The 107,758-nt window shown below is 38.3% G+C and overlaps 1 protein-coding gene across 1 annotated transcript; it reads left to right on the top strand.

The window, feature by feature from the left end:
- Nucleotides 1-21,271: 21,271 nt before the first annotated feature.
- Nucleotides 21,272-70,534, top strand: SPTLC1 (serine palmitoyltransferase long chain base subunit 1). The gene is made up of 15 exons (XM_088129797.1): nucleotides 21,272-21,410; nucleotides 25,385-25,492; nucleotides 27,342-27,436; nucleotides 37,591-37,684; nucleotides 42,505-42,577; nucleotides 48,635-48,767; nucleotides 52,290-52,419; nucleotides 53,059-53,148; nucleotides 54,397-54,504; nucleotides 56,983-57,078; nucleotides 59,310-59,406; nucleotides 63,608-63,662; nucleotides 67,198-67,315; nucleotides 68,033-68,106; nucleotides 69,094-70,534. Exons 1-15 carry the CDS (start codon nucleotides 21,348-21,350, stop codon nucleotides 69,185-69,187), a joined length of 1,428 nt encoding a protein of 475 aa, XP_087985923.1. The 5' UTR covers nucleotides 21,272-21,347; the 3' UTR covers nucleotides 69,188-70,534.
- The last annotated feature ends 37,224 nt before the right edge of the window (nucleotides 70,535-107,758 follow it).

Raw genomic sequence — 107,758 nt, forward strand, 5'->3', positions numbered from 1 at the left:
GGTGAAAGAGGAGAGCGCAAAAGCTGGCTTGAAAGTCAACATTTAAAAACTAAGATCATGGCATCTGGACCCATCAATTCCTGGCAAATAGAAGGGGTAGAAATGGAAGCAGTAACAGACTTCATTTATTTGGGCTCCAAGATCACCGCAGATGGAGACTGCAGCCATGAAATTAAAAGACGCTTGCTCCTTGGGAGGAAAGCTATGGCAAGCCTAGATAGCATATTAAAAAGCAGAGACGTCACCTTGCCAACAAAGATCCGCATAGTCAAAGCTATGGTTTTTCCAGTAGTAATGTATGGCTGTGAGAGCTGGACCATAAAAAAGTCCGAGCACCGAAGAATTGATGCCTTTGAACTGTGGTGCTGGAGAAGATTCTTGAGAGTCCCCTGGACTGCTAGGAGGTCAAACCAGTCAATCTTAAAGGAAATCAACCCTGATTGCTCATTGGAAGGATCGATAATGAAGCTCAAGCTCAGATATTTTGGTCACCTAATGCGAAGAGAGATCTCTTTGGAGAAGACCCTGATGCTGGGAAAGATTGAAGGCAAAAGGAGAAGAGGACGGCAGAGGATGAGATGGTTAGATAGCATCACTGAAGCAATGAGCATGAAACTGAGCAAACTCAGGGAGGCAGTGAAGGACAGGAAGGCCTGGCGCAATATGGTTCATGGGGTCACAAAGAGTTGGACACGACTTAACGACTAAACAACAACAACAACTAATAGTTCAGAAGTTATATCTTCTGGTTAAATATGGGATCAGTTGTGACCCAAAGTCTTTACCATCATACTCTCTATTGGGGCACTCTGATACTAGAAAAATCATCCAGGTCAGCAAGTAGGCATAAGGGAGGAGACAAGGTGTATTTGTCAAATGACATGCAAGTACATAAAGGATGGAGCTTGTATTATGACACCTCAATGCATGTTTTGTTATTCTGATGAAATCTTGGTGTACTGTGAATGACCTTTCAACTAGGGAGATGGAAGGAAGGGTTTGGGGGCGGTCTCTTAGCAAACACTGTATCCACTTTTGTGCAAGTAAACTATGTTTATTTCAGTGAGGTGTATTTCCACAAAGACATTATATATAACTACATTATAAAAATTGCAATATTATATCCATTTACAAACCCTGAATTCAGTGGGTCAGTATTATATAGACATATGATATCAGACACTGAAAGAACTAGCTCATAGTCTAGCTGAGCCCTTGCATTTTATCTTTGAGAAATCCTGGAGAACTGATGAAATGATAGATGACTGGAGGATAACCAGTGTTGCCCCTATCTTCAAAAAGGATCAATTAACCTTATTGGGATAAATTTATATCATGTTTTGATCTGGTAATCTGCTTAGTAGACCATGGGTATGCTGTAGACATAATATAACTTGATTTCAGCAAAGCATTTGACAGAGTACTCCATGACATTCTGATTAGCAAGCTGATTAAATGTGGGCTGGATGGCAGGGCAATTGGAGTGAGATATTGAGTAGAGTGACACAAGGATCAGTCCTGGGTCCTCTACTTGTCAGTATTTTTATTAATGACTTGGATGAAAATTAAGTGCACTTAGGATTTTTTTAAAAAATGCATAGAAACAGGATGGGGGATACCTGGCTTAGTAATAATACCTATGCAAAAGATCTTGAAATACTGGTTGATTGGAAAGTAACAATGTGATATGACTGCCAAAATGCAAATAAAATTTAGGCTGCATCAACAGAAGTATAAAAGGAAGTAATTATTGCAGGAGCTTTGGTCAGATTCTAGCTTGAGTATTGTGTCCATGTTGGGACACCACATTTTCAGATTCAGAGAAGCTGGAACAGATTCAGAGAACGGCTATCATGCCACTAGAAATGAAGTCCTATGAAGAAAGATTGAAGGATCTGGATATATTTAGCCTTGACTGGGAAGAAATAGGATAGCACTCTTCAAATAGTTGAAAGAATATCATATAGAAGAAAGTCAAGGCCTATTCTTTCATTCCATAGTATAGAACACAGAATAATGAATTTAAATTAAAGGATGATGGTTTCTGACTGAATGCTGGGGGGGGGGAACCTTCCTAACAATATGAGCAGTTCAACAATGGCACATCACCCACAGAGAGAATGGGTTCTCCTACCTGGATGTGTTCAAACAAAGCACGGACAACCATCTGTTGGGGATGCTTTAATCTGGATTTATGCACTAAGTGAGGGTTGGACTTGATAGCCTAAGTGGCCCCTCTCATCTCTATGATTTTATTTTTTTTCAATAATTTTATTAAGAATTATATTAAATAGGTAAAACTAGTACAAGAACCTAATACAAAAATACATTTAAAAAAGAAAAAAATTAAAGAAGTGCAGAACCCCCCCCCAAAAAAAGAAAAAAGGAAAGAATGAAAAGAAGAAACTTACCCCTTCATTCCCAGCAAGTATATTCAACATTAACAAATTATCACTTCTATGATTTTATAATCCTGTATTGTTGGGTTTCTAGTGAGAAATATATATAAAGATTAAATTATTAAAAACGTTATCATCACCTTGATATCTGTCTGGAAACGAATTGGTAAACAGGAACTCTGCTTTCAATTCATATAACTCTGCTTTCAATTCATATAATTCGTAGTAGCATCAATCATTTTGGAAACTTTTGTAGCTTGGTTCACACATTACATGAATCCTTATTGTGATTTGTGTTGTTCTGATTTTATGTGCTGTATGAAACAAGCTGTTATGGTTTATAAATCATGGCCTTTATCTTAGCTTGGTGCAGTCAGTAGTGTTTTATTCATAAACCATTTTTGAAACATGACTGCATATAATGTGCAAATCCAGCCACTAAGTTTACAAGGGTTGTCCCACAAGGACTGAACTACAGTAAATTGAGGGTTACTACTAAAGTATGTCAGGCTGTAACTTGGTTATTAAATGTACCATAAACTCTCCTCCTATCTATCAAAGGGCTCAGAGGCTGAAGTGTGGGTGGCCCATCACTGGCTGTTGAATCTTCTAGCTTCTGGGATGAGGGGTTTTTTCCTTGCTCTCCTTTCTGGCTCCAGGCTTTCTCTCTACCTATGTGTAGATAAGCTTGTGAACACATACAAGGAGATGCAGGAGTGCACAAGTAAGTAATGTTCAGAATCAGGCTGGTTTCTCCATAGATATATTTCTGCTAATATGTGATAAAGAACATTTTATAGTCTTGAATCCTTCACTCTCCAGCATAATGATAAACTATGACAATGCCATGGAGAAGTCAGGAGACATCTGTTAAATATACACATTATCTACTATCCAGTCCAAGCATCTTCACAAAGGATGAAAACTGTGCTTAATCTCATTGCTGGTATGCTACTGCTGAGCCAAATTGTCCAGAGTGTCACCAATGATAAATTAATATGGAAGCCTAAGTATTTTCTGCGGCTAGAAAAACATGTGCAGCTTGGTTAATAATTCAAAAGTTATGCTGTGGGGTTAAGCCTGTGATTTATCGTAGATTCATCCATACAAAGGATTGTTTTTGCTATTATCATTCAGTAGCTTGATATAACATTACAAGTTAATGCTTCCATAAAATATAATATGGATTTTTTTTTAAGTTTTCTGAAGGAAAAGGAACAACTATATTGACTATGCAATGGAATACATGGCAACTTGTTCTACTAAATTAAGCTTTAACTTAGTATTTGGGGCATGGTCTCACTAATAACTGTAATGAAACAAGATCTGGATTCAGCGAGGCTTTCCTTCTCACAGCAGTGCTGAGAAAGAACAAAACACTTTCCTTTGACTAATGCCTGGAGGAAAGGCAAAGAATCCCATTCAATCACCACAAGAACCGAAAGACATTTTGTAACTTCTTATGTAGGAAAAAAGAGAGCGAGAAGTTGCATTCAATGATATCATCTTCTGTGAATTTGGTAATCACTGTTCCCAAACTACTGAAACACAAGGACAGTTGGAATCCTTAAATCTAGCCTTCCTAAACCTGGTAGCGTGCATCCAGATGTTTTGGTCTGCAACCCCGACCATCTCAACCTACACAATTGGGAAGAGCTGTGTGAATTCCACTTTTACTGACCTGGATGTGGAGGAATATGCTGCTAACTTAGGCTTGACTACTGCAACGCACGCTGTTAGGGCTGATTCCGATTTAGCTCTTCTGTTTCCGTTATGATACCAGCCAAGTGCCTTTTTCTTTTTTAAATATGAAGCTTTATTTTAAACATACAGTCATTTTGCATTCTTCAAGCTGATAGTAAAGAATCAAGAGTGTAGATGCAGAAAAGTGAGATACTGAAACCCAGTAAAAAAAAGTAAAACAAAACATATAATGGGGAGGAATTTTCAATAACTTATTTCCCCCTTCCCTTTCATTGTCCCTAGCCACTAATCACTACAGTACTTGAGTATCTGTACTTTTTTTTTTGAGATATTGGAGAATCTTGCTTTCATCTGATATTTTTAAATTGATCTCTTAATTCCTTTTTTTTTTTTTAATATTCCAAATATCTAAACCTGCCTTGCTGTGTGATGTATTGTATATAAGGGAGCCGTTCCGTCTTGAATTTAGTTAAACTTCTGTTACGAATATATACAGTCAGTTTTGCCATTGCTGTGTATTCTCTGATTTTGGCTCCCATTTTTGTATTGTCAGTAGGGTTTCACTTTTCTAGCATTGTGCCAAACTGGTTCTTGCCCCTGTCAGTCTGTATCTTAGTCAACTGTGATATTTAATTTATGCTCTCTGGAATTTTTCTTAATAAAAATATCTGTGGTTTCAATTAAAATTTTATATTTAAAATTTTCTGAACTTTTTAGTGTATTTGCTTCCCTCCAAGTTTTGAATTCTTCTCTTGGGTTCATGTTGCCAAGGACCTCCAGCAGGAAAGTCCATTCTAAAATTTCAAAGCCTTTTTCCAAGTCTAAAAATATTACTACTGCCTTCCCTTTCTTGTTATTCATGTATTCAAATGCATTTATTATAAAGCTGCTGTTGTCTTTCGTCTCCTCTGGAATGTAATCTTTTTGATCTGCTTATGTGATTTCAGAAATGCACTTCCTCTTGTGTTCATTCGTTCAGCTAATATTGTGGTAAATATTTTATTATGATTCAATAAATAAATTGATCTATTTTAGTTATTTATCTAGTTTATATAGCTGCCTATCTCAAATACTGTATATGGCTCTGGGAGGCTTATAGTTAAAAACAATATAAAGACACCAAAACAATGCAACAATTTAAGGCCAAAAAAAACAATATAAAGACCATATTAAAAAAAAATAACAAAATTCATAGCTGAAGTAGTCATATCCATCAATAGCAATAAATACAGCCACTGCACAGATTCTACCACACTCCAGGGTCCCCACACCCATTCATAAAACCAGATTTTCAGGGCCTTGTGAAAAGCCAGCAGGATTGGGGCCAATCTGATCTTTAGGGGAATGATGTTCCACAGGGTAGTAGCTGTGACAGAAAAAGCTCTCTTCCTGGCCCCAGCCAGACGACACTCCCTGTCTGACAGGACCTGGAGCATGCCTCTCCTGCCAGACCTGATGGGACAGGTAGATGTGATTGGGGAGAGGCGGTCCCTCAAATAATCTGGTCACATGCCATGAAGGGCTTTATAGGTCATCACCACCACCTTGAATTGAACCCAGAAGCAAACTGGCAACCAATGAAACATGCACTGATCAAGGGATTCACATAACTGCCTGTACAGCCACATTTTGCACCAACCAAAGCTTTTGAAGACTCTTCAAGGGCAGACCCATGTAGAACACATTGCAGTAATCCATAGGAGAGGTGACCAAGGTATGAGTGATCATGAGCAGGGCCTCCCAGTCCGGGAACTAGTACAACTGGCGCACAATATGTACTTATGCAAAGGCCATCCAGGCCGCACCTGCCACCTGTTCAGAAGGACCCCCAAATTATGCACAGATTCTATTTGGGGTAGTGCAATCCCATCCAGAACAAGGGATGGAAAGTCCCCAGAGCTAGGGGGCCCTAACACCCAAAGCCACTCAGTCTTGCTTGGGTTGAACTAAAGCCCATTGTTCCCAATCCAAACCCCCACAACCTCCAGATACCAAGACAGGACCTCCATAGCATCACTTAATTGGCCAAGAGTAGAGATGTAAAGCTAGGTATCATCAGCATTCTAATGGTACCTCATCCTGTGCTATTGGATAACCCCACCCAGCAGCTTCATGTAGATGTTAATAGAAGCAGAGAGAGTACCGAACCCTGTGGCAATATGCAAAGCAGGGGCAAGGGCAGGACCTCTTCCCCTTGATCAACACCAACTGAAACTGGCCCCAAAGGAACAGAACGAGCACAGCACAGTGCTGTCCACTCCCACCCCCCAGAGTCGATCTAGAAGGGTACCATGGCTGATGGCATCAAAAATCCCCAAGAGATCAAGAACAGGAATGGATATACTATCCCATCTCACTCCTGCTCCTGCCAGAGGTCATCCAGAAGTGCAACCAATGCCATTTCAGTCCCGTACCCAGGCCTGAATCCTAAATGAAATGGGTCTAGATAATCCAGTTCCTCCAGAATCCTCATAAACTGCTGTGCAATCCCTTTGTCAACAACCTTCCCTAAAAAGGGAAGTTTGGAAAATAGACAAAAATTGTCCAGGACAGTTGGGTCTAGCTATGGCTTTTTGAGGAAGGGGCAAACTACTGCCTCTTTAAGAGGATGTAGGACAACCCCCTCTCTCAAAGAGCCTGTCTACTTCCTCAGGTCCAATAGAATAAAACTCCTCCCAGATAACTGAGCAAGACTGTGCCCCAGTCACCTCCATAGGACCTGTTCTAAGGCCAGAGTCCAACTGGGAACAGATCTGAACAATTTTGTCTGATAAATGTCCAGCATATTTCTTCAAACAGCCCTGCAGGTAGTCTTCTGAGCCCGTTCTACCCAAGAGGCCTCAGGTTACCCTAAACAAGGCCACTGGGGAGCTATCTGTGGATGCAGTAATGGTGAAGAAATACTGATGTTTCACTGCCCTTACTGCCATGAGGTAGGTCTTAATAGCAGCTCTAATTCATGTTTGGTTGGATTCATTTCTTGTTGCCCTCCAGCTGCACTCTAGGCATCTCTTTACCCATCTCATTTCCTCAGCTCCTCAGAAAATCTAGGAGAACAATGGGATCATGGTAGGAGAGAGGCCACATGGTGTGATCCAATCCAAAGCCCCTGCAACCCTTTCATTCCAGGTGGCAACCAGGGCCTTAGCTGGACCATGCAGCAAACCATCAGGAACAACTCCACGTCTCAGTAATACATGCCAGGTCAGCTCTCTTATCCAATCAAATCACAGATGAAGGCAGCCTTATTACAGTCTGACCTGGCATTACGCGCCAGCAGTCGAAAGCCTGCAAGCCCACTTAATAATTGATTGCTGGACTGGAGGAAATGCCTAGTAAAATGGTAGAGGATCATCCACATTTACTGGCAGCTCCTCTAGCTGCCAGTCAGTTGTCTGGGGAGATCCACTACAGCAGTAGCAAGTAGTCATGTCTGATTCTTTTTAGCTAGAGGGGAAAAAAAAGAACAGCAGTATCTCCACACCAGCCTGAAGTGGCCATTAGGTGCCGGGTTCTTTCCATCCTAGGCCACGTTGCTGTTGCACTTACAGAATAACCAGCAAAACGCATCAGATCTCACACGTGTTGAAACTGCCTCAGGCTGCTACCGGCTTAAGGGGAAAATACTGCTTTGAAACTGAAACAGCTTCCGACTCTTCAGTCTGGATAAGGGCTGAACCTGGTGAAGTGACAACCAGCAGTTCCCAAGCTAGAGAGAACCATTACATAAAATATCTTGAGTTGCCCAAGGCCATCAAGCAAACCACCAAGTATCCTTTAATCCTGAAAGGCAGAAGAAAAGCCATTTAAATTCTGGCAGGGAGAAAAAAGCTGGATTTTAAACTCTGGAACACAGACTTAAATAATTGCTTTCATTCTGTGCACTGTGGAGAGCAAATCATCTATGTGTGCATGGCTTCATTACTGTCTACTTTAAAGTGACCAGTCTAGTCAAGTTGCATTTAAGACTATTCTGCTGTAAAAGCCTATTACTAAAAAAGGAGTTAAACCATCTGGAGAGTCAAAATTTACTGCTGAGCTCTGATAGGAAGTCTGGGAACCTGTATTACTCATGGAGCAAGGACATGAATGAAGACAATATCATAGGGACATGACAGAATAAAGAAGTTAACAAGGCAAGATTGTATCCTGGTTAAATTCAATAATAAAGAAGTTAGATCTGCATCACAGCAAAAACAAAAGCTGCCATACATTAGAACTAGCTGTTCTGTAGCTAAAATTGGGATGGCCCCCAAAACTGGGGTGGCCACGAGGTGGCAGCAGAGTTCTCTGTACTTCTACTGTCATTTAGCCACCACCTAGATTTTTGCAGCCCAAATATGGTAGCCTTAATATATATGTAAATCTTGATCTATTACAGGAGATTAGAAAAAGATATCATAACTGGCAAGTGACAGCACTTGGCTGATCTTGTTTCAGCTTGAAAACTAAGCAGGGTTGGGGCTGGTTAATACTTAGAAGGGAGACCACAAGGAACATCAAAGCTTTAAGGTAAATGGAAAAGTCAAAACCATTCTGGAAAAAGGTGAAGGGAAACTACTTTCGTACATTTGACTGATTGATTACATGCCTTCAAGTCATTGTCGACTATTGGCAACCACACAGATAGATTTTCTCAATGATGATCTGTCCCTAACCTGCTCCTTCAGCTCTTCCAACAGTACCCCCATCGTCACTGTAATGGTGTCCTTCCACCCTGTTGCTGGCTGTCCTCTTCTTCTCTTTCCTTCCATCTTTCTAGTACATCATGAAGGATTACTGAATACTGAAGAGACCCAACTGGCCTACAGGAAAGACCAAATGAAGAATAGAAAAGAGACATGGCAAGGCAAAGTATTACATGGCGAGTAGACAAAACAAACAAACAAACAAATAAACTAGCAGGCAAAGCAGATAACAACAGGACCTGGCAATGGCTAAGAGCAGGAAAGTTGAAGGAAGAGATAGAGGGCCTAATTCTGGCTGCACAAGACCAAGCCTTAAGAACAAATGCATATTAAGCCATAATTGAGAAGACAGCAAAAGAGAGCAAATGCCGCCTCTGCAAAGAAGCTGAAAAAACAGTGGACCATCTAGTTAGCTGCTGCAAGAAGATCACACAGACTGACTACAAACAATGGCATGACAAAGTAGCAACAATGGTGCATTGGAATATCTGCAAGAAATACCATTTGCTTGCAAGCAAGAACTGGTGGGACCACAAAACAGACAAAGTCATAGAAAATGAAGAAGCTAAAGACAAGCACCTGCCACACAACACCCCAGACTTAACGATTGTTGATAAGAAAGACAACAAATCTGGATAGCAGACATTCTAATACCTGGAGACAGCAGAAGAGAAGAGAAAGAACTGGAGAAAAGCACAAAATATAAAGACCTGCAAATAGAAGTAGAACAACTATGGCAAAAGAAAGCAAGGATAGTACCAATAGTAATAGGTGCCTTGGGTGCAATCCCAAAACATCTGGAGCACCACTTGAAGACCATCGGCATTGACAAAATCACCACCAGTCGATTGCAAAAGGCAGCTTTGCTTGGAACAACTTACATCCTGCGACAACACCTTTAACACCATCACACCACAACATCTGCCTATCCCAGGTCCTTGGGAAGGACTCGATCGGTGGATAAAAATGCCAAATCCAGTCTAAACATCTGGCTGACTGTGCGACAAACCATAATAGTAATATCCCAGAACTAACTAGATCTCTGATAAGAAAAGTTGCTTTATGTATTGCAACCTGAAAGGTAGGACTTCCTGGCAAGGTTTCCAAATTTTGGAAGTTTGTGTTGCAGGTATTGTTGTACCTTATGCAAATATGCTCTCTAGTGGAAAACATTAGCATTACCAGTGATGTCTTTGCCTAGTGTGGCAAGGTAGGTTAAACATTTGCCACCACATAGACCAACACTCCCTAGCAGGGCTCCTTCTCATATTTAGTCCTTCCACGTGGAAATGTGCTAGATTTGTTTCTATTGAGTATGTAACAAATTGGATAATTGAGCTTTCTCTATTTTTGTAGCATGTTGGCACCCCACCCTATCTGGTCTCCAGCTCTCTAAAGGGCAGAGCATATAGATGGGGCACATGGGATTCCTGGAATAGGGAAGATTGCCTTCTTTCTTTTCTACCAATGGGATTCTTCTTCTGAATCAGAAATGTCCCATGGAGAGAACAAGTCCTTCTTTCCAGGAAAAGCTTACACTGGATCCTGCCTTGTGATTTTAATGTTCTAAAAGTTCTAAAAGTTCTTTGGATTAACTCACATTTTATGTCCATCTAACAGTATCAAATCTTGGGCCATCTAGTTTCCAATGAAACTAATTAATATTTTGGGCTAATTTTAAACCTTCATCACTTCTAATAGTTCCAGCCAGAATAGCTATTTTTGTATAGGGCATGCATACTTTTCAGTGGAAAAATCAGATAGAAGAAGCAGGATAAAACACTGGATAATTTTATTTTTAACTAATAAAACTATATTATTGAACAGATCTAACTAGTATCAGGGTTTATTCAACATTACTAAGGCAGGTTACATTTAAACATGGTGGCACACAGGATCAGGTAGCAGATCTCTGTCTTCATCTCTTCTCTACTGTTATTGCAGTTGTTCTACTAAGCCTCCATACAGAAAAAGGTAAAATACTCTTTTGAGTCGAGTGTGACTGTTGTGATTTTGTGGATACATCCGTGTAGAGGGAATCATTATCACTCAGGAAACTGAGTTAAAATGACTGTAGGCCAGCCTTCTTGCTGAAGAAGATAATCAGCACTACAGTTACAATAAATACATTTCTCTTCTTTCTTTTAATCTCCACGCTAATTGGGTCCCCTTTGGAAGTCCCATAAAAAAGTTAGTTATCTCATTTGCCCCATGGCAGGTAGCAAAATCAATAGCAAAATTGCCATTGGCCTTTGAATAACAGATTAAATACATCCCACTAGATTTATGCCAGAGGAACAGATCTACAAAGCTGGGAATTTTATATGTCTCATCATCAATAAAAGTAATTGCCTTACTTACTTTGCTTCACTGAGAATGTGAAAGACCATAACTCTGATAAATCACATTCAGTGTATATTTTTGTAGTACTCAATAGAGATCTTGTTATTACTACCAGTGCACTGGGAACTATGTTTCATGCAATGAATTTGCACATATTTAGTCTCTTGTCCTCCAAGTCTGGGAAAGATATGGTAAGTCATACTCCTAATCTCCTAATAAAAATGCTTAAGTAACACCATTATTCTGAAATAAGTCCCACTATGTTCAGAGAAGCATGGAGAAAACTGTAGCCTAAATCAAACCCTAACCGTAACTGAGCAATGAGCCAATAATTATCTTTAAAAGTAGTTGATGCAACTAACACAAATTACAACATTTACACAATTATGTCATGATGCATGTAACATATGTTTTCCTCCCTTGGCCCCCTGTAGATGCCTATGGAATACATGTTCATGGGGAAAAGGTCGTAGCAAAAGTATCACATATTTTGATATGTCAGATCTCTTATCATTAAATCTAATAGGCATTGGCTCTTGTATTTAAGGGCTCTTTCCGGTCCTCTTAAGTGCTAGAACAATTTCCTGTTATACATTCTGTCCATGTTATGAGTATATTTGAATGTTGGGTCCTTGACCTTCAACTCAGCCATCCCCATGTTTAGGTTTTGCTCTTCAAACCCTGGTTGCCACCCCCCATTTGTAACCTGGAATCCTTGATGCCCTGTTTCTATTTTATTTCCTCTGTTCTTTGAATCTAATTTACTGGTAAGAATTCTACATCTTGAGACTGGTGGAACTGAAAATGCAGGTTGGTTTCCAAATGCTTTGTGAGGGACAGAGGATATACTATACAGGTGGCATAGTGTTCAATATCTGTGTATAAATACATAAATAAATTGGGGGGTGGGGGAGTGAGGAGGATTGGATATATCTTTCCAGTTTACAAAGACAGACCCAGAATATAAGATTTAAGGACTACAACATTATTTTTGCGTTTGTTCTTTTCTATTAGTTTGCTTCTTTTCCCAAAGCAAAATAAGGTTGTTATTTCAAGTTATTTCAAGGGATCACAGGAGTGAATGCCATGTTTAATACCTATATGTTCATGATGGACACTTGAAAACAAGAAGATACAGCTTTATCTTGTCCTAATACCAAGATGACTGCCATTGCCTTTTGCCCAAAGAAATAAGAACAAACTATTACTTGGTGTCAGGAAAAAGCTTCACAGATTAATTATTTTGTCTATTTTCATAACTGGTGGCACAAACTGATGTGTGCTAATTTCTTGTTTATTTACTTGTGTTATTCAGTGTAGATAACGAAAAGGTGCTCCGTGCTGATGGGATGATTATATGGGAATGCTGTTCAGCCACAATCTTTGCAAAGCAATTCACAGGCCACATTTTTTTTAATTTCAGATATTTTATTATTAAATTATGGAGATCTTAATGAGTTCATAACCTAGACTATAAACTTAACATTCTTAACGGGATGCTGAGCCACAGCACAGTTTTCTACACTATAAAAGTAACTTATTGTTGCTAATAGGATTTCACTGGGAAAAATAGGTTAACATTAACATCATGTACATTTTCGGTTCAAATCTGGTCACCAGCCTTGTGATCATCTGTGATCTCTGCAAAGAATTAAAAAGTTAAAATTGCAATTTGCAGCAGAAGAACTATAAAGTATACTGTAGTATTGAAACATTCTGAATTCCATCAAAACCTTTTCTGCCCACATTCATATCTGAGTTTAAAATACAGCGAAAGGTTCCAGGAGTTCTGAAACATGCATATTATAACAACTTTTAATCACTTTTTAAAATAAACATTTCTTCTTTGTATGATCTGCACTTAGGAGTGCTTCCAATATTACATTTATTTCTCTAGAAGGGTTTTGACATTTTTCCATTTAATTTATGTAAGAAATGTTTAGTGGTCCTGCTGGCAGCTGTAGAAATTCCAAGTGGATGTTTCTTAAATTCAAAGAGATAACCAATTCTGATCTAACATTTTCCACATGTTTGACTCCAGAAGAGCTATTCCCCAAAAGGCACAATTGGCACTTTGCCTTTTACCAGTTTGGGCTAATAACTGAGTTATGACAAAATTCTGTTCATTAAGTACAATTAACTACCATTGTTTAAGTCCTTTTTACCCTTGCATGTAATTAAACAGTCTTCATATTGACAATTTTGTTCTTGAACATTGGCTTTAGTGTGTAATATCATTTCTATAACAGTAAGCTACTTTAAAAAAAAAATAATTGGTTGCACGTAACCAAGAAAATTCATCAGGAGGCAACTAATATCTAAGGAGTGTCAGCAAAGACCATTGTTACAAAGGGTATAAAGTATTTCTTTAATGGAGTAATGCAAATCTATGGCATAATACTTTCCTTCAGTTCTCAGGATAAGGATGAAACCCATATTGGAGTCATGTGTAGAAGGAATTGCTCATGCCTTACTCATTGCTCATGTGTCTATATTTCATAAGACCAAAGATAAAGAAAAAAATCTATTATGTATTCACATACTGTAGATTATTCCAGGCTCTGTTCTGGAAGCTGTAGTTCTAACATATCTGGAGGACGCTAAGCTGGGGAAGGCAGTTATGCTGTCTGTATATTCAACTGCTACGGTTGTAAATAGCAGCCTGCCAGATTTGAAGTGTTCTGCCAACACTTTCATGTATCTTTTTCCTATAACTAGAAGGAGTTCCTGTGTGCCTTCTGGTCTGGATTACATGGATCTACTGGTCAGCATTTTTCCAGTTGACACATGGATTTTAAAGATACCAAAGCTACTCTGGTCTGGTGGTTTGAGCTTCAGCTCTCTGGAATTCGAATTTTAAACAAGTTGGCAATACTGAAAATTACAGAGTATTAGTACTGTGGAAAAGCCTGAGACTGCACAGTGGTATTTGAACATCATGCAAAGATACTGCACAGTAAAGACTTGTTAACTCTCCAGTTCCTTAACAATGTTTTCCTCTTTCATATAGCCCAGTAATCATTGCAATTCTCTCCAAAAAAAAAATCTTACAGGACATTTCATTACTACTGAGTTAAAGTGGCATCCACCTACACTAACCTGGCACAAAAGAAACGTGTCCTCGTTGTCAATCTGTATCCTGTCTCTATTGCCAGTCATTGCTGAGTCATCTGATTTCCCTCCAAGAAAATGGATGACAAAGCCCAACAGATTTGACACAACTTGAAGCTATCATTGGATGGTGTTGGACTAAAGGGGAAAATATTACTTACATATTCTACAGCTCACAATGCCTTAAGGCTGTTTCACTTATGGGTTGGGGTCAAGATGAGGATGATGTAATGGGGACAAGGGGAAAATGAAGTCCTTTCAGCACAACTGTGCTGTGATGAAATACAAGTGGGGAGACAGTCAAAGCTGTTTACAATGAGAGAGAGTTAGACTTGGAGTGGCAGTCATGGCTCAAATGTCTGTTAAGTTGGTTCATGGTTATCGTAACTGTTCCAAAAAGATAAAATATTGATTTAATTTATATTTAGATTGTATGTTTCATATTTAAATTATAAATTTAAAGAAACATGCATAAGAATAGAACTGAGCTTTAGGTGTTTTCAGGCCAGGCAAACTTTAATTTAATCCCTGTTATAAAAAGTATTTGAAACTAGGCCTTTCCCTCATATAACCAGTTCTTATGGATATGAGTGTCTCCTACTACCATAACCTCATATTCATATTAATCTTTTCTCATTTTAATCTTTGCTCTTCTTCTGGATTTCTTTACTACTACACTTTACAAGTGATCTACCACCTCATTTAGCTTTGCCTATCTTTCCATGCACCGTTCCATTTCTCTTTTCCCTTTTCTCCCCATCTCCTTTGTCCTTGGGGATTTCCATAGTAATAATATTTTCATCTGTTAGTTAAGTTTATGTTTATAATCAGCAGTATGAATCTCCCACTTTATATTCAACAGCACTGGTATGATTTCTCTGCATTGTCTTATGAAATGTACTTCCAAAGATTTTATCAAGTAATCATCTTGCCTCATTCATAAAATATTATGAAGATTCCAGGTATTATGTTCTGCTTATAAGTCTCCCATATTTTCCTACCACTTCTTTAGCCTTTATTTCAATAAAGAAAAAAATATTGACGAAAAGATGGAGTAGCTCTACTGTGCCTTCTAATTAGTAATGCTATCTATATCCAGAATGGGCTATATCCAGACTTCTATATCCAGAATGGGCAATATTTGGAGAGCCAGGGTGTGACCAACCTGTGCAAATCCAGGCCTAATCTCCCTTCACCCATTGCAACTACCCCTTTCCTATTCAAAGAGTAACTTTTCTGTGATTTGTAGTCCTGCATCATTTCTCTTTTCATTGTTGTTTTTCTACCATCACATTGCCTCTCCCTTGCAGTCTCTGGGCCCCCTTTTTAGGGCCCTAAGAGCTCCTTAGATTTGGTTGCTGGAACTTGATGTCACAAATTTCCTACCATTTTCCAATGGAATATCTAAGAAAGATGCACCAAGCCTTTGAATAGTTGTAGCATGCGTAAAACTGTGAAACACCTCCAAAACGTCTGAGGATTACTTTGTACCTTAATAATTATATAACATTTTAATAACCTTATCATACTTGCCATCCTTTGAAAGTTTTTGTCCTTAAAAAAAGACATAAAGAACAAAAGTAAAAGAGAAACAATCTTGTAAGACTGCTATTTTATTGTTGTACAGCATCAGCTGCTTGCACTGTTCATACCAATTTGTCTTGACTATGACTCAGGAAATTAAACACAAACTGATTAACTGTACTAAGGCAGAACTAGGCCTTAATACACCCCAGAGTCTGCAAACCCAACTACTGACATAGAAATATAAATGTGGCTGGCTTCTGGTTTCAGTAGAACTTTAAAAATAATCCCTTCTGAGGTAGAAATGAGAAATGCCTGTAGCAATCAAAGGAAAATTCCAAGATTTCAGTGCTGATCCCTAAACAAACAGTAACAGCAATGAAAAGAATCTTTTTACCAAGATCATTTATTTTTGCAGCCTTTTTTATAACTTTTTTTTCCCTACTGTGCACTCCCACAGTATATCCACTCTCCAATTCCTTACTGACCAGTTTGAAGCTGATCTGCAATCATTTTCATTTCTGCCAACTTTCCACCCTCAAAACCCAGAAAAGAGATAACATGAACTAATACATTCCCTCAGATCTTCCAGGTTAAGTCCAACACTCAACTACATTTTAAAAAATCTGCTAGATTAGCCCATTTTTCAATTAAATGTTGTTTTTAACTGGTACTTCCATACAGGATGTCTGCAGTATTTCACTGTCTGTATTTAGCAGCTAAATACATTGATTCATACTTTAATTTATAGCTCAACTGCATGTATCTGAAAACTCCATCTTTCTTTATGCTTCGCAGAACTGCAATCTGTTTTCTTAAGCAGGACATTTGCTTCAGCCTACTGTACACCCCAGGCCTCAGGTGGCACAGCATTCTGTTCACAGGTCCTTAAAAGGAAAACATAGTCTGACAATTTCACAGCTCTCCCTTTAAAATAACTGCTGGGGGAGGGGTACATAAGATCAGACAAATATATATCACCCTATAGATACCTCTTTAAAACTTATCTGAAATTGAGCTGCTGTTTGATTTTCTTTAGACTCACGGAACCATTTTTCCAGGAAGCAGACGTTAAGGATATTTGTTGCTCGAGGATTTGCACTGTTTGGGCACTGATTAAATTATTATTTTTTTTTTTTTGGTACTCTCTTATTAGAACTCTGGAGGGTTTGCTCTGACTGATTCATAGTATGCTCCGCATTCTGATGTCTGCAGCGGTGGAGATGGTCACAAAGCCAGCTTCAAAACAGTTTGAAGGGACTTGAGATTGGAAACAATGCTGCGTGGATGTGCCTCTAATGGATTTTGAAGCAGTCTATATGATCATCACAGGGGATGCTGAGGTTCTAAAGATGCGATGGTCTATCTAGGTTTGACAGCCAATTCTCAGAATTCCTTTACACTCATGATCTGACAGAATGAGCAAAATAGGAGCCAAACCTCAAAGCACACATTGGGGGGGGGGGGGGACAACTAACATTACCATTTGTGTTTAAAAATGGAAAGAAATATCTACAAATATCTCTTTCTTGGCAGATGTTAAATTGTACCTACAGAGGTAGTCCTCTGTCACTGGCTCTTTTTTTAAAATACCCAGTTTGATTGACTCATACTCAAAAGATCCACCAAAAGCATTGGATGGATCCTAGGCACTTGGATTTTTATACCTCTTTATAAGGGTTGGGGAAATGCTTTATTTGGGGGGGGGGGGGGAACCTATCCAAAATACAAAAGTGAAATATGAAACCAATAGAAGATAATATGAACAGAAGAAATATGAAACTTGTGTTTTCTATTGTCTCTATTTTATATTCTATTACTAATGATACTATACAACTTTCTATATACTATATTCTACTATTATTACACTACTACTCTATACTACTTCTATGCTAATTACTATAACAATTATTATACTCTATTACTATTACAGTATTTCCTCTATACTATACTCTATTATATAACTTTGCTATAACAATGTTTCCTTCTTATAAACACTGTTCTGCCTTAATTCTTCTCTCCAGAATTTCTTCTGCTTTTTTTCTTCTCTGTTACTGGCCAGCATGTAGAGTATTTGCAACTTTCCACGTTGTCCTTTTATTCTTGCACTTCTCCTTACTCTGCCTCTTTTCCTCAGGACCCTTCAGTCTCTGTGAACGAAAAACACCTTCTTTTATTTGGCTGCTTTTCTCTGTTTGTTGTTGTTGCTCTTCCAAAACATGCACCTCTCCTCCCCACCTGTTTCAAAGTTGCAGCTTTTATAAGCAACTCTGCTGTGCTGATGCTGCAGAAAAAGCTCAGATAGGAGGGAAGGGAGGCAGCACAGGTGCCTGCAATTGTTGCTCAAAAGCCTGCTCTTCCACATCCTCATTTAGCAACTGCCTCGTTTAGTGACTGTCCACAGTTACAATGGTGATGAAAAAGTAAAGATGTGACAAATTCTCACATTTACAACCTTTGCAGGTCTGTAAGGCAAAGGAAAACTGAAGTAAGATCATAAACACAGTCATGGTTTCACTTAGCAACCACTTCACTTAACAATCAAGTTGCGGGTCCCGATTGTGGCCTCTTAACGATGACTACCTGTACAGGAAGGAAGATGAGAGCAAAAACGGTTGGGTCATCTTCACACACTGATAGCATCCATGATATGTTTGTGCTGCACAGTACACGTGTTTTGGGAAAGAATACAATTTATCAGGCACATAATTGGCTTAGATTTTCTTCTTTCAATAGATTTTTTTCCCCTTTTTGCTTTGTGATTCAGTTTTGCAAATGAAAATACAAAATCTGAAAAGTAATTAAATAGAAACATTAACCGTCTGTAAGAATAAAAGCAACCAAAGAAAAGGAATTTGGAAGTGTACCAACTGGGAATCCAGCCATTGAAAAGCAGGAATACTGAGGGCAGAATGTAGTCCCACCAGGCAGAATAACAAATCTCAACCCAATGCTTTTTCTGTTTATGCTTGTCTAAGCCAAATTGTTTGGGAGGGCAGGCTGTATAATGTACAGCAGTATTTCTCAACCTCGGCAACTTTCAGGTGGCTGGGGAATTCTGGGAGTTGGAGTCCACCCATCTGAAAGCTGCCGAGGTTGAGAAACACTGACACAGAGCAATATCATAAGCACAGTCCAATTACACTGTGCAATCCCTAATACTCATCACAGACAAAAACAATGATTGCTGGAGGGAAGGTGAGGTGTGTGTCATATCTTCCCAGATAAACTGCAGTTTGAGAATTGCAATATTGTACATAGTTTCTGTATAAGTGAGATGCTGCATTGATGAATAGGAACAGGATCTCCTTACCGGGGGAAAGCCTCACCCATGTTAGTTATTTATATCCCATCCATTTTACACCACCCTTTCCACTATCACTCTTGCTATTTGGGGAGAAATCAGTTTTGCTGCAGGGACATCTACATCTTGCACTATGCAATTCAGGCAAAATTGACCATATTTCCTCAGAGCAGACCAAAGCAGCATCAGTTTTCTTCTGCTCTGGCACTATTCCTTTTAAACAGAAGAATGTGAACGTTCTGAAGATATTCTTTTAAATGATAACCAGTTCTTTTTAAATTGTTGTTTATAAAGCCAGGCAGGGAAGGGCGTGACTGTGCTGAAGCTACAAACTGCAGTCCTGTTTCACCACTTGTTTTGCCCTGGGCTGAAATGCCTCATTATTTCAGCCCCTACTCCCCCACATTTCTGGTGTTATTATGAGTGGCTGAAATGATAGTATTTCATAAATTGTGCAATGTTTTGTATATGAGGTTTGCCCTTGTAATTTACCCTCACCATGCTATTAGCTCTGATCCCAGATGAAGATCCTTTCAGGAAATGGCACACAGGTGAACCAAGTGATAAGCCATTATTTCAAAACACTGGTGAGCAGGCCACATCCAGTTTTCATGTAAAAAGAGAAAATCTAATCATTGCTGTTTAGATAAACTGTCACAACTTGTATCAGTAAAATTATTAGCCCCCTGCTAACACTGGGAAAGTCATCTGTATTTAAGATGGTCTTGGTTATATTAATGAAAATAATATAGGTCTAATGATGCCTACTCGCAAAAGTTTTTAGATACCTACTAAGGAGGTACAGGATTACAGGCAGAATCATGACTACCCTTTAAAAACAGTGTTTCATTCATTCATTCATCAAATTTATGTAGCCACCCATCTCATGAAAAAGTGACTGGGCGGCATACAACAAAACTATAAAACAGTGATCATATAAAAACAATTATTTTTAAAAAAATAAAAATTAAAAAAACACAAAGGCTAAGAGAGCAGCAGATATTAACAACAATGGCACTACCTCACCGGTCCCCTGGGGCCCCCAGGCCTGATGGCATAACCAGCTTTTGAGGGACTTCTGGAAAATCAATAGGGATGGAGCCACCCTCACTTGAGGGGGGGAGGATGTTCTATAAGGTGGGCACCACAGCAGAGAAGGCCCGCCTCCTGGGTCCTGCCAAGTGTAGCTCCCTAGCAGACAGGACCCGTAGCATGCCTCTTCTGCCAGATCTGATGGGACAGACAGATATAATTGGGAAGAGGCGGTCCCTCAAATCACCTGGCCTCATGCCATGAAGGGCTTTAAAGGTTAAAACCAGCACCTTGAATTGGACCCAGAAGCAGAGTGGCAACCAATGCAGCTTGTAGAGCAGAGGTGTAACATGTGCTGTTCTAGAGACACACATAACTGCCACACCACTGCATTTTGCACCAGGGGAAGCTTCCGGATACTTTTCAAGGGGGGCCCCATGTAGAGTGCATTACAGTAGTCCAATTGGGAGGTGACTAGGGCATGAGTGATCCTGAGCAGAGCCCCCCCCATCTAGGAACAGGTGCCTTTTCCTATTTACTAAAAGAAAGAAAAAAATAGCCCAGATGTTCTAAGTTGTTTGGAGGGAACTTAGGAAGCATCTCAACTTCTCTGCAGGAGAGTAGGAACTTTATCGAGGGCTGAGATACTTTTCAAATGCTTCAATACTTAGGAGACGCCTGCCTGAACACTGCTAAGCCACCTACAAAACTGAATTATTATCATTAGTATGTAATTAAATGTGTATCCGCCCGACTCCCAACGACTCTGGGCTGTTGACTCAATAAGCGTTGTCTGGGGAGGAGAAGCTGGGAAATCCCAATAGAGCAGAGTAAGAAATCACCAACCCTATCACTGGGAACAGATTACTAAGCCTCGTTGCTCTGTTTCCGGGACAGTGGATTGAAAAATCGCTCCTCCCTTGCTAGAAAAACCGGATTAGAATATTTCAAATCCTCACAATCGCGACCTAGCCGTGTTTGATCCAAGGAGACCTCAATGGACATCCACACCCACCGTGTTCCAAGTAAAAATCAGCAGCGTCCACGCGCAGCTGCAAGCGCGGAACAAGAACGCCCGCCTCCTTCCGCTCTCGCTGCTTCTAAAAAAAAAAAAAGGGCCGGCAAGACCTGCTCCAACCATCCCCGCCTGCTCTCGCGCGCTCTACGTCAGCGCTCCTCCCCCTCCTCCTGTCCACGCTGGGTGACGTACCTGCACCTCGTACCCGGAAGGAGCCGAGGGCGATGGCGGCGGAGGCTATGGGGCAGCAGTGGGTGCTGGTGGAGATGGTCCAGGCCTTCTATGAGGTGAGCGGCCAAGACGGCTGAGCTTGGATGGGCTCTACTGAGGGTTTGGGAACATCGCCTCCAGCCCACCCCCACAAGCGTCGTGGGGGAGTCCGAGACCTCAGGCGGAATTGCCTGTCACCTTCCTCCCCCATAAGGCCTGTGGCTGAAAAAGGCTCGGGACCCATGGGAAGGGAAGGGAAGATGGTCAAGTCCTGTTAAGGGCGGCGGGAGTAGAAAAGGGACTTGGGCTGGGAGGCGAAGGAACTGCCGTATTGGCTTATGTATGGCGTGGGGATGTACTGTAGGTACTGTATTCACTGTACTTATGTGACCTCAACAATTGAAGCGAACAGGAGGATTAATTTGGTATTCGGTGTTGCCTGTTTCTGGGATTAGATTTTGAAAAGGTTTAGAAATTCTGCGTTTTCTCTTCTGCCCCTCCAACATCGCCCCCTTCCCCCCCTCCATTTCTTTTATGTTTTTATTTTTTACCCTGAAGGAAGAGACTCTTGCCCACCGTTTGCCCAATTTTAAAGACATTCTACGGATATCTGTCCATTCCAAAAGCATCTTGGTCAGCTTGGCTTTAGATCAGGCAAGGGTTTTTGTTTGTTTGTTTGTTTGTTTTTGTAGGTGTGGCTCAAGAATTATTAACTATGTGGTTATGTAGAATAAATGAATTCTGGGTATCTTCCCACATCCATTCTTACTGAAATACCACAATAGTTGTAAGAAGTATTGACTTAATATTATTTTGAAAATTCTTGTTCAATTTTGCACAGAATTTAAATCTTTATTTCTGATTTTTTTAATGAATGTGTTATTAAATATCTCTTAGCATAAAAAAATGCCAAATAGTAATTCAGATTGTAATGATAAGGATGCTTCCTAGAAAGTTTCAGCCTCTGCATTCCACTTAATCAAAGAAAGGGATGCTTAAATACATATTTGTTTGTGACGCTGATTTAACACTCTGAATTTTAAAGTTTGTAGACTGTATTAAATCTGACTGATCCATGTCCTAATGTTGAAAGTTCATTTAAAAGTAGAATTTAGAAGCTTATACCAGAAGAAACCAACAGTCATGGGTTACTGCAGATGACAAGAACACAAACTTGCCTTAAACTGCTAACAGTATAATTCTACAGGATGGATTGTGATATAATAGTCAACATATTTTACTGGAACCACAGAAACCTAGGTTTATATCATTCTTAACCACTGAAGCTCCCTAGATGTTTTTGGATGAGTCATTCACTCTAGGCCCCATCTACCTCGCAGGGGTGTTATTTTGGAGAAAAAATGGAGGGGAGACTGCTATGTATCCTTCCTTCAGTTCTTGGAGGAAAGATAGAAAATAAATTAACACATGCACACAAACACACACACACATACACAAAAACATAAATCATAGTACATTTTTTTTAATCTGCAGTCGTTACCGACTCTGCAGTGACTAGTTTTGAAACACCTTGCCTTGAAAACTCAATACATACATACATACATACATACATACATACATACATACATACAGCGCTGGTCCATATACAGTGGGGCAAAAAAGTATTTAGTCAGCCACCAATTGTGCAAGTTCTCCCACTTAAAAAGATGAGAGAGGCCTGTAATTTTCATCATAGGTATACCTCAACTATGAGAGACAAAATGGGGAAAAAAATCCAGAAAATCACATTGTCTGATTTTTAAAGAATTTATTTGCAAATCATGGTGGAAAATAAGTATTTGGTCAATATCAAAAGTTCATCTCAATACTTTCTTATATATCCTTTGTTGGCAATGACACAGGTCAAACGTTTTCTGTAAGACTTCACAAGGTTTTCACACACTGTTGCTGGTATTTTGGCCCATTCCTCCATGCAGATCTCCTCTAGAGCAGTGATGTTTTGGGGCTGTTGCTGGGCAACACGGACTTTCAACTCCCTCCAAAGGTTTTCCATGGGGTTGAGATCTGGAGACTGGCTAGGCCACTCCAGGACCTTGAAATGCTTCTTACGAAGCCACTCCTTCGTTGCCCGGGCGGTGTGTTTGGGATCACTGTCATGCTGAAAGACCCAGCCACGTTTCATCTTCAATGCCCTTGCTGATGGAAGGAGGTGTTCACTCAAAATCTCACGATACACGGCCCCATTCATTCTTTCCTTTACATGGATCAGTCGTCCTGGTCCCTTTGCAGAAAAACAGCCCCAAAGCATGATGTTTCCACCCCCATGCTTCACAGTAGGTATGGTATTCTTTGGATGCAACTCAGCATTCTCTCTCCTCCAAACACAACCAGTTGAGTTTAGACCAAAACGTTCTACTTTGGTTTCATCTGACCATATGGCATTCTCCCAAGCCTCTTCTGGATCATCCAAATGCTCTCTAGCAAACTTCAGACGGGCCCAAATTTGTACTGGCTTAAGCAGGGGGACACGTCTGGCACTGCAGGATTTGAGTCCCTGGTGGCATAGTGTGTTACTGATGGTAGCCTTTGTTACTTTGGTCCCAGCTCTCTGCAGGGCATTCACTAGGTCCCCCCGTGTGGTTCTGGGATTTTTGCTCACCGTTCTTGTGATCATTTTGACCCCACAGGGTGAGATCTTGCATGGAGCCCCAGATCAAGGGAGATTATCAGTGGTCTTGTATGTCTTCCATTTTCTAATTCTTGCTCCCACAGTTGAATTCTTCACACCAAGCTGCTTGCCTATTGCAGATTCAGTCTTCCCAGCCAGGTGCAGGTCTACAATTTTGTTTCTGGTGTCCTTCAACAGCTCTTTGGTCTTGGCCATAGTGGAGTTTGGAGTGTGACTGTTTGAGGTTGTGGACAGGTGTCTTTTATACTGATAACAAGGTCAAACAGATGCCATTACTACAGGTAACGAGTGGAGGACAGAGGAGCCTCTTAAAAAGTAGTTACAGGTCTGTGAGACCCAAACATCTTGCTTGTTTGTAGGTGACCAAATACTTATTTTCCACCATGATTTGCAAATAAATTCTTTAAAAATCAGACAATGTGATTTTCTGGATTTCCCCCCCCATTTTGTCTCTCATAGTTGAGGTATACCTATGATGAAAATTACAGGCCGCTCTCATCTTTTTAAGTGGGAGAACTTGCACAATTGGTGGCTGACTAAATACTTTTTTGCCCCACTGTAGACCTGGAAGTCAAAACAGGTTGATTGTCAGGATGGGGTGTCTTTTGTTTTCAGTGTAAAACTATTCCAGAAACATGATCATACGATTTGTAGCTATAAACTTAATGTTCCACAAAACTTGTACAGGTATTGTTGGTGAAATAAGAAACTTGACTTTTTGGTCTACGCTTTAGGACTGGAGATGTGCCCTTAATCTGTTTAGTCCCACAAAATAAGTATAGTATGAATTCACTTAATGCTGGTCAGCACAGTCTTGCATGAGTTACTTGATACATTTGAAATGTATACATTTCTCCATTGTGATTCTGGAAAGCATCGCATGAGAGGACAGAGATCAAAAAAGATACTACTGTGTGCACACAGTAGCATTCATTCACAAACATAAAATTGTTTTCTAACCTAAAACAGGCACTGGGTACTGAAGACTTGGCAGAGGCCTGGAATAAAATATGTCAGGGTCATGAATTCTAATTGTGTTGCTTAGCATTTTATTTCATATTAGTTTTGTCAGCCTCAAATTAGAGTTCCAACTGTGGGCAGTTTAGTTTGCAGTTTCAAAGCCATAGAAATTTCTGTATCACAGTACAGCATGCATAAAAATATATGCAATCTCTTTTTAGTGCCTCTTATGAAATTTTTATCAGATCGTATTCAGTCTCCAAAAATCATTTTTGCACAATCATAACAATTGTGTTTCAAATAGAGCTTAATCATTACAGAAATTGTATTTATTTATTTATTTGTTTATTTATGTATTGTGTTTGTAATGTGGACTTTTTGAAATAACTTAGGTTGTTCATTAATAATTTTTCCTTTTTTTTGTTGTTGTTTAATTTCTAGGCTCCAACTTACCATCTTATTTTAGAAGGTATTCTGATCCTATGGATAATCAGGCTGCTTTTCTCTAAAACTTACAAGCTTCAAGAGCGATCTGATCTTACACCTAAGGTCTGATTTCTAAAACTCTCTCTCTCTCTCTCGCTCTCGCTCTCTCTCTCTCTCACACACACACACACACACACTCTCTCTCTCCCTATATATATATATTTGCTATAACAGAAAACAGAATTAAGCATTGTTGTTTTCATAGCTGTATGTTTCTCAAATAGGGGTGCTTTGAAGCATGAAAGTAGTAGCTTTGGCAACTCCTTCAAAGATTATATGTCTTGTTGCATTATGTTGCCCTGTGTAGCTGCTATTCTGCAGGTAAAGCTATGCTTGGTTTAAGGAGTTGCCAACAGGTGCTACATGCGTGCCCAAACATGCTCTGAAACATCTTTTCCCTTTGAATCTCGCCAGTCAAATTGCATCTGGTTGTCAAATTGCATCCGGTTCATGTCCTTTCTTTGTTTTTAATCCCATTGTTTAAACAAATATTCTGTTTTGCAAAAACATACTAACCCCTCCAGGCCATACCAGAATGATTCAACAGCACAGCTGATAATGTTCTAAACAAACCACACATTAAGGTTGCAACCCCATCTAGTCCAAGGAGGATGCTGTCAGTTTAGCTCATCAACTCTAACCAAGAGGATGTTGCCAGAGAAGTGGGCGTTGTTGAACTTTCCCCTCACTGCCAGCCATCTTAAGAAGTAGAGTTATCTCTGAGCCCACCTACTCCACATCATCATCTCCATTATTATAGGATCTGATACAGCAATTCTAAAAGAAGGGGGTAGTGTTTCACTCTCATAATTTCAAGAGCTACAGTTGTAAATGTAATCCCGGGGGGGGGGGGCATGTCTGTTGGAGTTGCAGGTAGCAGAAGCTCCCTTTACTGAATTCCAGCAACAACATGGAACAAGGAGGCATGTCCATTCCATTGTTAGTTCTGCTGTCATAAAAGCAGTACCTGCCCAGCACTGTCTTTGGCACTTTGCTGGACCACAAGAACAGCAACTGGCCAGCACATCTTCCAAAGGACTTCTCATCCTGGCAGACTACCCGGATACAGTATAAGTAACTCCAAAGAAAGGGACATATAGTGCAGTTGCTGTAGGAAGCCCTGGGGATATAAGAAACAGATGCATGTCTGTCATTGACCAGTGGCTAGTATCTCAGCACCTAATAGAAAATTATCTCCTACTTTATAAAGTAAAAATTATATTTTACTTTATAATTATTGATTTTACACTTTCTAAGCATAGTTGGGTTTTAATGTTACAGTTGCTATTTTATAGTTTCTATGCTGTTTCTTATGCTGATCAAAGACTGTTGTAAAAGAAATGTAGTTCAATACAAAAACATACTGGCTGGTTAATCAACAACTTACAAATGTGTACTAAAATTGTATAAAAGCTGTAGTGCAAAAGACGTATTGTAACTGATACAACAACTGATTAGTATTCCTAATATTCTTAGGAAAACTATGAATTATGAAAAGGAGAACTTGATTTAGGGGAATGGTATAAAACTACCTTTAGTAGATTTTAAATGAAGATGATAATCTGGTTAGCTTAATCTCTTGCTTTTACTGTATTTCTTTTTATCAAATCGTGTATACATTTTGCCATCTGCTTAGACTCAATTTTTCATTCCTTTCATAGTAAATTAGGGTTAAGGTGGGCTAGGACAAGGGAAACCCAGGTTCAGGTCCACTCTCAGCCGTGGATGCTCAGGGAGTGACCTTGGACTAGTCATTTTCTCTGAGGCAAATCTCCCTCACAAGATTGTTGTTACAAAGGAAAATTGGAGGAGGGATTGCTGTATATGCCATCTTGAGCTCTGGGAGGAAAGGCAGGATATATATCTATTGAATAAATACATCACTCAGTATTTCTGTTTCCATTTGCTACAGGAAAAGGAAGAGTTGATTGAAGAATGGCAGCCAGAACCTCTTGTTCCTCCTGTACCAAAAGACCATCCAGCACTGAACTACAATACCGTTTCAGGGTAAATTTCATATTAGATTTACAGCCCAGTCTTTTGCATGTTTAGATGAAGTATGACTGCATTCAAAAGTATACGCTCCTAACAAATGTGTTTAGGATTGTGACCTTGATTACTTTCTAGGATAATTATGGATTGTTATCTTGCAAATTCTGAGAACTGGGTTTCAGCACAGATTTAAATTCTAATATAGAATTGAGTTTTGAAATATTTCAAGTAGACACAGTAAGTTACTTCATTTCCATCACTCTGCTTAACAGATAAAATATGCAGGCCTGATCCTTAGAGGTGCTCGTGAAATGAAAAATGTGTTTCCTTTTAACTTGAAATGAACAGACTGTCTCAGAAGTTCAGCTAAACTGTTATTGGCAGGCTGTGGTTTGGTTGAACCAGAACCAAGCACTTTTTGCTTATTCCATTTTTTGCTGGCTAAAAAGCAGTTTGGAGGGATCCACAGGGCTATAAGGCCACACTGGTATGCCTCACCAATCTCTCCAATTGGTTATGCCACACTTCAAGCATGGTATATTCAATTGGCACAGCTGCCTCCTCCCCTTTCAATCTTCCTTGCTGCTATGTCCCTGTAAGGAAGATCAGGAAGTGGCAGGTGGGCCAGTTGGATACCAACCCTCTGAAATACTTCTGCCTAGAATGCAAGTATTTCAGACCTGTTTCCAAGCAAAACATTCCTGTTTTGGTCACCTGGAAACAGCTGTTCTGGGCAGTCAATGCACAGAACATTTTACATGTTTCTGTTGTTAATTTACTCAAGCATTATTAGCATTAGTAATCCCAGATTTATTTATTTTTTTAATTTTTTCAGTAATAGTCAACAAGCACAATCCATTCAAATGGTATTAAATCTCAGAATACTAAGACAGGTAATTATAGATACTCATGAACGTTTGGTATTTTCTAGTCCATACTTATTTTAACAGTTCCTTTTTGGTTTGGTGGCAAAGCCTGTACTTTGCCTGCAGGAAATCTCAGATTCAAAATTTAGCTAGAAAAACTGCCTGCAATCCTGGCAAGATGCTGCCAGTCAATGTAAGCTGCATTGGGCTAGATGGAACAACAGTCTGACTTTGGTAGCTTCCTGTTTTTCTAATAAATGTGGAAAATGGAAAACCTATTTATAGTAACATTAAAAAGGACAGTTTCTATAACAAAGGGGGATTTTAACTACTGCTCTTTTCTTAAACTAATTAGCTCTCTACCATAGTTCTCAAATATTTCATTCCTCCCCTTTTTCTCTATTAATTTTACATATGCACACTTAAATTTGAACTAGTTTCTGAAAAAAATGCTAGATGTTATGCATGTCAACTCAGAACTTAATGCAGTTGAGGTTAATGGAGCTTCGTCATAACTAAGCATATGAAGGATTTTAGCCTTAAACATTAAATTTTGAGAATGCTTGTTTACTGTGCCATAAGTTTAAAAAGTCACAGAGGAATTTCAGTATACCTCTAAGCACTCTTTGCATTCTAAATAACATTTGTCTATTTATATTCTTTATATAAAGCACTATATTATATTTATATTTCCTTATGTTGCTCTTTTACAGTTAATGTCAGGAAAAGTTCTAAGCAATTCATGGATGTTTGGTTGCTGCTTAAAATAAATGCCAAAGCCTTTTTGAGAATGCCATATTATGTGGTAAAGGTTATGCATGGAATACATCAGCATGATGCATACAATTATACATATTAATAAATCATGAGACATTTTCTTTCTGAGTATGAGGCTTGGCTTAGTTTAGCAGAATAAGTACCTTGTAATGTGGGATTGCACCATGGTTTAACAAAGAGAAATGTTACATTCTTTAAAGCAGTGTATAAATTATCTCAAATAAACTGAATAAATAGCAACATAACAAAATTATGTTATTTTGAGGAATTCACTGCTTATATGAGGTACCTTAATAAATGGCTATGCTGAATTAGCTTTAATGTTCAAACATAGTCTTTTACATTGTTATAAATAGTTAGAGAATATCTATATTCCATGACACAGGAATGCAAGTAATGTGATCTTCTAAACATCTTTAATGAGATTGGTGTACGTAAACTTTCATGAATGACTTGATTAGTGAAACAGACCAAGCTTAAGAATTATTACTATATTTTTGTATTTCAAAATACAAGATACTGACAAAACACCTAAATATACTGAAAAAACCCCCATAGTTAAATGAAATGATCTTCAAACTTAAAGAAAAAATAATAGAAACCAAAAAAGAAAATAATAAAAATGCCAAACAAACTAAAAAATTAAAAATTACCGTATATATTAAACTTACCAATAACCACTGGCTTACTTATAAATACCTTAGACTATTGTAACTTTAGGAATTATACTAAACTCATGACAGTGATATGTAGGCTTTGAAAAACTTCAAAATATATTATCAAATACATTAATTAAGCAATAAAATAATAAAAGACATTCCTTGAAATTCTGAAATGATGCATGTTGGAATAAAGAATTCTCAGTCCATACACAATATAGAGATCTGAAATGACAATGATGACAAGTCAAATTTTAAGGTTATGATAGCTGGTAGTGTATAGTCATAACTTGCTAAGTAATGACAGCAAAAGAAAAGTAAGGAGCGTTAGGTAAGGTTACAAATGGACAAGCAGTTTTGTTCTCTGTTTATGGTGTAACCACAGTTGGAACACTCCATGTAGGATATTACAGTGCTGGAAAGCATACTGAAAAAGTTGCGATTGGTGCCAATTTTTTGATGAGGAAAGGCCAATGAGTTTCAGATGAGAAAATAATATATAAGTGTTGCGGGCATATATATATTTCAAATTTAGATGCCGCCCATCTCACAAAAAGTGACTCTGGGCGGTTCACAATAAAACAGCAATAAATATTAAAATACAATAAAAACAATATAAAATACAATAAAAATAGAATAAAAACCAAACACATACACAAATAATATCTTCCAAGATGTTGGTCATCAGTAAGATGTTAACATATGGGAGCATCTTCAAGGTGCTAGCCACCCCCAGGGTTGGTTGCCCTTTTTTAGCCCCATGCCAGTTGGCAGAGCCAGGTCTTAACTGCTTTCTGGAAGGACAAGAGAGTTGGAGCCTGCCTCACCTTTGTGGGGAGGGTATGCCATAGGCGGGGGCCACGGCAGAGAAGGCTCTCTTTCTGGACCCCGCCAGTCGACATTCTTTCATCAATGGGGTCCGCAGCATACCCTCCCTGCCTGACCGGGTGGGATGGGTAGATATAATGGGGGTGAGATGGTCCCTCAGGTAACCTGGTCCCATGCCATGTAGGGCTTTAAAGGTGATAACCAACATCTTGAATTGGACCTGGAAGCAAACTGGGACCCAATGCAGCTCACGTAGCAAAGGTGTAACATGTGCCATCCTTGGGGCGCTTAAAATTGCCCACACAGCTATGTTTTGAACCAGCTGAAGCTTCTGGATACTTTTCAAGGGTAGCCCCAGGTAGAGTGCATTGCAATAGTCTATACGGGAGATGACTAGGGCCTGAGTGACTGACTGGAGGGATTCCCAATCCAGAAAAGGGCGTAACTGGTACATAACACGTAGTTGAGCAAAGGCCCTCCTGGCCACGACTGCCACCTGCTCTTCAAGCAGGAGTCTTGAGTCCAGGAGGACCCCCAGGTTACGCACTGGGTCTGTCTAGGTTAGTGTGACCGCATCCAGAACCAAAGATGGTAAACTTCCAGATACAGAGGAGCCCCCAACCCACAGCCATTCCATCTTACCAGGGTTCAGCTGAAGCCTGTTGTTCCGCATCCAGACCCCCACAGCCTCCAGGCACCGCGAAAGGGTAGCCACAGCATCGCTCAAATCACCTGGGATGGAGATATGTAACTGGGTATCATCTGCATATTGATAATACTTCATCCCATGGTGGCAGATGATCTCACCCAGTGGTTTCATGTAGATGTGAAAAAGGAGCAGGAAAAGTACTGAACCCTGCAGCACCCCACAAAGGAGAGGCCACGAGCTGGACCTCTTGCTCCCTATTAACATCGATTGGGACCGTCCTTGGAGGAAGGAGGTGAACCAGCACAAAACTGTGTCACCCACCCCCAAATCCCCAAGCCAACCCAAAAGGATACCATGGTCGATGGTATCAAAAGCCGCTGAGAGGTCAAGAAGAGCAAGGATGGATGCACTACTCCCATCCTGCTCCCGCCAGAGATCATCCAAGAGAGCAACCAATGCTGTTTCTGTCCCAAATCCAGGCTTGAAATCCAGCTAAAAAGGGTCCAGATAATGTGTTTCATCCAGGATCCTCTGAAGCTGCAATGCCACCACCTTCTCAACCACCTTTCCTAAAAAGGGAAGGTGGGAGACGGGATGAAAATTGTCCAGTACAGTGGGATCCAGTGATGGTTTCTTGAGGAGGGGGTGCACCAGTGCCTCTTTAAAGGCCGCTGGAAACACTCCCTCTCTCAAGGATGAATTCACCATCACCTGGACCCACCCACATGTCACCTCCCGAGCTGGCTTAGCCAGCCAGGAAGGGCATGGATCTAATTGACAGGTGGTGGCATTTACAGCCCGGAGGACCCTGTCCACTTCCTCAGGTCCAACAGGGTCAAACTGTTCCCAGATAACAGGGTAAGTATGTACCCCCGGCATCTCCACAGGCCATGCCCCACACTTGGCATCCAACTGGGAACGTATCCGAGTGATTTTCTGCCAGATGCCCAGAAAACTCCTCCACACAGCCCTGTAGGTGGGTAACTGGGCTCGCCTTTCCCAAAAGAGATTGAGTGATCTTAAACAGGGCTGCTGGGCGGCATTCTGTGGATGCAATAAGAGCGGAGAAATGTTGATGTTTCACCACTCTTACCGCCATAAGGTAGGCCTTAATAGCAGCTCTAGCCTGTGTTCGGTTGGGTTTGGTCCGTGTTTTCCTCCAGCGGCACTCTAAACGTCTCTTAATCCTTTTCAGAACCCTCAACTCCTCCGCAAACTACGGGGAGCATAGGGCTCGATGGGTCAAGGGAGGTTGCACAGGCACAATCTTGTCCAAGGCCTTGGCCACCTTCCTATTCCAGGTGGCAGCCAGGGCCTCAGCTGGACTGTGCAGCATATCCTTGGGTATAACCCCCAGCTCCCTCTGGAATCCCATTGGGTTCATCAGTCATCAAATGGGTCTTGCCTCCCTGCGGATGGGGGTGGCATAGGAGAATCTCAAGGCCACCAATTTATAAATTGTTGTGTAGTTTGGAGCAAAAGATAGTTTTTTGTTTGTTTTTTTTCTCTTCCCTTCGTGTTAGAATGTTACTGAATTATCTGAATTTAAGAGGTGATAAGGCAATTTTTTTTTGCCTTTAAGATGTGTTGGGAATGCAACTTCTAGAACGCTTGTTGGGAATATTGAGAACCTTGCCCTGAACCTATCTGGAGTAAATTATGTAAATGGATAACAGTTAACTGTTATAAATAATAAAATATCCTGGTTTAGACAAAGTAAGCCTTTTAGTAGCAGTTGATGAGTGGCTTGAAACTTGGCTGTGTAAGTAATTTGATTTAGAAGAACTTTTTGGTGTGGAGCCGTTGGAGTTCTCTGCGCTTGGTTCTTTTCTTGCATATGTTTCATTACCCGGCTAGGTAACATCTTCAGTGTTAAAATGGGATGGGGTTTGCTCTCTATTTATGTTCTGTGGCCTGCCTTGCCAGTGCTGGTGGCGGTGGGGGTTTTGTTTTGCTCCTCTGGTAGTTCTGTGATTAGCATATGTTTACTGCTTGATTGTGTGCCTTGTGGTAACCTTTGCTTATCTGGGTGGTGATTGGTGGTGATTGATTGCTGGTGAGGCCATCTTCCGGTCTTTTGTCTCTTTTGAATAGTATGAATAGTATGTAGATGCTGTTTATCTCTATGTGTCTGTTAATTGCTGCCTTGTCTGAATACCAGGGTTCCAAGAATTCTCTTGCATATTTGGATTTAGCTTGATCTAAAATGCTGATAGTTTCCCAGTAACAACTATGGTTAAGTCTGTCCATTTGTTGTGAGATTAAGGAGTTTTCATCACGTATTCTGACTGCTAGTTGGTGCTCGTGGATGCGCTCTGCTAGTCTTCTGTCTGTCCTATGTAGTCCTGTCCTACGTCTGTCCTACGTAGTGTTTGTTACAGTCCTTACACTGTATGTTGTAGATGACTCCTGTTTTTTCTTCTTGGGCTGCTGGGTCTTTTCATTTACTTACGACATTTTGGAGTGATTTTGTTGGTTTGTGTGCTACAGAGATGCCATATGGTTGTAATAGTCTGTTGGGGGGTTCTGAGATGTTTCTGATGTATGGCAGTGTGATCCTTTTCATAGCTTGTGTAAGTTGAGTTGTAGTAGGTTGAGTGGTCAGGCACTTTTTGATAAAATTACGTGGATATTCATTTTGTTGGAAGATGTTGTATAGGTGGTCTTTTTCCTTTTTCTGCTGTTCTGGGTTGCTGCAATGTGTTTGAACTCGCTTGAATAATGTTCTTATACAGCTCCTCTTGTGGGAGGTTGGGTTGTTACTTTGGTAATGGAGTACTTGATTGGTGTGGGTTGTCTTCCGATAAACTTGAGTTTCTAATTTCCTGTTCTTTCCTCTGCTGATGAGGATATCCAGGAAGGGTAGTGTGTTGTTGTTTTTCTTCCTCTCTGGTGAATTTTATTCCTTTGAAGATGTTGTTAATAGTTTCATGTGTCTTCTCTAGTTGTTTCTTTTTTATTATAACAAATGTGTCATCTATATACCATATCATAGCAGAGATTGTAATGCAACGCCTAGAAGCTATGGCACTTCCTCACATACAACCTAAAGTATGGATCCAGTATGTAGAACCCCAAGGACTCCACAGTTCAAGCCTGAGCTACACATATTCACCTCGATTGGTACTTTTTGGTGTGCTGTTCTTTGCAGTTATTGCATCAAAAATTACCTATATTTAAAAGAAGAGATCAGATTGAGTCCTGTGCTAGTAAAATTGTGGTTTATGTTCTAGGAGAAGTTACAGTACTGTAAACACAAGTTTTTAACGTTAAGGACCTTGGGTTGTGATTTATGTTGCACAGCTCTTTTCATATGCTAGTGTTCATCAGCCAAGTGTGAAGATAGGTAACATAAAACTCTGTGTCCACCCAGAGCTCCCGAACAGTTGCCATATGCTTTTTAATGTGATTGAAGAGGACAAATGTTAAATTTGTCCTGTGAATAATTATTTATTTTACATTAGTTTAGATAGATTAAATGTAAAATATATCACAATTTATTTTATTCCTAATCATCCATTTCTTCACTTCTGGCCTTACTTTATTACAATATTCAAGGTAATATGTGGCCCTCAACCTAAAAAGCATGTGCACATCTTCAGGATATGGGGGACGGGTGTTCTGATGATTGCAGTACTTGGAAGCTTTTAGTTGTACTCACAAGAATTAATCACAAGGTGTATGATCAGTTCTTTCGCATAAAATATTGAGACTACCAGTCTTATAAAGTAATGACTTCTAGTTGTAGTATGTTGACATTGCTGCCATTTAAAACAAAGGCTGCCATTGAATGGTATTGAACAATTCTGTTTATTTACATTTTTATCCTGCCAAACTGAAAAATGAATCCTAGCCATTTACATCAGAAAAATAGAAAACATAGTTAAACTAAAATCAAGATAACACACAAATCTATAACTGGAATATGCTCAGTGGTGGTCATTCACTTCTCAAAGGCCCTTTGGAGCATATTTGTTTTTAATAAGTTCTGGAATGCTAATAATGAGGCCATCAGCCTAATTTCCCAAAAAAAGCTGTTCCATAATATGGGGTCTGCAGACTGTATTTCTCTCTCTCTCTCTCTCTCTCTGATCTCCCACTCCCTTTGCCTCACATACCTGAGGGACCATTAAAACAGTGGTTTTCAAACTTTTTCAGGCCGTAGGACTATTCATTAAAAAAAATAAATAAATCCCAGAACCCATGATCAAGAGATGTGGGTTGACTGATAAATCCCACCCTTTCCATTGTAGCTTTGTGACGGGGGGGGGGGCGGGCGGGATCTCCACAAGGGATTAAAGGAAAACTCTCTGCAAGAGAGCAGAGAAGGGGGGGGGAAGGCTGAGTTCCTTGCAAAGGATTTTCCCTTAGTCCCTTGCAAAGAGAGGGTTTCCACACACACCCCTTAATTTCTTGTGGAAGGGCTATGTTAAAAAAAAAAACTCCACAAGTACTAAAATGTTTTTTTTTTCCCCTTAGTCCCATGGAACCCATTCAGGTCCTTGTGGAACTCTTAAGGTTCCACAAAACCAGTTGGAAAAAACTCGACATTAAAATATGTTGCAGCCATGTGCAGGCCCCTTCTTTGCAGATAATGAAAAGAGACGTTGCAACATCAGCCAAAAGCATTGCCTTGTCAACTTTCTTCTGAACCCCATTTCAGTGAGTCTTGTGACTGTAAAAACTGACTGGCAGGGATGAAATCTTTTCCTTGGGATCCAAGCCATAATAACATCTGGCAATATTTATTGTATGGCACTTCAGTAAATTAGTTAGAATAGATGTAGGACTGTTTATTGTCACAGTATCTTGATTGATGATTGCTTCAGAATGAGTTTTCTCTCTAGTTTATTTGACTGTCTTTATTTGATGGCTTATTTTGCAAGTCAATTGATCCTTCACAGACTTAATTAAAATCAATTCATCCTATGTGAATTCATCCTATGAATTAAACAATGAAACAACAAATTGTGGAGCCTTTGGTGCTCTCTGAGCTTGGTTGTTTGCTTGCAGACGTTTCATTACCCGACTAGGTAGCATCATCAATGCGAGTGAGTGTGGGGTTTGCTCTCTCTTTATATGCAATAGCTTGCCCTGCCAGTGTTGGTGGGGGTGTGGTTTTCTCCTTGGTAGTTCCTTGATTGGGGTCTTGTTTTCTGCTTGATTGTTTGACTGGTGTTAACCCCTGCTTATCTGAGTGTAGCTTGCTGGAGATGATGCATTCTGGTCTTTTTGTTTTCTTCTTAGCTTTCTTATTGTCTCTTTTGAATGATGTGTAAATATGGTTTATTTCTGTGTAGCTGTTGATGGCTGATTTGTCTGAATGTCAAGCTTCCAGGAATTCCCTAGCATTTTTGCATTTAGCTTGGTCTAGGAAGCTCACAGTTTCCCAGCTGAAACTATGATTGAATCTGTCCATGTGTTGTGAGATTAAGGAGTTTTCATCGTGTCTTCTGGCTGCTAGCTGGTGTTCATGGATGCTCTCTGAACCATAGTTTCAACTGGGAAACTCTGACCATTCTACACCAAGCTAAATAAAAAAAACCCATCAATAGATACATAGAGATAAACCACATTTACACATCGTTCAAAAGAGACAATAAAAAAGCTAAGAAGGAAACAAAAAGACCAGAACGCGTCCTCTCCGGCAGCCTACAGCCGGATAAACAGAGATTAACACTAGTCAAGCAATCAAGCAGAAAACAAGACCCCAATCAAGGAACTACCGTGGAGAAAAACACACCCCCACCAACAGTGACAGGGCCAGCTACTGTACACAAACAGGGGGCAAACCCCACACTCACTAGCACTGATGATGTTACCTAGTCAGGTAATGAAACATCTGCAAGCAAACAACCAAGCTCAGAGAGCACCAAGGACTCCACAGTTCAACCCTGAGCTACAGATAGTCCCTTCTATTGAAACAACAGCTTTTTAAGCACACTGGATGTTAAGTGGTATGTTAAACCTTTTTCTTAGGATGTAATTTTCATATTAGTTGGCGCATGTTTATTATATTTTCTGTTGTTGCACTGTTGGTACTCAACTAAAATACTTCTTTAAAAAAACATAGATTAAATATATTCCAAAAACTCCATGAAGGTATTCCATGAAAGATATAAAGTGTGACTGTCAGCAATGAAGAGGTTCCTTTGGAATTCAGCAACTGATAATGATACATTGAAACAAAACAGTTTGTATTAATAGCAAAAAGAACAAGTATTCTTAACTAATATATAAACCTCTACATCAAGTAGTATCCCTACAGTTAGGTAGCCAGATTGGAGAATTCTACAATTGTTTTTTGTATTTAACAATACTTTGAGCTTCTAAATCTGTGCTGGTTCCCCAAATTTGTTCACTTTGCATTTTTTCCCCCCATATTTTAAGGCCTCCAGGTCACAACATTATCGTGAATGGCAAGGAATGCATAAACTTTGCATCATTTAATTTTCTTGGGCTTTTGGAAAATGAAAGGCTTAAAGTAAGTGCCTCCATAGATGTCACAATGTAGCCTTTGTGTTAAAAGAACTATTTGAATGACCCATGGATGCTTATGATAATTTAGAATGTAATTGTGATTTTAGTATTCCTCCTTCTTCTCTTTGGAAAAAATGTGTTGATTTCTCTTAGTATTACAGTGGGGCAAAAAAGTATTTAGTCAGCCACCAATTGTGCAAGTTCTCCCACTTAAAAAGATGAGAGAGGCCTGTAATTTTCATCATAGGTATACCTCAACTATGAGAGACAAAATGGGGGGAAAAATCCAGAAAATCACATTGTCTGATTTTTAAAGAATTTATTTGCAAATCATGGTGGAAAATAAGTATTTGGTCAATATCAAAAGTTCATCTCAATACTTTGTTATATATCCTTTGTTGGCAATGACAGAGGTCAAACATTTTCTGTAAGTCTTCACAAGGTTTTCACACACTGTTGCTGGTATTTTGGCCCATTCCTCCATGCAGATCTCCTCTAGAGCAGTGATGTTTTGGGGCTGTCACTGGGCAACACAGACTTTCAACTCCCTCCAAAGGTTTTCCATGGGGTTGAGATCTGGAGACTGGCTAGGCCACTCCAGGACCTTGAAATGCTTCTTACGAAGCCACTCCTTCGTTGCCTGGGCGGTGTGTTTGGGATCATTGTCATCCTGAAAGACCCAGCCACGTTTCATCTTCAATGCCCTTGCTGATGGAAGGAGGTGTTCACTCAAAATCTCACGATACGTGGCCCCATTCATTCTTTCCTTTACACGGATCAGTCGTCCTGGTCCCTTTGCAGAAAAACAGCCCCAAAGCATGATGTTTCCACCCCCATGCTTCACAGTAGGTATGGTGTTCTTTGGATGCAACTCAGCATTCTCTCTCCTCCAAACACGACAAGTTGAGTTTAGACCAAAACATTCTACTTTGGTTTCATCTGACCATATGACATTCTCCCAATCCTCTTCTGGATCATCCAAATGCTCTCTAGCAAACTTCAGATGGGCCCGGACATGTACTGGCTTAAGCAGGGGGACACGTCTGGCACTGCAGGATTTGAGTCCCTGGTGGCATAGTGTGTTACTGATGGTAGCCTTTGTTACTTTGGTCCCAGCTCTCTGCAGGACATTCACTAGGTCCCCCCGTGTGGTTCTGGGATTTTTGCTCACCATTCTTGTGATCATTTTGACCCCACAGGGTGAGATCTTGTGTGGAGCCCCAGATCGAGGGAGATTATCAGTGGTCTTGTATGTCTTCCATTTTCTAATTCTTGCTCCCACAGTTGATTTCTTCACACCAAGCTGCTTGCCTATTGCAGATTCAGTCTTCCCAGCCTGGTGCAGGTCTACAATTTTGTTTCTGGTGTCCTTCAACAGCTCTTTGGTCTTGGCCATAGTGGAGTTTGGAGTGTGACTGTTTGAGGTTGTGGACAGATGTCTTTTATACTGATAACAAGGTCAAACAGGTGCCATTACTACAGGTAACGAGTGGAGGACAGAGGAGCCTCTTAAAGAAGTAGTTACAGGTCTGTGAGAGCCAGACATCTTGCTTGTTTGTAGGTGACCAAATACTTATTTTCCACCATGATTTGCAAATAAATTCTTTAAAAATCAGACAATGTGATTTTCTGGATTTTTTTCCCCATTTTGTCTCTCATAGTTGAGGTATACCTATGATGAAAATTACAGGCCTCTCTCATCTTTTTAAGTGGGAGAACTTGCACAATTGGTGGCTGACTAAATACTTTTTTGCCCCACTGTATATTTATTTACAAGAGTGCCTCTAGACCACAGATAGGTGTCATAGGATCTTCCCAGAAAAAAACAAGGATAAGGTGGAGTAATAGGAAGTATCCTGGTGGGCTAAAGGGAGGTCAGAGTACAACATCATCATTTAGCTTATGGTAAACCAAGTCTTCATTTTCAAAACAGTCCAGCAGCCCTGTGGCAGTGAGACCATCCATAGTATGCATGCCTGCATACATACGTAACCATCATGTTAGTCCCTCTTGAGGGTGTAAGCAATATTATATAAAGTGGAGAAAAGGAATTAAATACAGTAAGCAAAAGAACTTACAGGTAGAAGGTAAGAGAGAAGAAAAGAAAATGTAACTAAATCTAGGTTGCACCAACACCATTCAATATGCCTCTCTGTATCTTTTGTCCTTTCAAACCAATCTTGCTTCTGCTGTGTCTGTACATTGATTCATATGTTACTTTTTGTTCTGTAACATGGTGCGCGCATGCTCTCTCTCTCTCTCTCTCTCTCTCTGAGTTCATTATTATTTATTTATTTATATTTCAAATTTAGCTCTATCCAATCATGAATATCTCCTCTCCGCCTATTCACTCTTCCTTCATGTATTTGTTTTGCATTTTAATTCTTCATTCTTTCTATATGATCAAAACACCTCAGTGTTTTATACTTTTGTAATCAGTTCTCATTTATTTTTCACTCGTTCATTTTTAAATCTTTATCTCTTGTTTTACCATCCACACTTCTTAAGTAACCATTTCCCACTGTATTCAGGTTATTTTTATGTCTCCTAATATATCCAACCCTTCATAATAAAGTAGGCAAAAAACACTTCTATATATACAGCCATTTCATTTCTTTTGATGCTTTCATTCTTCTCAGCAAACCATATGTTACCTCCTACCTTTCTAACAGCATTTGCACATCTTAAAATGTCTCCATTTATTTTCCCATCTTTTGTGAACAGTCTGTTAAGTACCCAAATTCATGTAGTTACTCTAATTTTTCCATGTATATAATTTATAATAATTCACTCCGATTTTCCCTGTCAGAAACAACTACCTTGATCTTTCATATATTAATTTTCAGATTTGTTGTCTTTATTCCATCGTACAGTCTCACCAACATTTGCTGCAATTTATTCTAGTTCTCAGCAAATGACATAGCATTGTCTGTGTATAAAGTACATATACATTCATATTCCCAAGCAGCACATCTCCAATGTCATCACAGACATTTCTTAATAGAGTTACTCAAATACATTAAATAGCAAAAGGACATTACATATCCTTCTCTTACTATCTAGTGTAGGCTGCCCAGAGTCGTTCTGGAGTTGGGCACCTCTGAATCTCATGAATAATCTGCTCATTGCTGAACCATTTGCTAACCATTCTCACACGTGCTTTACTTCCATCTTACACTGCTCTTCTCACATTTTACAACCAGACTTCAGTTCCATATTTGGACATAATGTTCCATAATTCAAGTGTACTTGCTTTATCACACTCTTTCTCTAAATTAACAAATGTACAAAAAAAACCCTTTTTCTTTTTTATACAATTCTCAGTAACCTGCTAAAGAACAAAAACTCTGGTCTGCATATTCCTTGCCTGAGATAAGGCTACCTACATTTTCCAAATGTTGATTGTCACATATCATACCCTTCTGATCAGAACACTGCAACTTCCTAAGCAGACTTAAACTAATCATCCTGTACTTTTTTTAAAATTCACTCTTGTTACTTTTTTGTTTCACTAAGGCAGTGAAACATATGCAGACTATCAGTGGTCTATAGAAGTCAACCATGTGGTCCATCGTAGCCTCCTCATAATGGCAGGCCAAAGCCTCTCAGAGCCTCATCACAGCATTCCCTTTTGCAGGATGACCTGACAAATGCTTGTTCATCATCTCAGTCCGTTCTTCCCTGTGTACACTGACAGTCTGCTGGTGGAACCCTGCTTACGATGTTAGCCCCGCTTCCCTGTGTGCTCCCAAATCAATTGGTTCACAAGAACGTGTGGCTGGAAACTGATTTATTGAAGTGTACAGTTGGTATAATAAGTACCAATGTGACTACCATTTCTTTTAAGAAAAATGCAAATAGAAAACACAGTGGTGAATATCTAAAAATGAGATTTCATTGTATGGAAATTCTTTCAGTCCTCATCCTTTAATGTTTGGATGTTTGTACTGAACAATATTCTCGACCAGCAAGTTGGTACAAATTTTAGTTGAAAGGTCCTTAAAACGGAAGGCGTTCACAAATGTGACCATAATCATTACCTTTTGCCAAAAAAATAAATAAATTTCCATGCTCTTAAAAATATAGGGAGGGAGTGTTTGCTTTATTGGTGGTCCATGCATTTTCCAAATGTTTATTTAGTGGTCCACATGTGTAGAAAGTATGAGAAAGTAAAGGAACCAAAATGATATTCTTGCAGTCATCAGGCAAAGACGCAGTCTTTACACACATATTAAATAAGTCGTATAAGAGACCCCATCCATATATTAACATTTCTCCAGTTACATCTTCTGCACCTGCAGCCTTATCATTTTTTAGTGTTCTCAAACATTTATGATTTCCTTTTCATCAACATTTTAATTCTACTCTTCAACATTCCTATACAAATCTCAAAAATATTTCTTCCAGCAATCTCTCACTTCAGTTTCATCCCAAATTATTTCATTTCTTTAATTTGTAGCTGTATTCACTTTCTTCCTTGTTTTTCACCCGCTTCTGGAACAATTTTTACTTCCATCAAAATTGTGGCAAAGAAGGTTACCTCTTCACCATCTTCTTTCTCTTAAGATCATCAAAATCCCACCCACTCATGCTGTGCAAGGTGATAGGATGTTAGAATGGAAAAAAAAAGGTCTCTGGTCCCACATGCTGTCTGTATGAGCCACAGGCAATTACTCCTGGGGGAATGCAGACAGGCATAGAGGTTATGTAATAAATAGTGATTATATGAAAAGATAAGTATAATATATTATATCAATATAGTAATGATTTTATTCTACAATAGACTTACATGTAATATGATTTTCTTGTTATACTTTTTTGAAGAATGCAGCCCAGGCATCTCTGGCAAAATATGGTGTTGGCACATGTGGCCCTAGAGGATTTTATGGCACTTTTGGTAAGTATTGCATACTTTTCAATATAGGATTGAATGTATTAATAACTATCTTGATTATAACTTTACGTAAAGAAATTGAAGCTTGGAAGCCCTGGTGATATGTTTACACAGTTTAAAGAGATGCTTCTGAAGCTCTTTACAATCATCTTTGTTTTTAACCACCCTGAATAGTTTACTATATTTGCAAACTTGGGCAGTTTGCTGCTTTTTCCAAAGTCAGACATCATTTAAAAGACAATAAGCGTTGGCCACGATACAGATTCTTAAGTCAGGCAGCATGCAAGCTTAATATATTCTTGTTGGTTGCAGAGTCAGCCAGATGTTTAGACTGGATTTGGCATTTTTAATCCACCTATCCACAAAAAATGCCAAAAAAGATCCTTCCCAAGGACCTGAGATAGGCAGATGTTGTTTGATGGTATTAAAGGTATCGTCACAAAATATAAACCGTTCCAGGTAAAGCTGCCTTTTGCAATTGACTGATGGTGTTCAAGTAGTGCTCCAGATGTTTTGGGAACGTACCTAAGGCACCTATAACTATTGGTACTATTTTTGCTTATTTTTGCCATAACTGTTCTAATTCTAATTTTATATTTTGTGATTTTCTCCAGTTCTTTCTCTTCTATTCTTGTTGTCTCCAGGTATTGCAGTGTCCACTCTCCAGACTTTTTTGTCTTTCTTATCAACAGTTGTTAAGTCTGAGGTGTTGTGTGGCAGGTGCTTGTCTGTTTGGATTCTAAAGTCCCAGAGCACTTTAGCTTCTTCATTTTCTATTGCTTTGTTTGTTTTGTGGTCCCACCAGTTCTTGCTTGCAAGCAAATAGTATTTCTTGCAGATACTCCAATGCACCATTGTTGCTACTTTGTCATGCCGTTGTTTGTAGTCAGTCTGTGCGATCTTCTTGCAGCAGCTAACTAGATGGTCCACTGTTTCTTCAGCTTCTTTGCAGAGGCAGCACTTGCTCTCTTTTGCTGTCTTCTCAACTATGGCTTAATATGCATTTGTTCTTAAGGCTTGGTCTTGTGTAGCCAGAATTAGCCCCTTTGCCTCTTTCTTCAACTTTCCTGCTCTTAGCCATTGCCAGGTCTTGTTGTTATCTGCTTTGCCTGCTAGTTTTGTGTGTGTGTGTGTGTGTACTGGCCATGGAATACTTTGCCTTGCCATGTCTCTTTTCTATTTTCCATTTGGTCAGTCTTATAGGCCAGTTTGATCTCTTTGATATTCAGTAAGCCTTCATGGTGAACTAGCTTCAGTACATCTTCATTGTCCTTCAGATATTCTTCCAATGTCCTTTTTTCTTCTTCGCTTGTCTGGTGTACTTGCAACATTCCATGCCCACTTATGCTCTTTGGTAAGTAGAGTCTGTCAATGTTGCTATGTGGATGAAGAGCATGATTTATTGTCATTATTTTTCTGGTCTTCCTATCCAGGACTTTTAGTTCAACTTCAGTCCTCTATTCCAGCTGTATATCTAATGACTGGAATTGCCCAGGTGTTAATTGCCTTGATGGTATTTCCGCCACTGAGTTTGGACTTTAAGATCTTCTTTACTCTTCTGATGTATTCACTACTAAGCCTCCTCTTGGCATCAAGTGTGCTTGATGTTGTCAGCCTGAAGGATACCCAAGTATTTATAGTGATCTTCTTCATCCAGACTCTTGATGTTATTTCCATTGGGCATCTTGATTCCTTCAGTTTTCACAATTTTTCCCCTGTTGATGGTCAGGGTGGCACATTTGTCCAGTCCAAACTCCATTGTGATATCTTGGTGTATATTTGGACAGTGTTGAGTAGCGATTCCATTTCAGATGGTGTTTTTCCATATAGTTTCAGATCGTCCATGCAAAGGAGATGGGATAACCTAGCAGATATTTTTGATGTTTGATAGCCATGGCCTGACTTATTCAGTATTGCTGACAGAGGAATCATTGCAATGACAAACAGTAGTGGTGATAGTGAGTCTCCTTGAAATATTCCTCTCTTGATGATAACCTCTACCAATCTATCACCACTGACCACTTTCTGTGTCTTCCATTGTGCCATTGATCTTTGCACAAAGCTTTTGATGTTTCTACTGACTCCTGTTATTTCTAGGCACTTGATTATCCAGTCATCTGGCAGGGAGCCAAATGCCTTCTTGTAATCAATCCAAGCTACATTCACGTTAGTTTTCCTTCTCTTACAGTTTTCCAAAGTCATCTTGTCAATTAGGAGCTGATCTTTTGTCCCTCTGCTGTTTGGGTGGTTTCGTTTCTGCTCAGATGGAAAGAGCTTGTTTTCAATTAGATGCTGTTGGACTGCATCAGCTACCACACTAGTTAGCAATTTGAAAGTTGTTGGCAAGCAGGTAATTGGCCTGTAGTTGCCTGGTGCTGCCTTTTTTGCTGGATCTTTCATTACCAGGTAGGTTTTGCTGTATGTTAACCAATCTTCAATTTCATTTCCTTGCAATATGTTGTTAAACTGCTTGGCAGTGAGTGAGTGCAGAGCTGTCAGCTGTTTCAACAAAAAACCATGCAGTTCATCTTCACCTGGTACTGACTGATTCTTGATCTTCCTTGCCCTTTTCTCCACCATTTCTGCTGTTATTACAAGTTCTTTCATTTCAGCTTCTTTTATATTCTTATCTACCTCCTTTATCCAAGCTGCGTTCTTGTTGAATTTCTTTGGGTTGTCCCATATCTGCACCCAGAACTGCACTGTTTCTTCTTTGTCAGGTGTTGATTGGTTCATTGCAGTCTCTCTGTTGATGGATTGATAGAAACGTTTCTGCTTCAACTGACGTTGGAGATGATGATGATGATCATTATCCTGCCTTTTATATATTTTGATTAGCTCAAGGTGGCAAACGTGCCTAATACTCCTACTTCCTATTTTGCCCTCAACAACAACCCTGTGAGGTGGGTTTGGCTGAGAGTGAGTGACTGGCCCAGAATCACCCAGCCAGCTTTTGTGCCTAAGGGAGTTCTAGAACTCATAGTCTCCTGGTTTCTAGGCCAGCACCTTAACCACTATATGAAACTGGCCCTCTTTATTCCTATTCGTTGCTTTCTTTAGCTTGTTATCAATCCATAAAAGGACATGAACTCTTCTCCTATGATTTCTATGTTTATTCAAGAGCAGTTGATGGGTGGAGGGTGAGAGATTTTATCAAAGGCTTTTAAAAAATATAAACAGTTCATATACACTCCACCACAGTTCCTGTCAATTCACACATAACTTTCTGCAGTGCTGTTGTTTTGCTGAAAAATGCAGGGTGGCATGCTGAGGTTTAATTATTCCCACCTTGTGATCCTGATGAAGATTCATTTATCTTTCATTTAATTTTCATAGCTTTGAAAGTGTTATATAGGGAGGCTTAACTGTGTTGAAAATTGAAATGTCTAATACTGACGTATTACTTTCAGGGAGACCACAAGAGGGCAGTCTGCTGACTGGCTGAAGCATTTAAATTAGCTTTTTACACATTAATGCAAATACTCTAAAATAATATATGTGTGTGATAATCATGGTATTTTAATCTAGGCCTGAAACAGGCTTTTTGTAATTCAAATCCTAGTATGAAAATCCCGGTCTGTGCTTAATCATAAAATGTGATGGTATTTCACATTCCCTTTACATCTCTTTAACACAATAATAGTACTATGCACCTAAGCATTTACTTTATCTTCATAATGGACTGGCTTTCTGGAAATATAAGTCTTGCAAGTGTTTTTATACATGATTAAAATGGCTTCCATGATGCCATGTGGAAATGTTCAGGTCTTACAATGCAGTTATTCACCTTACCATAGTATTTTGCCATTATGAATTGATTGTTTACTCTGTAAGAACTGGCCTGATAAGTGTTCATGCCTAATTGATCTTAGCTGATCTCTGAAAGCTAGCCAGGTTCAGATCTGTTAATTCTTAGGTAGAACTTTAGGAAATATCAGGGCAACAGTCTTAAAGTTGGAAAAAAAAATCCTAAAAGGTAGCAGTGGCAAACCACTTCCATATTTTTGCCAAGAAAATTGTTTGGATGTGTTTATGAAGTCACTAGGAGTTAATTTTATCAGATCAGTGTGTGGTAGTAAAACTCTTTCTAACTCCCTTATTGAAGTTAAAATTTGGGGTGAAACTTTATTTTTAACTATGTTCAACATGACTGCATCTCTGTATAGATAACTTACTTTAAAACGACCGTATTTTTCCATCAATAAGATGCCCCCATGTACAAGACGACCCCCACTTTTCCAACCCAAAATTAAGAAATCAATATTTTAAAGATAGTGCAGAACACATTTTTATTTAGTAATTAGTTAACATTTACCTGATACACTCGGTGGGAGGAGGTCCAAACCGTCTCTCTGCAGCTCTGTTTCCATGCTCTTTTGCATAACTGATTACATTCAAGCACGAGTGAAACTGCAGATAGCTTGTCTCTGCAAACAGCCTTCCTCTAATTGGTTTGTTCAGCATCAGCTGACGTCAGTTACATAAGGCTCGTGATTGGAGGAAGACTGTTTGGGAGACAAGCTATTTCACTCGTGATTGGAGGCTAGCAATAGGAGGAAGCCTCTTTGCAGAAACAAAGTATGGGCAGTTTTGCAACCGCGCAGTTCTCTCCTCGGCTGACTTCCTTGAATAAGACGCCCTTCAATTTTTAGGGTAAGGATTTTAGAAAAAAGTATCGTCTTATAGTCAGAAAAATACGGTATATGGTTTCAGTATGGTGACTTACATGCCTTCTGAGGTGAGAAATTAGCTGATCTCTTAAATGTATATTGTCATCTTCTCATCTTCAGCTTCTGATGGGTCCTTGTTCAGTAGGTTAGTGTCTGGAAAGAACTGGAATATGAAGTGTGCAAGTTTTTCCTTGATGTTTAATAGCAGATATTCTTAGAAATGTTCATAATCCAAATTGGAGCTGAAATAAAGGATTGTATATTTATTTTGAGCATCTGACTGCATGGAAAACTTGAGCAGGAGAAACAGCGATAGTTCCAGATTTCTGAAGGTGATCTGATTTTATATGCTCTGTAATCTGTATTTCTGAAATGCATTACTTGGCATTTCATATACTCTTCTAGGTATAATTTACATGCCTTGTACAGACTCACTTACCCTAGATGTAGTTGCCAAAAGTGGAAGACTCCTAAGTTTCAAGCCTTTCCCCTCCACACACTTGAAGAAAGGGTTGGTTGGCATGTTCATACCTCACATTCCTTGCAGTACTTGTTAAGTAACAGACATAGAAGCAAAAAGTCTCATTGAACTTCTCACATGCACTTGGGTCTGAGCTGGCTTTAACCGAGAAAAGGTCTTAGGTTCATTGTGGATAGCTTAATGACTCTGGGAAAAAAACTGATCCTGTTAGAAATCATTAGGAAAGGAGAGGAAAATAAAACTGCTTCCTTACAGAATTCTATGATACATCTGCATCTGGAATACTGGGTATTGTTCTGGTTGCCACATGACCCTTGGCTGTTCTTATGTATTTATTTCCACTACTGGAGTTGTGTTTACTTTATTACTAGTGGAGTTTAAGGGACAAGAACAGAACAGTGAGTGACTTTAGCTTGTTAGATGTTCTATTATCTGTAACTCATAGTATGTGAACGGTCTGAATAATTCCCTTGCTGCTGCTGCTGCATTAGGGATATATGAAGAAGGAAAGCCTTCACTCTGTATAGCTGTGTGTAGGTTGACTTCAACACAAGCCTGGACCTTAGTAGTAATATGCATACAGGCTTTCTCTAAATATAGGAATGTTTGCAGAAACGAATGTCATTTGTGTGGTGGAGGCAGCATTTAACAGAATGTCCACATGGTGAATGCTCCAGTTAAGGTAAAAGGTGATCTGGGCTTTTGTGTAAGGTAGAAGAATAGGATATCAGTCAGTATATGTCCCTCCACTTTCTATAGGAAATAAGTATTAATGGTGTCACACTTCCAGTACTAAAAAACTTAGGAAGTTTGAGTGGATTTTTCGTTGTGTTAATAACCTTCAGTACTTGTGAGATTTTTAAAGCCAGATTTCTGCTCTTAAATGTGTGAACTATGCTTCCTAAACAGATGTACATTTGGAATTGGAAGACCGACTTGCCAGATTTATGAAGACTGAGGAAGCTATCATATATTCTTATGGATTTGCTACAATTGCCAGTGCTATTCCTGCTTATTCAAAACGGGGTGACATTTTGTTTGTGTATGTACACGTTCCTGATACTAAAAAGAAAAAATATTGTGAGAGAGTTCTAGTTATTAAAGATTAAAGTTTTATATTAAACAGTAATTTAAATTATGGCGTTCTATTCCACAGATAGTAATCTTAGGACCAATATAGGCATTATTATCTTGAGCTCTTCATTCATTTGTGTAGAAAAAGAATGCACAGTTTTTTCTGGACACAAGACTTTTAAGTGGCATGGTAGAACTATACAAAAATTAAGTTTTATTTCATTTGTACTGAAATCTAATGAAAATTAAATATAGTTAATACGATTACTTTCTAGTTGTATATTTATTTATTTCTCTATGTGATTCAATGTATTGGAAAGAACTGAGAAGGAGAAAAAACCCAATTGTTACTTGTTTGTATTAACTAGTATTCTTTTTTTTTTTTAGAAAATAAATTTATATTATAAGATCACCATCATGTTTGAAAAATCAATGTTATGATGAAATAAGATTACTGAATATATTAACTAGCGTTTTATTTATATATCAAATTTGTCACCACCCATCTCATTAAATAGAGTTATTTAATAAGCTTTTTCATAGGAAAAATGTGAACATTGTGTTCTAGTTCTTAGATAAATTGTCATGGATAATTTTTCAAAACTCATTTAAATTATTTAAGTTTTACTTAAGAGCTCTCATTTGATCTTGTCAGTTTCAAAGCAGTGCCTTGATATCATTTTCAGATGCTTGTTAAACTACAATTTTAATCATTTATGAAATACTTTTAAAATGACTACTTCTTACAATAGATTGCTGTTTCAAAATAAACTCTTTTAAAAATTACTAGCAGCTGTTCAAAAGCTTTGTCCCATAGGATATTGCCAAGAAAAAAGTGCAGTTGACAAGAGTGATTAGAATAAATTAATATCAGACAGGAATTTCATCTAAGAAAGTTTTGTTAAATTGCTTATGTTTGTCCTGGGCTTGTAACTGTAATCCTATCCATACACTCAGAAGTAAATACCAGAGTTCAATAAAATTTATTTGCAAATAAGTGTGTAGGATTGCAGCTTGAGTATTTTTTTTTCTCTGATCTGTATAATATAAGAATGCACAAACTTTTCTGGGCCCAAGGGTTGTACTTTGTCTGAAAGCTGAAGGAACTTCATTCCGAAAGTAGGTGAAGTAGGTGAAATCATATTTTTTCTTACAATACTTATACCCCATCAAATGCAGTAGACAGTAGGAGGCTTACAGTAAAACAAAATATTCATAAATAAAATCCAATATAATATCAATAAATCAATTAAAATTAGCAGTAAAATTGATTAAAATTAGAATTAAATTGAATGATGAATAAAAGTTTATTACAGTCATAGACCAATACAACTAAAAATGCACATAACATGTCTACTTAAATACCTTAGATATAATAATATCAAGTAAAATCTATATCATTTTATTTATTCAAAAAAAATATTAAATTGCAAAAATATTATGCCAAAGGCGCAGTGGAATAGTAAGGAAAGGACAAAAAGTAAGTTTGATTTATTTCAGTGTAATTAAAATTAATTATAGTTCAAAAGATTATTTCTAATAGATTTAATTTCTCTTTGTTAAAATTTAGTTCTGTAGCCATATTTCGAGGAAATTTGAGGGGCTACCCCTAGGGGCTTTGGGGGTAGAATGTAGTCCTCAGGCTGCAGTTTGTTGCACTGAATGATTGCAATAGTTAAGAACTGCCCAGCAACAATAATTCATCCTTGTTTATTTAACAAGGTAGCAGACTAAAAAGCAAAAAACAAAAAAATCCTAATGAAATAATTTTCAAAGTATACAGTTAGTTTACCTTTACAGTTGAATGTTCAGAATTAATGTAGAACCAGCAGCAAAGTTCTCACATAAGATGCTTATGAATATCTAAAAGTCCCTGCCAAGAGTCTTTGGCAGCTGCCTGAACTGAAAATAATTTTTGTCCAGACCAAATTCAGAGTTCTGTTTAGCAAGATTGTTAAAATGAAAGTTTAGTCATAGAAGAATTCCAACAAGTAAATTACAGGTTGTCCTTGTTTAACGACCACTCATTCAGTGACTGTTTGAACTTACAACGGTGCTGAACAAATGGTAGTTATGCCCAGTCCTTGTACTTACGGCTATTGCAGTGTCCCAGTGGTTGTGATCGCAAGCCTGGTTTGCTATTACAACGTTGCAGTGTTCTGCAGTCACGTGGTCACTATTTGTGACCTTCCTTGCCAGCTTCTGACAAGCAAAGTCAATGGGGAAGCACCAGGGGGTCACAAATGGCGACCACATGATGTCACACTTAATAATGGTGCAGGATTTGCTTAACAACAGCAACCAGAAGTGCTGGAACTGCTGTCACTAAGTGGTGTGGTCATGTGACATTGCGCTTTACAACGATGTTGCTTAGTGATGGAAATTCCAGTCCCAATTATTGTTGTTAAGCAAGGACTACCTGTACTTTTCAATTTAGAGCCAATGCTAACTCATTATGTATTAGAACAGAGACTTTCTCACAGCCCTGTGGTGCACTGGAGGAGAGGGGATTTTCTTCATTAATAATGAGAAGCCTGGAATTGGTTGTTTATATAACTGTCACTTTAATCTTAATCAGTCTGAAAACCAGTTCTTGTAGTTCTTATTGAACAAGAACGATTTTGCCACTTTTCAAAAGGCAAAAAGCAGTTGGACAAGAACTTTTTCAGAAGGGCTTCTGTCTATTTCAGTACTGTACTACAGAATGGACTGATTTCTGAGGCCAAATCAGAACTTTGAAAGATTGCCTTGGATTTCTAAAGTGATAAAGATGTCATTTGCCCTCTGTCAGTGTTTGGATTATCTCGCCCAGCTGGTCCATATAGGAGTTAAAAACTTTAGAAGAGGAAATGAATCCAGAGGGCATGTTGTAGGGCTAAGACAAAAGAAAGAACTGAAAACATTGCAGCAGATTGCCTCTGAGTCCTATTTAAATTAGGCAGTACCAAAACAAAGAGTTAATATTATTGACCACTGACTCTTGAGAAAGCAGGAAACTCAACAGCATTACTCTGTCTTCTATCTCAGGTCGGAGCCTTCCAGACTGGAAGGAATAAAATTAGTTTTAAGAAAATATGCCTGCAGCCAAAATTGCCAGCGCATAGTCAAAGCCCTTGCTTAGATATGATAAACTTGAAAAAAATACGGCTTTTAAAGAAGGAATTTTAAAACAACTTCCTTAAGAATTGTTAAAATCATAAGCTCTGATAAGATTTTATTTTACCAACTAGACCTCACTCTGATTTACCTGCTCTAATAAGCCAAAATGGGCAAAGGTTTCACTTTTAAGAACTCTGTTTACATGACTTGCATAAAATATAACAATAATTCATAACTTTTTAATACCTGAATATAGTTTAATTAGGAATGCAGGTGTAGAAAATAATTACATGAAGCACCAATATGTTGGCATGCATTATAGAGAAACATCAGCCTCGAAGAGTTAGCCTAAATTGAGAGCAAACTGAGATAATTCTCTGTGTATTTACAGTGATGAAGCAGCCTGCTTTGCTGTCCAGAAAGGGCTACAGGCGTCCAGAAGTAACATTAAGTTTTTTAAACATAACGATATGGCTGATTTGGAGCATTTATTACAAGAGCAAGAGATTGAAGATCAAAAGGTACCAGTCTTTTGAGGAAATTAGCATATTACAAGCAATATTTTTTAACTAGATAGCATATTTGAATGGCTTCATTGTTCATTATTTATCTTCTAAGCCATCCTGAAACCTGATTTGAAATTGATTTAGGTGCAGTATTGAATTTAGTGATTGCATTGCTTGAGAAAGATAGTGACATAACAAACAGGAGAAAAATCTGCCAATAGAATTGGATGCAGTTTTTCCTTTTATATGTGTGTGCACATACCTAGCCACATTGTCACTGATAATCAATACAATGTAAAAATGCTCAGTACTTTGTTTTGTTCCTGAGAAAAATAGTAGCTAGCAGTTCTTTGTTTGATGCTCCTCCTCTGGGTAAAATATTTATTGAAGTAAAACTACATCAACATTTGTTTTAGAAGGCTAAGAAAAAACAACAGTAAGCATTTTAATAAGATACTTGTTAAAAGAGTGCTTTACTGTGTATAGAAAGCATTTTCTCAGTTACAAATGTGCTTACTGCAGTTCTGATAGAGTAAACATAACTTAATTTTCAACATTCTACCTGCTTTTGATAACTCTTAAAAAGTAAACTAAAAAATTGTTTTTCATAAAAAATGGTGAGATATTCATACTAAATTGCTTGTTTCTCTGCAGAATCCTCGAAAAGCCCGTGTAACACGAAAATTTATTGTGGTAGAGGGGTTATTTGTTAATACTGGGGATATTTGTCCTCTGCCAGAATTGGTAAGTAATTCCTTCTTTAAATATCTAACTCACCAGGCTTTATAGACTGCAAACCTAAAAATGAAAAAATGCTAAGTTGCTTACTAAAAGTGGATTTGATCTTCTATGAATAGATATTAAGTGTATTCTTCCCTATGCCAGCTTTGATGCTGGTGCCAATAAGATGATGGCTGAGACAGAGAGCTGAAGAACAGACTTGGCAATGGCAAGTCAGAAGACAATATTTCTTGTCCTGGTTCTGCTGTAGTCCATTCTCTTGTCCTGCTAGAAGAAGTTACTTAATGTCCAGATGTTTGCCATAATTTAAAGGCTTAGATTCTGAGGGTCAGCCCCTGAACTTTCTACACTTTCAGGCAATGTAGTAAACATCTTCTACAACCATAGTGCTAACTGTTCCGCTGAAGAAAAGTAAAAGAATTCAGCATCAAATCATTCAGCATCAGAAAAATCTCAATTTCTTAAAATCAACCATTACTGCTTATGACTTTGAAAATCAGGTTTAAAATCATAGCTGCTTCAACATCTGGAAGGATGATTCCATTAAGTTTTGTACAGTAATGAGAGAATGTGTCAGTATCCTCCGTAGCCTAGTACAATTTCCGCCAGCTTGAAGCAGCAGCAGATTCCACTAATTAAGAAAACGCTTTCACAATTGCCAAGTTTATGTAACATAAATAAATTCAGTTTCTTGGCAAAGGAAGATTTCTTCATAGAACATAAATATTGACAGGTCTGCCATCCTGGGGTCATTTTATACTGAGGATGGAGGCTATAAATGGTGCTTTTAAAAAATTCCCCATGGTTAGCTACTCAAAAACCTACTTTTTTCCATAACACATGACATGTTAGTGAGAAAATGTATTAGAGTGTGTCTGTGTGCTTTTTGAAGGATATCCTTCTTTCAAACCTCAGTGTAATTGTGGCAAAATAAAATAATTAAAAATATAAACATACCATAATAGGCAATTTGTCTAACTTACTAACACAATTAGCTTTGAGGTTACCTTACCTAGACCACAGAAAGTCAGTTTGAAACAAAAAATACAGCTGTGGTTCTAGAAAATATTCACTCTGTTCATCTGTGCATAATCAGTGGAAATCTACAGTACATCCTGCAACTAAAATGCATGAAGGTTGAGTGTTGGGCTGAAGGCAGCCAAAGGTAGAATATCTTGATAAATTGTGCTCCTCCTGAGCATCCACTAATCTTATATTGCTTTGTGTCATTTGTTAATGCATAATCTGCAGGTAAAGTTAAAATATAAATACAAAGTGAGATTATTTTTGGAAGAAAGTCTCTCCTTTGGAGTATTGGGAGAACATGGACGAGGAGTTACAGAACATTTTGGAATAAACGTAAGTGTGTGACACACCTAGATATTAGCAAAGCTTAATGCTAGGAACCAGTAAGAAAAGAAGTTTTGATCTAGTATCTTCTTTACAGCAATGTCTTTACAGAAATTAAAATGTATAAAGGGTATATGGCAGTCTTGTCTGTTGCATGCTTAAGTCAGCAATGTGGCACCCACAACATTAATGGAACCTCAGATTAGAAGAATTTTTCTTTTTTTAATTTCACAAGATATTCTCATCTCATGAGATTTCAGTGTTCTCACAAGATCTCAGGGGAAATTTGGTCATTTTATAATTTTAAATATTTTATTGTACTTTATGTGTATACTCATGTCATTACATATGATCGTGCAGTAGTACTCATCACCTAAAAAGATTGCTTGCCTCTGGCATAGATCCTCCTTTTAAATACCAGCTTTTCATTGAGATGATAACTCTTTTTGGCAATAGTATTTTAAAGTATCTTCAAGTTATCACTGTCTTTAAAGGACTTACTCCAATGTCCTCAATTGCATTTTGGATAGTTGTGTAAAAACTTCTGTAAGTTTAACAAGAATTTGCTTTAGATTGCAGCAAAGCAATTAGAAAAACTAATTAAGAACATAGTTATGCCATATATGTTAATAGTATGACTCTAGAATATGTATATATACATCATGTTGCAATTTTGTGAGCTGCCTAGAGTCACATATATGAGATGTGCACCCATATAAATCCACTAAATAAAATTAAAAATGAATTAAAATAATAATTCATAATGCTTAAATCCTTTGGATCATTTTACAAAATACTGCTAGGAGCCAGATATAGTACAATCTGAATGCTCAAGAGCTTTTTAGGCCTCTGACTTTCAGCAACAACCCACCATTCTTCCAGAAGCAGTGTTAAGAAATTAACTATATCCCTTCACATAAAAGAAAAAAAAAATGACAAAGTTTTTTAAAAAACAATAAAAACAGTTTAAAGCAGGAAACAACACAGACACTCCAAACTAAAACTCAGCCAGTAACAAGAAACCATAACAGGGGTCATGATACAGAGGGCACGTTGTGTTAATGAGCACATTAATGTCAGGCCTGGTACCAGAGCCAGGCCTTAGAGCTTTCTGGAACCCCAGGAAAGAGGGTGTCATCTGTATCTCTGGGAGGATGCCATTCCTGAGGAAGGGGCCATGATACAGAGGGCATGCTTCCTCAGTCCCACAACATGACAGTGTTTAATAGAGGGGACCTGGAGCGGACCCACTCTGCCAGAACGTACCAGGTAGGCAGAAGCATTTGGAGATAGGCAGTCCCTCAGATAACCAGGCCCTGTGCCAGGAAGGGCTTTGTAGGTGACGACAAGCACCTTGAATTGCACCTGGAAGCTGAATGGCAACTAGTGTAACTCATGTAGCAGCAGTAACACATGGGCATTTTAAAAAGCGCCTGTTACTGCATTTTGTACCATTGCATTTTGAACCGCTATAGCTTCCAGATGGTCTTCAAGGGCAGCCCCATGTAGAGCACATTGCAATAATCCAGTCATGAGGTGACTAGGGTGAGTAACTAAAGGGCCTCCCAGTTGAGGAAGGGACACAGCTGGCACACAAGATGAACCTGTGCAAAGGCCCTCCTGGCCACAGCTGCTACCGGCCCTTCCGGTAGTATCTGTGAGTCCAGAAAGACTCCTAAGTTGAGCACTGGTCTCAAATGGGGAAGTGCTATGCCATCCAACACCAACGATGAAAATGTCCCCAACCCAGGGAGCCAAACAGCCACAGCCACTCAGTCTGGCCAGGATTGAGCCAAAGTCTGGTCCACCCCATTCAGATCCGAACAGCCTCCAGACACTGGGTCAGTACACCAACAACTTCACCTGTGCAGCCTGATATTGAGCTATAAACCTGGGTATTATCAGTATACCGAACCCCAAACCAACAGATGACCTTAAATTATTCTGGAATAATGTGCTGTGTAATAATCAAGAAATGGTACTCCACAAGTTGCCAGAAAATCCTGTTATTTTATGCTGTTTAATTGAAATTATGGAACCTTAGTTTACAATATAAATTGTATTTAAACAGTGTCTAAAACAAGTATAGCGCAGTTTTGGAACAGAATAAAAGCACTGAACATGTGTGTTTTTTCCCATTTTGTACTAATGATTGTGTTTTAGTTCTTTGTATTTGCTTTTTCTATATATAATCTTTTTAAAAGGAGAGATGAAAATGGGCTGAGGTTAGAACAGTCTCAAATACACTTGGCTCTTTTAGATCTTGATGGGTGAAATAAGAAACTTCAAAAGGATATGTGGTAGCAGAAATGTAAATTGCATTTCTTTTTTCTTGTAACTTACTGTCATTCATTAAGGATTTTTTATTATTATTTAGCTGTAGATAACTAAACTCTTTGGAAAGTTACAGCATACATACTTACAGCTATATGACTGTAACTAAGTTTTTACTTTTTAACATTAAGCAATTGGCATTTCTTGTGTTAGATTGATGATATTGATCTTATAAGCGCAAATATGGAAAATTCTCTGGCTTCTATTGGAGGATTTTGCTGTGGACGAAGCTTTGTTATCGACCACCAGGTATGTGAAAGACCTTGAAAGGCAAACTATGATGTATGTTACAGAGTTAACTTTTTGTGGAGCACTGTATCCAACACAGGTTTTATTTGTATGCTTATTTATTGATTGATTGTTACAATTATATCCCACTGCAATCAAATAAGACCCTTGGTGGTTCACAAGATATATAAAAAATAACTAAGCCATGAAGTCTTAAAAACATGTATAATTAATTAAAAACCCATAAGAACAATCAGACATGAGTAACCAGAAAACATATATTGTCATTGTTGAGCCACATATATACATTGTTGGTGGATTCTGCATTGTAAGTAGTCCACAAAACAGCTGTTTTTAACACTTTCATGAATTAAATCAGGGAGGTGGCCAGTCTGCTGGAAGGCTACTCCAGGTGCCTCCATTGAAAAGCAGCCTCATTTAACTTGAATCCCTTTATGGCTGGTGTGGGTCTTCCGGGCTGTGTGGCCGTGTTCTGGAAGTTTTGTTTCCTAACGTTTTGCCAGCATCTGCCAGCATCTGTGACCGGCATCTTCAGAGAGCAGGAGCACAGACAGGAGCAGTTCTCTCTGTGCCCAGGATGATGTGACCAGGACGTGTGAACAGTTCACACAATGAACATACTAATCACCCCCAGCAGCCACTCATTAACATCTCAATAGAAGAAAAAACCCTGCCTAATCCCCAGGAAGATACACACACATTCTGACACCAAAACAAGAAGCCACTCGATAACCCAAACCCCCCACCACCCCCCAAACTCCCCCACCACACACCCCCAATCCCCCCCCCTTCAGATCTCTTTAAATACCCACAAATGGGTCACATCATCCTGGGCACAGAGAGAACTGCTCCTGTCTGTGCTCCTGCTCTCTGAAGATGCCGGTCACAGATGCTGGTGAAACGTTGGGAAACAAAACTTCCAGAACACGTCCACACAGCCTGGAAGACCCACACCAGCCATCGTATTCCGGCTGTGAAAGCCTTCGACAATACATTGAATCCCTTTACTTCATAAAAATGAGAAACAAATAGCTGTTTCTCCTGAGACCTTATTGGGCAGGCCTATTCCAATCAGAAGTATTAGGATGAACAGAAATACACATCCTCTCAGTCTTATACATACTTAATACAAATTGTTTGTTCTCCATGTCAGTTGTTGGCAGCCATTGGACTTTGGGGGAATCGTGTATCAGTATCAGATGCTGGGAAGTAGCTTTATTGTATAGGAGAAGTACAGGAGAATTGATGCACCTTCCTCATCAAGAATGAACTGCCTTGACATGGTGTAGCTGAGAGGTGAGGGGTGGGGAGAAGATATAACTAGAAAGATGTAAGAATAGCAGCCAATTGTTCCTTTTGTGGTCTAATGATCGTAATTATCATAGACATTAGGCTAGTAATATTCCCTTTGCAATGAGAAGGAGACTTAGGTTGTTTGTGTATAAGGTGATTCTAACTCCAAAGAATTTTTAAATATTGCATATTTGATATTTTTTGGCAGGTTTGACACTGATCCATCATGTCAGTGATGTTATGCATGTACCTTTTGCCAGTATGGATAAAGATGCAGTTTTGAATTAATCAATCCTTGTACTTTACATGTAGATGTTGCCAGTAAGAACATAGACACAGCTATAGAGTAACTGTTGTATTTACAGAGAGAATTTTTTTTTTCTCAAATACTTTTGAAATAGAAAAGTAAAGTTAGATTTATTAAGAGTTAATGCAGACATATTTGTTTATTATTATGATTTATATATCACTTAAGTTAGCAAGGCTCAAATTAGATAAAATACATAAATAGGAACTCATCTCTGTCTTTTTTGATAAAATATTCTTAAATTCAGGTTTCTCTTCCTTTCAATTAAATAAATAGTTGTTCTTTTAGGAAAAGCTATATACTTATTTGTCAGATTCAGCCCAAAGAACTCCACGAGACAGCACAGGTCTAGTTCAATAGCTTTTATTAGCTTTCACCCACAAAACAGAATCCTGCCAGACTGAATCTAAACTTCTCAAGCCAGCAAGCAAACACTGCGAATTCCTTAAGGTGGTGCCAGTCTTATCCTCTTAACCTTCCCACTCTCGTGCTGGGGGCTAAGGAAATGCTTATCTCCCTGAGTGCGGCCTTCACCAAACCATTCCATCACAATACTATATTTACCAGTAGGTTCTCTATATAAATAATACTTGGAGCTTTACTCCTTTAATATTATTATTTTTCTTCTCAGAGGTTGTCTGGGCAAGGCTATTGCTTTTCAGCCTCTCTGCCTCCTCTCCTAGCTGCTGCTGCCATTGAAGCTCTCAATATCATGGAAGAAAATCCAGGTAATTTTTCAAGAACTTAATAATTTTAGAGAATCAAGTTATGTTTTGAAAAGTACTTGAGCTTTGAGAGATATGGATTCATATTCTGGCATGAACTTACTGGGTAGTTCTGATTATGTCAGTCACAGTTGCCTGTAAGGTAACATGGGATTGCAGTTCATATTTAATTTGAACTGAGAGTTTTCAGAATGATATCTATGTTAGATATATAGATATATTATAAACTTATGCCTATCTTAACTGCAGAGAGAGAGGCATAATGTGGTAGCAAAGTTTGCAGATGATGCATGCGCATCAGGAAAGGCTTTCTAGTAGTTTGAGTGACTGTAAGAAATGTTTAAAAAGTTTCATTTCATGCACTGTACCATAGAAGAAGAGAGAACAGTGATATTCTTTGAAAAATGCTGTCATATTCCCCACTCAGTCATTTAGCAAGGCTAAACATGCTCAGCTTCTTTATCTTTCTTCACAGGGATTAATTTCTAGTTCCCTGAACATCCTCACTGCCCTTCCTTTGAATCTGGTCCATTTTCTCTGAATCCTTCTTAAAATGTGGTACTCAACCCTGTTCACAATAGTCAAAGGGGGATCACACCAAAGCAGAGTGGATGATGACGATTCTTATAATTTAGAAATTATATTTTAGTTGATGTACCCTAAAATTGCACTTTTTCTCCTTTTTGGTGATAGGAACAGCATTTGTTTTTCTTCATTCATCTAGCACTTCATTAGTTCTCAGGGATTCTCTGTAGGTATTACACACGGATTTATCCAGACTAGTTACACCAAAATTTTGGGGTGTAATCTGATTCTGGAGATTTAAACAAATTCAAAGTAAAGACATATTCCCTGACCACGTTTTTTATTAATTTCTAGCTTCAGTCCTGCCCCTTCAGCCTGCCCTTCACAATTTCCTGGTGGCATACACACTTACTTGATTACAGAAGATTAAGTAGGTCTGCTTTTTCTTCATTTTTGCCTTTATTGGCCAGTTGGTATACTTTTCCTATCCTTTTATTTTGAAAATATCTAAATCCTTTTTTCATTATTCTTAATACCCTTCACTATCTCTGGCTCATTCTCACCTTTGACTTTCCTGATGCCATCTCCACAAATCTAGGTTACCTATTTGTAGTCATCCTTTTTGAAGGCTTTCTGGCCCTCTTTTCATTTCTTACATATGTCCTTTTTCTTTTCAGATCTTCCTTAAGCTTTTTGTGTAGCTTCTTTTGCTATCCTGCATTTTTCTTCCTTACTGAATTTGTTTACAGTTGTGTTTTTTAGTATCTCCTTTAGGACTTCTCACCTACCTTAAGCTATTTTTCTCATTAGCTGGAAGAGTTTTCCTCCTGTCACAGGGACCTACTTGACATTGCTCTGAACTTACTAACATCCACTTTTTTGAACATTCAAAGTATAAGCAGTTTTATTTCCCTTTAAAATCATGAAGATTATGTGGTTATTTTCCTCCAGTGTTTCTGCTACTTCCATTTTCTCCACTAAACATTCTCTCTTGATTGGTATAAAATCAAGGATAGTTGATCCTTTTCTGCCTTCCTAGACCTTTGAGGAAGAATGTTGTCAGCAAGACAAGTCAGGAATTTCTGGGAAGGATTGCGCTTGGCAAAATTTCTCTCTCGTTAATGTCAGGGCAATTAAAACCCCCATTACTACAAATTCATATCTCTTAGAAAGTTTGCTTTTGGAAAGCATCATCCACAGCTCCTCTTTGGTAGGGAGGTCAATAATAGTATTGCTTAATTTGTTCCTGTATTTATTTTAACTTATAACATTGGCATGTTCATTGATTTAGATATCTGAGCAGGAATGGATATGTTTAATGTACTGTGCAACCTTTCCTCTCTTCTGTTGCTTCTGTTCCTTTCAAACAAATGGTACCTTTACTTCCTATATTCCAGTTGTGGGAGTCATCATATTTTCCCTGTTATACAAAGAACTCAAACTCATCTTGTTTACTTTGGTACTCTGAGCATTAGTGTATAGGCAGTGTTCTTTATGAGGCAGTGTTCTTTCTGATTTTTCTTTCACCCTTTCTTTAAGAGGCTCCATTTCAGCAACATTCCCATTTATTTTAAATTAATTTATTATAGAATCATTACATAATATATAATAAATATTTTATAATAAAGTAATTTATTATATGTATAAGTATTTATCTGAGATACTTATGAGAGGATTTTTGTTTCTGCCTCCCATGAAGTTCAGTTTGAAGCCCTTTAGTGTACTTCCCCATATTTTGGCCAAACACATTGTACCTGTCTTTGTTAAGTACAACCCCTTCTCATTTCAGCAGTTTATCATCTAGGTAACTCAAGCCATGATTCCAGAAATCAAATCCCTCCTATTAACCTCACTTATGTAGCTTATTATTGATCTGTAGTATTCTTCATTCCATTTTTAGTCCTCTTCCATGGGCTGAAAGGATGGATGAGAATAACACCTGCACCACATACCCAGAGTATTGGATTTCTTTCTTCAATGTTTAAAGTTTGATCACAAGGTGATAGTTGTTCTTTACAATAGCACTTGTCTCCAAATGTATCACCAGGAAGAGATAATTTTCACTGGATTTGACATATCTTGGATGTTGTTGTTCTGTTGCATCTTCAGTTCTTCCTCTTGGCAGATAGCACCCTTCACAGGCTGATGGGTCTGACTGACTTATTTTTCTCTTAATTCCTCATACCTGGACAATCCTCTCTGCCCTTTAAGGATTTACCATCCTGTCTCCATTTTGGTGTTGAAGTCCTATGCCTATAAAAAAAAAACACCAATCCTACCCTGATGTCATTATATCATCATCAACACTCCCTGAGTGCTCCTTGTGTGCCAAAATGATGATGTAAAAAGTGTGGCCATCAGATGTAAAAGATTGCCAGCCCCAAATATAGTCTCAGCCCTACAGTGGATAGAAGAGCTTTAATACAATAGAGTATTCATTGCCATCAGCATTTTTATATCTCTTCTGTTGCGGTCATGAGCTTTCAGGTTTATTAAAGAAAGACATCATTTGAAAAGAAATTGGATAGGAACAATCTTGGAGCCATAGTGACAAAACCACTCTGCTTTTGTGGTCCACAAAAGACAAATTCAGCATTAGGATTTGTTATAAAAGGTTGGAAAATTGTAAATAAAATTAATGACATTAAAAACTCTTAGGATGTCATCATACCAAATTGTGTGTGCAGTTGTACCTGTCATTAAGTGAATATTAGAGAAATGAGAGAGGAATAGAAGATGAGCAGTTAAAATGTTCATAGAGAGAGCCATTTTTCCTATGAAGCTACAACCCGCTTCCTTTCTGCAAGTGACTCAGTGCATTAGAAGGAAAAGGTGCTTGATTCTTGAGCAGTGTTTCTCAACCTTGGCAACTGGAAGACGTATGGACTTCAACTCCCCAGCCAGCTGGGAAGTTGAAGTCCATACCTCTTCCAGCTGCCAAGGTTGAGAAACACTGCTCTAGAGCAAGAACACAGCATTTCTAGACTCAGGGCCATATTTGGTCTTTAAGCCTTAAGCTGGGAGTCATTCTCCCCAAAATAGTTGGCTTGGATAGGACAAAACTAAATTTGATTTATTTTATTTACATTTAAACTCAAGTATAAATGTGTTAATAGGATTGCTTTTCAGTGGTGTTTTAATACTTTTCTCTTTGGTTATATTAAACAGTATAACCTGGAAGCTGCACCTCTTTTCTAGAGTCCCAGATTCTAAAATCACCATTCTCCATGCTTCTTTTCATGAAAATGAAGTTAAGAGAGTCTTCTTATACATCAGTGTGATGCTGCATACTTGACATGTTTGTGGCATTTCCTGCAAGCTTTTTGTTACAGAGCAGTTCAGAAGCTCTTAATGGAAACAAGGACAAACTCTTATTTGTTAGTCATTTAGTTTGAGAACAAAATGTCCAACTCTTGCCATGTTGCCATATCCAGTTCTATTCTAGAATACCTGTTATCTGTTCTTCCAAGCCTGGAATAATATCTGGGACCCACATGTTTCTGGGATCAAGAATCTAGAGTGTTAATGTATTTGTATCTTTTCTCTTATGACTTCTGAAAGTGGAAGATTGGAAGAAGGAACAAGTAGCAGTCTAGTCTTGAATAGCTATTTAAACTGGTATATCATGTTTAAATAATTAAGCTGATATTCAAGGATTTTTTGTTTATTTTTTGTTTAGGCATTTTTCAGGTTTTACAACAAAAATGTAAGCACATATACAAAGTTTTACAAGGGTAAGTAAATTCTTTGTCACCTTATTTAAAACTTGACTTTTAGAAAATGACTTTTAAAGGATTAACAGTAGTGGACACATTCATAGTTTTAAGCTCTATATTTAAGCTACTTTAGTAAGAACTTCTGCATTTACTACAGCTATATCCTAGAATGGTATAGTTAAAAAGCAATATTTTTAAGTTGAAAATAATTTGTTGTGGTACAGTATAGGCCACATAGTCAAAATTTGTCTTGTGTTAAAAATAATTCTTCCAGATATTTCAGTGATAGGCATGTATTAAAGTGATCACAATGCTTGAAACTGTGATGCAGATAAACATGTTATATACAAAGTCGTTTTTAGGTAACCACAGCTAGTTTTCCCTTGGAAATTGCATTATCAGAAAATACAACATTAATAACAGAAATGCAGTCTGTTTTTAAATGAAAGTTGGGACATAATTAAGGTATAATTACTTTAAAAAAACAAGTTGCTTATTACTAATCACCTTCACTATCTTCTTGAAAAATATCCCATTTGAATTATGGAGGTTTAGCACATGCACTAATGCAGAGACTGTTGACAAGACCTAAAGTGCAGTTATTTTAACCTCTTGTGAGAAAATCATGTCTGTGTACCCCAGTATTTTTTAAGCAAGATATGTCATGTTACAGTCCTCTGAGTCTTGATTAGGGTGTTTGCAGTTCTTATCCACCAATCTGTCCTTGGTTTCTCCTTTAAAGCTCTAACCTGGGGCTGGACATAAAATGGAAAATGTTTTGTTTCAAACCTGAAACCAAAATATCACATTCCAGATGTTCTGCTGAACTATTCTGGATCAGCCATGGTTCAGCAGGAACAAAACGTGGAATATTTTTTTGCTCCAAATTTTGCCCAAAACAATACCTGCAGGGATGTTGTCATGATTTTTATGGAATAGTGGAGCCCTCTCTCCCCCTAGCAACTTCCAACATAACATATCCCACTAGCTCATCCATTCCTTCATCTTCCCAAACATCCCTTTCATCCTCCCTTCCCCTTCCCTGTCTCTTCTCAGCCACTGTTGCTGATGTTCCAGCCTGGCATATCCCATCATCCTACCTGCACCTTGAACTTCCCAATGGCTTTTACTTTCTTGCTATCCTTCCCTTTCTCAACTACCAATGTCCTTGGCTTTTCTTACTTTTACCTTCCCCCAAACACTGAAATTAGTGTGTTGCAGTTTATATCCAAAACAAAAGACTCCTGCATTATTTCATGTCCAGGCTAAATATGTATGCTTGAGCATTAACCACCCAAAACTACCTGTACCATGCACAGAACAATTTGAGTATGAACCATTGCTACATCTTTTCTAGCTTACATTTTCATTGGGTACAAATTGTGTGGATTTCTGCTGTGTTCCTTTAGTACAGCGGTTCTCAAACGTTTTGGCCTCAGGACCCTTTCTTAAAAATAATTCTTTATTCTTAAAAATAATTGAAGACCCCAAAGAGCTTTGGTTTATGTGGATTATATCTATCATTATGTACTGTGTTAGAAATTAAAACAGAAATGTTAAAATATGTATTTATTTGACTTCTTGGAGCCCCTGAAAGTGTCCCAGGGATCCCCGGCGGTCCCCAGACCACACTTTGAGAACTGCTGCTTTAGAATATGATCAGTTTGCTTATAAAAGCTAACTGCTGTTCTCCCACACAACTTCTAATTGCCTGACCTTTTGTCTGAAAGGGCCTGTGTCTGTCTCTTTGCTTTGCTTATTCTTTTCTGACGAGATGTATACTTGAGTCAGATGACAGTTTATTTTAAGTAACTGACGAAAGTAACATAGAAATCAACTTGAGGTTTGTATAGCAGCCTCTAGAAATTCAGACTATGTTTATTACAGAGTGTTGTTTGGCCAAAACCTGAAAATTTCAAAGCTTTGATTTGTCTGAGGTTCAAAGGTGTCTTCTCACATTGCCTCAGCTGTTCCTTTTACACCCATTATTTTCATTTCTGAAATATTTTAACAGTCTGTTTTGTTAGAAATGTCTGAAGGAATTCAACAGTAAGCATGAAAGTATTGCTTCCAAGAATAGTATATTAATTTCTTAATTTTCATCTTGCTGCTTACTGGTAACAGTGACCCATGATACAATACTGTTTTGCTTGTTAGTAATTTAAACATTCACATTATTCTAGTTCTAGACATGTTGTTTTCTCATTATTAAAAAAAAATCATATCTACTGAACCAAGTGGCAATTTGCAATGTGTGTAATTGTGATAATTACCAACAGCACTCCATTGGGATTATAACTTCCCACATTATTTCAAATTGCTCTCGATTGTTTGCATATTTATTATGAGCTTCTTGGATTCTATGCTGCTATTGAATTATTCTTCTTTAAATAGTTATGCTTCTGTGTTAGACACTGTAACATGTATGTAATCAGGAAATTTATCTTGTATAAAAATCTGAATAATTAACTATATTTTAGGCTCTAAATTGCTGATAGGATTTCAGATAATACTGACATACTTACATTGTGATCTAAACATAGCTGCTGTTTCTCTCTTGTTAATGGCTTTCTATTTTAAATAGCTTTCATAACAAATGACTTAAATTGCAAAATCACAATAAATATACATTCATAGCATTTTTAATCTGCTATCTTTTGGAAATTAAGATTTTTTTCAGGTAATCCCTGCTTCTTTCTAAAATAATGTTTGTAAGTCTCTCCATGCACATCTTTGCATTGACTTTATATAATCTATTTAGGACATTGTCCATTTGTTCTAAATTGTCAATTTCAATTTCATTTACTCACTTTCAGTCAATTAGATTAGCAGTTCTGGGTTGTTAATGCTTTTGTGAATAACTGGTAGAAGTAAAAGTACAGGTTAGGAAATACCTTTTTTTCCAACCATCCTAGATTAGAAGTATATTTTTGGCACATACAACTCTAAGTGGCCCACTGTGGTCAAGTCTTCCAAATTGTGAGTCATAAGCTAGAGCAATAGCTTGTACAGCAGTGGGAGAAGAAATAACTGCAGGAACAATGCCTAGTCATGCTATAGCTTCATGGAGCATTTCCAGAAGTAGCATTGTATGCTCTTTAGAGTACCTGGAACTAAATGATGTCATAGGAAAATTACCATTCATCTAATCTAGGAATGTTTTTCTTTTGTTGCTTAACAAGTACATGTAGAAAAATACTGATAATGCTGATAGCTAACCTGAACAGGAACAGAAAAGTAGATCAGGCGGGATAGATAGAAGGACCATTCATGGCTGTCTGTAGCTAATACTCACAACCTTTACTGCATGCTGTTTGCACCTACTCTCAGTCTTATGGAAGATTGTGGAAAATGATCTTAGTGATCAGGCCATCTGCCTTGAGGTGAAGTGTGGACTTGATTATATAATTCCTGCTTTGCAGCCTTGCGCAAAACCAAGCAGTGTGTTATATTCAGTTCACTGTTATAACAAAATTATTAATGATTTCGCAGTAAGTTTTATTTAGTTGCATTCCTAACCCTGTATTTGGTTTAATGTGGTTTGTTTTTTTAGAATTCCTGGTCTACGAGTGGTGGGACAGTCATTTTCCCCAGCATTACATCTCCAGTTAGAAGAAAGTACTGGATCTCGAGAAAGTGACATGAGGCTACTGAAAGAAATTGTAGATTATGTAAGATTCCTTTTTAAAATGTTGAATCTTTCAAAGTGGACTTGTTAAGAAGCATGGCTTAATAGTTTATTGCTTTGTCATAAGTCTTGAATTAAGTTGCATCTGTCCTTGGTATCTGCTGGTATGGCTGCAAAGAGAGGATGGCAGACCAAGTTCATCACAGTCTGAAGTTGGCTTGTTTCAATAAACTTCATTTTACATTAACCATAGTTTATTATGAATTGAACTGCAGTATGAAACCAGTGTTGTTAATGGTAGCAAAAGGTTCTGCATACTTCAAGGGTGCAGTACAGGAGAAGTGAGGTGGGAGTCAGCAAGTTAAGTCTTCTGTATGTTAAAATTTTGGTTGAGTTCATATATCACATGAATCCATAGTTTTGTGGAATGAGCCACAGTATGTGGCTTTATGCATTATGCTAATCCATAAACTAAATCATAATGGCTAGAAGTAGACACCATGCTATGCACAAATGGGAAGGTAGTTTTTACTAACTGGAAAAAAGGAATAGTAGTGAGAACTAATAGAAGAGAGGTGCTTTATGGCAAGGGGTGGGGCGGTTGTGAGGAAACCTAAAGAGAAGATAGCAATAGCAGAAACTAGGATAAAAACTAGGACCAAAAAAATTCCTACTGTATATTAACAGTGTTTAATAATCAAAACGTCAATGAGCAGCTCATATACTTAGCTGTGTAACTGTTTCCATGCCTTTTTTCCAGTGTATGAACAGAGGAATTGCTTTAACTCAGGCTCGCTATTTGGAAAAAGAGGAGAAATATCTCCTTCCACCCAGGTTAGTACTAGTTTATTCTACTAAAACAAAATTGCTTGGGTCCAGTTGCATGGTAGTGTTGGAACCTCTAGATTTTAAATATTTAATTTAAATATTTCAACTGTGTTTCTAGATTGTCATTAAGCAGAGATTAAGAAAATTATATGATTCTTTTTTATTCACTGATTGAGCAATGGAAATTAATCTGGAGCACAAACTTGAGGATGATCTGGGCACAAGAAAGCAGAAAGCAATAAGAAACAAATAACTTTTACATGAAGCTCCCTCAACCTGATGGAATCACAAAACATGTTAAGCTGTGGTTGATATTGAGTCAGTCCATTGGCCAGTTGTTCCCAATATCATCTGTTTGGAGTAACAATCCTTCTTCTCAGATTGACTGTCTTGTTTATAGTATTTTTATTTATCCATTTTTTAAATCTACCTTTCTCTCAACAGAAGCAGGCAAAGCAACTAAGGAAGTCCAGAAAACAGTCAGAATTACACTGACAGTAATCTTTATTATTATATTTATAAGTAAGATAACCACAAAGGGTGCAAATAAAAGAAAGCCAACCAATATATAACAGTACAAAATCACAAGTTATTGGAGAAGTCTTAAACTGCAAATAAAACCTCAATAGAGAAGGCAATCTACATTCTTAGACTAGGCTCGCTTACTTACTGCCAATCCATGCCTTAGAAGATCTTGGTAGAATTACGATATTCTATGGATTAATTTTAAAAGACATGCAGTTTTGCATGTGTTTGAGGGTAGAGACAAATATAATATCTCAAATAACCTTTAGGGCTTGGAAGATAACTACACTATCGATTGCATTGTGAAAGAAATCAGTAGCCATCACCGTTGATACAATAAATCTAATTACAGGTTTTAACTTCATTCAGTAGGTACAGGTCTACCTGTATTAACCTCTAGATATTGTAAGGCAATTGTTTTGCTACACAGCAAAGAGATGTCGATTGATCTGTTTTTCTCCCTTCCAGCATACGAGTTGTAGTGACTGTAGAACAAACAGAACAGGAACTGGACAAAGCTGCCTCCCTTATCAGAGAAGCTGCAGAATCTGTACTAAACTGAGGCTGGATCGCTTGGATTTCTGTCTCACACAACACTAGGATACTGTTTTTCCTACAGTGTGATGACTTGCACTTCAAAGATTTAAGTTATTCAGACTATCATCTGATGGAACTGAAAGCTTGACTTTATTGGGTCATTTCACACACAAAAACAGATATACAAATACTGGAATACTGAACATACACTGTATGTGTAAAATTTAGCTCTATTTTTAGATAGTTTAAATTGGGGATCATTGTTACACTGATATTTCACATGAGCAAAATGTCATCTCTGTTCCTAAAAATCTTCTTTCTTTCCCTAGTTTTCTAAATGCATAACAAACTTTTTTTGAAATATAATGTTAAAGAACATGAAAGGATTATGAAATATTAGTTTAATCACTCTCAATAAAATATACTGTTTTGAACATTTTTCAGAAGGTTCCTGTTGTCAAAATGGATACTTAAAATGATATTATGGGATCCTAGTTTAGAATTAAGTACTTAAGGAGCTTTTATTACCCTGGTATATGAATTTTTGTTCAGATCATTCCACCTTTGAAATTCTAGAAAACATCAGCTTTTTAAAAATCTTGTTGAATTTAAATCACATATCTCATTTCATTCCAGTACCATTATGAGTTGCCATTTCCCTTTATTCACTAAATACTTAGCTTTTACACCAGTGCCCCAATCACCAATACTGCGGTCATTTAGAGCCATAATATGGACATAAAGTTACCTATTTACACTTCAGGTCGAGCGTCCAGTGCTTTGTATATTAAAAGAGTTTTACACAGGGTTGATGTCTTCATTAAATACAGTTTGAGAGCCAGTATTTGACAGCAAGAATAGAGATTGGGCACAAAGAGAATATAACAGTAATTTGGTAGGTGCTTTAATCACTGGATAAATTAGTTTAGTAATGATATCTATGTTATATATGCTTACTCATCAATACTGCTAAAATTTTTAACAAATTAAAAATTTGTACATGTCATTGCATGGAGTACATATCACCTGTAATAAAGTATTTCCAAACGTTATACCTAGAACCTACTTGTTTGAGATCACAATTAAAATCTTTGGTATACATTTGCAGGAGATTAAAGCAACAGTCAGTTATACTGCAGAAGATACAATATGCAAACATTCTTGTAGCCTTCAAGATAGCTGAGATGTTGTATTACATGTAGTGTGAATTGCCATAAGTAGGGTTCCAAAGTCATGATTAAGACTATGTTTAAGATTTTCCAATATGTCCAGGTTGGATTCTTTACCCTTGTGCCTTCTTTGGTTGCTGCTAAATGGATTCCAGTGCTATATTTGGACATATTTTTTTAATAAAAACATATATTTGATCCAGTATTTGAGTTATTTCTGAATTCTTGGTTTGTTATGTTGTACTCAATTGTGTGCATCAGTTGCAAGAGTTGTTTCTGATTCAAAAAATAGCAATCTGGTTTGGACTGATTTGGAGCACCTCCTATCACAAATTTAAATTTCTTTTGACAGTTATTTGAAATCAATAGTTAGTTTAAAGTCTGTTACATAATTGGATGATATTGTCAGTGCTATTCCTCCAAATTGCCTCATCCCCAACCCAGCAGGTAGCTATCAGATTCTATTCTAAATTTATTCTAAATTCTATTATTTTATCTTCAGTAAGATAATTAAGTTGTAAAGATAAATAATTACAGTACAGAGGGTTCTTCAGATTTGACCAAATTTTCCAAATCTGAAGGCAGATATATAAATTGAATACACCAAAATGGACAAAATTTGAATCTCTAGACATTATTTAGGAATATAGAAACTGGGCAGAATTAATTTTTTATGTATCATACCTGAATGTGCAGCACCTGATCTAGTGTTTCTAGTATCTCTAAACCAGTACTCCAGGACTATACCATCTGTATATGTTGTCTTGAAATATTTGCAGTTTAACAATTGTTTAGAGGTGAAAGTTATAGAATAGTATTGGAACATAATTTAAGACTGCAATTAGAACCAGCTCTAATAGCATGACAGAATTGTGACAGAAGAAAAAAAAACTTACATCTGTATCAATCCAGTTCAGGGAAATCACACAACATTTTGCACCAATAGTACTTAGATTTATGAATTCCATTAATCTTCTGGGTGGGGTGATGAAGGGATTTAATAATAGAAACTAATGTTTTATGTGACAGAATGGAAAACCTGAGGGGAAAGGATTATTGAAATACTTAAAATTATAAAGAAAATGTCTCTTCCAAAGCTAATAAGAATAAAACATCCCAGTGCTAAGAAAAGAGGTGTTTGCAGTCTTTCTGCTTAAAGCCCTGAAATGCAGAATTTGCCAATCCTGAGTCACAAGGATAGCTGCATAACCTATATTAATGGAAGACTGTGACTGAATATGTGGTAGTGGAAGTGGCAAAAGGAATCTTAATTTTGGTTTATTCCCTACCTCTCTCTCCAAAAGAGGACAGAATCTATTAGACCCAAATAAATTTGAGGAATAAGATAAAATAAGGTTATAATCCATGTGACTATAGCACTATTCTTTTCAATCAGTTTGCATTATTTCAGGGGTGAAGAAATTTGCGTTGTGCTGACAGAACACAAACTTTTAGTCCAATCCTTCAAAAGCTGTTCTGCCCTTCTCCTTCCAAATGGACCAAAAGCATTGTATTTTCCACACAACTTCCTTGTTGAGATTCTGCCTAGCAACACAAGTCAACATAATCTCAGCAATTTCTAAGAAGAAAAATATACTTTGGGATCTACTAGAATCTTCCTCAACCTTCATTTGTAACTTCAAAATGTATAGGAAGTGTAACTCCCAGAATTCCTAGCCAATCATTAACAGGAATTCTTAGAGTTATAGTCCCAAAGAATTTATAGACTAAACAAAGGAAGGCTGATCTAAAGATTCTGTTGCTTGGATTATATGCATTTTAATTTTCTTAATTTTTTTTTAAATCTTGTTTTTTCCTCACTTTTTCTCAGAATTACAGATTAAAACACTGGATATTAAAATGCATCCTGGAGAACCCTCAAGATTGTGAGAATGACCTATTGACATCTGTTAATCTGCAAATGAAAAAGTCAAAGAGGCAAAGCAAAATCTTTATATTCATGGAGAATATAAAGAAAAAAAAACATTTCTCTATTCCTGTAATAATAATCCACCTTAAGGCCAATGTGCTTCAGCTATATATCTAGAGATACTGAAGCATTATTCTGAATAAAAGAGTATGGCAAGCCCTCTGAAGGAAGATATTGTTCTAACTATAGAATTTCTGGTGGCCACATGCAAAATGGCTCTTTAAGCTCCCAAGAAGATTTGTTTTAATTAGAATAATTTGATTTGAACATCTGCTTTCTGGTAGATGAAATATTAAATGTCCAGTTAATTATCATATGATCAAATGAAGAAATGAGAATAGGAAATTCTAGCCAAGGCAGGACTAACCACCTGATGTTCCCAGACCTTTGGAGGTTGAAGGAGGAAGCAGAATGTTTAAAGTGCAGAACGTGGGTCAGGAAGACTCACAGAAGTCCCCTTCAACCTCAGAGTTCATAGGGTGACTTTAGGGCAGTCACTGTAGTTCTATACAGGCAATGCTTTCCTTTGAGGAATTCAACATGCAAAAAAGTAGAGAACAGCCTTTCCCCCTTGAAGTTCCACTATGGTATTAATAAACAGCCAGACATCCACAGGTATAATGTTACTGTATGCAGAGAAGAACCCTCACATACATGCTAACATCTTGATGTGAGCGGAAACCCTTCAGTCTCAGGATTTTAACTCACATGGAATGGTTCACGTATACCTATGAACAATTTCCACATGCTAAATTCTACAGGGAATTTATTACCTAAACTGGATTTATGTCTGAACTCAGGGTACCCTGCATAGTTATTGTTCTGAGGATAAAATAAGGAATACCCACATGTAAGCCACCAGAAAGTTAGAGTATACTTAGAATATATAATAATTTCCAATAGATCCAAGGAACATGACCAATGATGAAGGAATCTAGGGAGTTGCTCCATAACACCCAGAAAGCATCAGATTGCCTTCCCCTTAGCTAGAAGTATTGCACAAGCTAAAAGGATTTTAAATGACTCACTTTTTGAACAATTTGGTTTATGACTAAAGGAGTTTAATTATATTTTTCATTTTCTTCTTGTTTTGTAAAGCGCATCATAATTGCTGTGTTTATCTTGAAAAATGTCATATGGTATTCTGTGAAGATTTACAGTATCTCCCCACTATCCCAGAGCTCATTTTTGAGGCACGGGCTAACAAACTTTAGTGCCAATACCTTGGATTAAACGGGGAAACATTAGAGGTTATCAGAAAAAAAAAAAACCCAGTGAGGGAAGCATGATTAATGGGACTAACGTGGTTTGGTGTAATGGCTTCAGTTTTGTACTTGAACTTGAGCCAAATTCACATAATTAATCTCTCTTATGAGGTGGGGGAATCTGTGAACCTCAAAATATTTTCTGGGAGTATTCACCTCAGAAAGTTTACCTAGGACTTATGTACTGTATACATAAACCTGATTACCCCTCAGAACGTGTTTTGAAAATTGTATGAATATACTCGCTTATGTCACTTTTTGGACATCTGAAATCAAATTGTTCATGCATATTTGGTTTCTTAAATTAATGGGCAGAAGGGAAATTTATTTCTACTTAAACATTTAAAATTTAGATTTGTAACATATTGAAAGCAATCTGTATGGATTACTATCTAGACAGACTTTAGATGAAAGCAGTCCTAACGCTTTTAGTGCTGTTATGATAACATTTTATGCAGCCTTTCCAAAATAGGACTGGCCTAAGCACTGTGGCTGAAGATCAGAAAGCAAGATGGTTAGAAGTCACCTAAATCTTGGAAACAATATTATCTTCAGGATATAGAGGAACCAATCTTGCAATTTTCCACCTCAGTGTCTTGGCAAATGGCAACTGCAAGTAGGAACCCTTGAGTTTTCATTCCTGATGATATCAAGTTTCTAGAACAGCTTCACATTTGTTTTCAAAATATTTGGCATTTGAAGCAGATGGGAGACAAGCTGCATATGGGTGTAGATTTATTGATATTTTTAAAAATGTGGGTGTTAATTTGTTCAAGAAAGGACTGCAAAAGCACAAGGAAAACATGCAATGGGCAGTAGCAATCACCTTGAGGAGCAGGAGGAAGAGCCATAACCAAGACAATGGTCAGATAAAAGAAATTTGAGTCCAAGACAGAAACGTAATTTGAAAAAGCATCTTAGACTTGATCCTCCCTAGTTCTCTTGAAGACAAAGGGAGGGATGGAGGAGGTGCAGTCAGACTTGCAAGATCCTATTACTGTAATCTTAGGTAGTATCAGCATGAGTAACCTTGATTTCTTTGTCTGGTCTGCCTCGAAGGCTGACATAAAGGTTGCAAGTCCAAATGTACCTAAGGGAACTAGGAAGGGTCAAGTGTGAGATGTTTTCTCAAAACAAGTTTGAGATGTTTTCTCAAATTATGTTTCTCTCTTGGACTCAATTTTTTTTTTGTCTGACCATTGTCTTGGTTGCGACTCTTCCTCCTGCTCCTCAAAATTATTGGAACTGCCCATTACAAAACATCAATTCAAGCTGAATCAAGATGAATTATGGCTTTGGGCTCATAATGGCCAGATTTCTACATAATGCTAAACTGTAAAGTGTGTGTGTATGTAGGTTTGCCTAGTGTAGGGGTAGACAATGTAGTATCCCAGTTACCCTGTATGGTGCCTCCTGGCCTTCCTATTGTATCTGACTGAAATAGTATTAAAATCAATCAGTTTATTTAAAAAATGCAGCTGGTAAGTTGAAAGGAGAGTGCCAGCTTCTAGCATTATTTCAAAGAATGCCTCAAGGCCCTTTGGCTCCAAAGGTGTTCTTAGAAAATAACAGTGCTTTGTTTGAAAGTGTCTTAAGTGTGACCACCTGCCTTCAAAAAAAAATACCCCAAGGTCAGTGTGTCCACAGGTTCACTATTATGTGCTTGAATTATTTTCTTGCAACAGGGAAACTCCAGGGAGAATGTTTGTACTGTTCTGCTGAAATGAGCTGGTACTAAAAGTCTTTATGTAAATTACTTCCGCATCTTTACTACCTCAAAGACTGAAAACTAAACCAACGGAAACATTTGGAAAATAACGTGTGATTCTTAAAGGTGAAATCTGTCATTTGCAATTGATGCTTATGAAAATATTACATTAGAAGTGGAGGTTTGTTGAATGTATTTCTGTTCTGCACTTTTGAAATGTGATCCTGGTCACTGTGAAGAATGGTGGACTGTCTTTATTTTTCATTTCTTCTTTTTTTCTCACTCCATCTGGACTTTATTACTTCAAAAGGACTTGTGGAGTGTTGGCATTTGCTGATGTCTGGCTGCTACTGCAAATTGAGCTTCATCCTGAGAAGACTTATAAAATGTAATATAACAACAAAACAAATATCGTGGGTATACCCTCAGCACATGTGAATTTAATACTTTATTACTCCACGAAATGGAAATCAGACATCATGTGTGTATGTGCACATATGTGGTGTGTGTGTATGTATGTATATATATTCTCACAATATGGTGAAATATGAGCTGATGGGCCTTTCCCCACTTACACCTAACCATGGCACTAATATACCATGGCAACTTTTTTGCCATGTCCCCAGGACATTACCTTCATCTTGGTCCAGCCTGTGAGTAAAGAATATCAGAAACTAAGTGCTCCCTCACAGTTTTGAGAAAGTCAGCACTTTGAATTATTGTAAATACCCTGAAATAATTACTCCAGGGAAGAGTTCTTCATTTGTGAATATGTAAATCTATCAAACTATTTATTTCATATTAATATTAATATAAGTAGATGGTGAAAATTCCCAGTGAGTTTACGGGATAAGATAAATTTTGTAGAAACAAATATTTCTCCAAGACTGATATAAAGGGATGTTAATACCTGTAAGGTATTTCAAGCAGATTTTTAATAATTGAGTTGTTTTTTTTTTAATGGGAAGGATATTTCCCTAGATTTTCTTTATTCAAACTATGGCTGTGATAGGATTATAGGGATTTGAACTTTCCTGACCTTCAGCTTTATCATTAGATGGAATCCAAGTGATCAGGTTCAGGAACCACCCTGAGTTCAATTAGAGACTTATCTCATTGATGGTTTCTTTTTTACTCAACATTCAATTGTTTTTACAACCTAAAGAGCTGCAAGGCATACTAGTTAGAAGGAAGGAAGTATAATGTCCTCACATGAGAAAAATATCCTATATGGCAATCCCAGTTTGAAAATTGTTGTAAAGCTTTCTTTTGGAATTCATGGGCTAATAATGGTATTAGTATTTTGGATCAGCTTACTGCCCATCACATTTTTAAACCCTTTCAGTTTCAGCAAGAGAATTTGACTTGTCAGAAACTGAGGAATGGCAGTATATTCAAGACCTGGCTATGTGATCAGGCCTGGGGCTCCCAGGGGACCAGGGAGATTTTACAATGGCTCCCTTATTAATTTTATCCCCTCCTATTTTGTGTGCTTTTACAGTTTTGTATTTGTAATTGTTTTTATGTATTTATTCTTTTTAATTGTTGTACGCTGCTCAGAGTCACATTGTGTGAGATGGGTGGCTATATAAATATGATAATAAATAAATAAATAAATAAATAAATAAATAATCAGTTAAAGTATCTTTTGCTTTCACAGTTTTAGTAGTATCTAAAATTCCAGATTTACTTCCAGCACTAAGTGTTTTGGATTTTAACTCTACAGTACTTTTTAATCAACAAATAGTATTGTTAAAGTAGACATTAGTTATTTGGAGCAACTTTGGAACAAAGAGTTGCAATAACTCTATTATTATGGACTTAAAGAATTTTAAATATGTTTCTTATGAACTTAAAATAAGGCTAATTTAACAAAGGAAAAAATCATGTTACTTGGACATCTCAAAGAATGTTTAAAAAGGGTTGGCTGTCAATTACATTATGCTGAAAGTGTAAAATAAAGGTGACACAATAATATGGGCTTGCTCCACTATGGTCCAATTTTGGTTTAATGTCCATAAGTTTGTTAATGTGGCTTTGCGAAGAATAATATGGTTTAAAGATATTAATGTGATTTTAAATTAGAAACCAAAATTTGGAATTTATACAAAGAATGTTGGATGTATTAAGCATTTGTTTAGTCATTAAGTCGTGTCCGACTCTTCGTGACCCCATGAACCATATTGCGCCAGGCCTTCCTGTCCTTCACTGCCTCCCTGAGTTTGCTCAGTTTCATGCTCATTGCTTCAGTGATGCTATCTAACCATCTCATCCTCTGCCGTCCTCTTCTCCTTTTGCCTTCAATCTTTCCCAGCATCAGGGTCTTCTCCAAAGAGATCTCTCTTCGCATTAGGTGACCAAAATATCTGAGCTTGAGCTTCATTATCGATCCTTCCAATGAGCAATCAGGGTTGATTTCCTTTGACTGGTTTGACCTCCTAGCAGTCCAGGGGACTCTCAAGAGTCTTCTCCAGCACCACAGTTCAAAGGCATCAATTCTTCGGCGCTCAGCCTTTTTTATGGTCCAGCTCTCACAGCCATACATTACTACTGGAAAAACCATAGCTTTGACTATGCGGATCTTTGTCGGCAAGGTGGTGACGTCTCTGCTTTTTAATATGCTATCTAGGCTTGCCATAGCTTTCCTCCCAAGGAGCAAGCGTCTTTTAATTTCATGGCTGCAGTCTCCGTCTGCGGTGATCTTGGAGCCCAAATAAATGAAGTCTGTTACTGCTTCCATTTCTACCCCTTCTATTTGCCAGGAATTGATGGGTCCAGATGCCATGATCTTAGTTTTTTTAATGTTGAGTTTCAAGCCAGCTTTTGCACTCTCCTCTTTCACCCTCATCAAGAGGCTCTTTAGTTCTTCTTCACTTTCTGCCATTAGGGTGGTATCGTCCGCATATCTGAGGTTGTTGATGATTCTCCCTGCAATCTTAATTCCGGCTTGTGATTCTTCCAGCCTGGCATTTCTCATGATGTACTCTGCATATAGGTTAAATAAGCAGGGTGACAGTATACAGCCTTGTCGTACACCTTTCCCTATTTTGAACCAATCAGTTGTTCCATGACCGGTTCTGACTGTTGCTTCTTGGCCCGCATACAGATTTCTCAGGAGACAGGTAAGGTGGTCTGGTACTCCCATCTCTTTAAGAATTTGCCACAGTTTGTTGTGATCCACACAATCAAAGGCTTTTGCATAGTCAATGAAGCAGAAGTAGATATTTTTCTGGAACTCTCGTGCTTTCTCCATGATCCAGCGAATGTTGGCGATTTGATCTCTAGTTCCTCTGCCTCTTCGAAACCGAGCTTGTACATCCGGTAGTTCTCGGTTCATGTATTGCTGAAGCCTAGCTTGTAGGATTTTGAGCATAACCTTGCTAGCATGTGAAATGAGTGCAATTGTGCGATAATTTGAGCATTCTTTGGCGTTGCCCTTCTTTGGAATTGGAACATAAACTGACCTTTTCCAATCCCGTGGCCACTGTTGCGTTTTCCAAACTTGCTGGCATATTGAGTGCAGCACTTTAACACCATCATCTTTTAGTATTTTAAATAACTCAGCTGGAATACTGTCATCTCCACTAGCTTTGTTGTTAGCAATGCTTCCTAAGGCCCACTTGACTTCACTCTCTAGGATATCTGGCTCAAGGTCAGTGATCACACCAGCGTGGATATCAGGGACATTAAGATCTTTCTTGTATAGTTCTTCTGTGTATTCTTGCCACCTCTTCTTAATCTCTTCTGCTTCTGTTAGGTCCCTGCCTTTTTTGTCCTTTATCATGCCCATCTTTGCACTAAACGTTCCTTTCATATCTCCAATTTTCTTGTAGAGATCTCTAGTCTTCCCCATTCTATTGTTTTCCTCAATTTCTTTGCATTGTTCATTTAAGAAGGCCTTCTTATCTCTCCTTGCTATTCTCTGGAAATCTGCATTCAGTTGCTTATATCTTTCCCTTTCACCCTTGCTTTTCGCATTCCTTCTTTCCACAGCTATTTGTAAAGCCTCATCAGACAGCCATTTTGCTTTCTTGCATTTCTTTTTCTTTGGGATGGTTTTAGTTGCTGCCTCCTGTACAATGTTACGGACCTCCGTCCATAGTTCTTCAGGCACTCTGTCTACCAAATCTAATCCTCTAAATCTATTCATCACCTTCACTGTGTACTCACAAGGAATATGATCTAAGTCATACCTGAGTGGTCTAGTGGTTTTCCCTACATTCTTCAATTTAAGCCTAAATTTTGCAGTAAGAAGCTCATGATCTGAGCCACAGTCAGCTCCTGGTCTTGTTTTTGCTGTCTGTATAGAGCTTCTCCATCTTTGGCTGCAAAGTATATAATCAATCTGGTTTCGGTATTGACCATCTGGTGATGTCCATGTGTAGAGTCGTCTCTTGTGCTGTTGGAAAAGAGTGTTTGCTATGACTAGCTTGTTCTCTTGACAGAACTCTATTAGCCTTTGCCCTGCTTCATTTTGTACTCCAAGGCCAAACTTGCCTGTTATTCCGATTACTCCTTGACTTCCTACTTTAGCATTCCAATCCCCTATGATGAAAAGGACATCTTTTTGGTGCTAGTTCTAGAAGGTGTTGTAGGTCTTCATAGAAGCGGTCAACTTCAGCTTCTTCAGCATCAGTGGTTGGGGCATAGACTTGGATGACTGTGATATTGAATGGTTTGCCTTGGATACGCACTGAGATCATTCTGTCGTTTTTGAGGTTGTACCCCATTACTGCCTTTCCCACTCTCTTATTGACTATGAGTGCAACTCCATTTCTTCTAAGGGTTTCTTGCCCACAGTAGTGGATATAATGGTCACCCGAATTAAATTCACCCATTCCCGTCCATTTCAGTTCGCTGATTCCCAAGATGTCGATGTTCAGTCTTGTCATCTCATGTTTGACCACATCCAGCTTGCCTTGGTTCATAGATCTTACATTCCAGGTACCTATACAATATTGTTCTTTACAGCATCGGACCTTCTTTTTGCTTCCAGATACATCCACAGCTGAACGTCCTTTTGGCTTTGGCCCAGCCGCTTCACTCTTTCTGGAGCTACTTGGAATTGCCCTCCGCTCTTCCCCAGTAGCATATTGGACACCTTCCGACCTGAGGGGCTCATCTTCGGGCGTCATATCTTTTAGCCTTTTAACATTGTCCATGGGGTTTTCTTGGCAAGGATACTGGAGTGGGTTGCCATTTCCTTCTCCAGTGGACCACATTTTGTCAGAACTCTCTGTCATGACCTGTCCGTCTTGGGTGGCCCTGCACGGTATAGCTCATGGCTTCACTGAGTTACACAAGCCCCTTCGCCACGACAAGGCAGTGATCCATGAAGGGGTGTATTAAGCACAGAGCATAACAAAAAGATGTTATGATAGTATTGCCCCAGATTTTCAGTCTTGGCTTGATGATATGTGAACTCCCTCTGCTTGGGAACTGGCTGTTTACCCATGTAATGGAAAGACTGATCAGTGTTATTCCATGAGGTTTAATGCTGTGTTTAAAAACTGATTATATTTTATGTGTATTTTGTATTTCTTTTGTTTTCTGATTGTTTTTCCTTTTCCTTTTATAGTACCTTTTCCCCCTTCTTTTGTATACTAAAGCAAGAAAAACATAAACAAGGCTAAAAAGCAGCCTAGATCAAGTCAAGAGTATCTTGATCTTTACATTTCAATTGAGTAGAACTTTACCATGACAGTTTATCCTGTCAAATGGTCTATAAAAGGCTGGAAATTCTAGGAAGTTGTGTTCCCAACACATCTAACCCCAGAATGTGAAAAGAACTGTCATTTTGTAAGAGTCTCATTGAGTACTATTCTGGGCTCAAAAGCTTTCTCATAGATCTTAACATAGCAGACCATCATTCCATTTTTTTTGAAAACCATTGGATTTACTTCTTAGTAGTGGCATATAAGAGTGTGCTATTGAGCCCCACATGCATGCAGGATTCCACAAATAACCTCCAGTAATCCTCTAATAATTCCAACCTGATGTTTTCTGTCAAAGGAGTTGGACTACAGCTTTCATTATCCCTGAACAATATGGCTGTTCCAAGGCTGATGGAGATGGTGAGAGTTGTAATCCAACATATCTGGTGGACAACATTTGAGGGAAGGTTAGCTAACACAACTATTTTCCTCTGTGTAGCACAGCCACTAATCTTCCTAAAAAGAAGCCATATCAGTGCAACAGTCTTATTCCACCTTCTAAAGAAGGCAGAGGACAGAACAAGAATATTATGATCTACTCTGAAAACAGTCTACAAGAGTTTCTGCTCTGATGATTTAACAGTTCTGATAAGTTAAAGCCACAAAAGTTTTGGCAAACCTGTGTAAAATAAAGAGAAGAAGGGAAAGAAAGAGGAAGAAAATAAATACTCTTATCAGAGGAAGGGAATAAAACAAATACTCTGAGCATTTTGGTGTTTGATGTTCACTTGAGTCACAGCATTGCCATTGCTTCAAGAATAAAATGGCCTTTGCATCCATAGTTAGATGCTAAGGAAATTGACCTGGAAATACAGCTGAGTTGAGACAGACTGAAGAGATGCTTAAAGTAAAAGTAATAAGAGGAGCACTTCTAGCAGTACATATACTGAGCCAGACTATGGCATGCTGGTTGTGAAAGGAAGATGTTGCAACCACTAATGCAGGAGTGTCAACAGAGTATGGTCAAAAAAGTCAAGATGTTGGCTGAGATGGTGAATCCAAGCTCTGCCTCTTTTTTATGTGCAGGTGGAGCTTCAATTGCATCATCACAACTACCATCTTAACTTTTTTTATCATATCCCATAGACACCCCTGAATCAACATCAGCTCGAGTGCCCCTCTTGTCCAGGAGCTGTCACATGGCCTTGTTGGTCTTTGTGCCTGTTGTCTGCTATCGCCAAATGGTCATTTGATGACTCTCAGTCTGGACTTCAGCTCTGAGGTCTAGCCTTATTTACACTATTGCTGTTGGAGTAAAATGCCTGAGTTCCCTCAGCACTCTTCTCTCTTCTCAGTCACCTAAATGACAAGGTTCAGATCTGTCTCTCTACTCAATCAGGACACAATCTGTGAAGTCTCCAATAACTTTCTTAAGAGTCTGCAGAGTCCGGTCAAGCATACAAAGAACTTGTTTGGCAGTGTCCTTGGGCAAGACCCCAAGGCACATGGTCAAGCAAGCTTGTTAGCTATGACAAGTACCTAGTCAGTTTTATTCATTCCTGTACTGTTGAGAAACAGGAAGTCTTCTGTTTGCCTTAGAGCAGTTAGTGCTTAGCTTTCAAGGAATTCTTCTATCAGCAATAGCAGCAGCCAGTGCTTGGTCCCATCCTGGTACTTGCAGGGGTACCTTAACCTTCTGCCTGTGAGTAAGTGACTTCCTCATTTACAAGGACCATGGAGCTAGAATAATTAAGCAGCATTCTATCTTTCACACTGCCTAGGAGGAAGTCCTCCCTGAAAGTCAGCCATCAGAATGGACAGCAATTGCTCGCCTAATCTGGCCCTGCCTGCCATCATTTGGCCTGCAGGCATTTGACAAAGGCCTTGCCCCAGTCCCAAAGCCCTACTTCATCTTCTTTTCCCAGGCTTCATCTCCTATTGACAGGCCTGTCCATGCTTTGTCCCCAAGGAGACATGGAAATGTTTCACCTCTGATTAACAATAAGGACCTATTTCCTGATTCCACAGCATTTATAGTACCTATTGACACAAGTAGTTTCAAAGCCTCATTGCCACATGAGGGGACAATGTCAAGGGAGAACTGTTGCTGGGGATGGGAGGATTAACCCTTCCATTACTAATTCCCCCACAGAAAACCATTTTTTGTGGTTTTCAGTGAGGGAGTTAGTAAAGGAAACAGTTTTCACTCTTAAAACAGCTTTCCCTCTTTTGAACAGAGATCCTGATCTGGACTGCAAAAACTAGATGACCACAAGATGAGACAGAACATTCTAATCTGTTGCTGCCATTCTATGGCCATTCAGATTTTTGCAGTCCAGATCTGGTTCCCCTACTCCAAATGTTTATGTGTTTGAGTATGAATGTGTATGTGTGTGTGTGTGCACCTGCACGTGCATGCCTAGGATCTAATACTGTGATAAACCTTCTTGGGACTTGTTCAGTTTTGGCTTAGTGGGCTGTGTTCACCCAACCCTTTTGGATGGTAAACAAGGATTTATGGTTTAGTGCTTATGAACTGAGCCAGCAGTAGTTTATTCAATAAGTTATGGGTAAGCAAACTTTGCTTAACAATATGTGTCAGGAGTCACATGTTCACAATTGGCCTCTGTGCCCAGTTTGGGCATGGATCTAGTTGACACGCTTCCCTGGAATCAGTTCAGCTCTGGTGAAATAGGTCCTCTTCTCTCTGAGAAGAGATCGCATGTACATATTCTGTCCTGCTGGAACATTAGTTCCAGATCTTCATGGAATAATCTGTCTCTTGGTCATGTCTTCTCCTCACTTCATCCCTTTCCAGGGGGTTTGTTCTTGCAATGTGCAATTCTGGAATGTATTTAAATAACATTTAGTACATTCAGGAGCACAGGAAACAGAAACAATCTGCCCTAAGGCTTCATCAAATATAAATGGAATTGTTGGCAGTAAGCTAAATATGCTCATTTGGTCAGTAGTGCACAGGTGCTATTTTCTAACCCAAAATAGATTACAGAAAATTGTTCAAGGGAAAACTATTTTCATGCTGTTTTAGCAGCCAGTCTGCTTATATTTCGGTTGAGCTGCGAGAGAGATTTTTTTCCCCCTGCAGTGTGTTTTGTGAGGAAACAACCTTAACAATTTCATTCTCCACTTGGCCTAAGACCTAAAATATTTTTCTGAAGCTTGGAACAGGCTTGCTGGCTCTGTCTGTCAGCCAAAAGGCTGACATGTTAAATTACACCTCGTCACAGTGAAGTTAAACACTAAGTTTCTTAGAATCCTTTTGCCTCTGTGTCAGGCATCTATGTATATGTATACAGAGCATTTCTCTCTACAAGCAACAAATGATTGTAAGGCAGGAATCTGGAGACTGCAGATAAACAGCCAAGCTGAGTTGGGTTTTTCATAAACCCAAACATCAGGACTGCTACAATCCAACAAAAGGCATCCACAGGAAGACAGAAGGTTAAAAAAAAAAAATCAAGATGGCAGCTACAGTATCATGATTGAAACTCTGCCCCTTTTTTACATGTGATGCACATTAAAAAAAGGGTAGAGACTTGATTGCACAGTCATGGCCACCATCTTGACTTTCCTGACCCCCTGTCTCCCAATGGACACTCCTGCATCCAGCATGAACAACAAAGAATGACCATTGTGTTAATTAAAAGCGATGGATCTGGTATGTGCAGCCTCCTGATCCAACCTCCTCTATGGAGGCAGGATTTATCACACCCCATCTGCAAAACTTTCTTAGCTTTCCAGGCTTGAAGCAGTTCAAACAGCAAACAGTATGCAGAATCTGCTCATACAATACACTTAGCCAGGTCTGGCAAATTCAACCAGCCATGGTTTGCAGGCCATCTTCTATATTAGGTGGTATCCCATCTGCTTGCAAAATGTTACTTTCTGGTTTGGTTTGGTTGTTTACTGTTTCAGTAAACACACACACAGAGAATAAAACTGTGTCAGCCCTACTGAAGTTGGAACCACTGAACAAGTGATGGAAGAAGGTGATCAATGGTGATTAAGCAACATTTGAAGAGCCATAGCTTCCCACTTTTGTGGTATATAAATTCAAATTACGGTGATGGGGAAAGGGAGGAGAGCCTTGACTATCACCCTGAGCTCTTCAGAGGAGAAAAATACAATATAAATACATAACATACCCCGTTACATGCAGTGAATGCATATGGTCAGCCCTGGGGAAGTGAATGTCCAGTTTGCTTTTGAGTGACCACTCTTGTTCTCAGTTCAACAGACAGCAGGAAAGAGAAGGATGAATTCGCCCAGTGCAAGCAAACCATGACTTCTAAAACCAGGAAGGTCTTTTGCTCAAGTCATTTTGCTTTTCCCTCTGGTCCAGTATTCTCTCCCCTCTGGCTGAAAGCACTCAAGGTCACAGGCAGAGAAGGAGTTTCTTCATCACTTATAACTTGGTTCTGTTCACCAAAGTTGCCAATAGTAGGACAGTAAGTTATGCATTATCAAACAAGGTGTTTATTTACATAAAAGTCACAGTTGCCAACTAATACAAGTATAGATGAAAATTTGGAATACTATTTTGGTGACCTGTCTGATTGCTCAGCAACTTTGAGAATACCTCTCTTTTTATTTTTGCTTTTTCAAATAGAGAATTGACAGCTGTTCAAATGGAGAATTAATATTTTAAAAATATAAATAAATGTCCAAAGCTGAAAGTGGAACCTTCTGCATGTGAAGTGTACATTTATCTCTAAGTTACAGTTCTTCCCAAAGAGTCATAATTAAGATCAGGAAGTGAGCAAGATAGTATGAGGTCAAAACCAGGTAATGGAATATCAGAACTGGCTCACATAAACATGCCAAGTGATTGCTGAAGTTTGTACTCACACTTCAGCACACTGGAGATAAGGCAGCATGCAATCTGAAAATCTCTGTGATCTTCCAGCTGTAATGCAGCTTGTGGCTCCTCCAGAACACTTGTCAATACAGAAGAGCATATGAAGTGAGAGATGCAACTTAGCATCATTGCAAGGCATGTTAGACTATCCACTCCTGTTACAAACCAAGCTGCAGAAGCTGGCAGAATATCTCCTGTCACAACAGCAGAATTGCACAATCAAGCCTCATGGATCCAATCCTTCAGACCTACAGTATATCTAGTGGAGCAAATAGTTCAGTGATGGAGCACATACTTAGCAAGCAGAAGATCCTATGTTGAATTGCTTTCCAATTCAAAGGGTCCAGCCAGCCAATTATAGAATCTATTTAAGGTCTTAAAGGGCTCCCTGCTAACTGGAGCAGGCAATACTCGGCTAGCCTGCAGCTCCTTTTCTTACTATGCTCTGCATTTTCTATGTTTTTGCAGGTGGGCCATCTTGGATGCAAAATTATGTATCTATGCATCCTCTGAAACAAACCTTTGGTAAAATCTCAGGTAGCTTGGAGAGGCTGGATTGGGTTTACAGTGGTCAGGAGAGAGCTTTCACACACATTTGTATCAGCTAATACAATTACAGTTGGCTGGTGTGGGTCTTCCGGGCTGTATGGCCGTGGTCTTGAAGTCTTGTTTCCTAACGTTTCGCCAGCACCTGTGACCGGCATCTTCAGAGTGCAGGAGCACAGACAGAACTGCTCCTGTCTGTGCTCCTGCACTCTGAAGATGCCGGTCACAGGTGCTGGCGAAACGTTAGGAAACAAGACTTCAAGACCACGGCCATACAGCCCGGAAGACCCACACCAGCCATCGTATGCCGGCCGTGAAAGCCTTCGACAATACAATTACAGTTATCTACTGTTTGATTGTAAGGTCAGCACTCAAGAAATTATTTTGCTACTTGAAGTGGAATAACACCTACCGCTGTCAAAGTGCATCAGGACCCAAGTATATTAAGATGAAAAATCCCAGCATAGCTTCTCCCAATCCCCAACAATAAAATAATAAACATATAAATGAATAATGATTGATTTGCTAAAGCTGTGAAAAGCTTCATTTTGGATATCTGTTTTGAAGCTGATTTTATCAAATTTCCAAAACAAATCAATTTTGGAAAGTAAAGTCAAATTGTTGAACTGAATCAGATCCCTAAAAATAACTTTGGTGATTTGGAAGTTTTTGCACATGCACAAACCCTTTTTTTCTGAATTGGTTCAGAAGAATGAATCAGCAATTCAGCACTTCAAACCAATGATCCAGGCTGATTCAAATTGTCTAATTCTTTTCCAAATCAATTCAAATTGATGGATAAATGATCCAAAGTAAACTGAAGGAAACTTCTATTTGTATTTTAGTTCATGTGTTCAATTTATAATTTAAAAAGTGCACTCCCTCTCCTTCATTCTCTCTTACTTTCTATCTCAGTTCCTCTCCTCTTTGAAACAGAACATATATTATGCAAAGCAAATGCAAGGTTCTATAGAGACTAAAAATCAACATGCACTGCCATTTTAAAGTTCCAGAAGCCTGCATGCTCTGTGGACAAAACTAGGTAAATATACTGAGTTTCAGGAATTTGAGCATGAGGGTCCAGTGGAGAGCATTTGGGTGAGAAAGCAAAGGAGGGAAAACAACAAAGATATTGTGTGTGGATGTAAGAAACAGCCAACCAGTCAGAACAACTGAATAATGCCCTTCTGGACCAGATTACAGAACTTTCAGAGAGGAGACACATAGTAAAAATGGGAAACTATTGAAAAATCTACTTGGCCAAGATTTCAAGGGCCCCCAACTTCCTCAGTGGACTTATCAGTTGTTTCATTTTCCAGAAGACTGAAGAAGACATAAGAGGGACAGTTCCTTTGATCTGCTCTTAACCAATAGGGAAGAGCTCAGTGAAGATGTAAAACCAGTGGGAACTTTGGAAAGAACTGAGCATGTCATCTTGGGATTCAAGATACTACTGAAAGAGAAATTGGATCACAATCATGCATGTATATAATTTCAGGAGAGCCAGTTTCAACTAACATAGAGAACTGGTTCCCATGGCCAGAAATTCTCTGGGTGAACAGAACACGGGATGAATGGGAACTTCTCAGAAATAAGATACTGTATGTGCACTTGCACACCATTCCAACAAGAAAAAAAAATGGAGGGAGGCAGTTGAAGTTGCATAGGAAGATTTTGACTGAGCTACAAGTTAAAGCTGAGTGTGAATCAATAGCTCTGCATCAAGCTGGAGGAAAGTGTTAAGTGGAGCACTATGAAGCTTCTTTCTAGGCCAGGTGGTTTCAACATATTAAAGATCTTTCAAGGCACATTCTGATTTAAAGAATATGAGAAATGACAATGAGAAAAATTTGAGAAGCACGCTATAGTTTTATGATGCTCAAAGCATGTTTAGACCAGAGTTTGTTTGTTTTTGCTCTTCAGCAAGTCATCAAGCAGTATATGAATATAAGAAATTGTTTAATTGTTTTATACAATCTGAAGAGTTGTTTAATTGTTGATTTAGAGAATGTGCACAATAGGTTTGAATTAAGGATGTTTTGTTGAAATATGAAGTTGAAGGTTGGTTGCTGAATGCAATGAGTGTTGAATGATGGAAGTAAAGCATCCATGAAAATAGCACGTGATGTTGATGTAAAGTAGGTTTATTTAGGTTTTCCTTTCTTTTCTCTAATGTCCTGCCTTTTATTGCCCAGTATTTCTCACTTTTTTTAATTGCGCTTTGTAGAATGCTACTTTTCCCAGAAGGGAATACCATGATCTGTGTGTGTATATGTCATGTCTGACATATTTCTTGGATCACATAGAGTTTGACCAGTTTGTTCTTTATAATAAATTATTCCCAATCTTGCCTGGCAAATCCTTTGTTTGCTCCTACTTCATGGGAGGATAATGTGGTTTGAGAAATGCTGGATTTAAATCCTTCAAGTATAAATTTCTGATGAATCTAAATACCCCAAAGAGAAGGGATTAAGTAATCTGAACAGAAGATTCCCTTTCCTACCTAGATATAATAGTAGAATCCCTAAAAGGTCTACTCTTGCAAGTTACAGACACAGTAATTAATGGTCACATTTAAAAAGTAACGCTTCCTTCCTCTAGGCAGGTGATGATATTTTGACCTTTTTGTACATGGAGCGGCTTTAATCACTTAGATATACAGTAGAACTAAGAAGATTCCAGATGGAAGCTGAACCTATGACCCCTTAACATAAAAACATCTCTGACACCAGTTACACCATCTGTTGGTCATAAAACCGCATTCACTATCTTCCCTAGCCTCTTGTGTTTTATAAAGCTGAAGGTTGAGATTTGGGACTGTTCAAGTTTATCCAGGAACTTTAATACAGAACACATTTCTACCCAGAGAGAACAAAGCACAAAAGCCCTGCGCTTAAATTTATGTTCTTAAGTCAGTGAAAACAAAACAAAAATGAAAATAAGAAACAGTTGTCCAAAAGTCATTATTTTTACCCCAAACCAGGGTTTCAGATGAGTAAATCGCATCCTTCTTGCTGATTCTATTACATATATTTACATTAGATAGATAAGATTGAGAATTCGAAAACTTGTTTAAAATTAAAAAAAAAGTTTTGTTTGGGATATAAAAAATGAATGCAATTAGTGATATGAACCCCAATTTAACTGACAAGTATTATGTTGTGCTTCTTTCTCTCCTATTCCTTCTCTTGTCTTTCTGGAACTTTGAACAAGTATATTTTGAGTGCATTATTTGAAAATAGGTCCAGGAGACTTTGCTGAGTCCGTTTAAAGCTTCGGAATAAAAGGTTATGTTTAGAGTTGCAATAAAGTTCACCTAAAAAAAAAATTGAAGCATGGGACACTCTCAGTGTAGAGAGACACTGTTCTACCCTTCTACCTCCATGGTTTTTAATTTCTTGCTTTTCTAGCATCAGCTGGCACTGCAGAGCCCCTGGGAATGCTTAACTTACATTGGCTAGTTTTTGGGGGGCACTTATGCAAATCGTGGGATTCCCTCCAAGCTTACTCGTGCCTCCCTCTTGTGCATAGGGGGTGCTGTTTTAGCTATAAAAAGCAGTGGTTTTCCCTCCCTGATGTTTATATCTAGTAGGAAAGCTCATACAAAAGATTTAGCATTTTAATGGAATGACCCCACAAGACACATTTCTGGCTTTAATTATATTATAATATAGAGCTTCTAAGTATTACTGTTGATCACAAATTAATGCTAACTTTTGGTGAGTGAGTGAGATTTAGTTGCAGTTACCGTATCAGGGTCTTTTTTTCTGGAATTGAGATTACATAAACTGTTTTTAAATCAGCTGGTTTAAAGTGCAGAGGACTATCATTATTCCAGAAAAGGATTGAAAATGCCATACTCAGGCATTCAAAATCATGTCTGGTGAATTAATGGGAGTTTTGCCCCAGAACTGTGCATATTCAGTTAATACCTGAAAAAAGGTCCCCATGGAATACATTAAGTACAGCAGGCATTCAAATTAAGCTGACTGGTTCCTCCCCACATGTTGAGAGAATATGATTATGAAAACCTGTATATCATCAGATGATCAGGGACTCCACTGTAGAATGGGGTTAAACCACTATTCCAATCATAATGATAAAAGGAAGCAGTTTGTAACAATATAACTACCAAACTACAGGTAGTCCTTGCTTACTGACCACTCATTCAGCAACTGTTCAGAATTGCGACAGTGCTGAACGAGTGATACTTATGACTGGTCCTTGAAGTTCTGGCCATTGCAGTGCCCCACTATCATATGATCGCGATTTGGGCACTTGGCAACCAGCTCACACTTACAACAGTTGCAGCATCCTGCAGTCACGTGATCGCCATTTGCAAGAGTATCAGTCTAAAAAACTCAGAGGACAAAGTAGAGAATCTGAGTAAACACAAAGCACTTTTCTGCTCCAAAATTTATTTCACAGAAGGTAAAGTGAGATGCTCCAGCAAAGCAGAAACATGTTCTGGAAACTCATTTTTCCCCCTGCTATGTCCACATGATACTTGTCTTGTCTTTATCTCATCTCCAGTCCATGGATGAGGTGGGTTTAAATTATCCTTAAAGTGGCATTTCTCTCCTTATTCCAAAGGGAGCCTCAAGGTGTGTAAAATCTGTGAGACATGGAAGGATGTCGGGTGACTCCAGTGATTTAAAACAGAGGCAATCAGAGCACAACAGGAATGGCAATGTGGACAGCAAATTTCCTACCAGTGTAGTTTTCTGCTGACTCAAGGATGTGCGGCTAGCACTTCAACTCAGCATGAGGAAAAGGCTGAGAAATCAATAACAGAGTGAAAGGCAAATGTCTCACACGAGGGGTGTCTACAATGAGGGGGTAACGAAGGTCACAATGGAGGCCACAAGCATGCAACCAAAGCTCCACCCCTTTTTACATGCATTGCATCATAAAAAAGGGGCAGGGTTTTTATGGCATGGTTGTGGCCGTCATCTTGACTTTTGTGATGCCCCTGCCACAAGCAAAACACACACACTCACAAATGCACCCCCAAAATTAATGGAGCACATAAATCTGCAGTTTGAGGTATCTCATCTTTTCCCTTATGCAGGGAGGCAAATGAAGAATTTACATCTTTCCTGATTAAAGTTCCCCTTGGAAAACTCTGAGAAAGCAAGTAAGTCCAGATTTGGGCTGTTACTTGTCAAACTATCTTTTTCTTTCCCAGAAAGTGACTCATCCAAAATAAAATAGAAACAATGTGACAGGAAACCTTTTTGAAAATTACAAGTAGGGGGGAAAAGTTAGCTAAACCAGGAATGAATTTGAATCATCATTATCAGAATTTGAATTGAATCACATTGATATTATACTAACACATCAGACCTGCAATAAATTTAAAACCAAGAAGAAATCATGGTCTGTTGAAATGTCTTATCGCACACCTTGACTTTTAAGTTCCAATCCAATATGAAGATAAATGATAATAGTTTTGGTGAATGTATAAAGAACATCCAAGTATAAATTGTTTGCCTATTTCAGTCGGTGGTGAGTCAGGCAAGACAGATGCTTGTGTGGGTTATGATATATGAGAAGTACAATGACATTCCAGGGAAAACTAGAATTCAGTCTCTAATAGGTAAATGGTTTCATGCCATCATGAAGACATGTCATGCCAGATCCATGCACCTGAGGCTCTCTCTTCTACAATCAGCTCTACATAATACCTGAAAAGCTCTTTTCTAGGTTGAAGTCTATCTGCAACAGCATCTTCTGAGGCGTGAGCACTTTCACTAGAAAGATGAATGTGCCTTCCACTGTGAAGCCACTTTTCAGCTGGGTTCCCAGAGATTAACAGCCCTTTTTAAAAAGGCTCCAAGAAATGAGCAGCCAATCATTTGCACCTTGCTGCCATGTCTATTTTGATACGACGTCCTGGGTTTATTTAGAAAATGCCCAGAGAATGAGGGAATATACGTAATCAAGAGCATGTTCATTTTGTTGGCGGCTGCTTTTACTCGAGCAAATTAGCATCTTACCTATAGGTCAAAGAGGTGTGGATCTCCACAACCTAGCCCAACAAACAGGCTCCTGACCTTTAATCCAGCACTATAATGAAAAATGATGGAGCATAAAATCTGCCTTCTTTAAATTAGCAAAGGTGACATTTCCACAAAAACTGCCAAGAAAACATTTCAATAGATAGCAATAAAATATGGCTTGGCAAAGGCATGAAGTCTGCATAGGCAATATATGATAGGATTAGTTGTTGATACAAGAATATGAAAAGCAGTCCGGTGTTGGCATAATTGTGTGGTTTATGGCAGTTCTTGAGCTCATGCAGTTGTTTATTTGCTGGCATTGCAAGCCTTAAACTAAAGCCAAGGATTGTTGAGTGCCAACATGGCTTAAATGGTTACTGATTTTTGTTGTTTATGTTTTGTCTGGTTGAAATAATTGTTTAAAGTAGACATTTAGGTCCAAAAGCCACATCTGGTACCCAGTTTGGGATTGGGGGCTGCAGACATGTGTATGCATGCGCTTCGCCTACCAGATCTGGGCTGCAAAAATCCACATGGCCACTTTTGTTGTTGTTCTTCACTTGTTCAGTTGCTTCCAACTCTTCATGACCTGATGGACATCATTTTGCCAAGATGGTAAAACTTCTTTGAATTCCTGTAAGCTCATGCTTATTTCATCTGGGATTGTGTTGAGCCACTTTGTCTTCTGTTGGCCTCTTTTTCAATTACCTTTGACTTCCCCAATAACTCTTGCCTTTCCATGATGTACCCAAAATATATAAGCTTTAGGTTCATTACAGGGCTTCCAGGAGTAGAATGTAGGTGGACCCCAGGGTGAAAGTGCATAGCATTTCTGACTGGTAGGGCTAGAAGTCTTCTGACTGCAAGTACCTCTTTATCTCCTTGGGTATCCTAGCAGATCAAGATGTCTGTCAGAGAAATACAGACAGGCATTGGTCATAAACTTTTATTGGCATTGCAGCTTTGCATTAAGAACCCACCACTGACAATACAGGCTTTGTCTCTCTAAGGACTTTAGAAAGGCAAAAGTCTCCATGAGAGTTCTTATGTGAAGAAAGCGATAGAATTGTCTTGTAAATGTTAATGTGATGAGTGTACGTATTCCTCTTCAACATGAAATAAAAAGTCAGTAAATGATGTCCTGATAAAAAGATGTGCCTTATAAACTGCTCTTTCAACTGTGAATAATTCTTGCTCAAAACTCGGTGCCAAAGAATTGTGGTTCATATTTCTATATATGGTAATTCTGAAAAATATGGTAATGTTAAAATGTAATCCTTTTGTTGGAAGGGGAAGGTATGTATGTTTTTTGTTTATATAGAAGCTGGTTATGTACTTTTGTTACATGCATCTGATTAGAACTTGCCAAGGAGGTTGTAAACTTGTTTTCCTGGGAACACTCCATTTCTTTTTCTAGCACTGGAGATTTTATTATTTCCATAAGCTTTCCATCTTATTCAGCTCTTTGTTTCAGGTCTCCCCTCCTCCTACACCAGCAAATTCTACTTGTTATCCTTCAAATCAACTTAATACACTGCATCAGATTTTAAAATAAATGCTGACAGCAGCAGTACTGGACCTAAATACCAGGCCGATAACACATGGTTTAAATAACGGATGGAACCCCACCGAGTGTGGATCAAATCAAAATCCTTGGACAGTCACTGCTTAACATTGATTCAAATCTCTGTCTTTAAAACTTCTCCTTGATTTTTCACTGTAATTGGGCCGGGTAGTGGTGGTGGTGGAATATATCCCTCTCTGGATATATTTATGTAATTCTCATTGAAACTAATGAGACTTCCCAAGGCTTCCTGGAACTGCAGCTCAATTATTTGGTCAGCTTAAATCTACCTTCTCAACTGGCACTTCCACTCCAAACACATATGTTGACATGTCTGCCTGACGTATTGCAGCAAACAACATCACAGCACTGATGCAAAGAACTATCAACTCTCCCTAGGCAGATTTTATCTTGTGCAGCAGGATTGATATTGTGCTGAAATCCATAGCTCCAATTTGCCAAAAGTGTTTTTCCCCTGCAGAAAAGGCTTTTGTTTTTCTACTTCATTCTTAAGTCAAATACCTTTACCTCTCATTTGATTTTACCTTATTGCCACAAGGTGACACACATTCTGCTGGTTTTGTTTTCTGGTTTCTCCATCACTCTGCAACCTCCCTGGCCACCCTGCTTCCCAGTCGAAAAATCCCCATGGGGTACATTTCCTCATCACGTATTCTGGGGGATTTAACTGAGAGGAGATGCTATATCCTTCCCGCCATGTCTTCATTTGTACAAATTCCACCTGAAGGTGGGTAAATGGGGTAACAACAGCAGCAGCCAAGTTTATTATAGTCATAGATTGCAATTCAGGTAAAATGACACTTACCTGCAGTCATTGGAGTATCTCAATCACATCGCAGGCATCTATACAGTTTGGTGTGCGTGTGTGTGTGTGTGCGCGCGTGCATAGGTGTATGTGTATTCTAATCAACACTAGCCCATGGCAATGATCTTATTACAGTGTGTCTTTATTGCTTGTGTGCAGAATTTTGCAACAAATTTACTTATGAATTTCTTTTTTGTTTTATACACACACACACACACACACTGTATATGTGTATATGCATATGTATGTATGTAAATAGAACAACCAGAAGATATGATAAAGTACAACCAAAAGTATAACAGTGCTAATAAAATCAGAAAAAAAACAGAATAATGAATGAGTGACATTTGTAGGAACTAAAAGTATACCCATAAAATGTCAATATAGAACTAGCTCAGTCCTTTGACATATTATTAAATCTAACCATATAAACTACTCCATCTTCTCAGTTTTAGTACAATATGTCATTTCAATACAATGATATTTATGTAATATCATGGGATCGATATTATAGGCATGTACATAATAGAATATTAAGGCATTTTGAGTTTCTACCTGCTAGTTGTTGACTTATATAAACTTCATCTGTTTGACTAGACAAAGTTGTTATTAAAGGCAGAAGCAACCTGAGGGTTGATCTGCACTTCCTCCTTGCCCCAGTGCATGGATGGGCTACACCACTTACTATTTTAGGGGGGCAAGAGGAGAGGATGTCCTTTTCAGCCCTCTGGTAGCATGCTGGGAAGGCAACCTCCATCTGAATGTTCTGCCACGCATCAAAAGTAGCATTTTCCCTCTCTGCTGACAAGAGCAAGGCAATCCACTCCAGTCCACCTGTATCACTTCATTCAGTCCTGTACAAATGCCTCCATTCCAGTTGGTGTGTGCTCTGGCAGGCTTACTCTCCCTTTTCCCATCTCTCTCCCTTCAATGGCCATTTTCACCGGGCTGATGTTGTGAAAGGCCAAAGCTGCGGTCTTGGTTTTATAGATTCAGTAGTGGTATAGTGACATGGTGGCCATTTCTTTATTTTTTGTTTTCTTTTAACAGGTTCAATGATGGAATGGTGATCTTGTTTTTTTCTTTTAACTGGGTGAAATCAGTAAGACTTCTGTCACGTTTCCCCTGATAGCCAAGAGACAGGAAGAACTGTAAAACTCTGGTGTTTATTTTGAAGCAGGTTCAGTAGTAGCAGGTTCTGCTTAGAACGCACCATTGTGGCTGCCATCTTGACATTTTGAACATACATCGCCTACTTACAATTTAATGTACCAAATCACAACATGCGGTTACCTATATGTTAAGTCCAGATGACAGAGAGAGCATGGAAAGATATATGACACGGGACTATATGGTGACAGCATCTCCGATTGCTTCCATCAAACCACCCACTATGAGAAACTGGTCATATAAATCAGCTGCAAAAGTCTATCTTTTGCAACTGATTTATAGGTCTATCATATTTTGTCAATCTCCAATTATATATATCTATGAGCCTTCTATTCTGAAGTGTAAAATATACGTATTTGCATGTACCTTTTAGCAATGGTGTAGGAATCCTCTGCAAGTCTGTTTTGCTTTTAGTGAATTAACTCTGATGTGCAGACAGTGTTTATATCTTATCAGTCTAGGCAATTTACAATTATCACAGTATATTTACAGCAGCTGCTTGCTATGTAAGAAAGTATTTTCTGTTTGTACTTTAAGGAAATAGCAGTCTGGATCTCAATTTTTTAAAAAGAAATCTCTAAAGTTGTTATGCCATTTCCAGTGGAACCATTGGAAGAATGAAAGCCTGACACCTATCTTGCCATAAAAAACTGCATCCTGTGTCCAGATATAAAAGCTAAATGAAACCTGAACTAGTGATAGCCTTCAATTCTTCACAGTGTAAAGGATGGTGATGGTAACAGCCGCATCCAGAAGATTTTGCTGCTTTCAATAGCTCTGACCACTATCTGGATTTCTGAAGCTCAGATATGGCAAGACTATCTAAGTTCCAGCTGCTGACGGGCTGCTTCAGAGGCCCTGCTTTCTATTCTTAGGCATTTCTATCTTTAACCAGGCTTGGCTGGACAGTTCTTAAAAAACCATTTCAAACTGTAGTCCAATTTATGGAAGGCCAACCCTCTTTATGGTAGGTCATACAGACCCTTATTCTGCCTGTTGTTGGCCCTTTAAAAGTGGGAGTCAGTTATGTTAAATTCACCCCATATTTTCATTATGGTTAATATAAGCTTTCATAATCTCATATTTATGAAGAAACCAGGAGAGTCCTGCATAAGAGGGCTTCAGATCATGGTCATTATTCTTGTGTTTTTTAAAATCAGTTGAGATTTTATTTAATGGTGAGGCTGTGAGTGCTGTTTTAGGGTGCAACAGATACCCTGATGGCCACAGTAAATAAATTGATTTATTTAAACTTGTAAGGAATATTCAGTTATAAAATATATGTATGTTCCTGATTTCTTTTTAATTGCATGTCTCTCATTTCATATTTGATGGCAAGCTGGCAAGCATTCTCTATGCCACCTCTAGGAGACAAAGCTGATGCATTCACACAATGCATGGTGTACAGAATCATAACAAGAGTCTAGTTAAAAATACATGATAAAACCTCTTTGTATGACCACTTCAGTTAACAAGTTTTTATCTGATAATACAATATTAGAATACAACTGGCATGGGGTGAAAAAAGGGGCAGCCAACCCTGGGGGTGGCTAGCACCTTGAAGATGCTCCCATTTGTTAACATCTTACGGATCATCAACATCTTGGAAGATATTATTATTTGTGTATGTGTTTGGTTTTATTTTATTTTTTACTGTACTTTTATATTCTTCTTATTGTTTTTTAATTTTTATTGTTGTTTTATTGTGAACTATCCAGAGTCACATATTCTTGAGATGGGTGGTATCTAAATTTGAAATATAAATAAATAAATAAAAGTATTCTATACTGGTGTTAAACATTCATGTGAATGTTTATATTTATCACCTCTTGTTAGACAAAAACCCAACGGTGACATACTGTACACAATTGCTAAATACTGCTAGCTTCAAAGACTTTCTGCATTCTGTTATCTTTGACAGGGCTGGACTTCCAAAGATAAGTATATGACTGTTGAAGTACTGAATATATGTCCTTTTTTTGTGGCTTTATTTTATTTCAGTATTGCTGGTCTGAGACCTAACCAAGTTATTTAACTGAAAGACATAAATTCAGAAAATAAACCCATTTGCTAAATTGTATTCATACCAGATGACCCTGAAACCCCCTGGACTCACTGCTGCTCTGAACAGCCATTTGGAGAGGTTCAGTCCACACCTAACTACATCCTCCTTGGCAATCCAGTAACTTAAAGATTTTACTGCAGTTAACCAGAAATACTCCAAGAAAAATGGTCTACATAAATGCAAGCAACAAATGATAACAAAAAGGTGGAGGAATACATAGGTAGATATACACATACACACATACACACATACATACATGGTCTGGAATAAACAATTATATCTAACAGCATATTTTTATTTCAGTACAGGTGTATTATTTGATCTTTTATTGTGCTAGCTAAAGTAAGCATACTAGATGTTCCAGGGAGAAGAGAAAGAATTCTGCCATATCCAAGTACTTTTTTTCCTTAGGTAACTGATCTTATCTCTAGAAAATCTTATTTATTTATAAATCAAATTTATAGGCTGTCTAACTCATTACAACTCTGGGTGACACACAAGTGAAAAGGATGTTCAATACAAGAAAAACATCACAGAAAATTCTACAGAGTGTCTATGACAAGAAAGGATCACAGTTTCAAAAATTCACTCCGAACGTGAGGAAATTGACTAAGAATGGAGATGGAAAGACTGGGAAAAGCTATTGAGCTCATCCTTGCTTTCCCTCTTTTCTGTTGTAACTGCATTTTAGAATGCCTTAAGGAAGTTTATTCCTTCCTGGAAGAAATTTTCAGGAACTTTATAATATATTAAGGTAACTTTCCAGCCTTAGCTAAGTGTCCTATGCAGGTAGTCCTCATTTAGTGACCACAATTGGGACTGGCCACTCTGTTGTTAAGCAAAGCAGTTGCTAAGTGGGAAATCAGGTGACCACAACTTTGTTTTCCTTTTCCCCACTCTCCCACCCTTTGGAATGCTCACCCCAGTAATAGCCAGCTCAAAACTGACAAGACTAATCAGTTTCACACCTTCGGCTTTCATTTGTCTCCTAACCACTCCCCCACCCTTTGGAATGCTCGCCATGAGATTGGGATAATTAAAAAGAAGGGAATTAATGTTTGTATTTACATTCATCGGAAAGGAAAATCCCACAAGAGAGTAAGCAGGCACACAACAGAGAATACACATCAAATGGAATGTGGTGGCACTGGCAGCCCCAAGCACGCTACACAAACAGCCTGGGGTATTCCCCATTGTGTGCCTGCTTGTTCTCTTATAATCCCTTCCTCTCCAATCTCTCTGCTGTGCTGGGAGCTGTGGGGAGGAGACAAGTGATTTCTGTAAGTAATCTTTCCTGTGTCTGACCTGTTTTTGACTTCTCCATCTCACAGAGGGGAGGGATGGGAGAGGAAGGGATTACATAAGAGTAAGCAGGTACACAATGGGGAATGTTTGCATAGCACACTTGTGGCACCCAGCCCCAAGTGAGCTTGGGGTTTCCAGCAACACTGCATTCCTTTCAATGTGTATTCCCCATTGTGTGCCTGCTTATTGTCTTATAATCCATTTTTCTCCAATATCTCCATTCGGGGGGGGGGGGGCGGGGGACAGGTCAGGCACAGGACAACACATACTGAATATAATGGTGATCACATGACTAAGGGCTGCTGAGAAAGTCTTAAATGCAGGCATTGGTCATAAAGTTGTTTTTTCAGTAAAAACTGTTATAACCTGTCATAACTTCAAATGGTCGCTGAATGAGGCAGTTGGACTACCTGTATAACTTTGCTGCCCTATAGTGGGCATCCAGATTTTTACAGCCCAGATCTGGTAGTCCTAGATATCAGCCCTTCTTTTGGTTGTAGGTTCAGTAATAAAAGCTAGTTAAAGTGATACTTCTGGAACCTGAATAAATGAGAGGCTGGACAGTGTATTCAACACTCTTCTGGTACAGCAATGAGCATTAGAATTGACAGTGAAGATACTGAAGTGGTGGCTAGCTCCTGTCTTTTAGGATTGACTATTAACAGTAAAGGAACCAGCAGTCAAGAAATACGCTGCACACTAGCACTTGGCAGAATAGGATGAAGGCCTTGGAAGAGATATTCAGATGCTGTGATATTTCTATACCTACGAAGATCAGAATCATGCAGGCAGTGAGTTTCCCTGTGATACTCTATGGAAAAAAACTCCTGAATTCTGAAAAAATAGGATAGAAAGAGTATTGATGCTTTTGAACTTTGGTGTTGGAGAAGACTGTTGAAAAGACCATGGATAGCTAAGAAAACACAGAACAAAGCAATTCAGAGTTCATTGGATCATAGAACAAATAACTCAAGACACAAATGACCAGGCTCAAATATTCATATTTTGGACACATTATATGAAGACCTAGTTGTCTTGAGAAGTCTGTAATGCTGGGAGTGGTGGAAGGAAAGATAAAAAAAGGATAACCAGCAGCAAGATGGATGGACTCAAGTACAGTAGTGATGAGCGCACAATTGGAAGATCTAAACAACCAGGTTGGGGACAGATCATCCTCAAAAAATCTATCTATATGGTCACTAAGAGTTGACACTGACTGGATGTCACATAGTCAATAAAAAATACATATCTAGCCCTAATCCTGCAAAGATGAATTTTAAGTTGGACTATATAGTTAATGAAAGGCCCCATAGTATTAACAATTCTAATTTATAAGTAAATTCATGAAATAACTTTAGTATCAGAATAGAAGTTGCAGATATTGGAGATTGGAAGTGATCTTTATCCTGTACATAAACAAAGAGGCAATCTTTGGACTAAAAGACAGCACTGAGGCACTGATCATAGTAACACAAGAACAGGCATTAAGCACCAGATCCATAGAAGCAGGGTTCTACCACACTAGACAGGACCCAAGGTGCAGATTGTGCAAAGAAGCCTCAGAGACAGTCCAACACATAGTGGCAGGGTGTAAGATGCAGGCAGGAAAGGCATACACTGAAGGGCACAACCAAGCAGCTGGCATTGTGTACAGGAACATATACACAGTGAATGGGCTAGACCCTCCCAAGTCCAGATGGGAGATTCCACAGAAGATCATGGAGAATAACAGGGCTAAGATCCTGTGAGACTTCCAGATCCAGATGGACAGGCAGGTACTGGCCAGTCAACCAGAGATTGTGGTAGTAAACAAGGACCAGAAGACAGTGGTGGTGATAGATGTAGTGGTGCCAAATGACAGCAACATCAGGAAGAAGGAGTATGAGAAACTGGAGAAGTGCCAGGGCCTAAGGAGAAACTAGAGAGCATGTGACAAGTAAAGGCCAAAGTGGTCCCAGTGGTGGTAAGAGTACTTGGGGCTGTGACTCCTAAGCTGGAGAGTGGCTCCAGCAGATTCCAGGAACATCATCAGAGCTCTCTGTCCAGAAGAGTGCAGTGCTAGAAACAGCTAAGATACTGTGCAGAACCCTCAGGTCTCAGGTAGTGGACCCGAGATTGAGGAAGACATGTACCACGCATAGGGGTGAGAGGGGAATTTTTTAAATATGTGTGTGTATATGTGTGTGTGTGTATTTGTGTGTGTAAGTATAAGTGTATTGGCATTGGGATAATTTTATTCCTTTATAATTCAGGATATGTACAGTGTCCATCATGCGCTTGTATGCATTGCTTTTGTGTATGCATTATATACACTCAGTGCTACATCCATCTCACTCCATAATTGATTTTATTCACATTTTGCAATTCTTTCTAGATAGTACGCTTAGTCTTGCTAAGCTGTTTCTCACTCAGTCACCACAAGAATGCTCAGCATAAGCAAAATGGCTGCATTATGTACCTTCAGGCTAACTTCTTTAAAATGTGTGATGCCTCTGTCTATAAAATTCAAAATTCTTTTATTGCATGACAACCAACAATAACAGCACAAGTGTTTATTATCTTTCAGAACTTCATGGTGGGAGTCGCTAGAATATTTAAGACTTCATCTACAATATCTACCAAAGGAAGAGAGTTTGGTTTTGAGTCACAACTAATTTTACACCTTCCTTTGAAGCTGCTATTACTTTACTTTTCCATCTTTAAGCTCTGTCAAAACATGCTTTCAATGCATTTGAAAATTGTTCCATATTTAAATGCAGGAATAACAGACATTGGAAAATTAGGATGAAATATCCTGGCTTTTTAAAAGTAATTTTAGTTTATGAGGGCCAGAGAGTTCAGACTACAAAATGCTACACAGGATCTCATTAATGCATTCCACTGGAGAATTATGGGAATGAAATCTGTTCCTTTGAACAAATTTGGACCGTTTCTTTTCTTTTTCACAAATAATAAAAAGTAAGTGTTGAGTTTTGCTTTTGTTTTTAGGAAGGGGAAATGCCAGAAATATTATAGTATGCACCCTTTCCCACATATCACTTCTTATGACATGAAAGCTCTTCAGCATCTGCCTGATGCAAAGGACTGTCCAACATCTGTTCCAGGAACATGTGGTATGTTTACAGAGGCAAGAGAAACCCGGAGACAGATGTTTTGTGTGCACACTTGAAAGAGAAGGAAACAAGGAGAGAGAATGCCTTCAAAATATTTTTTTTAATGATCTCGGAAATTACTTTGGGAAAGCATACAGTATATTAAGGGTCTTTCTAAAATATTCAGCATACATGCCATTAGATGTATCTTAAAGCTGGTATCCAGTAAACCACTCAATTGGTTCCATGTGCCCAATGGGACTTTGGACGTGGTTTTTCAAACTGCAGCCCCCCCCCCCCCCCCCATGCAGCAAGCCTCTCTTGAAACGGATGAGATTTCAAAAGCAGTTTGTGACATGAGGATTGCTGATCAAAGCGTGGTGGGTTGAGGGGAGGGGGGTCAACTGCACATCTGAAGGAGCTCCCTCAATTTTTGGCCTGTGAACCTAAGTTGCCAAATGTGTAATCAGTGATTTTCATGGAGCTTCCAGATAAATAGGAAATGTAGATTGTACCTGGTATATCTTACTTCACTGCTTTTGTTCTAGAACTAAGAAGCAGATGAACAAAAAGAAGCCTAGTTTGCAAGTTAAGATGAATAGGACTGCACACTACAATGAAAACAGTGTTTTATGAACATGGAAATATTCTAACTCCTGAACTAATTCAAGTAGAACAGGAAAAAGAACTGATTAGCCTAGTTTCTAAGGTTTAAAAAAGTGAAAATGTCTCCACGCTGTCAAACTCAATAAATTTATAAGTAACACATTTGTAAGTAAAATATTCTAATCTAGTATTATAAGAATTAACTCTACACAAACTTTAGAATAAGGTGCTTAAATGCTCTGTTGAAAGTTGCCTTAATATATTTTTTTAACTTAAAATGAACCTTAAAACCTTTTACAACAGCAAACTTTATTTTGTGAGTATTGAATACTACCAGCAATATTTAATATCAGTTGGTTGCAATTGCCTTATTGTTCAGAAATTGAAACATTAATTCACATGATCTGGATCTGTTCTACTATCATGTTATTTTGAGGTGAAAGTCATATAAGATTGTTAACAGAATATCAGATGTTGGTTATACCACCAACATCTGCCACTAGAACTATGGGGCTTTTGTATAGGATGGCCAAAATAATTATTATACAACATTGGAAAGACATCTGACTTGTAACAATGGATTGTTTAACAATATGTAAATTATTATTATTTTTCAGTAAAGGGACAAGGTATAGAACTTTCAAGCAATTTGATCATTTTTTTAATTATTTTTTTTTATGAGATAATGTTCCAGTCCTTTTTACCCTGGGTAGAGGGTCCCTTTGAGATATGTTGAAATACAGCCAATGTGGCCAAAGTTAAATGCTTCTGGGATTGGTAATCCCAATATTCCTGGAGATTGGAAAAGGCTACTCTTAAATACCATGACGTGTTGCAGTCTGAGCACTGGAGAAATGCAAATATTTTCACATTAGAATATTATTTTGAGGGAAAGTATGTTTGATTGTTGTGAAACTATTGAGCTAGAAATGAGCAGATTTTCTGGCAAGGGTTTTTTAAAAAAGGGATTTCCAAGGCTGAGTTCTCTAAAAGAGTTTTTAAAGGCCTCAACAAGCTAAAATTCCTAGGATTCTTTTTTTTTTTTTTGGCTGGGGTGAGGAAACCATTTAAACCGGTAAAAAGTCAGTAAATCTACAGTGTGGTTTTGTTCTATGAACACAAATCTCTGAGTCATTCTTCCATTTTTTTCTATCCACAGAATGAAATTCCTTACTTCATGAGCTCTTGTTCTATACTCAGAACCCAGATTTTATCAAATCCTCTGATAAAAATCTATTACTTTTTTTAAAAGTGTGCACAAGATTCCAGAAATACTTTTCCACAAGTGTGCTTTTGTCTGCATACTGCTACTCTTAAAGTGGTTTTACTCTATGATGAATTGTAAAAGTGATTCTCTAGATCCCAGGACAAATTAGTGCACAACCGAAACAAACAGTGGGACATCATACTTGAAAACAATGTATTACTTGGTCAGTATGGGACTTGGAGGAGCTGTTTGCAATCATTCTGGTCATACCTAGTTGAACATTCCAAGAAAATGCAGGTTGGACTACTGATTAGCCTCTTGGTCTACAGGATTTCTCAGAGCTCTATTTAGTCTCCATTGCATTTAACATCTACATAAAGCCTCTAAAGAAAATTAACCAGATAATGGAGAGAAAGGCAAACCGTTATTCTGGTGATACTCAATTGTACCTTGTTTATTTGAAGTAGTGCCAAAGAAGTTATGAAACTTCCATTGGGATTGACCCATTGGCTGGACACAGTAAAGGATTGGACACAGACTAATTAGCTGAGCATGAGAATTAGTTCTGACGTGGTCAGAAAGAAAGAGCCTGAAACCAGGGTAGTCTATTATGATAACAAGGGACAGGTAGAAACTGTTCCTTTTGCCCCAAAGAGAAAACCTTCAAGCCTTGCACCATACAGGTAGGAGAAAAAGGCACACAATTTTGAACCTTGATTTCACTATAAATAGTGATTTCATTCTAAACTGAGCTTGGATGTGATACCTAACAGTCACTGGATTTTTTTTTTCTTATGGCTTTATTTGATTTTTACAGTAAGTTTGCTTAGCAAAGATTTGCATCCCTGAATATCTACTTGCATCTGCTTTAAATTCTAATATTGTCAAGACATAGAGGTTCAGTCCAGACAAGGACACTGCCTTCTGTTGATCAATAGAAGGGAACACAGGAAACCTCAGCTGGCTTACATGTAAAAATGACTAATGGGGACTTTTAGGAATTCCCAGTTGAAGAAGACCAGTCTGGAGACTTCAGTTTGTCTGGAAAGTGGCAGTCAAGGTGTTAACTGGAGTTTTGTATTTAGAGCATGCAACGCTTTTTTGCTGGCTTCTGATCTGATTCCAGGCCCAAAGGGCTCAAGCAACATTTTGGGTAGATCTAATACAAACTGATAACAAATTCACCTCTTCCACATATATCGCTATACAGTACAATCCCACAAAATCTCATGAGTCACAAAGTGGTATTTTCTATTTTAATTCTAAAATTATATTTTTGTCCAGATGGGGACTTTTCTAGAATGCTCCAAACATGGCATATTTGTGAGCATGTCTTTTATTTGGATGAAGCATTATTTTCTCATAAATCTTAACAACCACACAGTCTTTCATTAAGTTTGGGAATTGACAAAGAAATTATTACAGATGTAATGATCAGATGTAGCTGCATCAATCTTATGATATATTTGTCAACCGAGAGACTAACAAATACTAATTGGTTAAGCTTTATTTTTGTATGCAAACATATCCCTCTGGCATCTGATTATTACAATACTTTTTTTCTCTAGCTATCCCTTCTCTTAGCTAGGCCCTTGTGGGACTGGAATTTTTGTCACATAACGAGGCACAAAACTGTCTTTAAATCACAGCCATACACACTGTCTCAAAAGTAGTCAGCTATTCAATTTTTAGTTTTTTAATTTTTTTCTAAAACAACCATCTGATGAGGTCGGTTGGGGTGAGAGATAGTAAGAAGATCAAAGAAAATTTTCTTGACTAAGCATGGAGTTGAATTTGGCTATCCTCAATCTTAGTTCAAGGCCTTAGCAACTACATTGGACTCATTCTGCCCTAATATTGCCTGTGGTTGAAAGAAATGTTATGTGTTCTTGTTAACAATAAGGATTACATTTTACAACTATATATAAGAATTATGTTTTTATAAAAGATTTAAGCCTTAGTTGTTTTCTGCATTGTCATGAGTTGCATAGGAAGCCCATAGATCTCAGGCCCCAATAAAGTAAATCCTTGATTATGGGAATCTTTAATTTCTATGTGATTTCAAATGTTTACTCATTGGGATAATAGGTGAAACATCACTTTCACGTCCAGCCAGTAACAAAGATGTGCTTGGTAAAATTAGGGTGAGGCCTTTTTACTGGCAGTCTTGGGAGTTCCATTCTCTTCCTTCTTTGCTACCTGTTTTTGGCCTGGAGCCAACTTTTTATTTTAATATTTTGGCCTTTGACTAGAGGAGTTAAAGAGTCAAAATGGAAGCTGAGGCTTCTGTTACTAAACATCAATTTTAACTTTTATTTTACAGAAAAATTGCTAACAATGACACTATTGAAAATCAACCATTTTGCCATCATTCATAAATACATGATCTTTATGATCCAAGACCAGTACAAAAAAAATACATGATCTTTATGATCCAAGACCAGTACAAAAAAAGGTTGAAACAATCCAATACAATCCAAAAATGTAACAGCATTTTAACAGTTAATACATGGTGTGCTTCTGTTGACAGTTCTGGATATGATGTAGCCTTGTGGCTAAGACACGAAACTTGGCAATTAAAAAGGTGATTTCTGGATATCTGTCATTTAAGAATACTTCTAAGTAACATTGAACAGACCAACAGGACAGTCTCTTGATTAGGGGGTAAAACTGAGAACACAGTTCTGCATAGAATTTACATGTTAGAAAAAACATCTTCTAAGGTTTCAGATTCACTAGAGGCACAAGGGCATGGCCTAAACACTTGGGGGGATTCCATTATATCTGCCATCCATGACTGCAGAGGGGAAGGCATTGAAACATACTCTGGAAAAAGCCCATCATAGTGGGTATAAGCTTATATAAATAGCGTGCAGGTTGGAGTTGCCATTTAGGAGATGATACCAACTCAAGGCTGCTGCTACGTTATGCTAAGCTCAATGTCTTCTTATCTTTGTTTAGTAAGCTCCAGGGCTTTACTGAAACTCATATTTAAGAGGGGACATGCCAATATGAAACAATTTGTTAGTTATTGCTACATACCATCTAGATTAAAATTGCCACATACTAGAAGCAACAAAAGCCCCATGGGAGATGAACAGATTCTAAACCAGTAAGACATAATTAGTTGCCAAGTTTTTGGATGTAGCATGCTTCCAAACACATATGGCTGTTGGAAGCTGAAGCTAGCTACCAAAGAAGCTGAAATAAATTAAGCAGCAAATTGGTGCAAGAGGAGGGAGAAAAATTGATGGAATGAAGGAGAAAGAAGCAAATTAACAAGAGAAAGAAAAAAGCCATTTTGCCATTAAATTTTAGTGCCATGAACTGGGAATTTTCTGGAGGCTGCAAAATAGAAATTAGGAGTTATATATGGTCTTTAGTGTAGTACTATAAGTCTGAGGATATAATGTAGCAGATGGGAAGAAGGAGGAGTTGGGAGAGGAATAGAGAAGGAGACAAAATGGAGAAACTGTGAGAGTACTATGCCTACAACAGTTATGTAATAGAGAGAATAAAATACTGTACAACTTTCTCTAGAATCTCTATAAAGAATCCTGTAAGAAAGAGTACAACATGGGCCTTGGGTTGATCATCCTTTCTCAACA

This window comes from Python bivittatus, unplaced genomic scaffold, assembly GCF_059951505.1.
Source record: "Python bivittatus isolate LINGU-HERP-01145 unplaced genomic scaffold, Pbiv_v1 ctg000850_np1212, whole genome shotgun sequence".
NCBI lineage: Eukaryota > Metazoa > Chordata > Lepidosauria > Squamata > Pythonidae > Python > Python bivittatus.

Excerpts from the sequence above, each read along its gene's own strand:
- SPTLC1 (XM_088129797.1), top strand. The coding sequence starts at position 21,348 with ATGGCGGCGGAGGCTATGGGGCAGCAGTGGGTGCTGGTGGAGATGGTC. Across the intron at positions 37,685-42,504 it reads TGGAAAATGAAAGGCTTAAA|AATGCAGCCCAGGCATCTCT; the intron begins GTAAGTGCCTCC and ends ACTTTTTTGAAG. Across the intron at positions 67,316-68,032 it reads TGAAAGAAATTGTAGATTAT|TGTATGAACAGAGGAATTGC; the intron begins GTAAGATTCCTT and ends CCTTTTTTCCAG.